The following is a 132,278-nucleotide window of genomic DNA, read 5'->3' as shown; positions in this document are numbered from 1 at the left end:
AGTATGCGGGGAGAGAGAGAGGAACGGTGTCTACACTATTTTGGGTTTTTTTTCTTTTTAATAATTTATTTATTTATTTATTTTTGTGGGGACCCAAAAATGGGTAACAACAATCATCAATATTTAGTATCACACTCGGTTCTAATATCTCATCATTTTCATTGTCACTAGGATCGAAATAGTGAAATCTATGTTGATCAGCAAATAGATTGTCAAACATAGTATTATTAATCATTTATAGAAAATCATCCGACAATAAACTATTTTTCCTCTACTAAATGACCTTGAAGGAGTGATAAATTGTGATGTATTTATACCTACTCGACTAGAAGTTGGGACACCCAAAGAATTTAATTGACGACTTGCATACAATACCATCATGTTCAATCCATTTTGGATGAAATAATTATTCATTGTCTTGAAACTGCCATCACATTGGTGTTCATCAACTTGACACCACCAAGTTATATCAACATCAACATCATTATAATTCCACCTAAGTCAATGAAATATATATATTTTCATATATGACATGTATAAATTATCATTTAATAGTAAATTAATCTCGTTATTGTATGTCATATTATTGTTCACATCAGGAACAATAGTGTCAGTGTAATGACATAAAATAAAAATAATATAATACATTTTGTAAAAAAAACAAATTTGATTTCACTCAATTGGATATAATTTTAACTAAATTGTATTAACCCAAATGTAATTGTCAAAATTCATAGAAAATTCAAACAAATTCCTAAAATTTGACGTAACGTATATTTCATCAAAATTAAAAATAATTCATGATATCAAATCTAATTGATATTTCCATGCTCAACTGCATGAAATTAAACCTAAATTCATAGTAAATTTAAAAAATTCAAAGAAAATACCACATCCAACAACTTATCCACAATTCAACATAACATGTAATTTATCAAAATTATACCTTATTTATGCTTTATTGTATGAAATCATCAAGCATAATTGATAACAATATTAGCTCATTTCAATCAATTTATAAAAAATTCTGAATTTGACAACTTATCCAAAATTCAACACTAATTCATTGAAATTCTTAATTTCTAATTAATTGATGTTATTTTCATGTTTAACTACATCAAATCAATCCTAATTAATTAATAGCATTCATAGCTAATTTATCATTAATTCAACCTAAACCCTAAACAATAATTTTATTTCAACTAAACTAACCATAAAATAAATATAAAACATATATATAAATAGCAATGTATCATATTTAGAGAGAGGATGGTTGTTGACTTTGTTTTTTAGAGAGAGAGTGTTGTTATGTCTATTTGTGTTCTTCAATCTAGGAAAATTTAAATTTTATGATATGTCGTGCTTCTGAATCACAACATATTATATTGATGTGTTTTTGAAGTGTGATAATCATCTTATCGTACTTGAGAATAGTAATATTTAGTAAATGAATTGCGATATATATATTGATATGCTTTTAAAATACGATAATAATCTTATCATGTTTAGAATAGTGATATTTAATAAATATCACATTTTTAAAAAACGTTATAATGTAAAACTATATTATGTACGAAAACTTTTTTAAATGGTATAATTCCGCCAAGATTTTTGGATTACTGTATTAATATATTTATTTTAAATCCTTATATATAGCGATTACTGTATTAATATATTTATTTTAAATCCTTATATATAGCCTCCGTAACTTTTGCAGCACGGTGCAAATTCGTTATTAACACACTACATACTGTCCGCTCCTGAAGTATCACCCTCGCGTGAAATAATCATTTCTCCTTAACAGAAAAAACGGTTTCTTCAAAAGATCACATTTTGGCGCTTGTCTTTCTCTCTCTTTCTCCCTCAAACGTTCTTTAGCAGGAGCAAAGAAACTATCAATGGCTGAGAAAGATCAAACTGAAATTGATCTTGAAATTCAGGCTCTAGTTTTGCATGTTGCTGATTGCAAAAAAAACATAAACCGAAAGTTTGATGAGCTTCTGCTAAGAAATAAACATGAAGCTGAGGCGATCCAGGCAGAAATTGCAGCCCTGAAGATATTTCAACAAAATGAAAACAAAGGAGTGACTGGGTTAATGGCACCGTTTACTCAACCTGATGAAAGCTGGGCCAATCTTGAAGCCAAGAAAGAAGAAAAGGGTGGAAATATAGGATTTAATCCATCTGGTGAGATTGGTTATGGTGATATAGTGGAACAAGAAATGTTTTCTTTGGGTGGCTACAGCAGAGAAACAATAGACTTGAAGAAAGATGATTCTGTGCAAGAAGGGTCTGTCTTTGAAAGAAGGGAACAAGAAAAGCCAAGAATTGTACTGGGAGTTGTAGATAATGAAGAGAGAAGTGGTGATAATGATAAATTGGAGCAGCCAGGTATGTCATCTTCGACCAGTGTCATAGGAAATACAGAAGATAATATGGAAAAATTGGTTCCTGAAAGTGGAGAAGGCAGTGAGCCAAAGAAAGAAGGTTTTGTGAAATTGATGAATGGGGGTGAATTAGAAGGTAAGAAATTGAAAACAAAAAAGGTCAGTTTTGTTCCACCTGAAAGTTCTTATAATAAGCCAACTGTTCATACCAAAATCAAAGAATTCAGCAGAAAGATAGCTGCATTGTTGCATAAATTTAAGAAAGACCAGCACGATGTGGAGGAGATCAGTCATGTGAAGTGGCTGAATGGCTATGCTAAATCAGCTGAAGATTGGGAGTCCGCCAAAACATTGAAAGCTACAACAGTTAAGCTGGCCACCAAGCTCTCTCATATGCTCATTAATCTCATGTTGTTGCTGTCAGATATGAAAGAAATGGCACCAAAGTTTCAAGTGATGAACTCTTCTCTCAAATGGCTAATTGGAGATGAGAATTATATGGTAGCAAGCAGGATTCTAGCTCTCCTGGATTTCGTGGATCAAGAAGTCCAAAGCACAGGAATATTAAAGAAGTTAGAGTTACATGAAGGAAATTCAATGATCAAGAAAGTTGATATCGAGAGTAATGTTCTGAAGGAAGGCTTATTTGATGAGAACCAAGTTAACCAACTCATTCTTCAATTCTTCCATGAAATTCTGCGTTTGGAAAATAATCTAAAGCGTCAAGGAGAATCAGATACAGAGAAGTCATTGAAGGATTTAACAACTCTACTAGAAGCTGACCTCAAGGAATGTGAGAAGGAACTGAACAAGATAGAATCAAGGCTGAATGAATTGAAGGCATTATGCGGACTTGAACCAGATGATCTAAATATATATCCAAAAATAGAGTTAAAGATGAATGAATTGTGTGACTAAAGGAAGATGAAGACCTAACAAGCGATCGAAGAAGCTTCATTCAAGCTACATTGGGTATTAGCTAGTTAGGAGAAGAGAAGAATCACCAAGATTTAATTTTTTAGTCATGAATCTTGAACCCTTTTTTTTTCAATATGGTATTGAATTTGATGCTTAATTTCTGGGAAGCAACCTGGAATTAAGTAATTTGAAAAAGCAGATTTAAGTTTTCACTTCCACTGCATGCCATGCCAGCCTATGTATGTATAATATAATACAGTTGCATTGTTTAACTTCAATTTTACACATGGCTCTCAACTTGTACTCTCAGAAGAAGCCTGGAAGAGCCAAATGAGTATTTTGACAAAAATATTGTGATAGCTGGATTAGATTAAGATTTTAGATCAAGGAAATCAACAATGGCTGACAAGGGTGAGAGAAGATAGCACAAAGAGGGAAATGGAAGAATTCAAGAAAGCTCAAGAAGATGCAAATAAGAGAAGGAATGAGTTAATAACCAATCTTGAAGCAAGAACAAAGTGCGTCGGGGCCAATGAATTCAAGAAAGGAGTTTGTGGGAATAAAGGGTTGGCTCATGAGTTAGAAACCGGTGATAGTGAAGATGTGGAAGATGAAACAGAAGAGTCGAAGAAAGATGATTCTCAGGGACAGTGGTTTCTTCGTGGTAAAAAGAAAGAAGAACCTGATCAAGACTTGCGCACATTGTTGGATACTTTGGCCAGTGAAAAAGAAGACTCAGAAGAAGAGCACGAAGAGTGGTTTGAAGAAGGTTCTGCCATTAACAAGAGAACGTTCTTAGAGGGGATAGGGTATAGTTTCTCTAATGATCTTGAGCAAGAAGAAGGTTCATGTTCTCAATAGCATGGAAGGATTTCATTCGATTTCGCAATTTGAGGAGGCCACAATGGGAGTTCATCATGGAAGACCTTTTCCATATGATTTTATTCTGACTGATTTGAGTCCTTTTCCATTCAGGCATGATATTGATACCCTAATTGCTATAATATATTCTGTTAAATTTGGCCAGTTGCTATTTTTAATGCAAAATCATTCATTCAATTTATATTTACACTATTTCAAGCATGCATACACTTACTGATTTTTGACCTTGCCCTATAGAGCTAGGATCAGACCATATGATTAGTGTAGCTGGTCTGCTTAAGATGCATTTTCTTTCTAGGTTCAGCAGCTAGGGGATACAGTGGAAAGAATGCTTTGTTAACATGTGGTTTGAGTTAGAATCTGGAAGGGATGTTTAAGGTGGAAAATGCATCTGCCCAGTTACATAGATTTTACATACTTCTTGTTTGTTCATGTAGCGAGTTATAAGGTTTCTAATCTAAGCACTCGCTTGCTTCAATTGTTTAAGTGAATTCAAGTATGTTTTGTCCATGATTTTAGTTTGGCCTATATTAACTCAAGTGTAGGCTAAGAATCTATATTCATTATTGCTCATTTTTTGTTATCAACATAAAGAAGTTATTATCACTGCTTTTTTCAGCTTGTAATGGATTTGTTCAAATCAGCGTTTGGCTCTTTTGATTACCGTGAATTTCTTCAAACATAATTGCCATTGGTTGATCTTGTTGTGTTCATCTTTCTCAATAGCCATTATAAAACACATATGCATTGTCATCATCATTTTTGTGTTCATCTTTTAATATAATTTTGAATATTTTTTTGTTAAATATGGATACCCATAAGGATTGTGAAAAGAATAATTATCCTAAAATTTTGGCTATTTTAAAAAAATAATTGGCTTAAATAGACTCTCCAATAAGGACATGCTATTTTGAAAATGAAAGTTTTGATTTTCAAAGGGGAAGCATCTTGTTTAATGCTATGTTGATCTTGCCTATTCATTGGTGAGAATCCAATAATGATATGCATACACAAACAAGTTATAATTTTTACTTGACAATACTTCTTTCTTTCTTTTTTTAAGATAAAAGTTTATTAACTCAGTAAATTGTTTAATCATAAAGGGTTTTTAAAAAGCATGTAATGTATGTTGAGGTTTGTGTTTATGAAAGAATATGATAAATAAGGCTCAAATGATGTTTAAGGATGTAAAAACATAGAATCACTTATTTTGTTTTTAGATCTTCTTACCTTGATTTTAATATTTTAATGATTGATCTCTCTACAACCTCAATTCTTTATCGTTGAAATTTTGTCTTCGATTCTAAACTTTGCACAATCATTAAAGATACCTTTGAGAGATTTTTTCCTTTACTTGTTAATCATTTTCCTGTTCTCTTTTATAAAACTTTTTGTATATTTTGTATTTCTCCTCTTTCTTTTTGTGTAGAGGATTTCATCGATCATTCAGAAATTTCCAAAACATGCTTATAATGAGAAAGGTGATCCTAGGCTAGGTTATCATTCAAAAACATTTTTTAAGACTCAAAGGAGATTACAATGGATAAATTTTCACTTGTGAAGGATATATAAAAAAATGATCTTTCCTCATCTACAATCCAAATATGCTTATATTGATAAATCTTATCTTTATTTAGAATTTTAAAGAAAAAGTGATGGAATCAGACTTGAATGTGCACTATTTATCATTATTCACGTCATCAAATCATTTAATTCTATTTTGGATGTAATTGTGTTATTTTATTAAAGACTTTCCTCTTTGGGGTTCATTAAGAGTGAAATGTAATTTTAAAGTTAAGAAATGAGAGACTACCCTTCTTAAATATCCCAAAAAAAAAAAATTCAATGCAAAAGATGAAAAAAATATTTGAAGAAAAGAAAGAAACCTAAAAAATATATAATTTCAATAAAATAATTATTTAAAAATGAAAAAAAATAAAATTAGGGATGAAATTATTGAAAAAATCAAGAAAATGTTGGAATAGGCTAAATAATTAAAAACTAGAAGGCCAAAGACTAAAGTAGAAAAATCCGATAATTAAAATGTGAGGACAATAAAAATACAATAATGGGCAAATTTATAAAGAAATATTAATGAAAGGGTTAAAAATGGCTAAATAATTAAAAATTAGAAAGCCAATGATTGAATTAGAAAAGAAGGTGAAATTGAGGAACCATTTTAATATATTAAAGGATGAAATTGAAAGAAATAAAGATAAAAGGTTGAAATTTACCGAAAATAAAAAAGTAAATATCCAAAGACCAAATTTAAAAAGATATGAAATTAAAGGACATATTTTTTAAACATGAAAACTCTATTGAAATGAAACGATGTATTTTAGGCAAAACAATGTTATTTCATAGCAAAAGCCCAAAACGATATTGTTTGAAGTGTAAGTTTAAAACAAATTTTCTCCTCGCTGCATGGCTCCTCCAACTTCATTCTTTTCCTTTGTTTATGCATGATTTTTTGCAATACCCCCCCCCCCCCGGTTTTTATCTCTTTCATGCCTTCTAATAACAACAAACAACACACCAATCCTCTCCGCTGCATGTGTACTACATTATCAACTAAAAATACATGCTTTAGCACTTTTAAGCCGCTGTAAAACTGGTGTAAAGATGCCAAAACAAAAATGCTTGGTCAATGTGAACAATCAACGTAGAGGGTTGAGATTAACCCAAGAGAATAAATGGCCACGATCATTCTACCAATAAAAACTCCAAGAGCTTCATCATTCCCTATAAATAGAGGTAAAACAAGAAATAAAGGAAGCCAGGCTAGAGAGAGAAAAATATCAAGATGGATAGAGAGAAGAAAAGGAGAGTTTGAGCCTAAATAAGTGAAGTTAAGTTAAGTCGAAAGGAATAAGAGGTGAAAGAATAAGAGAAAAAGAAAGAGAATAGAGGGAAAAACCTGAAACCTTAAAAACCAAAAAAATTAATATAAAAAAAGAGTTTTTTGTGATAGGAAATAGCTGAAGGGAAAGAAGAAGAAAAGAGAGAAAAGATAAATAAAATAAGCAAAACAATAAAGAGAAAGAAATCTAAAGTAGAGAGAGAATACACATCACTTGCACACCATTGTCTCTACCACCACTATAGGTCCTCTCTCATCTAGAACCAGCCTAAAGTTAAGCCAAATCCTTTTTTTCTTGTTTTCTAGTAGGGTTTTTGCATTCTTTTTACCATTCACAAATGAAAATAATGAACATTATACTATTCATACATGGTTACTATTTATCCATGTATTTTTAATTAATTTTTATTTGTTTTCTCACTTCTCAATACTGCATTCTTGTGTTTTTATGTATGCATATACATGCAAAAATTCATTTTTGAAAGTAGGTTACTATTCTCCCATGCATTTTTATTTTATTTTATTTTTATTTGTTTTGTGCTAACATTATTTGCATATAATAAACCTACACTTTTGCCTTTTTATATATGTATATGTGTCTGAATATTTTTTTAAAATAACAAAAACAATGTTGATGAGTTTTCATTAAGTTCGCAACAATTGTTTTTATTAAGTTTAGGATTTAACAGCTAGGTCAACATGTCTCCTAAATTTTAGACATTGACATAGGTCTAGCAATATATTTTTAACCTTATAGCACGTTCGATAAAAAGTCGACGTGTTTTCATCAAATTGACATCATGTTTTGAAAACTTTGATTATAATGGTTAGGTCAATGTGTCTCCTAGTTTAAGGGACTAACATTTTAAAATAATAAAAAAATATTAATAATATATACATGAGTCTCCTCCAAGTAAGGACCGACGTGGGATAAGTGTAGTATTTTATTCAACTCTTTTCTTTGTAAAATAGTAAATATTAATAATGAAAGAAAGTAAAGAAATATTTCTAAATAAATCATTGAGTTGTGAAACTTTTTATTTAAGGCCTGATGTTAAATCTACGAACATCCACCAGTAATAAATAACATAAGAATAAGCTCAAAAAATAATTTGGACAATTAATAAATGTATAAAATAAATTTAAGAGAAAACACATTACTAAGATATTAAATCGAAGGCAACAAGTATTTATAAAAACCTGTTCAATAGTAGTTTGGGTTAAAGGTAATATATATAGGGGTGCAAGTTTTAAGGTTTTAAGTAAAGTTTCTTTTGTTTGGTTGGAGAAGGAAGTGACTCTTCAGGAAGTTTAGGAGGCTGCGAGGATTTATGAAGGATTAAACACTTTTATGCTCAATGGATTCAATTTTAATTTCTATAAAAGGCATGGCCACTCATTATAGAAGAATTTGTTTTTTTTTCTAGTTTTGCAATTCTTTAAAATTAGTAGGATGCCAAATTGGATTAATAATGCATACATTACTTCAATCCTGAAACTAATTATAAATTTATAAACTTTAGACATGTTAGTCTTGTAAATAGGATATATAAGATCACTATCAAGATCTTGCAATTTAGGATTAGACATGTTATTGATGAGGTGATTAGTGATACATAGTATGCTTTCATATCGAGAAGACAAATCCTTGACAACTCTCTCTTAGAAAATGAAATTGCCGATTGTATACAATGACAAAAGGTTTAAGGCTTCTTTTTTAAAATAAATTTTCTGAAGGTTTTGACTTGGTATCTTAGGATTTTATCTGTAAAGTTATGGGTTCTATAGGTTTTAGAGGTAAATGGGTTTCCTGGATAAGAGAATGTATATCTACGACTCATCTTTCTGTTCTCATCATTGGCTCACCATCCAACGAGTTTTTTTTATGCAGAAGGGTATTCAAAAGGGGGATCTAATGTCATCATTCTTGTTTAATATTGTTTTTAAAGGATTAACAATATATTTAGATAAGCAATGGAGAGTGGGCTTTATTTTGGAGTCTAGATCTATTCTGCACAAGCAGCAATGCTTTAATATGATATAATGATTTTTTGTCTTAATAATATTAAAGTCCGAAAGAATGTTAAAATCATTCTTCACTAGTTTAGACTATTCTTAAGTTTAAAAGTTATTTATCATAAGAGTCTTTTAATTGATGTTAATGTTGATTTGGATAATACTAAAGGGGTGGTTAACTCTTTTAAGTTGTAAGTCAAGCTACTTATATGCTAATTACTCGGGGTTTTCTATAGAAGCTAATTCGAGACTTTATTCCACTTGGAAACCAATTTTGAAAAATATTAGGTCTCATCTTCGAACTTGGAAGGGTAGGATTATTTCAATAGATGGAAGACTTTGTTTAATAAAGTATGTGTTGTCTAATCTTCCACTTTATTATATGTCCTTGTTTACAATTCTTTCTGGAGTGATAAAGAAAATAGTCTTCATGTAATGAAAAAAAATTTGGAGTGAAGATATGAATACTTAAAAAATCAGGAAGGTAGCTTGAAATTCTCTAATTAGGCTGAATGGTAGAGGGGGGGTTTGGAATCAAATTTTTTTGAAAAAAAACAAAGCAATATTGTTTAAATAATTATGATAGTATAATAATGATGTTACCAAAGCTTGGATAAATTTTATAAATTAAAATATCATCTTGATAGTAATGGAGTGGTGCCAAAGTTTTCAGGAAATCTTCAACTATTTGGAGTGTTATTTGTGAAAATATCAAAAGTGTTCTCTTGGTGCAAAATATAATTTTTATGGCAGTGGGAAATGAGAATGACATTATATTGGGACCGATAAAAGATAAAGAAAGAGAAATTATTACAATTGTTATCACATGATCTCTTTATGCTAAAATGTTGTTAACAAAAGAGTTTGGAAAACCGAAAGGTGTATTTTTTTTTGTTAAGAGTTATACTTCTTTTATTGAGTCTTTTCTTTTGCCAAGAGGAAAACCTTTTTGATCAAATATATGGTACTCTAGTGCTCTTTCAAAGGTAGAGTTTCATCTATGCCTTTCAATCTTGAATAAATTACCTGTAAAAGACTTCTTGCATTGAAGAGGTATGTTACAAGATAGTGATTTAAACTATTTTTTTTTTTGTAAAAAAGAGATTGAAACTACGAATCATATTTCACTTTATTGTTAAATGGTTTTGAAGTTGTGGTCTCTGGTGGTAGATTGGATAAGTCAACAATTGACCTTGCCTCAATCTTTGGATGACTTTTTCTTATTATAGAATGGCATAGCATGGACACTATGAAAAAAAAGGTGTGATGTTTGTTTTTCTTTAGTATAGTTTGGTCTGTTTGAAATGACAACAATAATTTAGTTTTTAATGAGAAAGAAATATACTGGGATAATAAATGTTATTCTCTTTTTTGTCGGGTTGCTACTTGGACAAAATGTAATGATGAGAGTTCTTACTATACTAAGTCATATTTAATTCATTAATCATATGGTTTTTTATTATGGACTAACATGATGAATACGATAAATGATTTTTCTTGATAGACATGTTAAAGTGAAATATTAACATGTCTTCAAATGGCAAACCAAATCCTTCAAGAATTGGTGGTGCTTTTAGAGATCATGAAGAAAATTCCTTTGTTTTTTTTTGTTGTTCAACAAGTAACATGGAATCTAATGAAGCTAAGGTCTTAGAAATTTAAAAACCTATGCTTCTGAGTATTGAATGATGCTATGTTTCTACAAATCAATGGGTTGTCGAGTTTGATTTTTACAATGCCATTACTTGGATTAAAATGAAAAATATTATGCGACCTTGGTGTTTGTAAACTAAATTCAATAATATTTTAAATACATGTAATATGCTTCCTTCCATGTGTTTTGATTATAAATAATATTTATAGAGAGAACAATCATATAGTGGATCATTTGATCAGACAAAGAGTTCTTAGAGAAGTTACTTAGTTGCCTAAAATACTTGATCATATTTGAGCTTTTTATAATTATTGTTAAATAGATCTGATAAATTATGCATTTGAAAAAATATTCTAATGCATGACGGAGACTGGATTTGAAGATGTAACGTTGCAGATAAGCCATCGAAGAAGGGATTATCTCTAGTGCAATCGTTCATCAGATTATCGTAGGATGAATACCTGACAAGGGATTGATGAAGCCAGCTAAATCGGGTATTAGCTAAGGTGATTTTGTCTCAGCTACAATAATAGCCCTGCCACTTAATTACTCATTCTGCACACAGATTTTAAACATAAACTTAGGCATTTCCAGCATGATAATAACACATGCATGATCAGATTGATGGATTTGCAGAGGTTTCGGAATGCATGGCTTTGCTCTTTTCTTCTGCAGAATGAAGGGATTAGCAATATGATCAAATGAAGTTTGTTGGCCAATAAACTCAACGATTTAGGCACTTCCAAATTTAACTAGCTGGTATAAAAATTAAAAAAAATCTTGAACTGCAACCTTTCATGTAGATGATGGATTCATATCCAGTCAAATTGTCTTCGTTATCAAATTATTTAGGAGGGAGGGGGTATTAAGAGTTGTGTGCAGGAACTAAAAGGAGAAAAGAAGAAGAAAAAAACTTTAGTTTTTTTCCATCTCTTCAAGTTAGCTCCTGCAATTTTATGCTACTTGTGTTTATATATATGTATGTATGTATGTATAATAAACCTAACAGAATAACCGTTTCTTCAAAAGAACCACATTTTGCCGCTTCTATTTCACAATCCCCCTCTTAGCATCAAAGAAACTGGATCTTGAAGCTGGAAGCGCAATGAATATTGGTCAATCCAACGAATCCAGTGATCAGAATGATGAATTCAACAAAGAAGAAGATACAGAAGAGTTAAAGGAAGATGATTCTCAGGAACATGGGATTCTTGGCGTTGAAAATCTAGATGAATTATCTGCTGAACAATATTTCAGATTTTGGGATAATGAGCTTGTGCTTGTTGAGCTGACCACTCGCCTTGAAAACGTGCCTCGTTATTTTGCGATTTTTGACATTAATATCAAAGAATTAGAGAAGAGAAGTGATACTGAAGACAAGAAAATCAGGGAAGTAATTGAACAATGGAGGAGACGTGAGAAAGAAGTAACTGAGAAAATGGATGGCTTAGTGAAACGCTATATTCAAGCTCTTCTAACAAGATATTCCTTTTTTTTTCAAGTTTTTCTTCGAAGACATCGGTTGAGGGCAGAAAGAACCCACCTTGAAGAAAGCATAAAGATTGATCAAGCGAAGGAATCCGGTGATCTTGGTGAATTCAAGGAAGAAGAAGACAATGGGAATAAAGGGTTTGCTGAGTCACGGACTTCTGGACTTGATCAATCTAGTGAAAGGTCTGTTGATGAACATTTTTCATCATATATGGAAGAATGGGATCAAGAATGGCCTGAACTGGGTCCTGGATGGGAAGAAGATTATAAAGAAAGTGAAGAAGGTTATGAAGAAAATGGAGAAGTCAAGAATAAAGAAGATTTTATGCAGTTGATCGCTTTGACGGTGAAGGTGACTTATGATCAGTCTGAAGAGTCCAATCCTACATATGTTTCAAATATCATAGGATTCGGTGGAAAGGTATATGAGTTGATTCATGGAAGGAAAGCTGATTTGAAGAAAGCTCAACATGGTTCCAAGAAGATGAGTCTCATGAAATGGCTAAGAGGCAGTGTCAAATCTGATGAACATTTGGAATTAATCCAAGCCGTGAAGGATCAATTGGTTGGACTGGCAACAAAGGTGTCTTCTCTGCCTGCCACTCTCATGTTCTTAATGTTGGGGAGTGAAGAAATGAAAGCGAAGTTACCAGTTTTGGAACTTTCAATCAAATGGGTAACCGAAGCTGGGGATTCTGTGGTGACTCGCACGATTATTTCTCTACTGAAAATGATAGTTGAAGAAGTGAAAAGAAAATCAGAGAAGGGGAAGTCAGTTGTTCCTGATCGTGCTCCCATTGATCTAACAATATTCACTGAGTTTCATCAGCTGATTCTTCTTTTTCTCGATGGGATAGAGTGTTTGGAACGTATTCTAATGCTCGAAGCAGAACCTTATTCAGATTCAGATGAGTCAGTGAAGAATTTGTTGTGTTCAGTGAATGAATATGAGAAGGAATATTCGGAAAAGGTAGAATCAGGGATTAAAGAGATACATGAATTGAAGGTGTTATATTCAGGAAAGCCAGAAGAAGTGACTGTACATCATGGCCTGGAGATAAAGATAGAAGAAGTGTGGAACAAAGTGTGGAATTCAGAGGAAGATATGAAGAGAGTGATGTAGCTGAGTAGGATAGCTAACAGCACTGGCTGAGATGTGACTAGAAAAGGGGAGCTGAATTGGTTTGGATATCTTTGTCTTCGTTTTCATTTCTTTTGTACCAGTTCTGATGTTTGATCGTTCGTTCTGCCTAAGAGAACTTAAACAAAACCTTCTTCTTCATAATAATGAATACTTGCTAGTGCTTCATGCTTACATTTCATGCTTCAGGTTTCTGAATTTCTTGAGTGCATCTTTCCTTGTAGAGGCTGCTACGTGTTGGTCCATTGTTGTGATAATTGTATATATGCTTTTGCACGCCATCTGTGTTTGGTTATCCAGGAAATTTATATGTCAGGTAGACGCTTATTTCATGTAAAATTAAATGCAATTTTGAGCATCTTCCTAGTGCAACAGAGGCCCTCTAAAATAGCTAAGAGGATGAAGATGCCACGCACATTTCAGTCTTATGATGCACTTGATCAATATGAATTTTCTAATTAATTGGAAGAGTAAGATCCATTGATGAGTTAGAGTTTGCAAATTCAGATGCTCCCAGGGTTTCTTCTTTGCCTAGTTCCCTAGTTATTCAATAAAATTACCGATAATTGGATAAACTAAAAGGCATGGTGGCTTTGGAACACCAAATCGAAGTTTTTATCAGGCCATGCAGAGCATCTTTGATGAGTGGAAGCCAAGTCTAATTGAGATGATTTTCTTGGAAGTGAAAGATTATGTGCATGAGAAGATCACTTTTGTAATCATGTTATTCAAAGGCTTTGTGAACTATGCGACGAATGAAGCCTAACTACTCAACCTATTATCTCTCATTATTATATTATTATAGAAAACACCAAAAAAAAATAAGAGTTTTTTTTAACTGTTCACACAAACACAAAATAATGTTGGCTTACTATTTAATTTTTAATAATTCATTTTGGTTTTCAAAATTTTATTTTGGGTGATTTGATCCTAATTGAATGCGAGTTGCTTTTGATTTTTTAAGCAATTGTAGAATTAAAAGAAGAAGTACCAAAATAAAAAAAGACATCAAATATAGATGGTATACTAGAGATTTTATAAAACATACTTTTACACCCTCAAACTTTAACAATAACACTATTTATACAATTTAGATTCCTTTAATTTTTTTTTAAATCACTTCCTGTACAAAAGTTTATTTGTACTATTTTTCAGTTCTTGGTTAGAGAAAGGAAAGAGAGAGGGGTTGAATTTTGATGGTGAGAGAAAACAGTCGTTCAAGTCATTTTCAACCACCAAAATGGATTTTTTTTTCCATGGCTTCCATTCAATTAAATAGGTTTTATGGTGATGTTTTAGAGCCTCAATATTTCCTGAAAAAACATATCTAAGTCAAGAAAGATAAATTTAACTCCATTTGATTTCAGGTTTTTGGACATTTTTTTGGTTTTTTAGGTTGTTAGGTTGGTTTGTTGGTGTTCAAAGGATGTTGATGAGAGTTTTTTTGGTTGAAATGGCTTACAAATTGGGTTTTAAGGGCAAAAGAGCCATTGCCCTATTTTTTACAGCCAACATTATGATAGACTGGTAGTCGAAATATGGGCTCACAGACAACATGTTATTTGCCTTGGTAAGAAATGTGTTGTCTGTGAATTAAAAAAAAATAGAGATAGACAATATGTTCTCCATCCCTTTAAAAAAATTAAATTAGTCCTAAGCATGTGAGTCTGGCTTGAAAGCCCACCCACAAGCCTAGGCTTTTCCTTGCAATGGCCTAGGCATGGGGGGCCATAAGTCGGCATACCTAGGCTTTTTTTTTTCTCCTTTTTTGTTTACATATATATTTAGGTTAAGTATGAATTTAAGAAAAATAATTTTTTATTTAACATGATTGAGTCCATAACCTAAATCACAGGTTTGACAAGTTAAGTCACAACATTCTGGTTATTGTACTTTTTTTTTCTAATTTTTCCAAAATAATTTTTAAATTTATGTTTTAATTAATATCACTCATTTGTTGTTTATTTTTGTTTTATTTTTTTGCTTATTTAACCTTTTTTAATAGAGATTTTTAAAAAATTATTTTGTATGTATTTAATTTTTGAAGAGATTTTTTTTATTCATATGTAATTTTTTTATATCTTTTGTATCGATGAACTTTATTTTATAAAATGAAAAATATTTATTTTCGGATAATATTTGTAATATGTGCAGTATTGCATAACATTTCTTTTCTTTTCTTTTATTCAATCAATTTAAAATGTGTGTCTATTTTTATTGTCGTCGAAATAAATGAAAAACATTATTTCAATAAACAAATCTAGCAAACACAACCAATAAAATATCTCATCTTGCGGAATTAAATATCTTAATATATATTTGTCTCTCAATTTTTATAATTTTATTTTTAGTTATTATTAATGACTTTTATTTATTTATTATTAAACATAGTTCTAGATTTATTTGATTATATATATGCATAAAAGTTTTTATTTGAACTTAGAATTTTTTTTAACTACTAAAACATGTCTTAAAAGCTTGAATATACATTTTTTTAGGTGAAAAAAATATTTAATCCTTAACGGAGCGCAAGTCAAATAACTAATAGGAAACACTAAAAAGCATGGGGTTTTTTACTGTAGATGGGCATTGTTCACATACTCACAGAACATTATAGACTTCCTGTTTATTTTTTAATAATTCATTTTGATCCTCAAAGTTTTATTTTGATAGATGTAATCATAATTGAAGGTCAATTGCTTTTGACTTTTTCAGAAATGGTGGAATTGGCAGAAGATGGACAAAAAAAAGACACCAATATATGAGGGATCTACTAGTGATTTCATGTGGAATAGACTTAGGTTCTCAATCTTTAAAAATAACACAATTTAGGTCCTTTTAAATTTCAAAAAATCACTTTTGATATAAAAGTTTATTTGTGTTATTTTTCAGTTCCTGGTTAAAGAGAGTAGAGAGAGGGGTCACCAAATTCTGATAATGAAAGAAAAAGTCGTCGTTCATGCCATTTCTAACCAACAAAATATCTTTTCTTGGTGTCCATGAGTTCTATGAGATAAGAGGGGCTTGATGGTGGTTGTTTAAAGTATCAATGTTGACTAAAAAACATATATAAGATAGGAAACTAAAACTAACCTGGTTTGGTTTCAGGTTTTTTGACCTTTTTGTTTTGTATTTTGAGTTGATAGATTAGTTTATGGGTATTCTAAAGGTATTAGAAAGTGTTTTTGGGTTAAAATTGCTTCAAAATTAGGTTTTTTTGGCCAAAAGAAGCATTGCTCTAATTTTTCAACCACCATAGTGGTGGCCAAAATTTAGGGTTGCAGACGACACGTTGTCTACCTTACCAAGTGACGTGTCAAGTGCTTAATTTTATTTTTTTTTCTAAACAATAAGGGAGGAAGGCAGGTCATCCGCCTTTTTAAAAAAATAAAAACTAAGCCCAGGCCTAGACACCTAAGCTTGAAGGCCTACCAATGTGTCGGGGCTCTTCATTACAGTGGCCCAGGCACGCTAGGCCATAGGCACACAAATTTGGGTTCTTTTTGGTATTTTTTCATTTATATTAAATATAAATTGAAAGGAAAAAAATTTATTGACTTCAGTTGAGTTTATGATTTGGATCATAGGTTTGACGGGTTAAACCACAACACTTGAGCTATTATGTATTTTTCTAATATTGCTTTTTTAATATATACTTTTTAAAAAAATATTTAAATTTATGTTTCAATTGATATCATTCCTTTGTGATTTTTTTGTTTTTTGCTTATTTAACCTTTTCAGATAGATTTTTTAAAAAAATTATTTTATATATATTTAATTTTTGAAGAGATTTTTCTTATTCATCTATAATTTTTTTTTTATCTTTTTGTTAGATGAACTTCATTTTCAAAAATTAAAAAATATATATATTTTTAGATAATATTTCTAACATGTGCAATCTTGCATAATATTTCTTTTCTTTTCTTTTATTCTATTAATTTAATATGTGTCTAGCTATTTCTATTATTGTTTGATTGAATAAAAAATTAATTTTAATAAAAACATTCAGTAAATACAACCAGGTCGATATGTCGTCTTACAAGATTAAATATCTTAATCTATATATGTCTCTTAATTTTTTTAGTTTTATTTTTAGTCATTATTAATGACTTTTTTTCCCGTTCATTAACACAAATAGTTCTAGATTTATTTAATTACATGCATGCATAAGCTTTTTGATTTACACTTAGAATTTTTTTTAATGTACAAAAACACATCAAAAAGATCTGCATGTACAATTTTTTTTGTAGAAGAAAAAAATATCGAGTCCACGATAAAGCGCGGGTAAAATAACTAGTATAAAGGTTATTTGGGTTATGCTTTTATACAGTGGGGTATGTATATTATTTGTGGATTAGGTTAATTTTGATTTAAATTTTAAAATAAAAAATTTTAATGGCTTGTAGGTGATTACTAATTTTATTGAATTATTCTTTTCATAGAGGCACGTGCGATTCAAAAGATGATAGAGCATACGAGGGCACCCAAGCAAAGATCTTCGTTTAGATAAGTTCACCTTATCCAAGAACCAAAATGGCTATCACTTTATTCAAAAAAATGCTTGCAACATTTCACATTTTATGATACTAAGGCGACCCACTCGTGAGTATATATATTTCTACTTAATGTAGAATTTCTTTATATATATATATGTTATGGCTAATTATTGCAAATGCTTTCACTTATGCAATGAAGGTAAATGGTATGAACCATGCTTTCATATAGGTTTCATAATTAGAATTAAAGTCTTTTATATATTTGCAACACCCCCCGTTAAAGAAACAATAAAAAGCTTTCAGAAGCATTGGGTTCCGAATGGTATTTGATGAAGATTTGAATTTGTTTTTTGTTTAAAATTATTTTTTACGTTATTATATCATTTTAATGTATTATTTTAATATATTTCTAAATAAAAATTACTTTAAAAAATAACTATTAAGATAACCTCTATATAATTATATAACAAATAATAAAAGCAGATGAAGTGTTTTGAACGGAGCTTTGGATCGTGCAGGAGGGGAACAGAAGGAGCAGTGCCTTTTGGTTGAAACAATAGCTAATGCGATGTTCCTATCAGAAAATGCTTTAGGGTTTGTCCTTCGGCTTGCTCGTGCCTTCGCTGTGACTCTAATCAATCAAGTAAAGCACCTTTAGGGCTACACGATGATGCAGAGAAAGGGGACAAAAAAACAGCATTGGGTCTCTGTTTAGCTGATCTTTAGCTCTGAACCTGTTACTTACTTTGCATTGATCAACTCTGCTCAGCTTTTGTTTCTCTTTTAACGTCCCTTGTCTTTGGATTCTACCACCACCCATTAATTCATCAATTCCAGAATTTAACTTCCATGCAATGTTCGACTCTCTAATATCTAGGGAGGTTATTGTAATTTACTCTAATAAAAAAAGAAAATAGAAAACAGAAATGATAATCTAAATATATTCAGGGGCACAAACATGGCGAGATTAGTGGCCACCGTCTCCATCAATCAAACTTCTTATTCACCAATTAGAGGAGGCAAAACCAACATGAATAAAATTAAAATATTTCTCTTCGGCTTGATATTCTCCAGTATGTCAACACAACCTTAGCTGTCACCAGTGAAGGCTACCGAAAAAACTATACATGACGAGACTGATCCCTTCTGTTCCTCCATAAACAATATGCCCTCACATGGGGGAGTATGCTGGCATGACATGTTGGTGTTTCTACCCATAACCATGCCTGTATCTGAAGTCTTATATATATATAGAAGATCAGTACTGGCATGAGCCAAAAGCACATGCTACCTTGCCCCACATGACCTCCATGGTCAAGCTCATCATGCGTCTGCCAGCTGCAATAGATAAAAACAGATTATAAAAGAAGATACCAAAATGAATTGCTCAAAATATTGCGGGTCTCTCGATCTCAGCACTTGTTTGTAGCAATGGATAATTGTTTTGATGATGACTCTCTTGAGCCTTTATCATCAACTAGTACAAGATCAGGTGGTGATAATGAAGTGAAAGCTGCAGTTCATCAACTTTTGGAAGAGGGTTGGTTCTTTGGCAAATTGCTGGACGCCAACTGCAAACCAAGAATGCTCAGGTGCTATTCTGATCCTTCTCCGAGCTTCGATCAGCAGGTTTTAGCAAATACTTGTCCTCCGAGTGGAAAATCTTCATCCACAAGAGAATTACTCCCTCCTGGTAATTTGACTCGTGCACCGTCCTTACCACCTAATATAGGGAGATCAGAAGAGAAAATACAAGAAACAGAGAGCAATACTAGTGCTAGTGGAATGAGCAGAAAATTGACTAGGCAATTATCAGATCAAGTCTTGATTCGAAAACCAAGTTGTGTGAAAAAGAAAGAAGGAATAAGCCAAGTGAAAGTAGCAAGTCATGCTAATAGAAATAGGAGGAGCAAGATGGTGGCGGAGGGGCAATCATCACAGCACAGCTTGATAAGAACACCATCTTTGCCACCTTATATAGGGAGGGAAGAAATGAATGAAGAGAGTGAAAGTGATGAAATTACGATGAGCAAATTGATTCGGCAAGCAATGCCTCTCTCTAAGGATATCTTGCCTCGGCAACGTAGCTCTAAGGTACCAATGATATCTCAACCACAGTCATGCTTCAATCCCATATTATTTGGATTTTTTTGCCGAATTGGTCTGGTGACAGTTTTGGATATTAATTGTTTTAATGTGTTGCTTAATTTTACAAAATATATATATCCTAATGAAGTTACAGCATATTATCTGCAGATGATCTTGCCGAAGTACAGACCACCAAGAAACTCAGAGGAGGAAAGCGGTGATGCATTGCAGGATATTGCCTCTGAAACAAGTAGGTTTCCTAAAAATCAAGGGCGATTAGAGAAGAGCCTGAGCAATCTTGAATCCCATGAAGTGCAAGGGTTTAAGGACAAAAAAGGCTTGAATCCACCAAGTATGGTTGAGATATTTGCCGGTTTGCAAGAGAAGAGAATATATATAAAGCGAAATCAAGACAAGGTGAGGGAACCTTATCCCTCAAGTTCATGGCAAGTGAACAGTTGCGCCTGTGCTCCTCCGATCCCAGTTTGGGCTTCCAAAGACTCAGCACAGGATATGAAGGCGCAACTCAAGTTTTGGGCCCGATCTGTGGCATCAAACGTGCGCTAGAGCGATGATTAGTAGCTTGACATAATCAGACTGTCCATTGTTAGGCGAAGATTAGGAGCCGAAGAACATGCCACACCACTCACAGGCCAAAGAATTAGAGGAATTGATTGAAGGGAAGAATAAATGAGGTACTGCTGATTCTTTTGTGATCATTCTTTACAGAGATACAATCATTTGTAATAATAACATTTTCTTGATGGGAGGAGTATCATAAGACTTTTATTTTTCTTCCCCTGATGTGCGACGATAGAATCCAGCTTCAAAGAAATCGCAGGGATGGAAAATGAAGGATGTTCAGGACGGGTTAAACTTCCACCACCATGTTTTTATTTATAACTTGTTTGTTTTTATATTTTAAAAATATTTTTTAAATTTAAATTAATTTTTTTGTATTTTTTAATTGTTACAGTACCATATAACTTTTTAATTGAGAATAGAAAATAAAATATTTGTGTTTTATAAAAATTAAAAAATATATAAGAATTGATGAATCATAAAAAGAATTGTTAACGTTAATTAATGAATAAAGCAGAAAATCGATCCTCATTTTAAGAAGCAAAAGAGGAAGCAAAAGAAAAATACATATAAATATTTGACCTCGTGATATATGTTTGTAACTTTCAAAAAATTTTATTTAATTGTGTGGTAATTTAGTAAGAAAGAAAATGATTTAAATTATGAAAAAAATGATTTTTTTTGTCAAACTTCTCTTTTATTAATTGTTTTTATTAAAAAAACATATATTTTTTATTAGCAATATGGTTTATTAAATAAAAAATAAAGAAAATCCTATAATATCATTTGAAAAATATACCATAATCAAATAATTATTTAAATATCATTTAAGTAAATTTATTTAAAGTACTTCTTATTATAAAATATAAAAACAAAATTAGGATCATTAAAAAAAAGCTAGGAATAATTGGGCTCTTTGCACCATCCCAAAACTATAGAGGTCAAGTGCGCGTGGGTTTAAAAGTTTAAAGTCAAACCAAATTAAAATTTATTTTCAAACTTCGATCTATCTCTTTAAATATTATTGAAAATTTAAACCACTTTCATTAAATTTCTCTCTTAAAGATGAGTTAAAAGATACCAAAATCATAGTTATTGATGGTTAAAATTTGATCATTCAAAAACTTTCACTCTACTCTTTTTTTCCGATGACTTTTTCCCTCTTTAGGCATTCAGGAACTAAAATATAAGAAAATGAACATATAAACCAAAATGTCAAAAAAAAAAAAACCAAAAGAATATGAACCAAATATATATATAAAAAAAGGGTAAAATTTAAGAGACCAAATTGAACATTTATGTGCCATTTCAACAGCAAACATATGAAAACATTTATTTTTTAAAAAATATCAAATTCGATCTTTAATCTTTTAATTTTAATTTTAAAAGCAAAATAAAATTATATTTTTATAAAATTGGACTCTAATTCAATGTCAAAAATTTTAATAACAACTCAGACGTATGTTACGTGCTTCACTCAATGCATGTATGCAACGCATGCATGGTAGAGGTGCACTGATCAACTCAATGCAGCCTTACAAACTATTCTCACTGAATTACAGGCCATTCGTACCACCCAACGTACACAAGTCGTTCCTCCTGACATCAACCCATTTGCACAGGAATTTTCTTCCCATCGAGCAATAGGCCCCTCTTCTGTTGGTAGTTTTGATCACCCACATCCACCACAACTCAAGCTGCATTTCCCAAAGTTCAACGAAGAAGACCCAATTGGTTGGCTTTATAGAGCTGAACAATACTTTGAGTTTCAGAACATTAGAGATGCACATCGCATACAGTTAGCTGCATTTCACTTGGAAGGCATTGCGTTACAATGGTTTCGTTGGCTAACAAAGTTTTATGGGCCACTCACTTGGGATGAACTTACATAGGCCATCTCACTAAGATTCGGTCCAACCGAATATGAAGATCCCTCTAAAGCTTTAACCCGATTGAAACAAACATCAATTGTTGTTGTGTACCAGGAAGCTTTTAAAAGGCTCTCCCATAGAGTTGATGGTCTCCCCCAAACATTCCTAATTGGTTGTTTTATTGCAGGATTATAGGATGAAATTCGATTAGATGTCAAGATTAAACAACCCAAAACCTTGGCAGATACAATTGGAGTGGCACGACTGGTGGAAGAGCACAACCAACTGTAGCGCAAGCCTTTTTTGAATAATCGTTTACTGCCAGTAACGACATTTCAAAGAGGGCACTCTAATCCTTCTCCTGGGATTCTAGGTTCGTCTCCTAATCAACGAGCAAATATTGAATCCTCACCTTTAACTACTCCATTCCGAAGAATTACAAATCAGGAAGCTAAGGAACGACGAAGGAAGGGACTTTGCTATTATTGTGATGAGAAATACTCTATAGGCCATCGTTGTAAATGGCCACAATTGTTCATGATAGAGGACTCTCCCTGCGATGAGAACTCTAAGGAAGACCAGCTGGAGGCAAAGCTTATAGAGGTGACACCTGAGATTTCCTTCCATGTTATTGTTGGTGTCGAGCATCCCCAAACAATTCAGGTCTTGGGAAAACTACAGAACAAAAGCTTGATAATGTTGATAGATGAGGGCAGCACTCATAATTTCATTGACCAAGCCATTGCAACTCGGTTTGGCCTACCAATTATCAAAGATAAGAAACTTCAGGTAGTGGTTGCTAATCGGGAACATGTAGAATACGCAGGCCATTGCCAAGGAATCAGGTTATCCATCCAGGGAATTACCATCACGGCTAATTATTATGTTCTACCTATAGCAGCCTATCAGGTAGTTATGGGGTGCAATGGTTGGAGACCCTGAGACCAGTGGAAACAGACTACAAACAGCTCACCATGACCTTCAGAATTGGCGGAGTCAAACATACTTTGCAAGGTCTTGGACGGGAGGCTGAAGCATCTAGCATTGAGGTTCTGCACATCAAGGAGTGTTCGGGTCTGCAGAGGATGGGGTTCTTCTTTCAAATTCAACCACTTAAAAACATGCTTTCAACAAATACATACCCTCCAACGATCTAATGTCTCTTGGAGGAGTTTGCAGAGGTCTTCACCCCAAACCCCAGTCTCCCTCCTCAACGCTAACATGACCATAAGATTCCACTCCAGCCTAGCACAGGTCCAATAAACGTGCACCCTTACAGATATCCATACTATCAGAAGGCAGAGATTGAATGATTGAACGCATGGTGAAGGAGCTTTTAGAATTGGGACTCATACGATCAAGCAATAGCCCTTTTCCTCACCAGTTTTTTGGTGAAAAAAATCGATGGCACTTGGTGATTTTGCATTGACTACCGGGCTCTCAATAAGATCACATAAAAGATAAGTATCCTATACCAGTGATTGATGAGTTATTAGATGAGCTCCATGGAGCTAAGTTCTTTTTGAAATTGGATTTACGGTCGAGCTATCACCAAATTCGTGTGAAGGATGATGATATTCCGAAGATAGCATTTCGAACTCATGAGGGACACTATGAATTCATTGTCATGCCTTTCGGGCTAACTAATGCCCCAGCAACTTTCTAAAGCCTCATGAACGACCTTTTTCGACCCTACCTTCGGCAATTTATTTTGGTATTCTTTGATGACATTCTAGTTTATTCCAAGTCATGGGAAGATCACCTAACTCACTTGCAACTTGTCCTTAAGATTTTAGCTGCTAACCAATTGTTTGCCAAAGAGTCCAAATGTCATTTTAGAGTTCAATAGGTTAAGTATTTGGGGCATTCTATCAACAAAGATGGTGTATCTGTGGACCCCAACAAAATACAAGCAGCGGTAGCTTGCCCACACCCACTACAGCCAGGGAAGTTCGAGGATTTCTAGGCTTAACCAGATATTACAGGAAATTCATTCGTCATTTTGGCAGCATGGCAGCTCTTATGACCAAACTATTGACTAAAAAAAAGTTCCATTGAACTGGCACAACGGAGGCAACATTCAATCAACTCAAATAGGCCATCATGACTCCACTCACCTTATACCTTTCGAATTTTTCTCAGCCCTTTGTAGTTGAATGCGATGCCAGTAGATTGGGAATAGGTGTCATCCTTACTCAAAACAGCCACCCCGTGGCTTATTTTAGTGTAGCCCTTAAAGGAACGTCCCTCACTCTTTCTACATATGAAAAGGAGATGTTAGCCATTGTCAAAGCAATCCGGAATTGGCGACATTACCTACTTGGGAAACCATTTATCGTGCGTACAAACCATAAAAGCCTTAAATACTTGCTAGAGCAGCACATTACCACTCCTGCCCAGACACGGTGGCTTCCCAAGCTTCTGGGATACGATTACACTATTGAGTATAAGAAGGGGGTTGAGAATCAGGCTGCAGACTCCTTATCATGTATAGGAGAGGTCCACTTCCTCTTCATTTCAGTTCCCTACGCAGATTGGTGGCCTCAACTACAAACGGAGGTTAAATATAATCCCTTTTATGCTTCGTATACCAGCAAGAATACCTCCTAACCGATGACCCTACGTGATGGGGTTTGGTTCCACAATGATAGAGTTTTTCTAAGTCCTACCTCCTCCCTGATTCCGTTGATTCTAGCTAACGGTCACTCATCTCCTGTGTAGGGACATTTCGGGTTCCATAAGACCCTTTCTCGGATCAGCCACAGCTTCTTTTGGCTAAAGTTACGACAGACAGTGAAGGAAAACCTACAAATGTGTGTGGTCTGCCAATAATGCAAATTAGATTGCATGAAACCTGCGGGGTTGCTTCAGCCCCTGCCTATTCCCACACAAATCTGGATAGATATTTCAATGGATTTCATTGAAGGCCTTCCCATTTCAAACGGTCATTCTGTCATTATGGTAGTGGTAGATCGCCTCTCCAAGTATGCTCACTTTATTCCCCTGAAGCATCCCTTTACAACTGCTTCAATTGCTAAGACATTTGTGGCAAATGTGGTTCGTTTACATGGAATTTCCACCTTCATTGGTCTTCATTAGCTCCTTCTGGTAGACCCTCTTTCAGCTACAAGGGACGCAGTTATGTATGAGTTCCAGCTATCATCCCTAGACCGATGGACAAATAGAGGTTGTCAATCGCGTCCTGGAGCAATAGCTTCACTACTTTGTCGGCCTACAACCAAAGACATGGATGGACCCATTCATCAACCAAAATCACTCCCTTTGAGGCTATTTATGGAATTTCATCACCACATCCGCTCACCTATGTTCTAGGGATTGCCAAGGTTCAAGCTGTTGAGGAATACCTCCAAGATCGGGACTCCCTCTTACGTGATCTTCGTAGAAATCTTCATCTTGCTCAAGAGAGAATGACGAGCCATGTTAATCAACGGAGGCGAGAGGTCTCATTTAAGGTCAGTGATTATGTATACTTGAAGTTACAACCTTATCGTCAGACTACAGTTGCATTCAGAAGTTCCTTAAAGCTCTCCCCTCGGTTCTATAGACCATTCCAGACACTAAGCAAAGTCGGTCTTGTGGCATATCGGTTGGACCTCCCCAAAGACTGCCAAATTCATAATGTTTTCCATGTCAGTTTGTTACAAAAAAATTTGGGATCAATCACGCCTCTATCATCCCAACTTCCTCCTCTCGCAGATGATTTTTCCATTCTTCCCCAACCTGTTTCCATATTAGCCAGGCGTAAAATTCAGAAGGGAAAATATCGTCCCAAGGCAAAAGTGTTAGTGAAATGGGTGGGAGCATCAGATGATGATGCCACTTGGGAAAATGAGTGAAAGTTTTTTAAGTCCTACCCCCATTTTCATCCTTGAGGACAAGGATAATTTGAATGGGCAAGATTGTTACGTGCTTCACTCAATACATGCATGCATGGCAGTGGTGCACTGAACGTGGGTGCAGATAAGGGCACAGATTAATTGCATTTCAGTTACTTTTATTCAATAATACAGAGGAATTGTTTCAGTTAAGAAGCGGTTCCTATTCTCCAGCGGCAGTTCCATTCTGTAACAATTAATTGTATTAAGTTGCTTTATTTTTGTTATTTGTAATGGCTATTTATATAGCCGGTTGAATTTAATTAAGGGGATGATATTGTCCAGAACTCTACTTCTTGCCTTTCTCCTCTCTCTGTTTTCACAAAATTCTGAATTAAACACATCAACGTACAAGGATATGCAAATCAAAGCAGATAACAACAAATAAAATTATGTCAATATAACTTATAGGTTGCATTTAACTAGTGTTTCTAGGGTAATATATACACCAAAAAAACATAAACATCTTTGGTTGAAAAGATAGATACAAAAATTTAAAATAAATATGTTTCTGAGATAATTTTAAAATGAGTTTTTGTACTATTAAACATGTAATACATGGATACATATCTCATCTGATCTCATTATTCTTGTTTTTTATTCTAAAATAGTAACTAAACACTACCAATAGAAAATATATAAAGATATGCTTTATTATTATTATGATTATGATTATTATTATTATTATTATTAGTATTATTATTTCTGTTTCCAGATAGTAACCAAACCTACCACAAAAATAAATAAAATTTAGTAATCAAAATAAAAATTTCAAGGAACAAAGATAGAAAAACAATGTTCATCAATAGTAAAAGGAAAATGTTTACCCCAATTTTTTAGTAGATAAACGTGTGTGTGTATTCTTTTAGTTTATTTGTTAATATAAAAAATAAAACTTTCATGAATCTTTTAAAATATCATATCTTTATTTGGACAAGAAAGATATACGTTGCTTGGTAACTTTGAGCTTTTGGCTTCTTTTTTTGTTTTTTTTTATACTTTTCTAGCCAAGCAAGTTCTCTGATCAAAGGTTAACTTCCATTGCCCCTTTCTGAGTTAGATTACACTTATCCATCTACCTAACTGAGCAAGATAAGCTTGTCCATTCTAATGCAAAGAGCAAGGAACTAGTAGGAGCTAGTGGTAAGAGAGAATGTGCTAGATCTTTAGTGCTATATTTGTAGTTACCTCTTTTTCTCTATATCTTGTAGGTGAGAGAGACCTTTTGACTCACTTTTTCTAAACTATTAGAATGACATCCTTGTTCTAGGGACAGGGTAAGAGAATACTAGAGACTTAGAAGTAAAGAGGACCGTAAGAAAGGCTTTAGTTTACGGTTTTCTAAAAGATATATGGTAAAATTCTAAAAACTGCTTTGAAAGCCATTTGAAAGCTAAAAGTCATAAAAAAAAAACTTTGGGATTTTTAGATCTCGTAGAACATAACAGCCTTTTTAGCAGCAGCACAACCATAGCTAACAACTCTAATTATTGTAAAATTATAGTTATAGCAAACAAAACATTAATGAGGAAATAAAAAATTAAGAATATAATTAACAAAACATTAAAGGTGAGGCTAAATTAGTGTAGCCATACCCACATAATACTATTTATTGGAATAGCATTTGGTTTTTTGTGTTTTTTTTTTAATTTTACTATACAACAACCCAATTCTTTTATTTTGTTTTTTACTCAATTTTATCATATTGTTAAAAAAATAGTTTTAGAGAAAAATCATGTTATTAAACTTTATACATTAACAAAAATTAAAGGATATGAAGAAAACCATTGTTCACCTAATACCCATTGCATTATGGATTACAATAGTAATCCACGATGTTTTGCTTTCTTTTTTCTTTTTCTTTTTTATTTTTTTATGATTTTTTTTCAAATCTATTTTTGTCGATTTATCTTTTAAAATTGAGATTGTTAAGAATTTAACTTCGTAATTTGCTTCTTTTTATTTTTTTTTCTTTCTATGAGATTAGTATGGTTTATGAGTTTGTCAAGGTAACTTAGGTTGACTCAATTTACGAGTTTGGTGGGTTGTTTTTATATATATATAATTGAACTTAACCATTTTTATAATCTATTTTTTTCTCATATAGTTAAAAAAAATTGTTTTAGAGAAAAATCATATTATTAAACTTTATAGAGTAACAAAAAATTAAAGGGTGTGAGGAAACCATTGTTCACTCACATATATTGCACTGTGAATGACAATAGTAACCCATAATGTTTTGCTTTCTTTCGTTTTTCTTTATGTTTTTGAATTTTTATCATGATTTTTTTTAAAATTTATTTTTGTCGATTTCATCTTTCAATATTGGAATGGTTGAGAATTTGAATTCATAATTTGTTTCTTTTTATTTTACCTTTCTATAAGATTAGCATGGTTTGCGGGTTTCTCAGTGTAACTTACATTGCCTTAGTTTACAAGTTTGATGGAGTGATTTTTTTAATTGAATTTTTAACTTTTTTATCATTTATTTTTTTCTTGTATAGTTAAAAAAAAAGTTTCAGAAAAAAAGTTATGTTATTAAACTTTATAAAGTTCATAGATCTATTCATAGGTTTTGCTTGTTGACTTGGTTCAAGGGTTTGGTAAATTTAACTTTTTTAAATTAGTTTTTTTTCATCCTTAGATACTGAATTAATTAGGAATTCAGTTTCATAATTGGTTTCGTTTCGTTTTTTATGATATTATCATGATCTAAAAAAAATCTCAATTTTGGGTTGATATTTAATTTCGCAATCATTTATTTCTGTTATCGTATAGTTAAATGAAAAATAGATTAAAAAAATATAATCCTAGTGAGGTCCATAACTTAGTTCATATGTTTGGTGCAGATTTACCGATTCATAAATTTAACAAGTTTATCCATCGATATTTGTTTTTTTGTCTTTTAATTGTTTTCAATTTATTCCTTTTTAATTTCATCATTAAATATTAAATTGGTTAAGAAATAAACTACATTATTGATTTTTGTTTGTTTTCTAGGGATAATTATCTAAAATAAGTGTCTATTTTTATATTGATGATCAATTTTGTGATCATTTGTTTTATCATATAATTAAATAAAAAAACATAAAAAAGTTATTAAACCCAATAAAGTCCATGACTCAGGTTGTTGATGGGAAGGTCGATCTAATCTATTATCGTCTCAATATTTTTTAAAAAAATTATCATCTTGAAGTTTTTTTAAAAAACTAAATCATGTTTTTATCTATCATCAAGGTTGCATTTGAACCTATGAAATCAATCGATGTAAGTCGAGTTAGTTATCACACGGTTTAATTAAAAACTTGAGTTAGGTAAAGAATTGAGTGGGGAGATTTTAAAATTAACCCACTTGATTAGGTTTAATAACATTATTTAAAAAATTTTCTCTCTTGATTTTTTTATATAATTTTTTAAAAAATTGATATTAATATACAGTGTAGCGTGTACCAATATAATAGTTTTGCTATGAAAAAGAAAGAAAGAAAGTGAACACATGACTTGTAAATTTAATATTTTATAATCTAGCCATCCCACCTCCAATATAGTAATTAAAAATTAAGAACATAATATATGCAAGTCTACATATAAAAATATAAAAATAGATGAGTTAAGATTAAAGGGTATTTTCAATATCATATCATATATATATATATAGTGTTCTCCATTTCTGGTTGTTACTAGTGTTCTTCTCACTGGTGCCCTCTCTGTTTCCTCTTCCGCTCTCTTCGACGCCGTGCTAAGCGTTCTAAAGAAATGGTATTCTCCTTTACTTTTTTCTTTCTCTTTTTGCTGCTATTGATTGCTCGTATGGAAATTGGAATTAAAGAAAGTGACTTTGGGTTGGTGGGACTGTGTTTTTTGGCACAATGAAGTGGCTTTTTCCCATAACACAATTTTTGTGGCGTGCTAAAAATTTGTTTCAGTTTGGGGCTTGCTTTCAACTCTTTAATGGAAGGCGATACTGACAAAGAAAATGAAAGTGAAGTAGTGGTCAGTCAGGTTCACCAAATTCAACATCTGATAGTGCTACAGATGGAGCAGAGTTGACAAGTAGCCAGGGAGATCAAAATCCAGACAATATACAGAAATGAAAGAGAGAATTTACAGGAATAGGTTTCTGTTCTCATAACTTTTTTGTAATTAGAACAAAAAAAATCAGCATAATCAATCTTAGTCTTGCAACTATATTCTGGGGAAGGGGGAGAGAGAGGTTGATTTCAAGAGGGTTAGTAGAGTGATTCAAAATAAGGAAAGATCATTTAGCCAGGAACAGTTCACGGACATCGAGTTTACAGTAGATGAGCTGACCATGGTTTGAACAGAAAGCCAGTAACTTCTTTTGAAGTTGTCTTGTTTTTGAACTGAAGAGCCTGCTGCATATGATACAAAACTGGACACTGCACTTCACAGTATGAGCTCATCTACTCTTATTTCTATGATCCTTGAGATGCTTGTGGATGATATTATGGCTCCTGACCTGTTGATTTACCAACTCCATGTTTATTTTCATGGCGCTCAATTACTGTTGCAAGTGCAGATATACCTACTCACCCATCCTCCCGAACAGGCTATGACTCTTAGCAGATTGAAACTGATGGAGTGGGGTTGAATTTGTGTCAAGAATGTTCAAAATCGCCACCATAACCAATGACGTTACGAACAAGGGTATTGGACCAAAAATCCACATCAACAAAATTGTGGCAAAGTAGATCGCTCTTAACCCAATAGACCAAAAAGTGCTTCCTCTTATAATTGCCTTCTGCACGTAACTCACTGGTATATCACTATTTGGCATGCTGATAAGGAAGTTGGCATGGACTAAGGACCTCGCACATTGAAGAAAAGAAGCAAAAGCCACTAGGAAACATATGAGCAGGAAGATATACTTGACAGTGATGACTGATGAACTTGTATCACCATATACGACACTGCTTATGAAGATGTTATGAGAAGAGCTACCTACCCATGCTCCGATTAGAGAGCTTAGAGCTAGAGAGGTCGATGCCAAGAAAGTTGATGCTGTTATGGTGCCAGTTATTACTGTTAATTATAAACCCCCGTCTTTTCCCTCTACCTGCAATACTCTCTCAACCCAAGCCTTTCTGTAATGATTTTCGTAGCCAATGCCTGTGGTCTCCGGAGATCTTAGACATCTGTGTAGAAGGTAGAGATGGTAGCCAGACATGATCATTAAACCTAGTGGCACCAGTACGAGGTCCAAGCACTCCTTTCTCCAAGCCATTCTCGAACACAACTAGGACTAGACACTTGAATCTTTCTGCAGGTTCAAGGTCTATTTTTGTTACAAAGTAGCCAAGCAATGAACTCTATGGTGGAGTTGTTTAACTACAGGCTTTCATATATTTTCTGTAAGAGATTGGTTGTTGATGATGACGGCTTATCGATCGACGACCATTCTCAAATTTATGCCCTCTCCATATGCTTTTTACAACTTGCAAGTAAAGGGCCACAGTCATTAATAATTTTATAGATCGGGGAGATGGCAATTATACACATAATCACACATATAAGTTAAAATGACTCCATCTGTGATCACAAATAACATGGCATTTAATTAATAAATTAGTGATTTGTTGAATAAAACGTATGATTATGAGATCAACAAAACTTTTCCAAATATTATGGCTGAAGAACAAAGCTGACTTACGTGGAAAAAACAAATTCCTCTCTCCTCCATTTTGAGGAGAGATTCTTAGGTTTTCTCTAACTACCATCATAGCATTGTTCTTTCTTTTTTCCATTTTTCTTTTAATAATCTTAGATTTAGATTTTGCGCCTTTAAACTTGAAGTTCTTATTTTGCAATAGATGTTTTTGTTTTGTAATATCCAATTTCTGTTACTCTCATGGGTTTTCTATGCAAAGGTTATTGTTTTTTATTACCTTGAAGGTTTGTTTCACAGAGAACGTGTTTAATGTAGGTTTTTTTGTATTTATCTAAATTAAAAGTACTTTGTAAATTAAGATTAGAATTTTAAGTTAGCTGATTTAAACTATAGATTTAGTCTTAAATTAACTCACGTTATTTTAAATTTGAATTACAGAGTTATACGAATATCAATATGATTAAATCTACTTTCAGACAAATCATAATTCAACCGAAGAAGTAACCAAATAATTAAAATAACTTGAATGTAAAGTAAACTCAATAAGTTAGAAAATGAATATTTATATTTATAGAGTAATTCATACTCTACTTATATCCACAAATTGAAACTCTTGGATAATGAAACAACTTCTCAGTATTTCTGGTTTATGGAATTGAAACTATAAACTTACTGATTACAAAAGAAATTACAAGCCTACTTAAATATCATCTACAAAGTTATCGCATATTGTTATATCTCCTATAGAATTACAGTTAGCAAGTTATCGGCTACTCGTTATCAACCTACAATTACATACCTACTTGATAAATAGGTTTTGAAAATCCTGTAAACTTGATTGAATTACAATATAGTTGTTTCTTTGTTGAGTTGTGTCCTCTTTTTATTGTCTTGCCTTCTTTTTTAAATAGAAAAGTTCAAGATAACTTCCATTAACTACTCATTCATTTTTTGCAATATAACTTCTGGTAACTACTCACTCAACCTATTTAAGGTAAATACCTACTCATATTTGAATTAATAGGCCTTTTGTTAGCTATATTTGATAGGTTTTGGTTTAACAAGCCTTTTATTTATAATGAATTTTTTTTGTTTGACTTGGTTGAATTTTTTATTTTAGTTCAGCTTGTTTCGGTAGGTTATTTTGGTTTTTAAAATCTAAAACCAAAACCAAACCAAACTAAATTTGCTTTAAATTTTCTAATTGAAATTATCCAATAAATTTCAAAAACCATTTAAATTGATTATTTTCGGATCAATATTTACAATTATTTTACATAATTAAATTAATTCACTCACATATAACTAAAACAACAATAATAAAAACAACACTAGAGTCGTGGCTTATTAAATGTTTTTCTTTCTAGAGTTTCGAGAGTCTCATGAGGTTTTTATTAGAGGTGGTAGCATTTTTCACTTCTGTTTCACTATTTTTCTTTCAATAATCTCATATTTAGCCTTTATGCCTCTAGTTATGACTTTTTTGTTTTATAATTTCTAGTTTATTTTGTTTTCTTACTCTCTTGGATCTTTTCTTTAGAGCTCGTTCTTTTTTTATTTTCTCATACTCTTACAGAGTTTTTGGCTGAGTTTCATTTCATGGGTTTGGATAGCTTAGAGGCGATTTAATTACTAATAATTTTTTTATATATATAATTCGGGGTGTTCAGACCAGCTTACACATACTATAACTAATATTTGGGTCCACTAAACATCTTGCAAACTCAATTAACATGTAAGGCACCGCGGAGATGACAGACATGCACAAAAAGGATTGAACCCAGGTGTAGAGAAAGGAAACAAGAAAATTTCTTACCTTTCACACAATTTACATTTCTTAAATATATTATAATTGTGAAAGTCATATGAGATACCAAATAATTGGCTATTATATATTTTTTTAAAAAAAAAAACTAACTAGAATATATTGAGTTTGCCTTGAATGATTTTTCTAGCATTACAACCTTTACCATAATGATATTATCTATAGATCAAATTATTTTGTGATTGGATTTCACTTAGTGTCTATGATTTCACTGTATGTGTTCGAGATAGAATTGTTTTTTTATTATAAATAATGCTAATGAGATAACAAATCTTATATTTCACTAATATTTCATATGTATTTTCTCTATTTATTCTTTTTTGATCGAGGAGGTCTAGGAATATGTGTTACTTACCAATCTAAGGCCGACCCAATCATCACCACTCTATAGGAACTAGGGATTTGGGTTTGTTGAAAAATATCTATTTTGGCTAATAAATAAATTTTTTTTACCGATTTATTTTGGATTTGGCCTTGGATTTCCTTTCGAATAATTTTTTACCAACCCATTTTATAAAAATTTAAATAGTTATAATTTTTTTACTTATAAAAATTATTTTTTATCAACCCATTTTATATTTATCTAACCCATGAATGAAGATTTTGACTGCATATGTATTGGATTTTATAAATTATTTATGAAATTCATTGAGATTTGGCCTATATTAAAAAGATTTTTTTTTAACTTACATTCAAAAACCTCTTTAAAAAAACTTCTTTCTCTTCTTTAACAGTGTAAAAAATAAATATTTTATTATTTATTTATGGTGTTTGACTTTAAATATCATTTTTTTATTTAATAATTTAAATTTTTAGATTAGAATTATTCGACTTTTAATTTTTAACTTCAATCATGGTTTGTCAATCATATTTTTTTCTGAACGGTTGCAAACCTAAGCAAATTTTTTGAATTAATTAAAACTATGGCCATAGTTGCTCTTAGGAAGAGATCCCCATCCACTTGCATCTTCTTTTCAGAAAACTTCGGCCTTCTAGTCTGTAATTCCTTCTGAATCTGATTCTCGAAGATCACAAAATTAGTGATGGCCGGTGTGCTTCCAAGAATCGCATCACTTAGAACAAGGTCTCCCTTTAAGTTGTTTTGGTGATGTCATTAGATGGTTTCCAACGAGCTTTATTTGTTCGTCATGCATATTAATTAACTAGTCATATAACTCTTCTATCTGCACAACAAATGTCAAAAAAGTATTTTCGAGCAAATTAACGACTCCTTCTTAGCTAGCTTTTTAGCTTGTTTATGTGTCTTGCACCTATCTTTGTGTTCTTGGCCTTCTTTAGAGTGATGAACTTCTTTTTCATCTCTGCCCATGATTGTATGGAGTTTGATGGTAGGTTTGAATACTAGTGAAAATCTATTTTAGTCGATGAAGACCCACAAAAAGCCATAGCCTCATAGTTTTGGTTCTTGGGCAGCATCCCCATACTGGCCTAGAAATTAACTTAGCAATGTGCTCTCTGGCTAGTACTCTTATTGTCTTCTCTTGAAAACTACTTAAAGTCATTAATCTTGACCCCTCTGGGAATCAGACGATGGAATCTATCCAATTAGGGTAGAGCTTTTTGTATATTAGGTTAGGAGCATCATTGATATTAAATGATTCCCATTGCTTGAAGATGTTGGACTAGGTCAACCCTAGCAATCAAGGTTTTAGCGGGTAGGTTGGGGATTCTATTATGAGCATGTGGATATTGTTATTGAGGCTAGAAATACTAATTATTATATAGTCGTTAAGGTGGAAGAAGTTGCAGGTACTATTTCATAATTTCACGGGTGCAGCCTACTGATAAGGTTAAACATAGATTAGATAAGCATAGATCCAGGTAAGGGGTTGCCCACCATGCTGACGACCATATACACGAGGTTGAGCCGGTTTAGGACATGGTGAAGTTATCTCAAGCGCAGCTATGTGGTCTGAGTTCACAAGGGTATAACATAGAGACTAGAGGAGGCAGAGCAATTGGTACTGATTGTTGAGCAGTCTGAGCTTGCTTGATTTTAGCCAAGCGATCAAACATATACTACATCGTCTTGTTAAAGGTAAGTGAGTGATATTTGGCCAATGAGGGTGTGCTAGAACAAATTCAGTAAATGTCCAGAGTAATTTGGCCAATTTGGGCATGATCAGAAACTAGGAGCTCCCAATGACCTAGCTAGACATGTATATGTTGCTAATTAAGATAATTGGTCTAGAGAAAGGTACGTAAGGTAGATGTTCTTTACCTTAATTTCACTTTCTTCCTTTTGAGTATGAACATCTAAAACTGTAGGGTTGTTTGCTACTCAAGGAAAAGGTACTGGTATTCTCACAATTCCTAGTAGTTTGCATCCCTTGCTAGTAAATCATCTTCTTAGGATTCTTATATATTAGACTCCATAACAGTGTTCCATCGGGCATGTCAGGTTATTCATTGCCAATATAAATACCTCTCTTCCTTGGAGGAGCTTAAAAACCTTTATTGTTCTTACAACTCATTCCGTAATGAGGCAACAACTACTTCGCAATCAAGGCAAGATTATGAATTATCCAAGAAAATTTGAGACATTAAGTCAACATAAGCAAGGATAAGAGAAGCAATCCTGAAAACAATGATCGTCATATACACAATATATAGACTAGATTTAACCACAAAAGTGAAATTAAGTTGTAAACTCAAGAGTGAGTTTATATTAGTCGTATAAATCATAAGGGTTAACATAAGCTTAAAACTATGAATAATTGCTATGAAGACTGCAAGCTTGGGCCTCTCGTTGTCTCAAATGTTCTACCCTGCCCGTATATAACGAGGACAATGGAGGAGAAAGAGGAAATTATATTTTTTTCTAGACATAATAATTCCAGATTCAAGAAATAGAACCACTGATCATTCATGTCTCATAGTATGGCAATAAAAAAAAGGGGGGAATGTAAGAAAGGCTGGACAAAGATTCCTTTCAATATTTGCAAGAAAAAAGAAGAAGAAAAGGACAATGAGAAGCTGTTTGAGCACTACTAATAAAGCATCCCATTGTAGATCCCCTCTGAGGCAAAGGCAGACACAAGCAGCTCAGTCTGTACGACTTTCTTGTTTTGCACTATCAATCCGTGCCACTCTACACAGAAAACAACAAAGTAAGCCAAAGAGATAAGAGAAAATCTTTGGCTGGAAAGGCTGGAATCTCTGGTAAAGAAAACGCAGCCCACTAAAAAATCGATTGCCTTGGAACTTGATCCGTACATACACACCTCTGGCTTGCAGAGACCGGTTTTTTTGGAATCCAGCAAGACATCATTGAATTAGCAATCCTTGCTTTGAGAAGGAGACATTTTGCTTATACAAAATGATAATTTTGGATTCAGACATGAACGTCCTAATTAAAGTAGAGGGTTTGGATTTAATTATGTATCCAAACAAATGCTTGATGAATTTGACATGGAAGATCGACATGGATTAGTGGTACAGCGTGCATTTTCCCCCTTGGATAAGACTTTAGTATCTTTGGGACAAAGGGATCCAAAAGAGTCTTCAAGGGGAAGCAAAGGAAATTCAGGCACTTGAGTTGACATATATACAAGAAACCCACTCTACAAAGATATAAAAAAGCTAGTAAACCTAAAATCTAATGGACGCTTGACGATGCATTTTAAAAATATAGAGATTATAACATAATATAGTGATATAATGAATCAATTTAGACCAACATGTGACTAGATTCATGAGACTTTGATAATCTTATAAAATGCTAAAAGAAAATTTTTTTTTCTATTAATTATTGGAATTCAATCATCATTTCTCTAAACCTAAGATCGATTTTTTTATGGTTGGAATTGGTATCAACATAAATTTCTCTCTTTATTATCAGAATATGACCATCCTTTCTTTCTCTATTCTCTAACACCAAGATCGATCTTTTTCATGATTGGAATTGGTGTTAACAAGAATTTTATTTCTCTATTATTGGAATCCAATCATTCTCTCTCTTCTTTCTCTAACAAAACATTAAAAATAAAAGTAATGAAGTTTTGTATTAAAATTGAATTTTAAAAATGTTAACGAACTGAAAAGGTATCATTGGAAAAGTAGAAGGATGAAAATGAATTATTTTGCACAAACTTTGAAGCAACCACGCATTTTATCAGTTTTTTTCACTTTGATCCCTTGTCTTTCTATTTTGTCATTCCTTAACAATTGAACTTAAACAGGCATTAAATTTTGTTTTAGTATAGTGAAATTAAAAAAGAAAATAACTTTCATTGCACAACAAGTCGATAGTGCACCACCTAATTAAATATTTTATTAAAAATAAGGACTTGTACTGATATATTTTTCAGAGAGATTGATCAGATTTTCATCCTTGATTTGATCTAATGAGCGTGAGCCAATAAGAAGAACCAACTATACTTGTCAATTTATCAGCCCAATACAATCTAAAGCAGAGCTGCAGGAACAATATTTATGATTGTAAAGAACTGGAGATGCAGAGCATAACATTTTAGATTGCAAACACTTATGCTCCAATATCCTCGCTTGAATTAGTTCTTTTCATGAATAAAATGTTCAAGGTCTTCAAGACATACAAAATTGTGTTAAATAATGTAACATTTCCATCCAAACATTCGACTAGGAGAATTCACAAACATATGTTGGGCTATTAAATTAAATTAAATTTTTTTTAAAAAAAAAAAAAAACCCTCAAGGGGAAGGGAAGTTATTGTAGCTCCAGGGACAAATCACTATTTATTGGAAACTGATTTGATGAAATTTTTCATGTCTAAAAAAAATTAACTAAGGTGATATTTTCGCCATAAAACAATTATTTTTAACCATTTATACATAGTTAGGTTAGTAACTTTTTTCACAATAAGATTATTGATTTGCCACTACAATAAAAAAAATTATAATGCCTTTTCAATAAGGGGTGTTATAGTATTTGAATTTTTTTCAAAATAATAAAATTATTTTGTTGTTTTTAAAGACAAAATTAATATAACTCTTTTAAAATAACTTTATATAGATAAAATATACAGGGCTATCCAGCTACCAAACATTATTTTTTATTAAGAACTTATTATTTTTTTGATAATAAAATGGTGCATACACCAAACACACCTCTCAAGAACCTTTTGTTTTTATCTTTCCCCTTTCGGAATTCAGCGTCAAAGCAGCATAACATTTGACTTTGTCACCCACAATTGGTGATTTAGGTTGGCAAAGCAGTATAATTTATGGTCGATGTTTACGAAAAAGAAAGAAGAAGAAACAATTATTAGCAAAAAGAACAATAGAAAATTATAACCAATCATTAAGATGTGTAGTTAATCAGTGTGGCAGACATTATTATTATTATTATTATTATTTTCTTTTTATTAGGTGTTATTACAGGTCACGAAAATGTGTAGATTTATACCATGATTCAAGTGTAATAAGAGACAACACGTCCCAATTATTTCACGTCCATGGGATCAAGACAAGAAAACGCTAAATGCAAATTGATCGGTTTCCAATTATTTTTTTTAATTTAACATCGGTGTTCGGGTCAGCTTGCGCGCACCTCGACTAATCTCACGAGCCCTGAAATTAACGACCATATAAGCCTCCAATGGTCATAATATGAACAACCACAGGGCTCGAACCTGAGATCACAGAGGAAGCAAACCTCTTGATCCCAAGTTCTTACCACTGGGTCACCACCTAGATGATTAGTTTTCCAATTATTACATTGTCGAGATGGTGCTCCAATGTCTAATATTTCCCACTTTGATGCTTTTAGTTGCATGCATGCCGCTATCTCCAAAGAAAACTGTTAACAATAAAAACCAACAAATTTCAAATTAAAAATGTGTTTGATATTGTGATACTTTTTTGTAATTGTAATATAAAAAAAATAAGTTTAGAAAAATCATTTTTAATTATGATTATTTGATTAAAATATGTGTTTGGTTAAATTATAATATTGTTCAATAAAAAATATATCCAATATGTTTGGTTAACATAATGATATGTTTGGTTAACATAATGATTGAAATTGATGCTGATAATAAAATTATCTAAAATATATGTATTGATTTTTTTGTTTTGCAATTATATTAATGTGCATTTTATTATTAATACATTGTAAAAACAATCATAGGAATTACAACACCAATTTTATTATCCTATTAAACTTACTGCAATGCCATTACAAACATAATTCATATAGAAAGGCCTCTAGTTTTCATAGGGTTGTGAACATGAAACCATATCAATTAAAAAAAATCTCATAAATAAAATCGAGATGGAGATTAAATTATATAAATAATTAATGAGAATTAAAACATATAGATATATATACACACACACACACACAAAAACTTGAGTCTGGGTAACAAATTCAACAATAATAAAATACAACTCAATGAAAAGCAAAAGAGAAGTGTAGTGAAAACATGTGGAAAGTTCAAAACTCATTTATTGGTGGGCTCAGGAATAAAAATTGTGTTTTATTTTGTAACCAAACGGGATACAATCATGGTTAAGTAAAAAAAACAAGGGAAAACGTATAGCCAAACAGGCTTAATTTATTTATATTGTATTTTTTAAAAAAATATGTTTTGAAAAAAAAAATTAATTAATTTTTTTAATGATTTTAGATCATTTAATATATTAATAGTAAAAATAATTTTAAAAAAAATATTATTTTAATAGATTTATAAATAAAAAAACCTTTAAAACACTAACATCGACCCAAATCACAAACACTATCTATAATCATCAAACCACGCTATCTTCAAGATCCGAGCTTGAATTGTTCTTTAACATTACTAACCAAACATCACTTACAAGATGTGTTTGTTTCTGCAGTAAACATTTTATTTTATAAAATTTTAAAAAATTCTTGTTAAAATTAATTTTTTAAAGTGTTTTTACATCGTATTAATATATCAATATCATAAATAATATTTAAAAAATAAAAAATTATTATTTTAATATATTTTCAAATAAAAAAAAAACAATTTAATTCAAAAAAACATTTCCAAAAGCCTCCCAGCATCATGATAACAACATGCATTAATAATTCAATATCAAATCATTGCTCAACTGCCTGTTTCATCAGTCCCAGAATCTCACAAATCAAACGGGCCAAAAGAGACCCCTAGTGGACCATACAGTAGTAACATGCACTCTACTCCACTCCACTATTATTTCCACCATGTCGTAACAAACACATGATGCTGCCTTATCTTATAGGACAAAAAAGAAACAAAAGAGGTTTGCTTCAAATAATGGGAAAGCAAGATTTACAGGAACGCATGGCAGTAAAAAAGAGTAAAAGCACCGCTACCAATACTACAAAAACTACCCTTACCGCACTCTTTTTTAACTTTTAAGCAGGAGCCCTTTAATTTTATTACCATCGACATGGCCTTTAAAACCCAACACCAGCCGCGCCGACCCCAAGCGTAGCCGCTGCTCCATGAGGCTCGAGCTTCCTATTCATCCAGAAACAAGCCTCCGGGGCAAGCTTAGAAGCTGACCTCATTGGTTCAGACTTGCAGCGCGTCAGAACAAATGGATCGTATGCCCTGGCTCCCACCAGCTTCTGCTCTATCATTGTGGACATGGACTCTGTCCCGGCTCCATGAGCCGGCGGCTTACCCGGATATGAACAAGAAGACCTAGCTGGCTGCTGCAAGTTGTTGTTGTTGTTGATGATGCCGTTACTATTATGCACCTGCGCAGGATTACTGTCGATGCTGGCTCTTTTCTTGGGCTCATCTTTACCGTCCGCTTTATTGACTGGCCTTGAATGCTCTGGTAACCATCTGATGAAGTCCGTAGTGCAAACCCAAGTTTCTTTGGATACCTCCATTGACAGCTTGGGCTCACACATCATTAACAGCAGGCAATCTGGTAACAGTGGTTGACTACTATCTCTTTCCTTTGACTTGACACCCGTACCCGTTTGACCAGCTTCCTGGGTTTTCGGGTCTTCGGCTTCGGATCTTTCATGGGTCACTGTCTGTTCTTCCTCCTCTTGCTCGGTCTCTTTCTCTTCCTTTGACTCTTGTACTTGTGATTCAGCAACAGAGCGTGGCTCTGGTTCTTGGTCCTGCAAGTCTTTGACAGCAACCTCTAAGCTTTCTTGTTCGAACTGTGCAGACACTGAATTCTCCTCAATGTCATCACTGAAGTCCACTACATGTTCTTGTTCTGCTTTGAGTGTTCTGTCTTCTTGATTATCCTCATTTTCTTGAACCATCTTGTTTTCATTTTCGTGATTCATCAAGGCCTCTGGATCTGCAATTTCTTGATCTTGTGAAGACTGATCACTGCATAGACCAACAGTTTCTTGTGCTGTGGCTGTTGGCTGCAAGTTCACGACCTCATGAATTTCTGGTTCCTCTTCTTGCTTCACCAGATTCCATTCTTGTAGAACCCCATCAATGTTCTCAACTGTGCTTCTGACTTGTTGGCTATCTGCTCCACCTTCGCCTTCCAAAAGAGCCAAACCTACACCAGTTTCTTGAATATGCTGCTCTTCAACAGTTTCGAAAGAGACCAGATTTTCAGCCACAAACAAATCCTCCTTGTGCTCCCTAATACTTTCTTGCACAACTTTTATTTGCTCTTCCTCTTCATGACCTGGCCCAACTTCTCTTTTATCTTCTACATTGACGCGCTTTTCTTCTTCTACTCCCAAATTTCTATCCTTTTCATTATCTTCTTGCTCATCTTCTTCAACTTGCGGAGCAGGTGCTTCCCAAAACTTATTAGCTAGAGCAGCCATTTTAACAGGATCAGATCTACACCTCATCAACAACAAAGCATTCTTTGGTGGTATACAAATATTTACCCTTGCTTCTTCCTCTTCTTGCAAATCCTCATTTCCTCCAAATTTCTCATCTTTAAATTGAATCTCTTCATAGACATGTCTCCTATAGCTCCTCCTCCTCTCATCTCTTTCCTCTTCGACTTCTTCTTCTCCAACCACCAACTCTATCTCCCTCCCTTTCCCTTCTTCCTCTTGCACTGCCACCAACCACCTAGCAAACACCGCCCCACAAGAGCTACTGCCATTGTTATTAGATCCTGCTGCCGCTGCCTTCTCTTCTTTCTCTTTTTCACTTGCCGTGCATGAAGACCGGCAAGGTAAAAAGCAATTAAACTCAGCTCCAAAAGTCCTTAAAGCTTCACATATAGTCACAGGCAAATGCACCCATCTTGGATTCCTGGATGACAAATCCTCTTGTTGCTGCTGCTGATTCAAGAACTGATTGTTAATCAAATCTTGATGATTATTGCTCCCTTCAAAAGCATTGCTGTTTTGGTCTACTCTTCTAAAACTTATCTCCCCTCTCTTCTCTGATCTTGTTCTCAGTTTATTGCCTTGTTTCTTGGTCTTTACTCTCACTTGACCAATGCAAGTAACCTTTGGAGAAGAGGGTTCAGGATTTTCAAAAGCACAGCCACGTTTCTTGCCATTAGTAGGGAACATTGGTGAAGCATGGCCACCTTTCATGCTGCCATTGCTTCTAAGCCTTCTAATTGTGTTGTTGTTACCAGTGCTACTGTTATTGTTGCTGTTGCTTCGATGGAGTCTGTCTACAAATGTATCCATGTATTTTTCTTTCTTTCTTGTTGGTTTAGTGATCGATCATGAAGGAGAGTAGGGTAATAATGTAAGATTTTAAAGAGCGAGGGAGATATTTTTATTGATTGGTTTAGTGAATGGAAGTAAAGGGAACTCTGATGGGAAATAATGGTGTTCTTTCTTTGGTTTGGTTGTATGATGTGTGGTTTGCACAGAGCTCGTACAGATAGATGCAGGTGGATTGATGAAGCGAGAGTGACAGGAAAGAGAGAGGGAGGGGGCAATAGAGGATTTATCAATTCAATGGAAAATTTTAAACAATAAAGTGCTCCTTGTCTCTAGCAATAGTAAATTGCTAGATACTTAAACTTTGCCTTTAGATTTTTTTACAAAAATAAAAAAATTGTATATAATGATTTTTTTACATGTTTTAATAGTTAAAAAAATATAATTAAAAATTTTTATGTATATATATAATCAAATAAATCAAAAATAAAGTGTGTTAATAAATAGAAAAACATAAATAATAACTAAAAAATAAAAAATAGATGTAGATCAAGATATTTAATCTTGTAAGCCGAGATATTTATTCAGTTATATTTGTTAAATTTATTTATTGAAATAATTTTTTTATTCAAGTAAACGATAATAGAAATAGAGATACAAATTAAATTGATTGAATAAAATAAAAGAGGAAAAAAAATATTATACAAGGTTGTATATATTAGAAATATTATCTGAAAATAATTTTTTTATTTTTAAAAATAAAGTTCATCTATACAAAAGATAAAAAAAAAATTATAGATAAATTATAAAAACTCTTCAAAATTTAAATGCATAACAAAAAAAAATCATCATCATTTAAAATAGGTTCTCTAAACAAAATGAAATAAAAAATGAGTATTAATCTAAATATAAAAAAAATAGAGAAAAAAACCTTATAAAACAAGGAATTAATTTGAAATAAAAGTTAGAAAAAAAAAAAAAGAAAAGGTTAGATTAGGTGTTGTTGGACTTGACAAGCCAACCTAGCTTATTTTATTAGGACTTGCGCATAGGCCCTTATATATTCTGCTCCAAATGTTTTTGGGAAAAAAAAATCACATGACGTGTCATCTGATTTTCTCAGATTTCAACCACTATGATGGCCAGAAGATCGAAACTTATGTTTTTTTAACCCAAACACCTATTTTCAACCCATTTTTAACCCAAAATAACTTAGTAACTGTGATAAATCTATTTATAGCCTCAAAAGAACCAAAAACCATCTCAAAAATTGAAATCAACCTAAAATCAAATATCAAACCGAGCTCAAATATGTTTTTTTCACAAACTTTAAAAGTAAAAAAAAAAACACTTAATATAAACTCCCCTTATCAAATAGAACCATTTGACACAAACATTGACTATTTTGAGCCTAAATCGGCGTCAACAATATTTTTCTCTCTCTGTTGCCAGAATTTGGCGACTTCTCTCACTCCTCTATCAATCAGAGACTAAAAAATAACAAAAATAAAATTTTTTATCAAAATTGAATTTGAAAAAAATTGAGGCATCAAAGGCATGTAATTTGTGTTATTTTTAAAGTTAAAGGACCAAAGTGTATATTTTTTTTAAACTCCTAACATGCCACCCATGTTTGACGACTTTTTCATTTCCATCCCTATTCTTCCAATTCTACCGTTGACTAAGAAATTAGAAGTAATTTGCCTTAAATTAGGATCAAATTTTCTAAAATAAAACTTTGAGAACTAAGATAAATTGTCAAGAAATGAACAGTGTCATCTATGATATTTTTATAAAGAGGTGAATAATGTCGACTGCATAATATTCACCTCATACGTTTTAGTTTTTAAGTTAATGCAATTGACTAGTATTGATGTGTGTAAGATGTATATAGGGCTAGGGATATTAGGGTTCCTTTTTGATAACTTATTGTGGTAATTTTACCCTTACTGGTTACGTTTCTAAGTTGATGTTTTTAGTTTTTTTTTTTAAGCTAACTAGAAATGGAGTTATACTCTATTTTTCAAAAAACAATTATTAAATAAAGTTTGTATTCAAATACAATATTATTAAAAATTGAAAAAAATATGTGTTTTTTTATTGTTTCATGGTAAAACTTTAGGTTGAAAAAACATTTAAAAGATGTTTTTTAAATTTTTCATCCATCTAAAAAAAACATGTTTCTCCTTTTTTTTTATAAGTTTAATGAATTTCTTAGGGAAAAAATGCTGAAAGACTTTTTCAAAAACAATATTTTTATAAATTGGAGAAAGTTAAAGTGTTTCTTTATTTCTTTATGATGAAGCTTTAGGTTAAAAATTTATTTATAAGATGTTTTCCAAATTTTTTACCCATTAAAAAACAAGTTTCTTTTTTTTTTTTTAGTTTAATGAATTTTTCAAGCAAAAATGCCATTAGACTTTTCAAGAACTTATAAATATATCCTACCTATATATTCTTATTTCTTTCATTTTTGTTCCTTTACTTCTATTCTCTTTGCATCATTTTTATTCCTTACTAATCATTTCTCCTAGTTATGGACAGAAAAGTTCTAGATATTTCTTAAAAGGAAAGTTATGGAAAAGAATTTTCATTAAACTCTTCCTTGTATAAGATAAAGGGTCTTCATTAAACTCTCCCTTGTATAAGATAACCAGGAGTCTAAGATTGACAATATTGAATTCATGAAAATAAATAGTTGTTCATGTCTAGGGCTATCATAAAACTCCATAAAAAGTTTCCTTTTTATCTTGAAAACTTACTTCTTACTTGGTATTCCTTTAATACCTTGTAAATATGATGTAATAGAGAAAAAAAAAGAGACATAGAGCATAGTCCTACCCTTAGGCAAGATCATTATTATCTTTAGATAGGCCTTCGATGGTTTTGTAGACATGAAACATATTAAATATCTACATATGTAGTAAACAATAAAAATCATATGTTTTGTCTTCAAAGGAAAAAAAATATATTCTTTATTCTCTCTCTTTAACAAGATACTATATTAAAGAGTACATACTAATAGATCTTTAAATTGACCTATACAAATTTATTTAGAGGCACAAAGCTCTTTACTTTCTAGGTATGAGCCTTTTATTGAGTCCAAATCATATCGGTTGATGGTTTGCATTTCATACCTAAATGTGAAGATATTATTTAATTCTGACTAGAAAAGAGATAAGACTGTCATTGATTCCTTATTTGGCTTAGTAGGGACTTTAGATGGTTAGATTGTATCAAAGATCCTTTAGCATTTTCATTTGTTACTGAAGTGTTTTTTTTTTAAAGCCAGATAATGTAATTTATAGTGGCAACACTAAGCCATATTAGGATGGACTTTTTCCATATGTTTAGGTTCACATGATCGTCTTGAAGTGGAAGTATCTCATTCTCAACATCTAATGTGAATAAATTCTTCTTTTTATAGAATTTCTTCTTGGCATGGACTAAGACTTTCTCCTGCCATGCCTTTTAGAGCATTGCTAATTATTGACCAATGTATAATGGATACATAATCTACATAGTCTTAAAAAGTGAATATAAAAGTTATGCATATCTTGAAGATACCATTTATGAGTTTAAGGGGGATAAATGAGCCTTGGTTTTTATTTTCTTGAAATCTTTAGTTTTTTTTACAAAGAAGATTTGGGGATTTATTGAAGAAGATGAGAAAATGAGTATTAATTGAAGAATTAATTAATTAATTACATCTTAATGTTATAGTTCTTTTAATCTTAAATGTCGAGTTTAAAGCAAGAAAATGTTTAATTTTGAAATTTATTAATGGATTGGTATGTTGTATAGTGAAATATAGTTGACATTTTACAAGAATAATGCTTAATTTTTCACATCATTCATTTATCTTAATAAAGGAATATGAAAGGGATTGTTATACAAAAAAAAAATATATGTTTATATGTCATGTGAATAAGAAGAATAGTTTTTCATTGTTAATTTGTAAACAAATCAGCGAAGAAAGCTTAAATAGACCATTGACTAAGTAAGAAAAAATAAAATTAATCATTGACTAAGATATCAGAATTCACACTAGTGGTCAATAGTCAAGTTTTATACAGAACATGATTAAGTAGTAGATATTAAAGATTGTATATATATATATATATATATATATATATATATATATATATATATATATATGCTAGAAGAATGCATATGAATAAAAAAAAGTATAAATTATACTAGGATTGATATTATATAATCTTTATATGTCATAAACTATTTGTATAGGATTAAAACTTTATATCTATATGAAATTTTATCTTTATAATATTATAAATATGGTGTAGCACCCTGAACTTTTTAATTCAGTTTCTATTTTTATGATAATCATGTTCGTGCAAATAAGATATTGTTCTATATTCCTAGCCCTCCTCACACGGAGTCACTCCCATTTATCACATATAATACAAATTTTATATTGCATTAGTATCCACCATATAAGAAACTTTATTTCATCAAAGTAGGAAATTATGTGTTTTTAATGAAATTTCAGCAAAATTTTTCCTATACAAAAACTATATAAAAAATTTCATCTTATACAGGACCATTTGGGAACGCGATCCAACCCGCGTTCCCAAAAATTTTAAAAAAAACTTTTTCGCTTAAAATTAATATTTTTCAGTGTTTTTAGATCATTTTGATGCGTTAATATCAAAAATAATTTTAAAAAAATGAAAAACATTGTTTGGATGTAATTCTGAATGAAAAACACTTTAAAAAACAACCACAATTACACTCCCAAACACACACTAAGAATACCTACAAATACCAATAATAACCTTAGCAGAATAGCTTACGCAATCTATATTCACAGGTAGGCTCATGCATACCACTCAAAACAAAATCCTTAACTATTCCATCAAAAAATAACTCCACACACACACACACACACACACACACATATAATGAAATTCACCATACTCATCTATACAACTATCAACATCCAAGAATCAATAAGAAACATCACTCTTTTTTTGTTTATAAATTCTTATAGTGTTCTAGTTTCAATACTAGTCATAAGTCGAGATATATTATATTAAACTGCTATAAACTTCATAACTCTATAATAGTTACATAAAATGATTTGAAGAATTGTCACCAGGTTGAAATAAATGGGTTGGATGCACCTGTGACATATAATAAAGTAAATTATAAATTAATGATATGTATATTTATTATCACTAGTATCTTTATCAAACTTTAGAAATAACCATATCATTACAATATATTTTCCGTATATAAACTTATACTAGTGTCATAATTCATCTCAAATTTTTCCTTAGCACTATATATATATCTCATATCATACCACCATAGTATGCATCTTTCTTAGTTTAGTACACTTCTGATTAGCCTTTAAAACATCATCCCATTGTACTAGTCTTGTTGATATTTGTACAAATAAGAACCTGTTAGTAGCCGACCATAAAATATAATTTTCCATAATTCTAGTAACATTATTTACTATCATATTTGCTTTACGATTCAACACATTCATCACCACACTTTGCCTCTCGAGAGTAGTAGTCAAAATAATTTCATAATCCTTTTATCAAATCAATCAACCTTTAACAACGTATATCCAACCCTTTTGTACATTGTAATATTAAACTATTTGATCAACAAAAAATTATACAAGGCTCTATATAATCAATATTTCTAGGGATCCAAAACGACACAATAGTGACTAATACTATATCATGATCTGGATGTTCGTTTCATACTTTCATTAGATAGTTAGATACTTGAGCAAATACTCATTCGTATTTATCAACATGCTTTTATTCTTATTCACTACAATACCTTTTTCTTAATAATAATTTATTCCTTTATTCTCGACTGATATTATGTAATCTTGATCTAATTCTTTTGGTAAGATAATTCATAAATATAAGGAAGGGGTATTTGTTTTTTCACAATTATGCAATTTAACTATCAGTAGCCAATACAAAGCCAATAAATCTCATCCTACTTTATCATAAAAAGATTGTTATGTAATTCTTTCCACAAGAATTTACACTGTCATTGTCTTATAATTTGATCAATATCAATTTTATACTATTAATTAAATTTTAAATTCATTAATCCAATTTAAAGTTCACATATCATGTTTGAATTTATTTATGAATTCATTAAACAAACAATACCCACAACTTGGATTTAAAAATTAGATGTATTTGTCGATCTAGACCCATCAACCTTACTTTATACTACATGTTGACCGAGTGTTCATTATTCCATTTCAATATATAATTCACATATTAGTTTGGTTGTGCATTCATAACTCCTTTTCAATTCTCATAGCCCATACTAGGCACATCATCAAAACTCGTTAATTTATATGAATACTCGAACTAATACCTTAATTTAGTTCACATTCATAAATCTTAATTCACCATCCCTAACTTATACATTAGGACAACTATATTCAATGACCCATTTTCAATCATTATATCACGCACTCTACTTCATCCACAAGCTTATTATTTCATCTTAATAATCACAACCGATGATTAACATTAATCATGTACTTTTTAATTTATTTTGACAATACAAACACAAACCTTATCTCTATTACTATCATTTATTATTCATTTTAATATGCATAACTTATTCCTTGAGTCATACTTTAGCCCTCATGATTTTAGACAACTTATTTTCAACCCATAGTCCCTATTATTTTGGTTGACTAGTTTTCAAATTATAGTCCCCACCATTGCAACTAACTAGTTTTTTTATAATATAACCCATGTCCGGTCGATATCTATTGTTATATCATAGACCTAGTTAACACGACCAACTTATTCTTTTTTATATTAATCTCTGTTGATGTGATCAACTTAAATCTTTTTCATGTTAGCCCCGCTCGGGCGGTTAGCTTAATCTTTTTCATGTGATGCATAACATACTTTATTTACTTATTGTTTTCTCATTTAAGTATTGTACCTCGTTCACTCATCATATTATTATATGTGTATCTCACATCAGATTCACACTCCTATACATTAATTAAGTACCTACTTATTTTATGGTAGTGATTCTCGTTCGCTTTTTTTTTTTTTCACATTAGCTCTTTTATCATCAAGATCCCATTCATTCTTTTTTATCACTTTCATATTCTTTTCTTCTTTCTTCCATTGGTTTCACATTTAATATATTTCCTTGGTATCTCATTTCAATGACATGCGTTGAATCCATTTTCAATTAGTTAAATAAAAAAACTTATTTAAATGAAAAGAAGGAAGGTGACAAATACCTACCTAGTGCTCTTGTAAAGTACGCTTTTGACAAGTCAGGTCCCACTATGAGCATTCCTTTTAGCATTTCAATGATAACAAATCAACATTTTCATTTGGTCAAACACCCATATCCATTCATTTAGAATCAATTTAACTCAAGTACTTAAATAGATAATTTCCTTTCATATTCAGATAAACTTAGTTCATTTCAAACATTTAAACACACACAAGATCAAATCATAATTACTGATATTTATGGTTGTTCTAGCAACCTACATTCATGTACTTTTAAGCTGTCATAATATCCCTAATTTCTTACACATTAGGGTTGTTGTAGAAGCCCTTATTTTTCACTTCTTAAGGATGTCATAATAACCCTTATTTCCCTTTCTTTAAGCTGTTGTAATAGTCCAAACTCCCACGAATATAGGCTACAATAACAGCTCATTTTCCCACACATTAAAGCTGACACAACATCCCTATTTCTTCACATGTTAGAGAGGCGTAACCTTAAATTCCTACAATTTGGATTATCATGACAACCTAATTCCTATAATTTTAAGCTATCATGACAACATGTTATTCCATAATTTAGGGATCCTTATTTTACATGTTTGGGTTGTTGTAACTACCCTTGTTTTTTGCATACACATAACTGTTATAATAGCCCTTATACACTTCAAAAATACATACAACACATACCTAAAATCTAACCACATTCCATGTCTCCTTTAATCCTTGCCAACGCATCTGGCGCACCAACACACATGCACCTATATTTCAATTTCAAACACACAACCTAAATCAAAGTAAAATTTCTAAATTTTTCTCCATCTTCACAATTATAAATTTCGATCATATTTAACAAATCATGCCTCCAATGCCCAAACCACCCAATCTTAACATTTCAATCAAATTAAACATTTATTCATCATCATAATACAAGAACAACAATTAAAATCCTTGAAATTTTGAATCTCCCTTCCAATTTCAACAACTAAGATTTTGGACATAATAGAAAAATTGAAGACAAACCAATATACAAACTTTCAAACCAATTTCACTAATTCCACACAATCTCATCAAATTCTCAAATCCCCCAAACTTCTCATTTATGGTCGACGACTGCCAAACCATTTTTTTCCATAATTGTTTTTTTAGTTCTTCTAATTTCACCCTAAATCAAATTGTTCACATCATAATTTATAATAAATTACATAATTTAATATTTTCCCCCAAAATTCCCATAAGCCCTAACAATTCAAAAATTTAGAGCTTTTTAATTCTAGATGTTAATCACCTAAATTAAACATTTTCCATATTATTTTTATAATCCAAAATCACCGAGAGATAGCCAATTCATCATTTCCAGACAATGAACTTAAACAGTAAAAATTCAAGAATTGGGGCTTTCTAATTCTTCATGTGGTGGATCCAAATTAAATAATTATTATCCAAATTAAATAATTATTATGCACTCTCAATAACCCAACTTCAATAATAATCAACCTAATTAACATTTCAATACAAGAATATCACGAACCCTAACTTTTTGAATTTGGAGATTTTCAAAAACAAGAGAAAGAGTGGGATTAATGATAAAAAAAACATCTTAACCTTATTAATTAACTCAAAATTAACGAGCCAAGCAATAATATTCTTCCCTTCAAATTTAACACTTTCTCTCTCTCTAGACAATAAACTTCCAACCCCCCTCTCTCTAATCTTTTCTAATTTATTTTGTTTTCTTGAGTAGAAAACACTTAATTAATCATGCTCCATACCACCTAATTTAATAGAGTTTGGAGAAAAATGGAGGACAAGATAAAAATTTCAAAGAAGTAACCCAAAGCCTTTTTAACATATGCTGCTTTTCAAAACCCTTTTAAAAAAAAATGCTATTTTTTTTTTTTAAAAAAATAAATCCATGTTTTGTTAATATCAGAGGGCATGTTCCATGAACATGGCCAGTTGACAAATGTACGAGCGCGAGAAACCAACGGATGGATCAACAGCTCTTCTCTTCCTTTTCTACCCTTCACACAAAATACGTGGCCGTTTCCTTTACCTAAAAGACACTAGAATGGCATTTTTGATATTAAGTTAGAAAAGGATAGGCTATTTCGAACTGGGATCACATGGGGGGATCGATGGTGAAAAGAACAGAGAAGAATCCCTAGGTTGTACGTCACCACCGATAATTGCTCAACCCACGCGCATTACGATTACTTGCTCAAACAATCTCCTGCCACGTCCACCACCTTAGCAAGTTTAAGAAAATTATCACTTAGCTAAGTTTTCTTCTTTTTTTTTTTTAATTTAAAAAATTGGTTGAAACTCCAAACTTCTTTTGTTCCATTAATATATTTTGGGTTTTTATTTATACAAAATATTAGTATAATAACATTTTGGTGTTCTGTTTCTAAATATATTAACGGATTAATAATAATTTTTTTAAAAAATTATTAAGTTAATAACAAATGAGATTTAATCGTATTAATATAATAAATCATAACTTCTAATTATTAATATTAGAATTAAATAGATTTTACTTAAATTGAGTACATAACATGTTACACTACAACAACGATATTGAATTAAATAATTTCTTGATGGAATGATTTTAGAATTTTATATATATATTTTTTATTATTATTCAACAAAAGAAATGAAATAGATGTAGATGCATAGGCAAATGTAATTATAAAAAGAAAAATGCAGGCATTTTGAATTATTCAAAATATTCTGCCATTGGATGATGAATTAATGATCACAGCTTCTGCACGCGCATAGAAAAGCAAGTAGCGATGATCAATTCAATCAAAGAACCACAGGCCTCGTTGGCAGAGAGGCCTCTTCTGTACTCCACTCCAAAGTCCAAACACACGCAGTAGCAGCATGACGCAAAGGCTATATTTTGAAGTATTTTTTAAAAATATATTAAAAAATTATTTATTTTAAAAAAATTATTTTTAATATTAAATAATTTAAATAATTTAAATTCAAGGTTGAAAACTATGTTATTTAAACAAATCATAGTTACCCACTGTGATATTTGAAAGAGAAAAAAGATTAACTATGTTATTTAATAAAAAAACACAGCTCTTATTTCAGCTGTGGTAGGTGAGAATTGCGACTTTTTACTGTGTTATTATATATAAAAAAGTTTTTCATTTGGGTTAGTTTACCAACTTTTTTTAATAAAACTGTGTTAATTTCAAGAAATAAAATAAAAATAAAACATTACGTAAGCAGGCAACTCATAATACACTGTAGCAAGAATGCTCATACCACCCATAATAGTTAAAAAACCCGGCCTGTCGGGTCGGACGAGGTTGAAACTAGACTGAGTTAAAAAAAAAATAATAAAAGAAAACTTGGTGTAATCTGGTGATTTGGTAAGATCCGGTTAAAAATCCGATTAAAAATCCAGTTATAATTTGTTAAATTTTATTTTTTTACTAAAATAATATCATTTTAATTTTTTAAAAAATTAATTTAAATGACCGATCAAAATTCAGAACTTAAATCTTAAATTGGGCTGGGTCTAAAAATTATGCCCCAATCATCACTAGACTCTTCCACGTGGCAGGCGCCAAGTGGGGACACAAGATTTGAAACAGTGTGGGCCATGGCTAATTTAATGAAGAGAGCCAGAGTGGCAGAGCACGCAACAAGCTAAGAAACCCTAAGTTGCAAGTGGGAACTGGTAAATGACCAAAAAGAATAGGGGTCAAGGATGACTTGAAAAGCAGTGGTTTGACCAAACATATTTACACCACAAAGAGACAAAGAGAGTATTAAAAGCAGCTTGTATTTATGCTTTATTAATTGTGTTGGTGTCCCCGTTCTGAGGTAAAGCCAGCTGTAATGTTTAGTTTAGTGCTGATCAATAAAGAAAAAGTGCGTTTTTTGGATTGATTTTTTATTTATTTATATATATAATCTTCACGGACTTTCCTGGCTTGCTGTCCTTGAAGCTTCTTTGATCCAGTAGAACATTCCATTACTTGAGTGGATTCTTCATTCTTGAGTGTTTGTTGATTTAAAGATTAAAAAAAAATAAAAATTATTTAGAGAACGAAAGAAAGTTTTCTTCCTCTTTCTATAGCATTGGGATCCTGAGCTCTTCCTTTACATGTTTGTTTGCCAATTTATTCTTATAAATTTCTTTCTTAGGACTTATTTTTTTTGAGATGATAGTTCAAGACAACGATATTATTAATAATTGTATGTTTTAAAAAATACAATAAAAAAGGGTCAAATATGTGATTATATTGAAACAAAATTTATGATGAATTTTAATTGGTTTAGAGAACGTTCCTTAATTCACTGTGTTTCTCTTGTAATAAAAGTATATATTAGTGTGAAGACATATAAAATTTATAAGATTATGGGTAGAAAAAATAAAAAAAAATTATGAGATTATATATGAAAAAATATATAAAATATTTGCACAATAAAAAAATAAAAGAAAGAGCCAATTTTTTTCTAAAACAGCACAATCACATGATCTAACCTACAATAATGATCAATGCTATTTTTCTGAGGGTTTTTTTTTTTTTTTAATGGAAGGTGAAAGCATCTTTAACTAAATAATTAGATGAACCACAAAATGAATAAATAAATCAATTAATTAATTAAATAAATAAATACATAGGCATATTACCCGAACCAACAACTCATATACCTTAAGTATAGTTCAAGCTATACAATGTGTCCACGTTACATTGTTACATAGAATTTTAGGTTAAATTTTAACATAAAAAAGGTCAATATTATGAATGTGATTTCTAGTAGCACTAGCATATTCACCCGCGCTATGTAGCGGGTTAATAATAATTTTTTTGTCAAATATTAAAAAAATAAAAAGTATAGAAAATCTTTTAAATGTCTTGAGTCTGGCAGCCAGGTCTAAGGCTGTTGGGCCTTGCTGCGTAGCATGACCCATCGCTGCTAGGTCCAGCTAGCAGCCAACCCGTCATTGACGGGTCCAGCAGTGGTAAGATCCAAAGCTCTTGGACCCTGCTGCATAATAGAACTTAACGCTGCTAGTTCCAGCTGGCAGCAGAACCCATTGCTGATGGGTCCAGCAACGACTGGATCCAAAGCTATTACGTGATGCTGGGCAGCTAGACCCATCAGCATTGGGTCCAGCTGCTAGTAGGACCTATCAGATCCCAAGCTCTTGGGTCCTGCTAGGGGCAGGACTCAATGCATAATTTATTTATGTATTTAATAATATTTATAATTCACAACTATTAAATAAAAATTTCAAGTTTTGGGTCCTTTTGGTAGCAGGATCCAACCCAATTGGGTCATGCTATTGGGTGTAAACTTGGGTGTGGCTGCGGAGCCACACTTAATAAATATGGGTGTGGCTGTGCAGGAAGATCCAATACACTTGGACCCACTGCTGCTGGGTCCTGGTGACAGCAAAGCTCAACTTTTGTGGGTCGTACTCGCAACTCTAGGCCCACTATTGCTAGGTCCCGGTGTAGGCAGGGCCTAACTTTAGTGGGTCATGCTTCAGCGGGGCCCCTGCTGGGGCCTGTTAGGCACCTAGACTCATTATCATTAGGTCTGACAGCAGAGCTAGGCCTAATAAACTTGGGGTATGGTTGCGGAGCCAGACCCAATAAATTTAGAAATAATATTTAGAAATCTAAGACCCTAGAACCTTGGGTCCGAACGCAGGACCCATTAGATTTGGGTCCTGATGCAAGACCCATTACCCTTGATCCTGATGCTAGACTCAAGAGAATTGAGTTCGGATGATGGACCCAAGAGAATTGGGTGTCGATGCAGGACCTATTAGCCTTGGGTCCTGACATGAATACATTACCAAAGCATCTAAACCCAGGGGAGCGCGTCTGCAGACCCAAAGCGTGCTGGTTTGCATACTCGAGAGTGCGTGTCTGCAGACCCTCTCGTTTGGGTCTGTAGCCAGTCGTGCAGGTCTGGCCCTAGCACCCAGGGCAAGGCAGCCCAAACGCCAAGTATCTACAGCTTGGGGCATAACTCGACCCCTTGCAGCCTTTGGAACTCTATGTGGCAGGGCATGACAGCCCTAGCGCCAAGTGTCTGTAGCTCCACCATGTCCCACCAAAAATTACAATGACTGTTTTTTCCCAAACCATCCCTTCAATGCCAAATGCATCCTAATGAAAAAGACAACCCACCCTCCCCTTGCTGTCTTTGCAACTCTTTGTGGCAAGGTCAACTTTGTCATTATACTGCTCCAATCCATAGTGCCATGAATCTTTATGAATAAGACTTTTGCTAATACTACTCATGATTTTTGTCATATGACTTAGCTTTTTCTATATATATATATATATATATATATAAAACTTAAAGGAAAAGTAGAGCAACAATCAAAACCCGTGAAATTCACGATTAATTGTCTCTTGCTTCATAGTGTAGTAGAAATCCTACATGTTTTAGAGTTTTTTATAATAATGTTTTATTTGATTGAAGATTGAAGATGATGTATATGCCATGTCACGAGGCAATTTTTAAAATATAATTTTATTTAATTTTGTGATAATTAAAATAAATATTTTTTTATAAAAAAACACAATGATTAGGGAGGAAAAATGGTATTTTGCTATGAAGTTTTTTGTTCTTATTAATGTATTATTTTTTGAAAAAAAGCATGTCTTTTTTATTTGTAGTATGTATTTTTTGAATAAAAACTAAAGATAATGAAAATATATTTTCATAATAATTTTAATGACTTGAATTAAGGAGAAAAAAAATGTATCTCTTAAATTAAAATTGCATTTCCTTATTTATGCATTTATTTTTTGTTTTTATCAAAACGTTTTTTTTTTATCTAAAGCATTTTTATCAAATAAAAACTTATCATGATCTGAAAAAGATTTCAATAAAAAAAATCATGACTTGATAATTTTTGTAATTATAGAAAATAATTAAAGAATAATTGATATAAGAAAATCATGTAAAGAATTTACAATAAAGAACTAACAAAATAGATATTTTATTCTCATTGAATACTCGTGTGAAAACTGGCATATGTTACAATATGTTTTTTTTTTCCCATATTAGGTACATATATAACTAGACAACTCGCACGTGTTATGCTATGAGTTAGATAAAAAAAAAAATTAATATAAAAAAAATTGTTTAAGCCGTGGAAAATTCTTTAGCAACGTCATTAAAGTCGATTTTAGTAGGTCAACTATAAAGCCTTCAAATTTGACTCCTCACCTAACCTAAGTTTCAAATTAAATAATTTAGGAGTTGCCCCGATGTGACCCGATTGACTTTGCGGGTTTAAAAACAACCTAAACAATCAGCAAAAAGATGGCTTGGCTTTACAGAAGATTTCAAGATCACATTCTTTTTTAATATTGAAATAACAATATAATGAGTTGACCCAAGGTTTGTGGCCCAATCCACTAAACCCAAAACTCAGGCCATGAACTTCATTAGGTTTAATAATTTTATTTTTAAAATAACATTTTATTTAATTATATAATAACAAAAACAAAAGATTATAAAATCGAGCACCAGCCCAACAATGAGATATTTGTTTGAGATCGTAATAACTTCATAAAAAGTAAACCAAAATAAATTATGAAATTCAATTATCAAGCAATTCAAGTTAACTCTCTAAACCTGCATTCTGAGTATGAACTCTACTAGATTTAATAACTTTGTCTTTTCCAAAACTATTTTTATTTAATTATACAAAAAAAATAGACACTTTTAAAATTGAGTTCCAACCAAATACTGGGATGTTTGGTTGAAACCGTAATAAACCTACAAAAAAAAACCAAAATAAATTATGAAATCCAATTTAAAATCAACCAAAAGTATAAGGATAAAATTTAAAAAAATAAATAAAAATCTAATGTTGAATAATGAATTTAAATTTGAAATTTTTTTTAAAATGTATAGTAGACAACACATCACTTACTGTTTTAGATTTTAGCCATAGTTGAAAAGTTAAGCTTTTGACTTGTAGGTTTAAAAATCTCATTTTCACATGTTTTTCAATTGTAAACACTTAAAAAACACCATCGTAACCTCAATAAAGTCATTTTTTTTTAATCTTAAATTAGCATTTAGTCGATTAAATAAGCCAAAATTCAAATTGAATTTAATGAAGTCCCAAACCGTGATTTATATTTTTTAACAAGATAAAAAAATAAAAACCTAAATAAAACTCTCTTCATCAAATAAAATTTATTAACACCAATAATAACTGTTTTCATCGTCCAAAAATGGTCTTAGACTTAATGGAATTTAAGTTTATTCATCAGAGTCTCTCTCGAAACACAAGTTATACAATCCCATTTATACTAGTATTAGGGATAAACTGAACAAGAGAAAATAAAATCCCTAAACTAATAAGGGGAAAAAAAAAGCAAGGAAAATAAATTATCAAAAGTGAATAAGAAAAAAACAAAATTTCTAAACTGAATAAGAAAAAAAATGAAACGCTCTATCATCAATTTCCTGCTTTCGCTGCTGCTCATAGAACTTCTGGTTGATTTCCTTATTGTTCGAACATAAAGAAGTCTCACTGCTGGATTTGGCATTTCTTAATTGTGTTGTTACTATAAACAATGACGTACTTTATAGTTAATTTTGGTCATATTTCATATTTGTTTAGTTATTAAGAAGCATAAACATCCCTGAACCCAAACTATTGATAAATCAGAGGCACTTTAGTGATAATCGGAAGGAAATGGCTTACATGTTAGATTTGTACAGAAAAAGTCCAAGAACGAGGAAGAGGAACAAAAAATTAGGACCAAGCAACCTTACTAGCTTGGATTCCCAGAACATCCGTTCATGATCACTTACTATGTTTATTTTTTATTTTTTTATATATATATATATAACTTGGGATGTTCATGCTAGTTTACGTACATTACAACTAATTTATTGATTCACTGAACATCCTATAAATCCAATAAATATATAAAACACTATAGGGTGATAAACATACACAGAAAAAATATACAGAAAAATAGATCAAGACCTAGCCCCCGCTAGATCAGGACCTCAATTGGAAGGATTTTCAAAATGGTGTCAGATGTTCCTTGGGATGATACTATTGCTAGTAATTAGACTAGGCTCTTCTACTAGAGTGAAGATGCCGCCTTCTTTTTTCACCAAGTTATATGGAGAAACTAAAGAAAACTTGTTCTTTAACCTGAAATTGTTATAGATTATTTGAGAATTTTATTGATATTATTGTGCTGAACAATAATGATTAAATTAATTTACTAGAGTTAGTTTAATATTAAGTTAATTATTTTGTGATATGCGTTGTAGTGTCAAAGTGGTAGGCATGTATTGTGATGTTCTACCTAATATATAAGCTAGAGAAGATGTAGAGTCAAAAGAGGAGAGTGTGCTGCAAATGCAATTAGATATGAATGAGACAAGTAGTGGTTTTTGAAGTCTCTTCCTTGTGTGTGATTTTTCTGCCTAAAATTAATTGCAGAGCTGATTTGGTATGTGGGTGTTTTCAGTTGTAGTATTCAACCCAACTACAACCTAACAAAGTGGTAGTGGAGCTGAGGTTTAAAAGGGCGAAGTTTTGTCCAAGTTCAAAGAGCGAAGAAGATGTCGAAAGAAGGTAGTGCAAATTGTAGTTCAAGGGAGAAATTATGAGTTTTGGAGCATCAAGATGAAGACTTTACTCACCTCTCTTGACTTATGAGATATGGTGGAGATAACATTTGAAGAACCTGAAAATGTGGACAGTCTATCTACAGCAAAACTCAAAGATCTGAAAGCAAAAGAAGAGTAGAGATGCTGAAGCCCTTAGCATGATTCAAAGAGAAGTTGTTGATCCTATATTTCCAAGGATCATGAGAGCTACAAATGCAATGCAATCATGCAAGACTTCGCAAAAAGAATATGAAGGTGACATAAAGGTAAGGGCTCTCAACTTACAAAATCTTAGAAAAGAGTTAGAAAATATAAAAAAAGAGAAAAATGAAGTAGCAGATGAGTTTTCTGACAGGATTATTAAGGTTTTGAATCAAATGAAAAGTTGCGGTGAGAAATTAATGATAAAAGAGTAGTAGAGAAAACGTTGATTAGCCTTCCAAAGATGTTTGATCCTATTGTGGCTGTTGTAGAAGAAATAAAAGATTAGTCGATGGCTTCTCTAAAGTCTTGCGAGAAGAGGCTAGTGAAGAGCCAGTAGATAGTGCTTTTCAGTCAAAGCTCATTTTTGGGAAACAAAGCCACGAAAAGGAATATACAAGTGATGAGAGAAGAGGAGTTACAAGTGGAGGATATAGTAGAGGAAGAGGCAGAAATCAAAGGGGAGGAGAAAGAAGTGATTATGATAGAATTGAGAAGCTACAACCGTCACAGCAACATATTAGAGAAAATGTCTCGTGTCTTTCAATTAATACTAAGCCACCAGACGTCTCTCTTCTTCAAACGTCACAACTACGTTTTGCACTTGAAAAAAGCTTGAAACTGAATCCTATAGACCTTACAAGGTCTTGCAAAGAGAGGGGGCAGTGGCCTATATGCTTCAACTACCTGAAAGAGCCTCTATCCTGCTTGTATTTCCACGGGCAGTGTAAAAACATGCATTAACACACGGGTGTGTATCACTGCTTAAAGGGAAGGTAGGGAGCAATGTTGTAACAGCCTCGATAATGCCATTAACAGATGAAGGTGAAGGTGGAAGAGTCGAGCTGTTCTGGAAATGAAGTTTATGAAAAAGGGGAAGCAAGAAATCTACTGCACTTGATGCCTACAAGGGCTAAACTAAACTAAACATTGATCATCAAATCTCTATTACTATGTTCTGGAAGTCGTTTAAATTTCCAAATATGATGACAGTTTATGCCTCTTGTCTTACTGAATCAGTCACAACGTACCAGTTACCATTTTTATCAGGCCCTGAAGCAAATGGAAGCTGTTTTACTGAAAAAAAACAAAAAACAAAGTGGAGCTTCCGAAGCTTAAACTACAAGCAATCTAGCAACTTTCCAGTAGGAGAAGCAGCTTTGATCTTGCAAAATCATGGCATTCCCAAGTATCTCCAGCTGATTCGACTGAGACATGAACCTCAATTACTGCTAACCTGGTAATATATATTTTTATTAGCTATCACCTCAAATTGAGTTTTCATTTTTTGCCACAAATAGTCGATGAACCCTGTTAGATAGAAGTCCAGTGCACTACCCCTCTTCTATATTTATTTCAAACTCGTATTGTTGCAAAATGAAAGACAAAAAAAGAACGTACTCGAAAACTTTTACAGATTGCCAACTGGATACTTCCATCTATACAATACTGCCTGATTGCTTATTGCACATAGCAAGATCAACTACCCAAATACAACGAGGGAAAAAATAAAAAAACAACTAACAGAAAAGAGAGGATATAAATCCTGTCATTGAAATTGTTTGTATGATTTTGTTGAATCTAATTCAATCAAGTTCCAGCACCACTTTACCAGGGATTTTCTTCTTGTCTTTAGCCTCATGAGCCTCTCTTGCTTGTGTGATTGGAAATGTTTTCTCCACCGGTATTTTCATTTTTCCAGCTTCAGATAGCCGGTGGATCTCATCCAAACCATCTGAATCAGCTCTCATGTAAGTCCACCAATATTCTGAAAATGTGGATATTGGTTCAGTAAATTTACACGTTTAACAAAGAGGTATAACATTGTGGAAGATAATATTTGTCGTCTACCAACTAATGTCCTGAGAAGATGACATTTTTTTACCTATTCCATGTGAGTATCGGTATTGAATCTGTTTTTTCAGTAAAATAGCTGTAGCGATAGGAAGCCCAGCAACTAGTCCATACCTATCAGTCAAGGATGCTGCCTCGCCCTGAAACACAGGAGATAAGATCCTTGAATGTTATTGTCAAAGAATTTAGGAAAGTAGCTTCTGATTTCTCCTCTGAAGATATCCAATAACAAGCTTCCATATTACCTGAAGCGTCATATAGTGTCCACCTCTCTTCAAAAACTTGATGCCGATTCTTTCTGTTTCTGGCACACCAATGGTGTCCAAGACAGCATCAAACTTCCCCTTAATTGCTAGTTCAATGTCCTGCACATCAAACATGCTAGCTCACTGATGAAAACATTACTATGGGTCTCTCAACTCTATAATATGTACAAGAAAGAAAATCAGCATGATTCAGCTGGAAACATAATTAATTACCCATGTAATTAACTAAATTAAAAATAGGCTTGACATATGTATTTCATTTTAATTAGCTGGTGGTATGGGGCAAAAATAATATATCATTACCTCAGCAGTATAATCAACAGCCTGCTCAGCACCTGCTTCCCGCACTCGATCTATGCTTTGACCACCACAAGTAGTTGTAACATGACACCTTGCAGCTGCTGCTAGCTGAATTGCAGCCAAACCTACTGCTCCACCACCACCCACTACTAAAATCCTTTGCCTGTGAAATAATTACATTGAAGTTGCTAAAGAAGTCATACATATTAGCAATTTACTAAAAATACAGTTTGGATTTCACATTTATTTTTTTTCAACAAAAAAAGCTTTAAGAATTGATTATTTGAAAATCAAATATTCAAACATCATATATACAGCCATCTACAGGTTGATTGCATGGACAGTCTCTCAACAAGTGGCTGATTTTGAAATGACTTAACTACAAAACCATTTAAGATGGCCTTTTAAATCTTAATGTGTGCTCACCATTAAATTTGTCAACTTTTGCTCATGGGGCATGAAACAACAGATGACAAGTCTCACTACTTTGCTGATGGTGTCAAGAAAAGTCTGAACTCAAGAGAAAGGCCGCGTTAAAATTGTGAGAAAAGTTGGTGTACCACATTATAAGGTTTGATACTCAATAGAACAATTTAAATTTAGACAGAAATCAAGGACAGACACTAAAATTAACCCAAAGACTATTTCAAAAGCAAGAAAAAAAAATGTCGAGCTCTCATGAAAAGATGATATAAAAAAACAAAACAAAAAGCAATAAACTGATCCTTATGAAGTTCATTTAAACAGTAGATCCTTACCCCTCAGTTATCCTAGCAGTACTTTTTAGAGCACGCCATGCAGTTAGCGCAGCAAAAGGAATGGCACTTGCTTCCTGCAGGAGAACACAAAAATTTAAGCAAAATCTACATTTAAAAAAATAAATAAATAACAGATGACAATTTTTGGTTGTATCTATCAGTAAATATGTGTGTAAGCACACACAGACAGGCATAAATACAGATATGTTAAAGAATAGGCAGTGATCAAATTGTTGATCCCGATACCTCAACTAATGACTTCTATATATATTATACATCTGTACTCATAAATCTCTACTTAAACATATATCTCAATACATTTTAGAGCATGTGATGGAGAATAAATGCAAGGTTTGCATTATAATTATATCATAGAAAAGTTAGAAACTATGTTTCTTTCTCTCCCTCATCTCTTTCCCTGTTTTACTCTCCTCCCTAATTCCTTTCTATTATTCTGCTTTCCCTCTCTTCTGTCTTCTGTTCTACATCAGCATGTGCATGGTGCAAGCTCATGTGTGTATGAATGCTCGCAAGCTTGGTTGTTTAAGACTCTTGGCAATGCTCAAAGTGATCTAGAATTAAATCCTAGTCACATATAGGACTATATAAAGATTAAATGAGGAGAAAAGCTACCCTTAATGTAACCCAAAATTTGATGGACCTCCCAAAAAATAAAAATACACACCCGTGTGTTAATGCATGTTTTTACAAATATTATGTTTGGCTAAAACAACATGTGGATCACAAATCATGCTCAATTATGCATTGGGAGTCACAAATCACTCAGCAGTTGCCAGACATTTTGTGCCAACCAGAAATGCAAAAAGAAAAGACATAATTCTATGCCTAAAAATACCCAACTATGAAGCACCTACCACATGCGTAAGTGATGGTGGTTTTGGAGCAAGTTCATCTTCCGACAGAACTGCATAGTCAGTATAAGTACCCCTCACAGCAGTTGGATGCAACGCACCAAAAACTTCTTCTCCAACACTGAATGACCGCACAGAATTTCCAACAGCTGCAACTTCACCGCTAATATCACGACCCAAAATGAGAGGTAGAAGTGGTTCAAATATGGAACGGCCATAACCTGATCGCATCTGAAAGCATTAACATTTTTAAACATTCAATACCCATCATTCTTCTGCATGTCCAAACATATTTACGCATTTCACGGATATAAGATATATGTTGAGCATGTACAAGCATAGGGTTTTAACCTGTATGGGAGTGCAAATATTTAGTAAATTAGTTTGAAAATGAATACTTGGTATCTTTCACTCTTGGATGGTATTTTTCTGATGCTCCATAGAATCCACTTAATCCATCATCTTAAGATCCACTATACAAGTCCGAATAAAGTTCTCCTAAATGAACTCAATCCCGAAGCTTGTGTTTCCGATCACAGCAGCCTTTCACTATGCAACTGCTGCGTTTATTACAGAGCAGCTGATGAAATGACTCGAGGGCTCACATTTTCCTTATGACGTTGATTGAAAGATCCATGAGACTAAATGCTTGGACCATTTGTTTCTTTAATCCTATTTAATAGAGTATTTCCTTAAGGATTCAATACACATAAGAAGAGGATCTTGATTATTCTCTAGAAAATATCTATGATCTATTGACATATCGACAGGAGATATATTATCTTTGATAACTTGGAAACTTAATACCAAAGAGTTTGCAACAAATGCTATAATTAGTTATTATTTGACCTAATTAAGTTAAGAACATCACCAAGTTTTTATCCATCAGAAATAAAAAAAGAATCCCACATTACATAACAAGGAGTTTACCAAACATCAATCTCCACCATCTATGATCATATTCAGTGAAATTACAGGGAACCCCAATATTTCTTGTGTGATTATTTGAATTTCTCCGCACAAAGAAGTCCCAAATATCCAAATCTCTCCATTTTTCCAATGGGCTTTAAATTAAAGAAAGAAAGAAACAGCTAAAACAATAACTCACTCTAGTATCAAGTGGATTGATTGAAACAGCTCGTGCTCGAACTAGGACCTCGTTGGGTTTGAGCTGGGGGACCTCAACATCAGACCGGAGCTGTAGCATCTCGGGTCCACCGAACCGGGGGAGAACAACAGCCCTGCAACTGGTGGCAATGAATCTAACAAAACCAGACTTGAAGAATTCATAGTCACAAGTCTTGAAGGTGTGGCTTCTTCTTGACAAGACTCTTTGCATTTTCTTGGTTCTAGCGCATCAGTTCAGATTCAAGGAGGCGTGAGCTAGCGGAAAGGAATGGAATGGAATATATAGGGTAGGAGCGAGACTGAGCATGAGCTAGAGCCAGGGTCAGGGACGTGGCTCTGTTTGCATCCGCAGACTGCATTTTGTTTAGCTCTCTCTACAACTCGTGCTTGCTTTTGTTTTCAATTTTTGGGCCCTAACCGAAACCTGCCTTCCTCCTTTGTTGGGTTGGACCTTTATGCATGCTGCTGCTGGCATGGCAACCCAATTTGTCATTTTCATTACAAATTTTAATTGCTCGGGAAGACCTTTTTTCCCCAAAAGAGAGTAAGGTTAATTACTCGAGGCAAAGAGCAAATGGAACTCCAAAGTGCTTGGTGAAAGAAAAGATGTATACTTGTTAATAAAGGCCCAGGAAGTTCATAAAATTAGACTCAGATTCCTAATATTTGGTTGCGATTCTTGTACATGGACCGGAATAAACTTTACTGTATCATTACTAGTGGATCATGTCCCCTCTCCAATTGTGGGGAAAGGTAGCTGCTCATCATGAAACAGAGCAACAATCAAGGTACATCAAACTACAATTTAATTCCCTGCATGTTCTCTCCAGAGCCACCAGGGCCGCTACTCATAGCCATTCCACTCGCCAACACAGCAGCGGTAGCCGCAACGCTGGGAAGCACAGCAGTGGAGATGAAACTAGGATTTCCAGAATCGACAGCACTGACGGTTGCAGCCTCTTTTGGCTCCGCAATTATTGTTTTGGCAGGTTGAGAAACATTGGCTTGGGAAACCGGAGCTGCTACACCTGTGTTATGTTGCTGCTGCAGCATTGTTTCTGTGGCAGAAGCAGCAACCCTCAGGGTACTTGCTATGGAGGGATCTACACTAGTTTTCTGCTGGTCAGTTTCTGCTGAGTCATTTGCAGCATGAAGTTGTAGCAGCCTATAATCAGTTTCAGGCCTCCGACAAATCTTCCTTAGCGGCACAATTTCCTGAGGAACACAAGATTGAAAACTAGATTAACATCATGGAATCCAAAGAGCAGCTGGGTAATGAACTCAATTGCGCAAAATGAAGTAACTCAGTTGTATCTTCAGCATTGTTCCAAGAAAGAGATGCGGATACATGCATGTGATAAATATGCTCATGAGTAAGACATCACGCTCTAAATCAAACTACATTTATATCAAAGATGTCGAAAACATTAATTCCTTCTTCATTGAAATTAATAATGGCAAAAAAAAAATCTGTAAATCACGATATTACTCACCTTAAACGAGCCATAATCAAGAGGAAATTTCAATTTGCACACTCAAAAGAAAAAACTGCATTTCTTGCACAAATGCCAGAAGAGTATGCGAAAAGAGACTTACAATTTACATGCTTCCATGAGTAGCAAACATATACTCAAAACTTGAGTTTCTGTAATGAAATTGATTTCAACGAGATAATTAAAGAGGAACTTTAGCCAACACTGTTTTTCCCAGCACGAGAATAGGCAAAATCTGTTCCTGACTTTAGCTTATGTGAGATCAAGCACATGCATCGATCTAGTTTTAACAGTTAAAACCTGCTGTTACACTTTTCTTATCTTGAGGAAGTCTATCGAGTAGAGGGATTAAAAAATAAAGAACGGTAATTTAACATCTTCCACTTGAATACTGAGAAACAGAAGAAAAGGAGTTCTATATTTGGATGAAAATGGTCCTATTTATTACCCAAAAGATGAACAAAACAATTTTGTACAACACGGGTTATATATTGAAATGGGCTTTCCATTGGGCTTTGTACATCAGAAACAGGAAGGATGCATTTCAAAATTGAAAAGAAAGAAACATAAATATACCTCAGACTGGTCGTGATCATAACGCACCAAAAACCTACAACGGCAACCTCTTACATCATGTCTTCGTCTTTGTGCATCAAGAACATGAGCATCAAAATACAGAGCTTGATCTTTGCCTTCCTGAGAATTTGAGAGCATTTTAGAAAGATGCTCCTAATAGTTTCACCAAAGAATGGTTTAATTGATCATTTGTTTTCATTCACAAGTAGATGCTCCCACCTGAAAACAGAGTATGAGGTCTCCAGGAAGAACTGCAACACATTCCGATGCTTCGCAAGGGAGAGAACGCTGCCTGACATGCTTGCAAACATTAAGCCACTCATCTTCATCAGGTCCAAAACCAGCAAACCGAACCAATACTTCCTGAAATGGCCAGAAATAGTAGAACATGATGTTAGCGAAAGAAGGTTGGCAAAGTAACACAAAAAAAAGAGGCACAATTGTTCCCATGTGGCAAACAGCTAAGAAAACTCAATGTTGACAAAATATTGAGCAAAGTTATTGGTAATTATTGAATTCTCTTAAGGAATAGGGTCATAAGAACCAGAGTCGCCAATCCCAACATTAAGTTCATGGGCAATCAACACAAATATTAGCTTTGGCAAAAATTTGAATGTGATTATTCCTTCTAGGTCCTAGTGACAAGATGGAAAACTCAGTCCCTATGCCATGAAATCAAATCTTTTAACACAATGAACAATTTAGTAATGGAATACAGATATTGGTTCACATATACTTAGCTCTGAACAATCTCACGGAATTTTATTCATAGAACAAAAATGGAAGATAAGTTATTTAGTTGATGATAAAAGGATGCAATTGATGCATGGATGAGAAAGGAGAATGAAAATTACAGAAGCATTAAACTCAGCATGCAACTAAAATATATCCCAAGTAGTTTATGTTAATCATTGCATTACTACATGCAGTAAGAATGAGTTGATAGATTACCGGATCCCCCTTGTCCAAGTATCTATGGGATTGGAAGGTTCCTACATCATACCTGGCAAAGAAGGTAACAAAATAGAAGTGAATCAGGTAATCCCTAAACCAAGTAAGGAAAAAATTGAAGTGAATCAAGTAATCCCTAAACCAAGTAAGGAAAAAATTAAGTATCAAATCGAACAGGAAGAAGCATTAAAATCTCAACCACTTGAATCCTCAACTGGAAAAGCATTAAATTCTCACCATGCACCATCTCTACCAGATTTGGCTTCAAATTCCATATAAGAGTTTTCTGAAGTTGCCCTTCTGGCACCAGCAGCTGTTAAAAAAGGAGGGCCAAATAAATCTACAAACTGGATGTAGGCATTTAAAAAAAATGATTTCTGCAATATCTAGAGGTGTTAACAACAAGTTGCATAGTTTCTTCAGCTTTAATATGGAGATGATGTTTAATGATGCTTCTTAATGACTAATCAGGACAGTCAAGGAACATTTAAATCACCAGTTTGGGAAACTTTGCCAACCAAGCAGGTATCAGGAGATGCAAGGAAACAAAATTGATTATATGAGAAATGATTATGACACAGTACTTAATTTTTAACATCTTTGTTTTTCTAGAACAGGTCAAGAAAAGAAGGATGAAGGTTTTAACAGGTAAGATGCAATTATGTCCACCAGTGAAAAAGAGAAAGGAGTTTATCCTACTTAGTTTTTCAGTAGCAACTATGCAATTATTTTCCTCACTAAACTGTACTGCATAAACTCCATTTTCTGTTTCTTTTTGGTACCTTAAGCAAACACTTCATAAGGTAATGCAAAATGCCAAAAACTAACCAAAAGTGTGACCATATGATACAACCTCCTCCCCTAAACATATCCTCAACCACCTAAATCCCCCCTCATGACTAAAGGCCATCTTAAACTAGAAGTATATGATGATTTCACACTGCATCATAGAATTCTATAGAAAAATGCCCATTATTAAAAACAAAATGGAAATTGCATAACTAATTTTTCTTTTTTAATCTAGAATGGGAACATTTTCAAAGAGTAGTCCTTTCTTCTCTTCATTTTCATACCTACAGACACTTCTGGCAGCTGAAAGAGGAATTGGGAAATGAAGAAGACAGAAGATACGAGAAGAAATTGAGAGACATGAAAGAAGTGAACAAAAATCAGATGTGTGAAAAGGGACATCTCAGAACAGCACAGACAAGGAAGAAATTAGAGAATTATAAGTTCCAAACTTGAGCATGAGAAATTATCCCCAAGAGAATGCTATAAAACATTTTGATGACTGGAGATGACCCAAATTTACCCAATTTTCAGGAAAAGAGCCATGCATTCACACAGCTAATTACTTCTGAAGCTCCATCACTTTAATTCAACAATGATTTTGAAATCGGGAGGATTTCAAAGGGATGTAAAATTTGAAGCCTGAATGTGGCTTACGCTACACAGATCAGATTATAAGCAATCTAAGCATGACTCTACACATACAGCACAGTACCATTTCAAGTTCATCTGGAAAATATAAAATGGCATTTGATTAGTTCGAATTTTATTTTTCCAAGTTTTGGTTTTGGCAGAAATATTTGTATAATAAAAAATGAAGGGGTTTCATTGAAGAGTTCCGATGACTTTTGTCTTGAGCTTTGATTAAAGGTACCCCCCTCCCCCTCCCTCTCCCCTATATTTTTGAGAAATGAGGTACTTCCACATCAGATTGTGAATATGTCAGAATAGATGATACAGGGCTGTTGGACTTGGAGTTCTGTTGCTAGTTTGTTGATTGTCTTCATGTTGTGTGGAGATTTATGCACTATTTGGGGTCATGTGTGCCCATGAATTGGAAAATATCATCAGTTAATAATGCTTGAGATTAGAGAGGTCCTTAGCTTACAACTAAGAAAAATAGCAAGTTAACTGTGGTCACGTGTGTCAGATGGTAAGTCTGCTGCTAAATGATTTTTCTGATTTTGGAATCTTCTACTTGAGACCTTGCAGAAGATGGTTGTTGTTCCTTTCATACAAGAGAGCATTAAACAAACATCAAGGCTTTATACCAAACAAAGACATGTTGGAGGGACAACAGGATGGATGAATAAGCAATCATTTCCATTGATGAACAAGCTATAGGAAGACCCTGCTTTCAGCTTGAGCAACATGGAGCATGGAAAAGAACCTAAAAACAGCGATGAGTAAAACCATTTCCCGCAGATACAATCAAAATGTTTGTAAATAGACTAAAAAGCACTTACACAAGCACATGGGGTGTATGTGCGTGCCAGACCATACGCTTGGATGTGATTCTTAATCGTATGCAATACCCATCAACAGTGAAACCAAACACAGCAACGCTAAAATTTTAGTAATTTAAGAGACTACTTAATCAAACCAGGTGACATCTTGAATTCAAAGTTGAGAAGTGCCAAAGAAATGACCTAATAGGTAAGCAAAAATGCTAAAAAAGGAATAAGTCCTCAACACTTTGGAATTCATTCTACCTGAAGAAGTAGATGTAGTGGCTGGCACAGCATCAGGTATAGGAGCAGCTACTTGTTGAGGCACACTCCTCGCAGCAGCTGAATCATCGCGAGGCATAGGTGTTATATTTAACTTCATCGGGGCCTTATTTGATTTTGCCCTTATTGCATACCGTCTATTTTGGAACCAATTCCAAACCTATAAGTAGTATTCCAATTAAGATATGAGTGTTGAAATAATCCTAATCATGCATGAAAGAAATGCACTCAAGGTGTCTTACTTGTTTCATTTGCACTTGAATCTTCCCTTTTCGCTCTGAAGACTCACTACAAAGAGAGATGAACACCTCACAATTTTAATCCCCGCACTATAACGAGAAGTTTAAATATCATAAGTTCTTGGAAGAAAACACACTCACCTGAACTTCTCTGCAAGAGATACAAGAACCTCACGAGCTGGCATCATGTTATGGTGTTCTTGCAAAATAGCGTCCATCTCCGTGACCTTGAAAAGTGGGTACAGAACAAAACATTACTCAAAATACCATAAAAGGAAAAGGTTTTATACGTTCAATTCATCTGCTAAAAGGAAAACAAAAAAAAAAGCCCGGGGAACGGGGGGATTAGTCTGTCTTCTTTGCAGCCTAGAATATCCATCTGAAGCCTAGAGTTCCAAAACATGATCAATCCCAATGCAACACACACTTGGTCAGTAAAATAGTATCCCAAGATTTTATTTCAGTAGACAAAAAAAAATTGAATGACATCAAAATGTAAGCTCTTATCAATTTATGCGACCTGCTTCGATTGTTTATATAGAACGAAAGAGAACCTCAACCTCCCCAAATCCGCAAACATTTTACTTGAAAAAAAAGAAGTCCAGACATGTGAAAAATTAGATTAAGTATAACATTAGATAACAATACAGAACAACACAACATCATATATTGTAAAAAAAAATAAAAAATCAAGGCACTAATTGAAACCCAGAAAAATCAAGCACATAAATCCAGAGATAAAACCAGCCCACTATGTATTTCCAACTTTAAATACAACCCACATCAAGAAAAAAAACAAAAGAAAAAATATTGACAATGACAGAAAAGATAGCATACCTCATATTGCATGAAGCGAAAGGAAGGACCGCCATTACTGGGAGGACGACCCATCACTTCTACTACTCTCTTCTTTTGCAACTAACAATTCATTTTCGAATCAGACACGCGCTCTTTTAACAATCAAACTCTGTTTGTTACGGTTAATGTTTGTTTTTTTTCTTTTGAGGAAAAAAATAAAACAAGGGAAACTAAAGGACAGAATCCTTTAAAAAACCAACAACAAAGAAAGAAAGAAAAGCAGAGGCCAATTCATGTGTGCGAGAGAGAGGTGGCATGTTTGGATTTGGCTTTAACGTAGGTTACTTTTAAATTATTTTTTATTTTTAAAAGTATTAAAATAATATATTTTTTTATTTTTTTTAAATTTATTTTTTAATATTAAAATAATTTTAAAACACCAAAAATTAATAATTTAAATTTTTTAAAAAATAAAAAATATAATTGAATAGCGATTCCAAATAAAGCCAACATAAATTTTTATAGATAAAAAAATCAGTCTTATCTCAGGAGCAATTATCTTTATTAGTTTGAAAATTAATGTTTTATTTAAATGTGTTTTAATTGAAAATATATTAAAAATATTTTTTTTAATATTAACACTTTAAAATTATATATAAAAAATACCTAAAATATTAAATTAATACTTTTTCAAACAAACAAAAACTTTTTAAAAAAAATTAACTCTATTATCAAACACACTCTTGAATTCTTCCATCTATCTAATAATCAATTTTTAATATATTAAACTATATCATTAAACATACTCTTAACATGCTAGCAAATGTTATCAGATTTGATCAGATTATTTTTCAATTTGGATGTTAATTTGAGCAAGAGACACATTGGTTGATTTAATAGAAAAATCAAATTTGAAAAAGTTAAGGCTTAACTTTTCTAAAAAGATATTTTTTTCAAAAAAAAAAACCATTTATCTCTCTCTCCCTGTCCTCCTCCCACCTCACCGACGATAGATGCACATCACATTTTGGGATAAAATGGCTTTTAGTTTTTAGGGTTCCGGGGAGGGCTTGACCCAAGTCGCACAAAGCACATTTTGGTAAAAGTAATTCCCATCAAAACATTTGATGGAATCTAATTATATCTTATAAGAAGTTGATGAAGAATAGCAACATTATATTACAAATTAAAATTCTATTGTATTGTTTTATATTGAAAAAAAACTAATTGCCCTCAATAATTCACTATATATACTAGATGTGTGAGGAGAAAAAACATACTCTGGATTATAGTAATGTTTTTCTTTTTATCCTTTAAATTTTCATGCTCGAATCATCCAACTTAAAAAATAAAATACATTGTGTTGATTAGAAATTAAACTTTATAAAAAAACTTATTTATTTTTTATAAAGTTATCACATTATTAAATATTGATATTCAATTTTGTAAAAACGAATTTAGTTTCATTGCTTGTGAAACATTAAAAATACAAGGATCAAAATTGATAGTGAGGCAAATATACAAGCTTTAAAAAATATTCGCGGAGCGCTTTCTGATTATTTTGGTCTTCATATTTTTTTTTTCTTTTTCATCCTTTTAGTTTGAGACTTTTAAGTTTCAATCCAAAATTTTATTTTGTTTACTTTTCAATCCTTGAGTTTGAGAAAGAATAGAGAGTCGTAGAAAAACTATGGAGGAGAAAAAAAGTTGTTGGTTGATGAGATTTCATGAACAGAAAATGCCAAATTTGATGTCAATGTGTTCATTTTGACGAGATGAGTGTTATTAAGGTATTTTTTTTTATATTGCTGAAAAAAAATAAATCATGGTTGTGAGAGTTTTTTCCAATTTATTTTTATATTTTTAAACTGATTTGGAGATGTTTTCATTTGAGAAATTAGTTTATTGATATTTTAATAGTGTTTATTAGGTGGAAAAAGGTTTAAATTGGTTTTTTAAGTCCAAAAAAACCCAGCTTAATTTTATTTCAAAAAAAAAAGACAGACAACTTTGGCAAAAAAAAATAGAAAGCTAGTGGTACGAGCTTTCTTTCTCTTAGGCCAAGACATGGGCCTCATCTTTTTTGTCAAGTTTCTAGCCCTTTTTATGGTTTTTATTTCTATATTTGTTTTTTTTTTAATTTTGATTGAAATGCAATATAAAAAATATTTAACCTAATATTTAAATTATTATTTTGTATTTTTAAGGTTTTTATATAATATTATGAGTTTTTATTGGAAAGTTAACAAATTCCTTTTCAATTATCATGCAATGTGCCAAAAACAATTACTCATTAATATTCAATGAAAATAATGTTTTTGTTATTGAAATTTTTAATTGAGTTTTGACATGATTTTATTACATTTGATTTTAAAAAATATCTTCAATTACATACAAAAATATTATTTTGAGATCATGATAGGTTTTTATAATTTCTTTTAAAACTTGCTTTTGAGATCATGATAGGTTTTTATTTAAAATATAGTGTTTACAGTTAAAAAAATATGCTTTTGGTAAGACAAAAAAAAAAAGATGCATTGATACGAAAATAGAGTTTGCATTAAAGAATGCATCTTTCTCAATAATTTTATTCATTGTCTTTCATGCAAATGCCTATTCTTATAATTTTTTAGTCAAATAAAAAATTGATTCTAAAATTCAAGGTTATTAAACCAAGTCAGGGCAATGACTTAGATCGTGGGTTAAGCAATTTAACCTGATTTGACTTAGGTAAATCCAAAACGTTGCTTTTAGATATTTTTGTAAGAAAAATAAATTGAAGTCATTTAATTTTTTCTTTTTAAAAAAAATCTAGGTTTTGATCAAGTCGACCAAGTCGCAGATGTACCTGTCAAGTTGGTCAGGCCATACTAGGTCAACCCCTACCTAATTTACTTTTAAATCTAGTCTAGTCTAGTCTAGAGGTTGGGTTGACATGTAATGCCCATCATTTTATTTTGGTATTTTCAAACACGTAAGCAATCATTTAAGGTAAAAAAAAAAGTGGTATTTTTTTAAGCTAATTTGTGCTTGATTTACTTCATCATATTTTATTCAGAATAATCTAGACATAACTTTAACATTTGTGATACACTTGACATACATATCTAACATACAAGAGATTTTCCATTTAAAATAAAGAATTTATTCAATCTAACAAGTTTTTAGCAAAACCTCCCCTACACAAGGGCCTTACCTAAAAAATTTATCTTGCAATAACACCTATAAACACAACAGCAACAACTTAAACCACATTTGGCACACACAACAATACTTAGGTAGCCTATGACATACTACCCAAACAATTTCATCAATTACATAGTTAAGCTATCACCTTCATGAATGCATCAAGACCTTGTCAACTATATGTTTATTATTTCATTTTAATAAATTATAGCTCATACTTTATGTTAATTGCATTCGTCAAATCGTTTCAATACCCCTAACTTGTGGTTTATATTAATTATGCATTCATTTACGCATTCTAATGATCATAACTCATGCTTTATTTTAACCACATTCATCGAATCATCCCAATACCTTTAGTTCATGGTTTATTTCAATTTTATCCAATATTTATAGTTCATGTTTTGAACCAAATATGGGTTTATTAACCCTATTCAACATATTTATCTCATAATTTACTTCGGTCATGGGTTTATTAACCTCATTCAATACATTTAACTCATACTTTACTTTGGTTATGGCTTCATTAACCTCATTCAATAATTATGGTTTATGTCTAAGGATGATCATATTCATTCACTCAAAGTAATACCCTTATCTTCATTATAGTATTCATTAACCTATTTTTTTAATCATGATTCATGCTTTAAGATGTCTGAATTTACTAATTCATTCCAACTATAATTGGGGCCTGTGTTTCCTCTCAATTGTATTCATTGTTTCATTTTAGTACTCATGACTCATACTTTATATCTACTATGCATTTATCAATCTATTGCAATGCCCATAGCCTATACTTATATCAACCTTACACTTATTGATCAATTTTGATAATGTATAGTCCATGTTTTACATCAACCATATTTATTTACTCATTTTAATAGTTGTGATCTTGTGCTTCAAGATATTTCTTAGTCCTATTATTATGTTTGGCTTAATCTCTTTAATAACCTCCATCATTTTAGCCAACTCAGATTTCCAAAATACCCCTCTTCATGCGACTAGCTCAAATTTTCAGAATTAGTCTTCATCAGTGTGGCCAATATTAATTTACATAATTAACTTTTGCTAATGTGGCCAACTTTAATTTACACAATTAGTCTTCATTCATACGACTAACTTTAACTTATATAATTAGTCTATGTCCATACAACTGACTTTAATTTTCTCATCATATTCAAATTCCCTTAATTAATGTACTTCATTTACACACTTTGACATCGTATTCATGTTCTTGTGACAAATTTTATTTGTATACTCTTGCATCATATTCATGTTCTCGTAGTACATTTTGTTTACAAGCAATTAAATGAAACATTTTTTTTTACTAAAAAAAAAAGTGAACACTTATATATAGCTTCTATGAAGTATGCTCCTCTTGTTGTGAGTCTTACTTCAAATGTCCCTCTAGAAATTTACAATAACACATATTGAGTGTAATGACCAAGGAATCTATAGTCATTTCACATGATATAGTCATGATTTCAGCATCATTTTTTTTTTGTAAAAGAATCTTTCACTCCATCATCTTAAGTTATTTGGTTACATTTTTTTCATTTTTTTTATCATACAATACAATTTTCAAGAAAACTTGACAACATTTCTTTACAATATTAGTCTTTCCTATTATTTCATATTTTCCTGTAAAATATATTTGTACCTTGATACATATTATTGATATTATCATTATATCAAAAATCATAATTTCATGATTATAGTATATTACACATCACGTAAACACAATTGTTTAAATTAAGATAATAAAATTCAAAACATGCATACATCATAAATGACATGTATATGGATAATGTAAAAATGATCACATAAAATTTTATACCTAAATATAAGGTGAACCATTAATACATCATTGATAAGTTTTTAAAATATTCAAAACTATTTGATACCTAGCTAATTCCTATTACAAAACGATACAAACAAAATAGATAAGTTTAAGGATAATTGGTTTTGTGACTAGAACCCGCAACAATTAATAATTATACAAGTTAATACTTAATTACATAGGGAACAAGGGTCATCATTAATTTAATTGACTCTTTACACATTTACGTTACTATGTTATATCGTAGATCATTACCTGTTCATTCATCAATTAATATAATGAATTTGCTTAATTATCGACACCCAGATAATTTAGTCGAGTTACATCTATTCCTTAGTCATCAATTATATGGCAAATAAACATCCTTTTCTATCATATCTTTAATTACCCTTTTCCTGGTATTTAGTATCCTGCTTGTGTTATATTTTTAGTTACTAAAATATTATGGTGACTAAGTATCAAGATCATAGTATAACATTAACCACCATTACTAAGGTTGCTAAGTATCATATTGACATATCCTTAGTCACTGACATCACGGTTCTTAAGTATTCATCCTTTATATTTTTTCCACTTTTCATGTAACATCTTTTATTTCCACAAGCAATGTTCTATCGTGTATTGATCATGTATTACGTCTATTAAAGCATCCTTTATTTAGGCATTTTTCACTTATATACGGGATTTATATCTTTAGGCCATGTTTGGTTATATCTTAATTAGCTTTCAGTATTTTTTTGTACAACTTATGGCCAAATATTTAGCATTTTTATGTCAACTTCTAGAACCATTTTTATGATTATTATTATTGGTCAAATACACATTAATAATATTTTCTCGTTCCTCATCATTAAAATTTTCTTGATAAAATTTCCTATCATGTTTTCAAATATCTTAGTTAAATTTCTTCCTAAGTCGGGTTTGACATTGAATCAATACCTAAAACATTTTAGTCCATTTAACATACTTACTCATCCATATCATCATATATCTTCACATTAACTTTAAATTTCTAAACATTTCATCATTCATTTATATAAATACAAGTTAATGTCCACTACTCTCACCTATTAATCATGCTCTAAGAAATTCAATATCTTATATTATAATTTCTCAATCTATCATTGAAAGTTTAGTAACTAGTTTATATATCCTTCATTAACATTTAGTTAACCATCAACAAGATTGTCAATATTTTGTTTAACAAGTCTACTTTTATTCATATAGTTTATTAACACATGATGTTCATTTAAACTAAACCATCCTTTACATATAGATTATACATACCCAACCTTTCAAAACACATCAACAATGACTCAACACAACATAAATCAATTTACAATGATCATAATTAAAATTGTATATACAATTCTTTATCATAACATGCAATTTACATAACTCATGCCCTAGTTTTAAAAATTATGATGGAGTGAGCTTTGCCTCACGTTGCCACCACTATGGACGACCTCTATGGCTTGGAATCCATTGTTTGTTTATTAATGCATCAAATGTGATAAACAAGTTGAATTGTTTTTAAACACTATTATTCCATAAACTTTCATGTATTGGTTTTACACAACATAAGCTAAGCAAACCATATTATAAGTTCTCTAAAATATGTCTGCATGAACATTTTCTACCTAAAGTTATCCAAGGCAAGCTGCATATTAAGAGAGATTTCATCAGAATCAAGACTAGAAGCTAATTTATAAGATCAATTTTGTACCTGAACTTTTAATATATGCATGTATGAAAAGATTGAATAAGGGATTAAGATTTGAGGGGAAATGACAATAGAGCTAAGAGCAAAAGCCAATTTTAGACTAACATCTTTGCATATTCATTTTCACGATCATCAATATTAGTTAGTTAATTTTTACTCTAAAATAAAATGTAAACATGTTCCCAGGTCATTCCATATACTTATTTTCAACAAGGAATTTGGGATAGGCCAATTGAGAATTTGACAAAACCATGAACCAGACCTCGTGTGATGTGATCCAAACTACACCAAAGGTTCCATTAGAAGTTTCAGATGGGACAATTACAAGATCAAGGGTAAATAAGCTTAAAGATGCATTTAATAGGCTTATTCAGAGTATATAGACCAATATGAATTTCAATGAGACTACATCTTTAAAAAGTGATGATCAAACCTTAGTTAATTTAATCTATGTTCAAGATGGGCAAGATCCATCTACTTCACGGGTTAATTAATTTTGATAGTTGGAGGCTTATTTGTTTCTATGTGTTTTTATGAATTCCAAGCTATAAGAGAATTTCTTATTGTGTATAGAAACATGGAAAGCTAAGGAAAAAAATATTTTCTTGTTTATTTTGGATCCCAATAAGTAGCACTATAGGCTGCTTGGCCAAGGGTCCTTTTTTAGCAAGGATTTTATTCAATAATTTTTTTTTATTAATTCATAGAATGGAGGAGTATAGTAATATTTTTTTAGAATTATTATTTTTATTAATTTTCATTTTTTGGGCCTTATATTGATATACTTTTAACCTTATTTTAATTTGGGTTAATGTTAGTCCATTAGGTTAACTAGGGTTTATTTTATTTAAAGTATAAATATTATTTTGTAAGACATTGTTTTTTTTTTAAGAAGTTGAATACATTATTGTTGTTTATGTTATGTGTTTATATGAGAAGACTCTTTTGTTTTAGTTCTTCATTGAACTATTATAACTTATCAAAAAATTAACCAAGCTTCATAGCATCTTTTATACTTGTTGTTTGTGCCTCTTCATAGGTGTTAGGTAGGGGTTTGGTTTTTATATTCTTGGTGTTTTAATACAGGTTATCATAGCCAAAGTCCAAACTACATTAAATGATCCATTAGAAATTCCAGTTGGACCAATTACAAGATTAAGAGCAAAAAAGCTCAAAGATACATCCAATAGGCTTATTCATAGTATTTAGGTCAAGGTGAATTTTAAGAAGGTTACAGTTTCAATAAGTGATGATCAAACTTTAGTCGATTTAATCTATATGCAAGAGGGGCTTGATCCATCTACAACACGGGCTTAATTATTTTGCAATTGTGGGATAATTAATTTTGGCATTAGAGGCGGTTTTGAGCTTATTTTTTCTAATGCATGGTTTTACTGTAACAAGCATAATGTTTTATCAAATTGTTAGATCGGGTTGAAACTCCACCGTAAGTTCTTAGAGGTCTTTTTCTATATCAAGTTAAACTCTCAAAGCAAGTGGACATTACCAAGGCCCAAAATCTATTATGCATGAATTATATTAGTTTTCTAGTTGATTTAAGATTCTTTTTTCTATTTTATTTAGAACTATTTTATTAGTTTCTAGAATTTTTAGGAAATTTCTTACCTATTATAATTTGGGTTTTTTAGCTTGTATTTAGGGTTTTTTTTTTATTGTGTGTGTGAGGCTTTGCTTATATTTTTTGGTTCATCATTAAACTACTCTACATATCAAATAATTAACCAAGGTTCATAACATCTTCTATACTTTTTATTCATGTCTCTTTACAGGTGTTGAGTGGGGGTTCAATTACTTATTGTATTGGTTTCTAGGTACAAGTTATCTTTATGTCAAGCTCAATTCCAAACTAAATCTTAAATTTTTTGGAAAGAGTCGATTTCACTATAAGTTTCTGGATCTTTATTTCTATGGAGTTCATATAATTTGGTATTAAAGTAAGGCTCTAAATCAGGTTATATTTCTTTTATCTTGAAGTTTTTGCATACTTTATTATTGTCAGGTTCTTTATCTTTTCTAAAACTAGTTACAACATCAAGTTAAGAAAAAAAAAGAAGTTATTTACAATCTTGATTAAAAAAGGTCTTAAAAAGAACAAAGAAAAATTTCAAGAAAAAAAAAATTTAGGGTTCGTCGTAAAACTTGATTCAAGAAAAATAGAATGTAACCACTTTTGCTTTAAGTACGAGATAAATTAGTTTCACAATGTCCAAATAAAAGAATTATGGTTATTAGAGAGTATGAGAATATTGAAACCAAAAGGTGATAAATATAAGGAGAATGAGATGCCACCACTTGAGAATTGTAGTGATGTTGAATATCTAGTTGATAAAAAGGTTTTGGTGACTAGAAAATCATTTAATGTTCAGATTAAGAAGGATGATAAATAGTAACAAAGGGATAACATATTTCATGCTAGATATCACATAAATAATAAGGTATGTAGTATGATTATTGATAGTAGGAGTTGTGCTAATGTTGCTAGTACTACACTTGTTTTGGGGTTTTTCATTAGGAATCATAGGGTTTATATGACGAGTCACTATGCTAACCCGTCAGACTTGATTAGGCTTAATAACTTTGTAATAACACGCAAGTAATTGGTTGGTTGATGTTTAAACTACCTATATCATTATCAATTTAGATGGCACGTCTATAATTTTTAGAGTTTTTTTTTTCAAGTAGCACAGTAGGAATAAAATATTAGGGAAATAGCATAGTTGAAAACTTAATTAGAGAATTTGCATTGTTTGTGAAGTTGCATGTGACATATACAACTTCAATAGATTAAAATGTTAGATGCTTCCTTTCTTTCCTTTTCTTTTATCATTTCTCCTCTTCTTCCACCACTATCATCGATCTAGTTTCTCTCTATCAATCACAATTGTCTCCCATTCTCTATTATGACAAACAACCTCTCTCTCTCTCTCTCTTTCTCTCTCTTCACCATGACAATCTCTTTATTTACTCTCACTCGCGCAGCTTTACTCAAATCTAGCTACCATTGCTACCCACTTTCAATAATTTTAGGTATATTACACACTTCTCACAATATTAATTTGGTGTTTTGTATGCTAATTTTTAATTTTGGTTATGTTAGGGTTTAAGCTTAGAGTTTTTAGGTTAATTTAGGATTTTGTTGAATTAGGTATAAATTATGTTAATTATCTATAAAACACATCAATTGAGTTCATAAATTATGTTATTTATAAAGGAAAATGATGAATTAGGTTTTTGTCAATTATGTTAGGGTTAAGGTTTTTTTAGTTACTTTAGAGTTTTGTTGAATTAATTATATATTTGGTTAATTAACTTTAAATTACACTAAATAAGTTGATAAATTACGTTGTTTAGAAATAAATATGATGAATTAGGGTTTGGTTGATGATGTTAGGGTTTAAGGTTTCATTGATCAAAGTTTTTTTTTTTATAAATCATGTACCCTGATTAATTTGTGTTATTGTTAAATTAGGTTTGGATTTGTTATATTGTTTCACAAAATGTCTTATATTATCGGATTACTATGCTTTTATAATGGTATTATAATCAATATTGATAATGGTTATTACTTACAATGGAGAAATAACAAGTTCCTAACTACTAGTTTAGATATGTGTATTACCGAGGTAAAAAGATGTATATGTGGTCGAATCTTGTGGAGCTAAGGGGAAATTAAAGTTAATATTACTTAGAGGAAGTAAGCTAGGGTGCATCCAATTCGTTATGTTGGTGTATTAATTTTTAGTGATGACAATTTGCATTCAATGTTGAGGTGGTCACCGAAAATAGATTGTAAATTTTAGAGCTCTACTCAAATAGAAAGCCTAGACAAGGAAAGTCTTATAGTATGGAGTTTATTTGGGTCCCAAGTTATATTCAAAAGAGCATACAAGCATTATTATCAGTTGGGGCATCTAGTTTTGGTGGTAATGCAATAAACCTAACATCGGTACTATAAATTATGGATATGAAAACTTAATTAGGTATGGCAAATGCTCCATCTTATTATGGAGAATCTGAACCAAGTGATGACAAAGATAATCTTTATGTTGATATAGTTGAGGAAGAGCCACTAAGCTAATTAATAGGACCTCTCATTCTTAAATATATGCAATGATTAGGCTTTAAATCATAAAAACTCAACCTTATCGAGCAATGAATTAGAGGGTGGTATATAAAGAATTTATTACAATACAAGGTGCAACATTCAACCCAAACTTATATGCAATTGCAAGGTATTCATGAATCATTTTGGAAATGGTATTTCCATAAAGGTGCCACCACAGGTCTAATTCATTTTAGATCTCAAAATTGAAAGGGTCATACTCATGTCAAAACTTACTGGTTATGTAAAGCCACCATCATATTGACTTATATCTAATTGTTGAGGTGATGTTGAAAATTATAAAAGCCAATATAAGTATACAATTTAGAAATATTAAAGTTGTTATACATCTATTGGGATGCATGCCTTCATCAATTGGTTTTAAAGGTGATAGTATCAAGTAAATGTGGTTGTCTGGTAATTTTAAGAACCTCTAGATGATATGATAAGATGTATTTTATTATGTATGTTTAAGCATAAATAATGCACATGTTTAGGAGTATCATATTCACAAGTTTGACTAGCAATACAATTTTAGTTTACTTTATGACACTCATTGAGGACATCCTATAGCTAGGGGAAGATCATGCTTTCATATTTGCACTAGCAAGTATGTAAAACATGCATGAAATAAAATAAACAAGTAGATGATTATTTACTATTCCTTTCAATACAATTATTTTAAATATTCTTAGTTAATAATTTTTTAAAAAATTTTAATTATTTTTTAAACATTAAGTAATAGTTTTAATTTAAATATATTTGGCTTTGGTTGTAGGAGTGCATATTCACATCAGTCATCTAAAAGTTAGAAGAACATAATGTTCAAAGCTGAAACGGGAAGGCAACTTTAAATGGGAGCTGAATAATAATGATTTTTAATAACTAAAAATACACTAACTTTTTAGCTTGTCGTATCAAATGGTATGACTCTAGATATTTTAAAGTAAATCTTACCTATTTATATGAGTTCTACCAAGACAAGTTGGATGCACAATAACCTCATCAAGTATGTATCACATAATTTTTTTATTTTTTATTTTTTTATTTGTGACTTTATTTTTTTGGTGTCAAATTGTTTTCTTATACATGTATTATATGTCTTAATAAATCGATTTGATATTAGCAGTTTCTCTAATGTGCTAGGAGGGGGATGATTAATGGCTAGTAGTGGTCTCAATACACTACTTTGATAACTTTGATATTGTTAAGATACATTGTCATGATCAGATAATGCGACAATTTGATTTACCTCAACACATCACAAATTATGTTGATACACATGATGAATTGCATCATGACAATCACTAAGGCAAAAGAAAAGATAATTGTTTCATAATTCATGTAACTTATCTAAATCTTTAGCATGCTAAGAGAAATAAGATATTTGTAAAGCGACATTTAACAATTGATTTAAATCTTTAGCATCCTAAGAGAAATAAGATATTTGTAGAGCGACATTTGACAATTGATTTAAAGAGTTGCATGAGATGATATATAAGTATAACACAACGAATTATTATATCAACATGAATGTATTTTTCAAGGCGTCCACATTAAAACTACCTCACCACCATCTTCTCCAGCACTGCCATTAAAAAATATTTTACATGTAAACTAGAAAACATTTTCAACCAAACATTAATAAAATATTTTACATGTAAAATTTTATGAGAAAACACTTCACATGTAAACTATTTTTCATTTATAAAATATATTACACAACAAACAGAACCTAGGGTTACTCCGGAAAAAATAAAAAAAAAACCATACTCTATTCCTTCTAGCCATGGCTTGGGTGAGGAAGAGAGTCTGAAAATACCACAATTATTACAATATAACAACAATTAAACTGTAACTGCGATTACATGCTACAGAACATTGGCTATTTATTAGTGATATCTGATAAGCTGAAGAATTAACAACCAGAGCTCACTCTTTTGGTTCCTAAATAAGTTGATTCATGCCTGTTTACTTTCACAAGATTATTTTGTACTCCAATTTTGCACTCATTCTTATGAATCCTTTTTTACTTCCAAAAACATGGATTGCTCTAAGCCAAAACCTAAATTAAAAACTGCACGCCTAATCCAACTGTTGTAAGTCGTAACCCGAAATCATAACAAATATGCACCTTCATATTTGGCTACCACATCAATCAAAAGCAGGTGAAAGCTGGAGCATACTCATACTGTGAAATTTATACACGATACAGCATTTCCCCGAAGAGAAGTACTGTTTATTGAGTGTTTCAGACACACAAAGCACATTGAAGGAAGTTTCATCATCCTAACAAACCAAAGATACAAGATACAAGGTCCATTTATCAAGCATGATGTGGTACTAGACATGCCCTATGCATATGTAGCTTTTCATAGTTACCCCCAACGGTCCTTGAGATTTTATCCAAACGACATGTTAATATAATTTCTTAAATTAGAGATCTCCCACGGTGTAAGAGAATATAACCATCTAACTTGTCACACAAGCTGGCGCTAAGCACCATCATCTTCCAGGCTGTTGACCCTTTCACATTCATCAATCCATTCGCTATATCTACAGTAAAAAACAGTTAGAAAAGTAAATATTTTGAGATTCTTGTCTTATTCTGAGCAATATGAAATATGCATGTCAACTTACATGTCTATGGGCTCAGTCAAAGCTGCAAAAACACGACAGAAAAGGAATGTTAGTTCATCTGTGTTCTCACACATCAAAGAAGGGAGCAAAAAAATGGGTGGGAACAGAAGTTCAAAGACATACATTAAAAATTGCAGACTAAACAATCATGACTTAAACTGGTATAATAGTTAATGTACAAGGCCTAATCATACTTGTCAAACCTCACAGAGATAGATCATATGAAGCATCACAACCTCTGGTGGAAAAAACAAACCAGTAATGCAAGCATATTGAAAGTTCTTGACAACATCACAGAAACCAGTAATTAACTGCAGAAGAACACAGAACTAGCTATTTCCAATGGATTCTTAATTGAAATGGTTTGTCTGAGGCTAGGAAGTCCCGATGGGCTAAAAAAAATTGCATATCCAATATCTCAAAATAAAAGGTCAAAAGATATTAGGGGAAATTGCCATGGAACTAAAAATGTTGTTAGGCTCCTCCTATTTGCAAATCTAAAATTGCCTATAATGCTTGACCACATCTACATGCACCACAACCACCAGGCACAAGTGACAGCATATTGTTTTCTGATCTAGCTACATGAAATCATAAATTTTCAAACAGATTAACACCAATGCACTCCTGAAGCACTTATAACTCACAGGAAAACAGAAAATCCTGTCACGTCCCAACATCCTTAACTATCAAGGGTATAGGAAATTCTGGAAAGTCTCTAGATAATGGGTTTTCAATCCTGAATTTATGCATTTTCTCGTTAATGTTCAGGCAAAAGTCATTCCATAAATTAATGAAAGTCTTCTCTAAAACTCCATTTTCTACACAGAAGTAGTTCTCTTTATTCTAGGGAAAGCTTTTAATCCCTGGGATTCCACAGGATAACTTGCGAATTCAATCAGCAAAGACTGTGATTCATATTGAGCATGCTTTGCCACAAGATTTTAGTTGGGGTTTTGGGTGGTTGTCGGATGTCATGTCCTATTTCGTTAGGTCTTTCTGTTTTTGATGTTTTAGTTTTGTTGCTACTATCCTTGTGGTATCTTTGGAATAAAAAGTGAATGGACATGTGCAAAATTTGGCTTGTTGCTGCAAATCGAAGAGATGGTGGTTATTGGATGGTTTTCACACCAAGACTTGATGTCATGTGCACTTTATGCTGTCAAATCCTCAACAGCCTAGACTAAAAAGTGTTGGTGATTCCAACAAGAAGAAAAATAAATTGAGGATTTAAAGATACAGGGCTAATCTCAAATTAAGCAAAGCATGGGACGCAGAGGTGTAAGTATGTTTTATCCTTTGTTTTTTAACTCAGATTCAGAGGCTGCCTAAATAAGCTCAAGTGTCACTCACATGCTAGTCACATTCACAGTACTAAGGTGTGGCAACTTCTAACTCGTAAGATGGCGACTCAGGGCTGGAGGAGAAAGACTACAACCTTAGATATTATTTTAGAACATCAAATAAGAACTCAAAATTCTTTGGCAGTCACCATCTAACAAGTGAAGACATACTTCACTGCTTCTCTTTCCCACTTTCTCATTCTCTCCTTTGGACTCCAACCTTACCATCCCTTCTTGTTTCTCATTCCTAATCATTTCCTTCTACGTATATCTCCACTCTCCAATCTTAGTTCACTTTCTTTTCAAGTTCTCTTCAATTTCCAAAGCATTAAAATATGTTTCATGGCACATAACTTGAAGCTGGATTAATCAAATCATAATGATACCATCATGACATTATTCAGGTCTATTTTTACACATCATGGAGTGATATGGTTGTTTATAAGTTAAGTTTCAGTATTTATTTCAGATTGCTACCTAAATTGATTTTTAACTTCTCAAACTGCAGTGGATTGATATAAATAAACTAGAGTTCACCAAATTGAATTAAGCATGACCCAAAACAAGCTACCAAGTACTCCAAGCCGAGGCAGCACACAAAACCACCAGATCCTACACATCTGGCTCAATATCAAAAATTAAAGTTAACTTTCTTCTTCCAAATTATAAAACGATTAAGTGACCCTGCTTTGAACTTTTGCATTATCATCCCCTGAACTAGCAGCATATAAGCATACACCTATTATTTAAAGAACTTTGATGTTCAGATTCCCATTAACTTTTTTTGACAAGCAAAATCTACCTTCACGTGTAAATTTGGAAAGCCCCTACTTCTAGTTAAGGAGTATCAATTTCTTCTACTTTTGGCATTCATAATTGACAGAGCAAAATACCTGTGATGGTCATGCTGAAGTTCTCCTGGCAAATCCCACACACAGCCTCACCAATCAAGTTCTTCATATCACTGAAGCAAAAATTAAGAAAAGGAAATTAATGATAGCTTCAATACACAGTAACAAGTGGCATAGATCCTCCTCAATTAATGATAGCAAATGTCCCTCAAAAGTGGAAGCGCAACACCCCAAAAATTCTTAAAAATGATTTTCCACTAAGACAAAAATGATAAAAATCAGATGAAAAAGAAAGTGATTGAGAACTTACATGCGACATTCAACACTTGTACCATGGTTGCAGAAGGGGCAACTAAAAACAGTATCAAGCTTGTCCATCCGCTTCTTTGGTGGTGGCTTTGCTCTTGACTTTCTTTTCCCCATTTCTAAATTCAAACCTGCACCACACCAATCATGCATCTAATTAGAACACACCCTTAACCCATATTGCACACGAAAAACACAGCCAGGATAATAAGAATTAACTGAAATTAAAAAAAAATAATATATATATATATAAAGCATTAGAAATCGAAGTTTTTTTTACTTTCTCTTTGCTAACTTCAATTCATTCTCACACACAGAAGGCATTTAACACCCCAAATGGACAGTACCCTTCTTTAAACGTTCCAGTTTTTATATAAAAATCAAAGCCCATTCTTTTGAATCAGAAAAAATACCCAAAAACAACACAAAGAAGCCTCACATAAGGATTTCTCTCTTCTTCTTCTTTTTCCATAAAATTTGGCAGTGACAAAACACAGAATAATGGTAACATAAAAGCAAGCACTGTTTTGCTTCAAAGGAAAAGAAGTATCAGAAGCAGAGAAAAAAGATGGGAGTAAACGAGACCACAAACCCTAGAAATGAAAAGAAACAGAATAATAATGAAAGAAAAGAAAAGCGAACCTGAATCAGAAGAGAAGAATGGGTGGGTGTGTGAAGAGGGAGAGCGAGAGGTAGAGGAGAAACACCAAGACAGAAGAAAGAGTGGAATTCTCGGGCACTCTGTTCTGTTGACACCTCACAACAAGATATTTGAGTCTTTGACCCCTTTCTATTTCTAATTTATGTTTTAATTAAAAGAAGACGCCATCATCAGCCAACTTCTCCTGTATAATCATAGTTATCGAACGGGATTGACTCGTTCAAGACACCGGATTTTGGATTATATAGGTTCATCTAAGTCAACTAGAAAAAATTAAAAATTATATTAGAAATTTTAATATTTTATATAAAAAAATTAAAAAATAATTTATGAAAATATAAATTATATATATTGTAAATAATGAAGTTTAAAAGATTATTTTAAAAGGTTTTTTTCCTTCCACATTGAAAACATATTATGTTTAACTTTTTTCTTATGAACATAGAGTATATATACTAAAGGGTTTCAAATCTCACATTGAAAATATATATTTTTTTCTTGTGAATATAGAGTATATATATACTAAAAGGCTTCAAATCCCACATTGAAAATATAATTTTTTTTCTTGTGAATATACAGTATATATACTAAAGGGCTTCAAATCCCACATTAAAAAAAATAAAATATTCTTCTAGTATTTATATAGTGAATTTTGAAAAGGGTTAATAACCAACCAAAAAAATTTTAAAAAAAAGTTTTTGGCTAGGAGAAAAAACACTTTTGAAAAAAAAACGGATCTCTATCGAGTTTTGCCAGGTTGCTCAGGTCACAAGTCAACCAAGTTTGACCTTTTTTTTTGTTATTGTTGGTCTTTCACCTTATCCAGATTGATCCATCCACTGGGTCGACTGGGTTCCAGGTCGACCTGTCAGGCCGGTTCAGGTTTAATAACTATGGTCCAAGTTAAATGAAAGGAAAACGACATATATTACCGTTCCTTACTAGCATGATTCTTCTTTCTTCTCCTTCTTGAGGTTCATCCTTCAATTAAATTATTAATAAAAAATAACCAAAATTACAAAAAAGAACTAGCAAAAAGAAAAAAAATGCAATTTTGTTTAGAGTTCAATGAAGTTAAACAAGATGTTATGAAGCCCAAAAAAACCTTCACCGATAAAAGGACCCTCTAGTGCAGAAGTTAGTTTAGGATTTTTCAGATAGATTTTATATAAGAAAAGTGATAAAGAGAGTTAAATGTTTTTTTTATGTTTTGAGATGAGAAAAAAAATCCATTTTCTCCTGTAAACTTATATATAGCTTATTTTAGAAAAAATCTAAAGCTATTTACCTAGTAAGGTGGCAATTCTATTACATTGCTTATAGCTTATATCAAGGATAGTTTACTCATGTTACCTATAGCAGGTGGCAATTCCAGCTAAAGTGTAGATGAAGTTATAGCATATATAAATAGATATTTCCATAAAATAGATGAGTGATAAAAATAAAAGGGGAATGGATGAGAGAGAAAATGTGATGGGTTGCAAAGATCGAGCCCTATCAGGCTTGATTAATTAAGTTTAATTTGGATACTAACAGTTTCAAGGGAAATTTACTGAAGGAAAATAATCCAACTTAAACAAAAAAAATCTAAGTTGGGTAGGAATGACTTCAAAGCTCGGTTAGGACCAAACTACAAGCGTAGGTCAGTTAGATCGTGCTACAAGTATAGGTCGATCGGACTAAGCTACTATCAGTTTGGTTTGATCCATGCTGAGAAATTTAACTTGTAGAAAGTTTTAATTTTTGAAAAAAAAATAATCAGGATAGATAATCCATATAGATATATAGATATTATCAAAAAGAAAATTACAAAACATCAACTTGGAGAAAATAACCAAAAGAAATGAACTTTAAGAAAATAATATGGAGATACGAAGATTAACTTGAAGAAATAAAATTTCATTGTTAAAATTCTAGTTCGAAAGCTAAAAGCAATAGAAAATATACATAAAAGTAATTCTGGATATATACAAGAGATGTAAAATTATTAGAGATACAAGAGTAATTTTATACAAAGTTAACCAATGTTATTAAAATCACGAGTTGACTCATAAAATCATATGATTTTACGAGTCAACTCATATATAACGTGTAAAATCGAGTTAAAAACTTGAAACCCAGCAAACTCAGTCAAACTTAGTTTAACTCAGTTCAACTCGGTCCGAGTTTATGAGTTTGACGAAAGTCACGGTCCTGACTTTGCTACACGCTTCCCAGCCTCCCCTTTCCTCTTTGTCTTCGTCTTTTGCCCACATTCTCAAGTCTCAACCTTAGCACTGCTAGCATCAGTAACGCTAATTTGGGTCTAGGATTTTGTTGGGGACGTAGACAAGGCGGGTGAGAGAGGGGGAGGGAGAGGGAGAGGGGGATTTGAGAGACGGAGAATTTCAGAGTGATGGAAATGGAAGCCATGGAAGAAGTAAAATTAGAAATGCAAGAGTGGAGGAGAAGAATGGTGTGGTTTTTTAGAAGCCAATGCAATTAAAGTGGTAAGAAGAATGGTAAGAAGAATTTTATGTGGTCCACAGTTTAGGTGAATAATTTACTTGTGTGGTCGTGAATATTTTACTCATAATTTAATTAAATTGCTTTGATTTTAATTTAGTCTTATGTAATTTAATATTTTAAAAATAAATTGACATGCTTTGACAACTTACAAAGCTAAAGCAACAAATTGGGTTACAATTTATTATCTTTTATGTTTATTATTCTTATAATCTCAGTAACAAAAACAAAATGAATAAAAAATTGTTCTTGAAATAATAGCTAATCTTGTGGAGATATTTGTTTTTTAAATTTCAATCAATACATTTAGGATTCAGTTAATGAATGACCCTTAAAATATTTATTAAAAATAATTTAATACTTTTTATTAATTAATTATTTGATTTATGTACTTTAAGGTGTTTGGATATTTATATTGTTTATTTTACATTTATTTTAATTATGTTATATTATTATTTTCTACTTGATTGAAATTGTCAATATATAATTAATTAAAATATTTTGCTTACAATTTTACGATCCGAGTTTATATTATATATTTCGTGTCGTGTTAAAAAAGCGATTTTAACAACCTTGAAGCTAACTGAAGATGTAAGAGATTCCAATATCTAGCTTGATTGCATCAATTTCATGAGGATTCAACAAAAACACATCTTTAAATTGTCTGAATGTCATGCATGAGGAAGTATTTTTCCTTCTTTATCCTATAGATGATATGTGTTAAACTTAATGACTCTAACCACCTTAGATAGGCAATCCTATTAATTTTGGCATCAATTTTTCCCTTCCTTCAGAGTTTCATGTTGCCTCCAGTTTTCTCATTACCATGTCTCTCACTTTGAATCTTCTATATGCTATTTTTACATTGTGGTACTAAATGGCTCAATATTGAAATGTTTGGTTCTTAACTACTGCAATAAGTATGACTTCCTTGATCAAGTCCAAATATGCCCTTAGTTATTCATCATTGTTGTTGGTAGAGAAGTGTAATACTTTATAACTAGGGCATCCTATCTCTGCAGAGATTACAACCTTTGTGCTATAGGTTAGTAGGAATGGTGTTTTACTAGTGAAATTTTGTTGTGTAGTGAAGCTCATTCAACAAGATTTTGGTAGTTTAGCTCATTTCACTATTAACTTTTTCTATCTTTTTTTTCAACCTGTTCAACAAGATTTTGTTAGTGATTTTGTCTTGTCCATTTTTTTATGGGTGTGAGATCGAAAAAAATCAATGCTCAATCTTGAGCCTTTAACATTAATTCCTTATCTTTTTGTTATTGAATTAAGTGTCATTACTAGTTATCAATATTCAGGGTCCATAAGAAGAAAATAACTTTGCAAGTGGTTATCTCAGTTAAAGCCTCTACTTCTATCCATTTAGTGAAGTACTTAATTACTACCATAATGAATTGTCTTTTTCCACGGGCTTTTGGAAATGGTCCTAATATATTCATTCTCTACTAAGAAAACAACAATGAATAAGCAATGGTTTTTAGCTCTGTAGAAAGTTGGCAAGATACTGGAGTGAACTTTTGGCATTTGTCACATTTCTTTACCATATATGTGGCATCTTTTAAAATAATAGGCAAATAAAAGCTTCCATGTGTTGTTCTAAAAACTAAGGCCCTCGCTTCTATGTTGATCTCATTGAGTATATACTCACTCTTTTCTAGCAATATACACTTTTACAATGGAGCTTGATGTTAGCCTGATCGCTTCAATCATGCTTGGTGGTAACTTCTAAGTGAGCAAGTATTGTTTAATTGGGGTTCTCCAATCTTCATATGATGTGGTTGCCTATATAGTCGTAATCACCATACTAGTTTCTTCTTTAATGCTCAATTTTTCTAACACCTCAACCTAGATATAAGTTAGTAATTCCGTTATATTATGGTTGTGCAACTTAGAAAAGAGATCAGTTTTATTGTTATATTAATGAGCGACTTTAAAGATAGAAATTTCTTTTCTTTTCTTTAAAATGGCATGTAAAAGCATCTTATATTGGTAGTTTATCATGGAAGGCTTTTTTACCTTAAATAACTTTTGACATTGCAAAGCCACAAATTAGAAGTCATTAAACACATAGAGTGGATATGCCTTCAGGCTATCTATTAGACTGAGGTCGACTAAAAGATCTTTGTGCTCAGCTATATTATTGGAGGATGGAAAGCCCAAACAAATTACATGCTCAAAAACTTGCTCTTTTAAGGCTAGTTAACATAAGTCCAACTCCACTCTTATTAATGTTTGATGTTTTATCAACATGTAACACCTAAAGATTAATGGTGGAATTTGAGTCTACTGTTATTCATTCTGCCTCTTGTTGAGATGATTTTATGAGTGAGCATTTTATGATAAAATCACTTAGAGCTTATCCTTTGATAGGTTGTCTAGGTCAATACTAGAGTCTAAACTCCCTCAACTCAATGACCCACTTGACTAGATACCTTGACAAGTTAGATTTATAGAGAGTTTTTCTTAAAGGCTAGTCAGTTAACACAATAATTTGGTACGTCTAGAAGTATGGTTTTAGTTTTTTTACAGTATTAATCAATGCAAAGGCTATATTTTCAATCTTCATAAATCTTATTTTTGTACCATAGAGCACCTTATTGGCATAATATACAAGTTTTAGGACTCCTTCATCTTGTACCAATATTGAATTGACTGCTAAGTTTGTAGCCCCTAAATAAAAAAAAAAAAGTTATCTCATTCTCTAGGTTAGAAAAGAATCTTTAAGGAAGGATAAATAGAGCTTGAGCTCTTCAACAGTTGTTGGCACTCTAGAGTTTATTCAAAATTGAAGATATTTTTTAGAGTTTTAAAGAATGGAAAATAACATTCCCTATAGGAAATGAACTTGTTGAAAGTTGCGATCTTTCTTGTTAGCCTTTAGATATCTTTCATAAACTGAGGAGTTATATTTATGATAACTTGTATCTTCTCATGATTGGGCTCAATCTTTCTGTTTCTAACCAAGAAACCCAAGAACTTTTCCCCCTTCATTGCAAAGAAACATTCAGTAGGATTTAACTTCATCTGATACTGGTATAGAATGGAGAAGACCTCTTACAATTTATGGGGATATTTCTCAAAAGTCATACTTTTCACTAATATATCATCAATACAGGCTTTTATATTTTAGCTTATTTGATTCTTGAAAACTTTATTCATCATTTGTTGTTATGTAGCTTTTATATTTTTCAAACCAAAAGACATGACTTGATAGCACAAGGTTCATTGATCAGTGATAAAAGTGATATTCTTTTTATCATCAAGGTGTATAGGAATCTAATGATATCCTAAATTAGTATATAGAGAACTCGGATACTCAAAACTAGCCATGATATCTACCAATTAGTTTATCTTTGATAATAGAAAGTTGTCTTTAAGACACATCTTGTTGAGGTCAGTGAAGTTGACACATATTCATCACTTTCCATGTGGTTTTTTCATTATAACCACATTAGTGAGCAATTCTAGATATATTATTTCTTGAATAAAACTAATCTGTCTCAACTTATATGTCTCTTCTAAGATGGCTTATCATATTTCTCCTCTATAATTTTTTTTTTTAACATGAATGAAAGAGGGAATAATATCCAGCCAATAAAAAACCACCTCTAGGCTGATGCCAAACTTGTATGATGACTTAAAATTTAAATTTTGTTTTTGGTTGTTGAGGATCTTTACCAAAGCTTTCTCTTACTCAGGATAGGGTGGAACCAATCTTGGTTTAGGTATTTTCTTCTAAATGGAGGCTAATATTCTTCAATTCTTTTATAGCTTTTGTTCTTATCTTGAGTTTTAATTTTATGGGTAATATGAGGTACATACACAAAGTGTTATTCCCTTTTAGACACATTGTTATACACCTTCTAGAGATCAATTAGTTTTCCTTCACAACAACCACTCCCTTGTATGTAGGGAATTTCATAGACAGATACCTATTGTTGATCATTATATTGATTTAGTGAAAAAAAAGGGTTACCAATGATGGTATTATAAGAGAGATTCATCTTAATCACCATAAATGTCTATTGAAAAATGTGACATCTTGAGTAGGTTCTAATGATTATTAAAAGGTCTAAAACACACTTTACTAATACTTTTTCCCTTTTAATTCCTATAAAGAGGTCTTTACATAAGTTAACTTGGTTGAGTCCATAGTCATTTGTATCATTGCATCTTCTAAAAGGATGTTTATATCATTTCCATCATCAATTAGTATCTTGTACACATTATAGTTGGACAAAATTATAAAGATCATCAGGGCATCTTCATCCTTATGAGTGAATACAATAGGCTTATGCCATGAATTCTTGACTCTTGACAACAACACCTGTTTTCTATAAGCTTTCCTACTTTCAATGGAATTTCCACATAATAAATCTCCTCCTAAAATCAAATTTATTTTAGAGAATATGGAGCCTTAGGTTCTCTTCCTTGTTAATTTGGTTATTACTTCATGAACCATTGAAGGTAGCCTTTATTTATGAGTCTCTCTATTTTTTTTTTTAGAGTGAAGCACTCTTCAATGTCATATCCTTTGTCTTTATGAAATAAACAATACTTTCTTTGGTTTTGTTTACCCATATCTCTTTTTTATTAGTGGTGGATATTAGATATAACCATTTCTCTTTATTGTAATAAACATTTTAGCTCTGACAGTATTCAATGAAGTCATCATTAGCTTTAAACATACTAGTTTATTTCATATAGGTACTCTAGGAGTACCCTTAAATGTTGGGTATCTTAAGAGGGACATTTATTATCCTGTTTAGAAGATATTTTCTTTCATATATAGCATGGGGGTCTCCTCTCTTCCTAAGTGGTGTCTTGGCTTTTCAAAGACAAAAACTAGGATGTGGATAAACCAATGTCAACTAGGATACTACCTCTTGGGGGGGCCTACCATGTGTAGATATGGGCACACATCATCGATTGACACATCTAGATTTAATTCTAATAGATGACACCCATGATGATACGTGCCCACATCTGTACATGGTAGGCTCCCAAGAGGTATTATCCTAGTTGATATGAGTTCATCCACGTGATGGTTTTTGTCCTTGAAAATACACCTTTTTATGAGAAAAAGTGGTTAACCTTATCTCTCAAAAATAACATTATTCTAACTTAGTTAGTAGAGCAACGTTTATGGATTTTATCTTTGTCTAGCCAAAACACCTCTTAAGGAGAGAAGAAATATTCATGCTATATAAGCGACTAAGGCCCTTGTCTCCTAACCGATGTGGGATAATGACATCATCATAGACCCCTGAGTGAGGGGCTTGGGTAGCACAACATGGCTTACGTTCCACAAACAACATCAATAATGATGTATGTCCACATCCATATGCAATAATCCTTTTAAGAGGTATTGTCCTAACTTACATAGGTTCTGTCATGTAGTGGGTTTTATCCTTAAAAAGGAACCTCTTCTAGGAGATGAGTATTGAAGGATAAGCTAAATTTTCAAATAACCTAATATTGAAGGATAAAAATAAAAATAAAAATAAAAATAAAATTGAGTTGTTTAAGAGTGAAATTGAAAAAAAAAACTAAAAAAAAAAACACTACTCTAGATAATAATATTTTACGGATGTAACTATAATGCTTTGTTAATTATCCAAATATAGATTTTCTTTTTTCATGTTAAGGGTTATAGTATTTTCTTTTATGCACTAAGATTACACTCTCTTTTGGTATAGTTAAATCATATATCAACTAATCCAAATGGTAAATTGTAAAGGGCAATGTTATACATGAAAAAAAAAAGACAATTGACATATAAATTAAATGATTTTTTTTTATAACTAATCATTCATAATTTATCATTTATCACTTAAAAGTAATTTTATTGAGTTTGAATTTTAAAATTATTTAAATAACCAAACTTATTTAAGAGACTTTGATTGAGCATCAAGTTGATTCAATTTTTTTTCCAGTTTAATCCAATCATGATAATTTCCAATCACCTAAACATAATAAAATCAAGGTTCATCCATCAAGGTTCATCCTGATGATATATACCCACATCCGCACATGGTAAGCCTCACAAAAGGTATTGTCTCAGTTGACATGGATTCACCCACGTAGTAGGTTTTGTTTTTGAAAAGACAACTTTTTTGTCAAATGGGCATGAAAAGGGACACCACTCTCAATCACTTACAAAACTCCACTTTTGCAACTACTCTATACCAATATGTTTTCCATAAAATGATAGTTGAAATAACATTAAGGTAATGCTTATTTACTATCATGGGATAAAAGAGACAAAGACAATAAAGAAAGAAATGTGTTTGGTTGAAGAAAGAGAGACATAGACATGAAAATAAATTTGTCTCTAGAATAATTTTGGAGTAAATTTCTGTACTTTCAAAATATAAGGTATAAAAAGGACATGTCTTCATGGATAATATTTATTATTTTTTACTCTTAAAATATCCTTATAAAAAACACTTAGTTTTGAAGTGTCCAACTAAGACATGTAATGATAAAAACTATTATTATCATAGTTTTAAAACCTAACTTGGGAGTTAATCCAGGGAAAAGGTTAAGTCGCTGGTCAAGGCTCATAACATGATTCAGGTTGACCTGTATTGAGCCGAGTCAGCGAAAGAATAAAAATGATTTTTATCATAATTTTAAAACTTAATTCGATTTAAAGGTCGATCCAAAGTAGTTACAAATTAGGAGGGTCAATATAAGGATAAAAGTTGTTATTATCATAATCTTAAAACCCGACTCGGGGTCAACCAAGGTAAGGCCTCGGTCACGGGTTGAGAAGGTCAACACGAATTAACTCGAGTTAACATATAAATAAAAATGGTTATTATCATAGTTTTAAAACTCAACTCGGGAGTTGACCTGAAACAAGATTCAGGTCACGAGTTGGAAAGGTCAAACCAACTGCCCAATTTTTTTTAAAATAATAATCATAACAACCTTGTTTTGACCAATTTTTTTTTTCAAAAAAGTTAATAGGTTTCAAACCTGTGTTTTATCTTGAATTATCTTAGGTTTTTTACCAAATCAAGTTGAGTCAATCAATCCTCTATTTTTTTTCTTAAACTTGGACCAATTTGAACCTCGAGTTAACCCGTTATGTCAATCTAGGTCTTATAATTAAAGTTAATTATAATATTATTAATTTCAACACTTAATATAAACTAAAATAAAATAAATTATATTTTAAATATATAAGTTTGACAACAATATATATTTTAAGTAAAATAATTTTTTTTATATTTTATTATTTTATCAACCATAACCAAATAAAATATAAAAACAATTACTTTATCTTCTACATCATTACTAAACACAAATCTGTCTCCATCTCATGCTTTATCATGTCTCCACTATCTCTGTCTTTACTATCCCAAAACAAATAACAAAACATTGCCTAATATTATATAAAGATCTCATTTCTCCAATTTAAAATTAGGGACAGTTGCCGTATGGCTATCTAACATTGTTTAACCCAGAGATCCAGTTCTCTTTCAACAAATCAAGGGAAAGGTAAGGAAAAAAAACAAAAACAAGACAAAAACGTGTATTCTGAGTCACTACAAGCAAAATTTTCTTTACAGAGGGTGGCATACAGGATCACCATCTGACAAGTGAGATTATACGTATCCCATTTGTTTAATATAGGAGTTGGTTCTTGGATATAATTGTGCCGGCTGCTTCATCTTCTTTCACAATCTGGAGGCTAGCGTGCTGAACAACTTTGAAGTGAATTTCAAATTTGTACATGCACATTTCGAAAATGTTAGCAGAACCATCAACGGGGAGTGAATGCTAGGATATAATTGCAACACGGTTGACATCTAGAGCACCCCCCTCGTTCGTTTTCCCTTTTTGGTTGCATTTATTCTGTTTCTGTCTGAGTCTCATTTGATCTCTGATACTCTTCTCCCATTCTTTTTTGTTTCTCTGGTATAGCAGCATTGCAGCACGGGCATCCTCTATCTAATCAAAATTCATATCGACAATCAGTCAATCAAGGTTCATAGAGCGAATTCAAGGATTCAATTGATATATCAATACTCTGTGGTGTCCTAAAATGCCGGTGCAATCTAGTCCATCAGCGAAGAATTTAGAGAACACATCCCACCCAGTGATTCCCCACAGAATCTAATGCAAACTCAGAAATAAATTAATAAACCCATTAACCAATTTGGGAAGTCAGTCAAAAAATACATGCATGCTTAAACTGTCAAGAACATCAATTCATTATGAACATCACTCCAATTATTATGTAAGTAATTCAAACAATATCTGGGACTCATTGGTCCTGAGACCCGTGGTCTTATTTGAAGACCCAAAATCAATAGCCTCACTCCGATATAGAACTATTTTTTATACAATCTATGCAAACTTGCAAACATACTTAACATGTGACTAAAATATGATGTGATCTCCAATACAAAGTTGAAGAACTTACAGGGCAGTGTTCTCCACTCTGGATCTTAGCACCAAGAAACTCAGCTGCAAGATGCCGGAGTGCCTTCCTGCGTCGTCCCCTGCTTTCACAATCACCCATGTTATTATGGTCATCTTGGCATGTAGAATAATAATAATGGAAATTAAAAATTCATTCATTATATATGAGGATAGGTACTTGAGAAATGGCTGATATTCTGATGTATCCCGCAAGTCCTTCCTGGGATGACTCAACAGCAATGCCTTTTTTGTTTTCAAAAATAAAAGAAAGAAAAAATTCAATCTATATTTGTAGATTCACCGTATACGTAAAACACATAAGAAACCAGATGTGCTAAACCTTAAGATCATTGGACAAGGCATGACCCACAAGAATCCTTCCTTTGATCAACACTGCAACTTTCTTCTGAGCGGTTGAAAAATCCCTTGCTGCAAACAACATCAAAGCATTCTATAACTGTCGGAGTAACTTTAAATTATTGTCTTTATAAACTATGTTCAAAACCAATTTCTTCTTCTCATATCCTAATAACTTAAATTATTTTGGTGTTATAGAAAAACTTCTACTCCGTATAAATATTGCATGCCTATAAATAAATCAAATAATTAAATTCAAAATCCATGTCATCTTCCTAATTATATGACCTAAAACAAACAATCATTTAGACCCCATTTGTTCGCTGGAAAGTAGTTTTCTTTTGGAAAGTAGATTTCTAAAAAGTGGATTATTTTTCGATATTTGATAGTGTATTGAAAACTGAATTGGAAAACAATTTCCAATATTTGGCTAAACATTGGAAAATAAACCAGAAAAAAACTTACTAATGTTTTAGTTTTTTTTCAAGTTTATTAAAATAATAAGGACCCAATCTGACAGATAAAAAAATTGAGAATAAAATTTAAAAAAATCTAATTTTATAAATAAATAAAATAAATATCAATCAAAAGAATGGAGACCAAATCTAACACATAAAAAAGTTGAAAGATGATGAAAAAAAAATTCTAATATTATAAATTATTTCAAATAAAATAAATAACAATAAACAAAATATGGACCAAATTTGATAAATAACAAATATCAATTAAGAAAAGGATAAGAGAAAAAAATAACAATCGAAAGAATGAGGACCAAATTGATATAAAAATCAAATTAAATCAAATTCTAAGAGATGAAATTGAAGAAAAAAAATAATAAAAAAGGGATTTAAAACAAAATATAAGAATCAAAAGATTGAGGACCAAATTTGATATAATCAACAAATAACAAAATATTTTTTAATTTCTTGCAAATTCTAGAAAGTGTTTTCCTCCCAAAATAAATAGAAAACACTTTCCTGGAAACTAAACCAAGTTTTCCTTTGACTAGAAAGTGTTTTCTATTGACCAACTTTTCTCCGAGTAAACAAACACATGAAAGTTTGAAAAGTAGTTTCCAGAAAACTATTTTCCATGAAACAAATGGGGACCTTAGCAATGCTCAAGTGGAAAATTGAAAAGTTACCATGTTCAATAATCTTCTAACTTGTTGACAGATTTCCTTTCTTATGGAAATTCAAAGAAAATAGTTTAGAACAACCATTCCACATGATAAGGTGGTAAATCCATATATGTTAGAATGATTTCAACGTTGAAAACTGTCACATTAGCACTTCTCAATGCTATAGACATTGATTTTGCACTTCATGGAGAGAAAAGAGGCATCATTCAAGTTGCGTGTTTGAGAAGTAGGTTCAATCTGTTTCAATGGAAAAGGAGATATTTGCAGGGATGAAAAATGAAAAAAGTATTATATTTTAAGGCTTTACATATCTTGATGGACACTGTACCATCAAACTTAAGAGAGAAAAAAAGTTTATCAAATATCCAGAGTTCATTTTAGGTGATTAATAAAGCATCTCCAAAAATGCTTGGAACAATATTTTTCAGGGAACTCAGTTGAAACAATTCCAAATAAAAAAATTAAGAAAAAAAAAAGGAGCTCCAGCAAAAAACAAAAGATGTTTCATCCAATCTGTGAGTAACAAATCACATGCATATCAAAAGAATAGCAGAAAGAGAATAGACAATACCAACCTTTCCTTAAGTCCCGGGGTCGAATGCCACTAATTTGTGTACGGAAGTCAGCAACACGTTCTACTGGACGAACAAACTCATCATACAAAACATTTCCCCACTGATTGACCTGGCATGCAGTGGGATAATGTTACTTCTACTCACAACCTTAGAAAAGTATAATATAACAATAAAATCAATATAAAGTAGTCTTAAAAGTTCCAATGGAACTGACAATGTCTAATTTCTCCAGAATATCACGTTTCACCCTACATATCTTAAAACATGCATCCATGAATACGTCAGTGAGGCTGGTAAGCACAAAAAGGTGACAAGTCATTCACTTATTTGAATTTAGACTCCCTGAATTGTTGTAATGAATACCATGAAAATAATAGGTGAGAAGATGTTGAATTCCCTGAGGTGTAAGCAAAGTATTTTGTTTGGCTTAGCAGTGTCTAACTCACACAAGATCTAAGATCAAGTCTTAGGATTTGAAGAAGTTTTGTGGGACATTGATGGCTGCCTATGGAGAACTCTGCAGTGCCAAAAGGATAAAAAACTAATCGATACTGGGTCCTACTAGATTGCCAATAAACAGGAAAGGTCATTTAAGGTCGATCAATTGATATTAAAAGATACTGCCTTCTAGAAAAGATAAAATAGAAATTGTAGCCTAAACAAGGAATCCATGAACAAATCAGTGTTGATTTTTTATTATAAACAACGTGGCATTTGATATGTGAAAATCCCCACTGCGATTTCAAGTTTTGCAAGTATTTAGAGTTTTCCTAACGATCTTAGTGATGTATAAAAGTAACCTCTAGGGGAAAAAATGTATAAAAAGAGGCCAGAAAGGGAATTGATGGATACCAAAGTGACCCGTCCAAGAGCACTTCTGTTTCCTTGACCAACACCAACCATTTCGCAATCCATGGCTATTGCATCTGTAACGCTGTGGTAATTGATTAGTTAAGTAAGACATGTGACATGAGCAAATCAATGGGAAATATGGTAATGAGCCATGATAAATAGAGATTCTTTGTTGTGTGAATTGCATAATAGAAGCCCGTAACATTGATTACGCAAATGACAGTACATTGATTAATATCCATGTTATGATGTCAGAAATTAATATATCATGTCCACTAGCCACTAGAAGCATAAAAGAGATGTAAATTGATTAGTTAGCTTTCACAAGGAGAAGGTCAGAGGCAAGAATTTTATTTTACAAAGTAAACAAGGGGTGATCAGCAACTCAGGAGCATATAGAACAATAATAAATTGTGATTCAAAAGATGCTGAACAATGTGTAAGCCACACTTACAAGTTCTGATTGAGTTTTTTTAAGATAATATATTCACATACTATAGCATGTCATGTAATGCAATGGTGTCACAAAAAAGCACCTGAAGTCATCATTGGTTGGAATGAGAGGATTTATCTGAGATTTGTCAGACTCTGCATCAGGTCTTTCTTTACGTTTCCCTGTTAGAAGAATAGTCTCAGCCAAATAATGATAGGAAGTGAAATGAAGGCATCATTGATGCATAATCAAAGTACTTTTCTTGCTTATGAAAGGTAAACATCATTCAGATGCATTTGCATCTAAAATCATGCCAAAATCAGAGAGCATGAGAAAACAAAGAAAAAAAAAAGATAAAGGAGAACAAGAACAGCCCTTAACTAGCATATGCCAACCATTGTCCTGGGTTCCTGAAGGAAAGTGTTTTCATTTGTTCATGTTATTAAATAAGAGAAACAGTTTCAAAGTGCTGAGCAAACAACATTTAAATTCTAGAATTCTTCCCCTTTCTTGAACAATTGACCATTTAAACACATTGAAAAGGTGAAAGAGTCGAAAGTCAACATAGAAGCGTGCAGAATGAAAAAGTACTCAACTTACAAAAGTACAAACATGGTCAAGCAATCTCCAACTACTAACAATCTTTAAACCAAAAAATATATATGAACAAGGGAAAAATATGATTAGAAACAGACAGATACTTTGCTCTTAAAACAAAAAAGCAAACTGAATTTGTGGCTCTTGCAACCACAAGTTAACTTACAGGAAACCTAAAAAACATGAAACAGAAGTACTATTTTGATACTGACACCATATAACTAGCCAATAGCATGGTAAACTCAAAGTTTACTCCCAAAATACCAACCAAGCAGTGAGCAAGAAAATTTATAAGGAAACCTGTAAATTGAAAGTGCATTCAACCAATAAAAGAATATAACCTGTTTTCATTAAATAATAACAATAAAGTAGTTCAGCTATGCAAAACAAGAAGTAGACAAGACAACAATTTGCATTACCTAAAATAGAACCTTGGGTCTCTGTATTTGATGTTTTTGGAGGCCTAGAGCCATGAATTTGTAGCGTCTGCATAAACCAAGAGATTCTGTAAGCATGGAATAAAATCAAGAACATGTGCAGTAGTAAATACACAAAAGCAGATGTATGGGATAGAGAGAGATAGATAGATAGAAGAGAAGGATAACTTGTTGGAGCTGAGTCCAGTTGGGGTTGATTGGTAACTTTTGCTTCTTCTTGGGGTTTTTCTTCTTCTGCTCTTCGCTTCCCATCTTCTTCTTCTTCAGTTTCTGCACACAACACCACAAATAGGTTTTTCTACGACGAGACTACTCAGCATCTGTATGAGTAATGTCTGTCTCTTTGTACACGATGTCGTTTAGAACGACCAGATAGCATCGCTGGAAACCCTGTCGTTTGCATCAATGCCTGAAGACGTGGGCCATTCTTGCAAAAATGCAAAATTTCTCATTGGGTTTTGCCCAATTACTCATTTTTTTTTTAAATTAAAGCCTCGTGCTTCTTTTTGTATTGATTGAGTCACATTCTTTATTTTATTCTATAAAAGCCGAGGATGTTTTTTTGTTTAAAAAGTATGTTTGAAATTATTTTATTTTAAATTAATTGTTTTTATAATTTTAGATTATTTTAATATATATCCAAAATAAATTTTAAAAAATAAAAAATATTATTTAATTTTATATATTTTCAAATAAAAAATATTTTAAAAAATAATCTCTACTATAATCTCAAAAACCCTTTTTCATAACTTAAAATGTTTTATATGAAACTTTTTTATTATTATATTAAATTAATTCTTGAAATCTTTTTTTTTATAGTACCCACAATAACTCTTATTTTTTAAATTTACTCTTTTGAGTGAAAACTAAATGATTAAAATAAAGTATATTAATTAAGAATAAATAATTAAACTCATATATTTTATGAATATGAATTAAATTTCAAGTATTTATTATTTATTTAATTGAATAATGTAATAAATGAAAGAATTATTATAATAGAAATGTGCATGTAGACATTAGAATTAACCACCTTATAACCAAGGCACCTTTATACAATAAAAATAAAATAAAAGAGCGAATCAATCAATATAAAAAAGAAGAGTTTGAGGTTCTAATTTCTAAAAAAAAAAAAACTAGAAGAATACAAGAATCAAATAATAGTAAAACCCAATTTCTCTTCTTTTTTGTTTAGTTTTTATAAAATAGTATAAAAAATAATCATTAACAAATAATGATTAGTTGTGGATTTGTTTTTACAAAAATAGAGGTTTGATAATTGAAGATTAGCATTAAAAAGAAGAGGAGTTATAAATAACAATGTTTTTGCTTCATGATTATTTTTGTTTAGAATTCTCATTATCGATCAAATAAAATAAATTGAAAAAAATGGATATTCCAATTGTTTCAACACGTTAGTTATTAATTTTCTTAAGCTAAAATACTAAAAGAAAAACAAATTACACTTGTAGGTTTGAACTTAATTACAAAATTAATTAAAAATAAATAAAAAATGCAATTCGAGTACGTGAAAAGTTTTGGGTGGTATACCAATTATTATCCAATATATTAATAAAAAAGAATATCAAATAGCTTCAATCTAGCAACGTCTTCAAAACTAGAATATTCCTAAATAATTAAAGAAAAATATATATATAATACAAACACTTGAAAGATGGATGGATTATTCAACAAAAAATTATTGAACAAACCTTACTTGTCAATCCTCGGTAATAGATCAACTTGTATATCTAGATTGTTGGAAATTCAAACCAAGAGACCTAATTTCAAATGAAAATGGACTGAAAAATATAAAGCTATATAATCTATCGATTTCATAAACAATAAAGCTCAACTATAATTCAATATTTGTAACAAGAAATTAAAGAAATAAAAAAAATAAGACAAATTCAACACAATCATAATGAAACTTAACTAAAATTATTATTGCTTAAGATCATTTTCTTGATAAAAAAGATCTTATTAATCAAGAACTACTTGCAACACCTAAGACAATTTCATATACACAATATAAAAAATAGAATTTTAAAAATGGTATATTAAAATAACATTAGTCATTAATAATGAATATCGAATCAAAATCATTGCTCTTGTAATTTTTAGAGCAAATCAAAATTATATTCAAAAAGGATTAATGACAACTAAATGTTATGAAATGACCATAATAATATTTTTATATTTTTAAGAATATTTTTATATTTGTTAGAGATACGACTCTACAAATCATTTTAGAAACTCCTCTTAACTCAAGTATATTCTTTTAAAGTAAGCAGTCAGGGATTCAAAACAAAAATATTTGGTCAAGAAATAATTTTTAGACTTATATTATCTCTTATGCTAATAGAAATAATTTTTTTAAAAGTAAGTCAATTTATAAAATAAATTTTTGTAATTCAGAAGAAGAAATACCTACACTCATTCAATCAAGAAGTATATTATAAAAAAATTGAAAAAGATATTAAACTTCCTCAAAATCAAGAAAAAGTCAAACAATTTCAAGAATTATTTGAAAATGAGATTTTTTTTTTCAATTTACCAAATGCCTTTTGAAACAGAAAACATCATATTGTCTCGTTACCCTATAAAAAAAAGGACTCAATGAAATAAAAATCTCTATAAAAGCTAGACCCATTCAAATGAATCAAGAATTACTCAAATATGGCAAAACAAAAATCAATGAACTACCTAACAAAAGTTTAATTAGGATAAACAAGTCTCATTGGTCTTTTGCCGCTTTCTAAGCTCAAACCAAGCTTAAATTGAACATGAAATTTCAAGTCACATCATCAATTATAAACCACTCAGTATAGTTTTTCAATAAATTAAACATCCTATTCCAAATAAAAAAAAAGATCTCATTAAAAAACTTCATAGCATTTCAATGCTTTCAAATTTTGATATGAAATTTGGTTTCTAGAAAATTTGAATAAATAAAAAGAATAATTATAAAACAACTTTAATTGTCCCATTTGAACATTACAAATGGAATGTAATGCTCCCCGGTCTAAAAAACATCCTTTTAGAATTTCAAAAGATCATGAATGATATTTTCAACTTTTATTCAAAATTCTTAACTGTCTACATAGATGACATCCTAGTGTTTTCAAAATCAATTAGCGAATATTTTAGTTATTTACAAAAAGAAATCAATATTATCAAACAAAATGAACTAGTTGTCTCACCTTAAAAAAGCAAATTATATCAAACATAAATTAGATTATTAGGATATGATATTTATCAATGATCAATAACTTCAATTAGCATAGCAATTGAGCTTGTTGCTAAATTTTTTTAATGAAATTAAGGATAAAACTCAACTTCAAAGGTTTATTAGATGTCTCAATTATGTCTTAGATTTCTTCTCAAATCTTATAATAATCTGTCAACTCCTCTATAAGAGGCTCAAGAAAAATCCTCATACTTAGAGTCCTTAAATGACCGAAATCATGATGTCTCTCAAAAGTCATGTTAAAAGTCTTTATTATCTAGATATTCCAGATCTTTAGGCTTTTTTTCATTGTAAAAATTAATGCCTCAGATATAGGTTATAGTGGGATCTTCAAACAGAAAGTTCAAGATTATAAACAGGTTATTTAGTACCATTTTAGTATATGGTCGGGTCTTCAAACAAAATATTCAACTATTAAAAAAAGAGATTTTATTTATTGTTTTATGTATATCTTCTTTTAAAGATGATCCATTTCTTAAAAAAATCTTTTAAGAATTGATTGTTAATCAATAAAATATGTCATTGAAAAGGATGTTCAAAATATTATTTCATAACAATTTTTTACCATATAGCAATCTATTCTTTTAAATTTTGATTTTGAAATAGAATTTATAAATAGCGAAACTAATTTTATTATATATTTTCTATCTAAAGAATTTTTATAGGGTTTAAGATAAGCACATCAGTAAAAAAAACTAAATAGACATATGCCATTACCCTTTGAAGACAAGTTCATTCAACCACAAATTCTCTTAATTTAACCTATGTGAGGCCTCCCTTTATGAGACCAACTTTTACCTAACCAATCAGTTTTCAATCATGTCAAACTCCCGTAGTCCTACCTCTTCACCATCAAACTATTCTCAAGCTTTGCAAGCCCCACATCCCTCATATTTTTCCTTTTTAATTCTAATTTTCCATAGAAAAAATGTAAAAAACCAAGCAATTTTATGAACTCATCTTAATTGATACTAACTGAATTGAATAACTCATAATCATAATACAAATAATTCTTTTAGAACTGTATATTCAAAAATAAAGATTTTAAAGGTTTTAACCTATCAATACTAGAACCAAAGTGCTTATATCCAGAAAAGATCTTCTTAAAACTTTCAACCTTCTAGATTCAGTTATCTTGATTATTAATAAGCATGGTTCAATAATCTTTACCTAAAAAAATTGATCATTCTTGGTTTATTCATTTTGATAAAAACTATCCAAAGAATCTTCCAATATGATTTTCAAATAGATGGTAGCAATACTTCTCTCCTACAAATTAAATTCTACCTCAAAAGACTTTAGAAGCTTTGAAACTATTTGCTTTAAAGAAACTTTTAAAATATGTTTCTACCTCTTTACACTTTGTCTCTGTTTTTAGGGTCCCTTTTATATATATATATATATATATATATATATATATATATATATATATATATTAGGACTTCATGATAATGTATGACTCGTATGAAGAAATTAACTGCTGCCCATATCTCACGAGAGATATTAAGGTAAAATTATGACTTTAATTCAATGCAGACCAAGCCTACTCTCAATCCGTTCAATCCTCGCTATAGTCTTCCCAAACTCAACCTGCACCATCATTGTCAACCTCAGCTTAATATACCTTCCTAACTTTAAAAAGCAAAATTTAAGCTCATCTTACATCTTCCAATTCTAAATCTCAATACAAAAAGAAACTGCAAGGAGCCCTGCCATAGATTTCAAGTTCATTTGATGAAGAAGAAGATCATATGCTAGCCAACAAAGATCCAGATTATGGTCCCGATATGATATGACAATTGTATGACCTTTAGACTCATCAATACTCATTTGCATCAATAGTGACACCAGACATTTCAATAATTTAGATTCCTCTATGACATCACACATGATGTCAGTATCCACTTTGACAGACCGATAAAACCTTACAATAATTTAAAAAACCTTATCCTCAAATGACTACAACAATTTTTACGTGACAAACAACTGTTAATATCAACTTTAAAAACTTTCATATGTGGTGATTCCCTCTTCCACTTGATAAATAATGTCTCTTTCAACAAATGTCATCCATTACAATTTCATAATTCAAGCATGTTTCAAGTCCGTGTGCTCAATTACAAATATGTAATGTTTTTTTATTTGTAGAGGAGAATGGTTTTTAGAATTGATTTCAGTTTTAGTTTGAGAGAATAATTATCTTTGTAGTTTTTTTAAAACATTCTATAATATATCTCCCTTTTTAGCAAAAGATTTATGTTTTCATATTTTTTATATATAACACTATTAAAAATATATAAACTTTTGACTAACTTTAATATATCATAATTAACAATTTTTTACTATCAAATCAAGATAAATTTCTCTTTCATGAGAGCTATAAAAAAGGAGAAATAAAATAAAATAATTATGATTTAATATTAAAATTGTTTTTTAGGGCATATCAATACTTATAATATCGTCTTGGATGAAAGCCCTTAACGTGCACCTAAAAATATTTAACTATCACTGGATGGATTAAGAAGTGATGTTGTTTTAGGCTTATCACGTATAGAATAAAATTTATAAACTAAAAAAGTTCGAGACTCCAATGGGTAAGAGAGGATATACAAGGGGTTAATTTGAGGTTTGAATAACATGCTTTTTTTTTTATATCAAGAACAAATTCTCATGAGAATTCAAACTTGTAAAAAAGAGTAGCAAGTTGTAGATGGGAGTGCTCTTCTTTGTCGATGACAAATAATGGGCTGGAAGCATCTAGTCTTGGATCACATCCGACTCCTTTAAGAAAGAACATTTTTTTTTTAAGATCATGATCATGGGTCAAGCATCTTTTATCACTTTCTCTACCACAGAAAGAAACTGTTATAGGTTCTTGTGAAGTGAGTAGAGGAGGGATTCTCAAAGCAATTGCATTTCACCAATGAAAACAGAAAAGAAGAAGAAGAAAAAAGCTAGGTTCTTAGTTGTCCAAAATCATGTTGTTCTATATATAATTGAATGCAATGACAATGAGAGAGCAACTCATCAAATTCAAGAAAGCTACAACATTTCTTGTTTGTCTTGAAGAAGAAAGATATAGGTAGAGGAAAATTCAAAGGCAAACCTACTAGTTGTCGCCATTTCTCTACGCTTGAAGAACTCAGTCAGTACTCTCCCCTCTCCCTTCCTCTCTTATTTAAATGCATTTTATGTCTTTTTTTCATGTTTTTTTATTTATTAATACATTTTAATGTAAATTTATTAACTTTAGAATCTAGTTTTAATTTTGATTTCCTCAGCCTTATAGTTTCTATAGCATTACTTCTTTAGAAGCCCAATCTTAGAACTTTATGGAAATTGATAATAACCCTTGATATCCTGCCGTTTCAGTTTGAATTTGGAGCTGTACTTTACAATTCTACAATTAGTTTAGCAGATATAGATGGAATGAAATATCATTTAATTTAATTTAAGGAATTCTATACATGGTCAAATATTCAGTTCACTTTTAAAAAAAATCCAAACACAGCTTTGTTCTTTTTTCAAAGCATTAGCTTCCATAGATGAGATCATCAAGTATTTTGAAGAATATGGTCTTGACTTATCGTTGATTGAACAATCTTGATTGTTTATAATACTTTTATCTCATGTGAACCCACTTTATGATCTTTTGCATTTATTTTTTTAAATGATTGTAGTTGCTAGTACCATCGCCACTCGCCCTCACACTTTTAGTCAGGTATCACCCTCTGAGCTGCTGTACTCACCATATAGTACCCTATACTTCAGAGGTTTTTATGACTATGAATTGCATAATAGATTTAAGTTTTTTAATTTTAGATATTAGGTCTTAAAACATATTTCTTTGTGCTAGTCAGTAGTTTTATGGTTGTTTCACTATTTTGTCGAAATATGATTTGTGATTTGTTTTGGCATACTTGATGGACAAATTTCATGTAGCTCCATATCTATGAAAGTAGGATGAGATGGTAGAGAGTTATTATCTTCTCCATTTTATGAGTTTGGATTTTTTGACAATTATATTTGATACATTAATATCCCAATCTCTTATTTTTTGGCCATTCTAGCTAGTATAGTGAACATGAAAATGCGAACATGTTTTTTCTCTCATTTTTTTTCTTTTGTTTTGATATGTCTATATGATCCTATTTTGGATTGTTTATTGGAAAACAAGTCAATGAACTAAGAATTTTTTGTACTCAGTTGTTTATAGTGGTTCTCTTTTCTCTACATATATATGAGCATGTTGGATTATACATATTGAAAGTTGTAAATATGCTTCATTACATGATATAGAAGTCTGTTTGAACATTTTAGGAAGAAGCAGCAGAGAATGTAGAAGAAAAGTCTGAAGAGGAGTTGGAGGAACCATCTGAGGTTAGTGACCTTGGGTGTCACAATTATGCTTTTGGGTTTCTTTCTTTAATTTTTGGCTTGAAATTGGCTCCTAATTTTGGCAGAAGCAGAAAGGTACACTGGGACTCATTGAAATCAACAACCCTAATTTAGTAAAACCAAAGAATTTGAAGGCTAAAGATGCTGATGTAAGTTGTCACACTTTCAAATTGCACACCGTTTCAATTTTTTAAAAAAAGTTTAATTGTTTAAGAAATCAAAATTTCATTATCCAAATTGGGAAAATAATTGAACTCTCAAGGCGTGAGAAGTTAGCTACTTTCTTGCTTCAATCCATTTTAAGCAGTAATTTGCTTATGCATGTGATCATTGTGTGAGTGTGGAAACTAATTCTCAGCACACTAATTTGATTATATTATTATTTTTTACTTAATGTTTTTTTACCTTAGCGATATGGCTCATGGCCACATTCTATTAAAAGTGCTAGGATCTATTTGAATTTTTAAGTTTCCATGTTTACCTTGCTACCCCTACATTTTTTAGTATTATAGTTTTGCAACTTAAAAGTTAATCCAATGTGAAGACTTTCACATCAATTATTAGAGATTTTGGGATCTGGTGGAGCACAATAAGCATATATATTTTTTTATTTACCCAATGAGTATTATTTTTTTTTTCTCTCTTTCAATTCATTTAGGATGCCTCCATCAATATTCAGTGTGATGAAGGTGAAGAAAAACCAGGAGTTCCCTTTTATTGTGATAACTGATAAAGGCTTTCTAGCAAATGACACTCACTGTGTAAATGCCTATAGGTGATTTGATTCCAGATTTTAATTTCTCATAGGGGATGCAGTGATGCATCTAAGAAATTATTCCACCAAATATACGGTTAGGAATAGCGACATGAACTAAATGTCCTGCCAAACCTCTTGCTTAATTGTTTTTTGAAATTGTCCGGTCAACTTACCATGATCCACCCTCTTCTCCACACTAAAAAAAAAGTATTAAGGAATATTATTTGAATCCATTGTTACGTATCTGAATAGATGATTAATAGTTTTCTTTTATCAAGGAAAATGATTTTTATTGAAATAGTGGGTGACATATAATAAGATTGTACATTATATCAAGATAAGTTGTACCACTTATCATTCTGAACAGTGCTTTATGGTCTGGGTTTTAGAACATATGATCCATTAATAGAGAAATGCTCATGTATGAAATGGTGTTATGGTGTAATTGTCTGGATGATGTTCACCTCTTTGGAATGTACAGACTCAAATTATTTAATGTGCATGTTAGATATCCTTGGATTGTGAATATAAACCTCATTCTCCTGAAGGCAGAACAAGTCTTGACTGTATGTTTTTATTAAAAATAAAACTGCATGGCTCTGTGGTTAATTTCCTGTTGTTGCTGCTATTTGTCCCTTGTATATTCTGATGCTTCCAAGTGTCTATTTGAAGGGTTCCATTGTTGACTTAGTTTGAGTACTCTTGCTTGTATAGTGGAAATAGAAAAACAGAAAGCTCATGAACGATATATGAAGCTGCAGGAACAAGGAAAAACTAAACAATTAAGGAAAGATTTAGGTAATTACTGGATATTGAATATCATTACCAATTTGTATTTTTACCTTTTTCCTGATACTTCATTGAAGTTTTTACATAATTTTGTCATAGCCCGCCGTAGGAAATGCTAGTACATATTGAATCAAACTTGTCCTGAAGTTATATGTTGGGTTTTTTATCATTCATTTTTTGATTTGCATCAAATCAGGGCTGCAATAAATAACTGGCTGAGGTCTAGTGTCTTAACAATTCTTTCCTTGTGGCTTTTCCCCATCAGTCTGATAAGTTAGATTGAAGGTGGCTAAGACCCTTTTTTTGTCCTAGTAATTAAAATACCTATGGGAACATATGAATGCCTGCTTCTGTATAATGGCATCACTTGGTTAGGCATACAAATAGAATATGTATTAGGAGAAGGTGAAGGGGACTGTCTTAAGGTCGATTTGGTTAACTATTTTTTAGATTTTTAGATGGAATTAACTCCACAGGTTTGTATCAAATCATAATAGTCTTGGAAGATCTTTTTCCTCCAATTTACAAGAGTACTACTGGTTTTTTGACCCAGACTAGAAGGGAGTATTATGGTATGGTTTGTTGAACACGATCTTCGAATTAAGTTCATTAAGGATATTCAGAAACTACATCAATGGAGAAACAGATTCGATTGAAAACAGAAGGATGTAAATGACAGTGTTGATGTTAAGAAGCAAGGTTTCTAAAAAACTAGGATATCATAATTGTGTGTTTTAGTTGATAGTTGAACGAATGATCTAATGAACTTATCCTAGAAGTTAAGGATCTTATACCATCATCTGCTTTTGTTGATTTTAAATGCAAAGAAACTGCAATCTTTCACTTGAAAATTATAGTTGGTCTTGAATCTGTGGCTGGCTAGGATTTAATATATTTTTCACCAAAAAACATAATGAAACAAAGAAGAAGAAAAAAGAAAAAAATTGTAAATCCAGGACTATCCAATAACTTTTCTTTTGGGAGTCCATACATTGCAATTCCTGAACCCATTTTCGCACTTCTTTACTTGTCCCATTCCTCTGTCTGTATGTGTACCAGTTGATTTCTCTATTGTGTTTTGTAGCCACCCTATTTTCCTTCTCTACATTATTTCTGGAAAACACCTTACAAACCTCTCCAATTTTGCCCTTGTTCATTGGTTTTGATGATTTGAACCCATTTTTCTTTCTAGATGTCCTCTCTTTTCATGGTTTCTACTGATGGTAATGTCCTGTTTGCCTGCCTTATTTTTGCTTCACTTCATCATATTTTTATTAAAGTATTCATGGAAAGTAAGTTGGAAACATAAAGTTGTTGAGTAAACTTAGGGTCATTGCTAAAAAAAGATTACAAATGTTATCATCCTTTTAACAGAAAAACATTTGTTAGTATAAATGTGACATTTTATGAAAGTGAGACCTATTTCACTTAGTCATATCTTAGGAAAGAGTGATATATATGGTATGAAGAAAGATTTTTCTATGTCATTATCTTCTTTATGGACTTTTAAGGAAGATATGACTTTGTCATTATCTTATTTATTGATGTCTAAACTTGATTCAAAAGATGAAATTGAAAGGGAGAAAGAAAAAGATAGTTTTATAGAAGAGGAGAAAGAGGTGGGGACTAATAGTAAGGAACGAGAAGAAAGATATAATATCTCAAAAGATAGGGAGAAGAAGATCTTGAATTACTCTCGGAGGAAGCCAATAAATAAAGCTATTTTGCATTCTCTACCATGCTAGTAACCAACCTTCGACTCAATGTCACAATCTTCTTCTTTTGGTATGTCTACTATCCATGTTCTCGAGTCTCTTGTTCATAGTTTTGATGTTAATGATCTTTCTATAGATCCTAGGAAAGGAGTTCAAAATTGTACTAAGTATTTTATATCTAATTTTATTTTGTATGACTCGTCTCTTTCATATAAAACCTTTGTATCTTTTTTGTTTTCTACATCAATTCCACATGATTGAAAGGAAGCATTAGGTGGCCCAAATTGAAAAACAACCATGGTGGAGGAAATTAATGCGTTGGCAAAGAATAACACATGAAAGCTTACCACTTTTCTTATTGGGAAGAAAACAATAGGATGTAAATGGGTATTTGTTGTTAAACAAAAACTTAATAGAGCTTTTGAAAGGTTCAAAATGAGACTAGTTGCAAAAGGCTTCACTCAAACCTTTGGCATTGATTATCAAGAGACAGTTGCTCTAGTAGCAAAAACAAACTTTATACGGGTTCTTTTAATTTGTGCTATAAATTTGGGATGTGATTTACAACAATTAGATGTAAAGAATACCTTTTTGCATGGAGACTTGGAAGAAAAAGTTTACATAGAGATATCCCCTGGTTATGCTTGCATAAAAACAAAAAGAAAAGTTTGTAAACTAAAAAAAACCTTGATAGGCTGAAACAATCTCCACAAGTATGGTTGTTTATCGCATGATCCTCGCTCATCACATCTAGATGTTGTTTATCGCATTCTTAGATATTTGAAGTCAACTCCTAGAAAGGGACTCCTATTTTCTAATAATGGTCATTTGATGATGAGAGTCTTTACTGATGCTGATCGGGCTAGATCTCTATATGAGAAGCAAGAAACAAACAATGGTGGCAAGGTTTAGCGCAAAGGCTGAATATAGGTCTATAACACATGGATATTGTGAACTGTTATGGCTTAAAAATATGATCGAGGAATTGAGAATAGCAAGTGATAATCCTATTCCTTTGTTTTGTGATAACAAAGTTGCCTTTAATTTATTGCTTATAATTCAGTTTAACATAATAGAACAAAGCATATTGAGATAGATATGCGCTTTATCAAGGAGAAAATAAATGATGGGATCATTTATATATTTTTTGTAAACTCTAAAAATCAATTAGCTGATATTTTTACAAAACATCTTAGTAGTAAGATGTTTCACTCAATTTCCTATAAGATGGACATTAAAGACATTTATATACAATTCTGAAGGGGTGTATTGTTAAGGTATTTATGTATACAAGACACATGACACTTTTATTTCTTTTCTTTTCTATCCTTCTGTTTTCTCTTTATCTTTTCTTCTCCATGCTCTCGTTCTTCTTCTTTTTCTACTTTCACTTATCTAATTATCTAAAAAAATCAACGATTATTTAATTATCTTTTCCTTATAAACGATAAATATTTCTTAACTTGGAAAATAATGTTTGGAAAAAAGATCCCTTCATGAATTTTAAGTTTTTTTGTTCACAATTTCTTCTTGGTACATGTCAAGTCGTGTGGCTTGCCTAAAACTTGTGCTGGCTAAGAAGTGGTCGTAGCTTATTTTCCTAAACGTAAAAAAAAAATCAATAATGAAGTTGGAGCCCATTAAATCATCCGTAACTGGTGCTTTTCCCCGTGAACAATTGTTGGTGCAAAGCATTAAGAACAATTATCTATCCCGTGAACAAAAAGATAAATAAAGAATCTTCAGGGGAAGCTGGCAATGATTGATCATATTATTCTTTAAATACTTGAATAGGAAAGAGATAAGAAGAGTGGAGGAAGTTGAGGATGTTGGTGCCTATGATGTATATATAGACAAGAGCCAGCACATTTTGTTGTTGGCACAAGAAAGTTGAAAGAGTCTCGTCTGAGCCTACCATTTTGAAGTAAATTACAAGCAGGACAAGGAAAGATACCTTGATCATTGCCATGGAAATAGTTCTTTATGAATGCTTTACACCCTCATTTAGGAATGCCTTCTAGCATGTGTTTACCCCCAGAAAGGACCTGCCTTACAGAAACAGCTACAGAATCTATCATGGCACAGCCAATCTTCTTATTCTAAACCTCATCAAGTGGAAAATTGCAAGAAAATGGATCTTCCAAGTTCTGGTTGTCAAGTAACTTCACTTGTGTTCGTTGCTTAGTCGTGCAAAGCATTCAAATAGAACCACGTTAGGAAAAAGAAGGAAAAAAGAAAAAAGGATTCTCCCTTCTCGACAAGGGAAAAAAAAAAAAGAGAGGTGGAGGATCTGTTCATGCATTCCAAATCCTGAAGTGAACCAAATGAAAGAAAATGGTGGCATAACTTGCAGATCAAAGCTTGAAGATTTGATATGAATTTGTCGAAAAAAGGAATTTAATATATGTTTGTCTTATGAGACCATCCATACTCCATGGAAGCGTGGGATCCACCTTGGATTCATTACCTGTACGCTTTGTGGCTAGAAATTACAAGGACCCCAGAAAAAACTACAGTCATCTCCAGCTTTGCATGCCAATATTGCCCGTTGCCAAGAACAAGAATATGCTTTTTAGGGTTCTTTTACTGCATTTCGATTCCATTCCATGCCTTCTACGTCCATCTTGATCTTCTCTTCTCAACTTATCCAGAATTATGCCCTCGTCACCGATATTATATACTAGGTGAAAAGAATTCTGAAAAGCAGCTCCAAATAATGGATTTATATAGCTCTGATATTTAATTGTAATTGTGCCGAACCCACTACGAATACTAGCGCAAATGAACGAAGTACCTGTTTTTTTTTAATTGCATGCGTTGATTAAGTGCAAGCCATCATTGAAAAAGACATGAAAATCAACGTTCAATGAATATTTCAAGTTAAAGTTCTTCTCTTTCAAATAATGTTTACTAATTGGATCTTGATTCTAATTAATTAATTCCTTCATTCATTTTACGTTGTGTTTGTAACCAAGAAAATTAAATAATTTATTATTGTGATCTTTCTTTTCTTTACATTAAAGGAAATTGGAAATTAATATCTAAATTAATTATAAATGATTCTTTGATAAAAATAAATAAATAAATGATTCTTTGATTTCATTCTCTTAATCTAATTTAAGAATAGTTTATAGGGTAATGTTCAATGTCACGCAACACTAATATAAATAAATTTATATATTTTAAGCAAATCTATATATTAATTATTAAATCATTAAATATACCAGTGTAGTAATATCCAAGTTGACTTTACGACACGTATAATGGTCGATATTTTACCTTCATGGAAAGGCACAAAATCTATGACCATCATTAAATAATAATAATAACAAAAAAAAATTATTTTTTTAATGTATTTTGGTGATCATAAATTATTTATTGTCCAAATATTTTTATGTATTTTGATGGAAATAAACTTATGGTACAAGTTATTCCGAAACGCGTTGAGTTAAAGCTATATATATATATATATATATAAACAACAACGATTGTGAAAATAAATAAATAAAAAATCCCATAAGTACAGTGACTGTAATAACCTCAACGCCAACGGTTAAAATAAAATAAAATAAAATAAAATAAAAAGATAAAATAAAAAAACTTCCTGTCCGTCTGCGTTTGGCAGCCTTACCTTATATTTTACAAAAGCACAAGCACAACCTCTCCATCTATCTCTCTCGCCCAAATCATAACACAGAGATCTCTCAATTTCTAGACTTCCCTTCTTTTCTCTCTGTCTCTCAATTCTTGATTTTCTTGGTCTTAAATCGATTTTGAAATCTAGGGTTTCAATTCTTTAATTTTGGCTTCTTTTATATCGTTTTCTTGTTTTTGCAGGTATTATTTATTTTGCATAATTTCACCAAACAACCTTTGGTGAAATTCCTGCTCTTGGTTGATAATTACATGATCACAAGGTACGTCGTCATCTTTCCTTTTTTCTTCGTACAAAAAGTCTCAAAATTTATGCTCAGTTTTTTCCACTAGTGGGTTTTTCTCACCTTCTGTTGATAAATAATAATGGGTGTAAGGTAATGATTTTTAATCTTCTCTTTGTATTTCTTTTTTTGAAAATAATTGAATCTAATTAAAAGCGGGGCTATGTTTTCTGTTAGCATGATACTGAATTCTTTTGGTACATGGAGGAGTCTGTTTCCCTTTAGTTGTAGTGTAAGCTGGCTTGGCGTGATAGATGAAAGTGCTCTTTTGAAGAATGGAGATCCTCTTGCCGTGTTTCCTAGATTTGGTGGCACCAAAATTTGCTACATCAAGAGGAAAAACCTTCGATTATAATATTATCCTGTAGAGTTGTTGCTTCAATGGTCGGTCATTTTTGGATGAAAAGTTGGTTTGTTATTTGCATGACATGTTATCTGGCAGCATACTGATCTTTCATTTTTTGTTTATTCCGTTTTGTTTTTACTTTCAAATCTTGTCCAGAGGGTTTGGTAATTGTTCTTATGGGGTAAATTTGAAAGTTTTCCTAGAAGAGCAATTAAAGATTGGGGCTTAAATTTAAATAGAGCAGAGAGAATAAAATGTATAGGTCTCTAACATGCTTACCTCAAATTTATTGGAGGATTCAGGATTCCTATGATTTCTAAGGTTGCTTTGCTTGAGCATCTTGTTTTGGCATCCATTTGGGGCATGAATCTTATGCTGCACAAGAAGAAATGGGATCTGCTTTTCAATTGTAGGGCTGGGCTGATTGCATTGAGGTTGCATGTATTTGTCGACTATTGAGAATGTTCTGCTTGTACTCCTTGGAGGCTTTGCATTCTGTTTTGACCTAGGGGTCTTTTCCTTTAGAGAAGGTATTTCTGTTTTGACCTAGGGGTCTTTTCCTTTAGAGAAGGTATTTCTGTTTTTCAGAAGCCAGAGTTCATTGCATCTTGAGTTTCAGTTGTGATGAGACTTGGAGTGCAGCTCCATTTTAGATGTCAGTGAGAAAAAGTTCTGCAGACTTTCTGCATTAGTGAGGTAAGTGTCATCATCTAGGATAGATGTAAAGTCTTTCATCCAAAGGCTTTCTAGGAATCTGGAAGTGGGTTATAGTGCCAGCTTAGTTGCAGCAGTTGTACATCTCTCTCGTACACGTGCTCTCTCTTCTTGTTCACTGTGGTATTGTTCTCACGTCTCATTCTTGTTTCGTCTCTGGGATCTTCTCTGTCCTTCCTGTCTCTTCTTCTCTCTCATCATACCTCACATCAGATTGATGCATTGATGTGGCATTCCATGGTATGCTTTGCAATTTAACATTGAAATGACAATATCACGGGAATCTTTTGGTCTCATGTATTATGTTTTTCTAATACAGGATGCTTTTCAGTAAGCTGTAGTATAAATGGTGTTAAATTGATGAGAATGAATTGTGTACAAATATGGATGGAATTTGTGCATATTGCTTGATATGCAATGTTGGTAAGTGTATTATTTAATATCTTCCATCATGCATTCCTAATGTCTGAGATGGTATTTTGTATTGCTTTCTTGGTTTATATATATTCGAATATGCATATGCATATGCATATGTATTCATTACAGATGCCATCCTTGTTCTGGTTGGTGGATCATTATTGTATTGTTTTCGCACTTCATCTTTCAATGACAACTTATATCACAGTTTATCATTCCAACCAATGCTAACATCTTTATGCTAATATCTTGGCTATGAAGCAGGTATAATTTGAGATATGGGACAAAGAAACATGCTATGCACCAATCAGATGATTGATTTAGAAATGGATCAACAAAGCCAGGGATATCTACATCCTGAGTCCTGCATTCTTCTAGGGGGTGTGACAAACTTCCGACCACCTGATATTCCTACCATGTTAACAGCTTCAGGGAACACTATCAATTGTGACGCCCATCTAGCTGATCGTTATGATGGTGCTATGTTTTATGGGATGCCCCAATACCATGGTGTTCATCCTCATCCTCAGTATCACAGCCCAAATCTTGATTTAAGTGTGGCTACTGCACCCAACTTCTATGTTCCTTACATGACTCCATCTTCTGGTATTCCTATCAGTCATGCATCTTGTGATCAATTATCTTCATCCAACAATTATGGAGTGATTGGAGTTTCTGCTGATGAGTATGGAACAAACAGTCACTTCATGGATAATGCTAGAAGTTCATACAAGAGAAAGAATGCTGAAGGAAATCCAGGGAATTTCCACTATCTGAATGCCTCAGCAAGCTCTAGTTCCTCAGTTCCCCCAATGAATACAAGGCATCCCGAGGGGGTTGCTCTGATGGATGCTACATCATTCACCCTGCCACATTACAGGGGGACTAGTGCTTCATCAATCAGGGAAGTAGGATCTCAAAGAAGTGTGAGGAATAGATTAGGTTCTGTGGGGCTCGATCCTGCCTTGGCACACAACCCGAACCATTTTATTCAAGGAAACTATTTGGGCCAACCCTATCAGCCAGGGGGCTCTCTCTGGTTAGATCAACACTTAAGCAACGGTTCTACTGATGCAGGCGCTTCAGGATGGACTCAGACCCCTACTATTCCTTACATGCACGGTAACTTTTATTTTCCTCATTACTTCTACTCTTTGGTCTCTTTATGTATGATGAATCCTGTTTTCTTGGAATATGTTTTAAGTACCACAAATGGCCCATCATGGAAATATTAAGCTCCTTGTTTCATCTTCTTGTAGGGAACAATGTCAATGGAGTTCCTATAGAAACTGGGAGCATGGGTCCACAGCGGTATCATGAGCCAGCTAGCAACAGAAGTAATGCCAGTTTCTCGCACCCTTCTCCAGTAAACCCTCAGCGCCATAATTTTCATCACCTGTCTCCACCAATTCAAGGAATTAGAGGTCACAATATTAATATTCTTCCTCAAGCACCAGCAGCTTCATTCAGAGTTCCTACAGCCAATGCCTCACAAAGCACTATGAATCTATCTCAAGATGGTTTAGATATTGGACTTAGGAATCCGGGATCTGTTCAACCAACCGGCCTTCGAATGTACCGGCCTCACCATGAGGGAGTTGCACCTGAGACCACACTAAGACATCGCAACCTCCCTCGCTTGAGAGTGTTGCCAACAGATGCAAGTTCCCATCTTCATCTTCATGTCTGCTATTTCTTTTCCATCATTTATTATTATGAGTGGTTATCTTTGGTTCATAAGGATTTTATTGGTGAAAAAGATCCCTTTGTTTTACGTACTTCTATCTTCAATTAACTGTATTTCTTATGTTAATAAAGTGGCTAAAATATTTCTGATTCGTGTGTGTAGGGGGTAGCAATACTAGGGTTCCCTGACTATTATGAAGTAGAGAATTATGCTGACCACCACAGAGATATGCGCTTGGATATAGAGGACATGTCTTATGAGGTAAGCTTGAGATACTTCGACAACAATCTTTCTTTTAACATGCAATTAAGCTAGATGGTGATGTAATCAGTAGTATGGAGAATATGAAAGAGCATCCAGTTGGTTTTGGATTGTCTAGATGAATGAAGGATTGACATGTCTTAATTTTAAGCATCTGATACGAGAAACCTGGAATTGCACCCACTTTTATTTTATAACATGAAATTTTCAACTGTCTACAGGAGCTTCTTGCACTTGGGGAGCGTATTGGTAATGTAAATACTGGCTTATCAGATGCAACTATCAGAAGTCAATTAAAAACAAGAACTTATTTATCATCTCCTTATTCAATCAATTTGGAAGTATCTTGTATGGATCAAGAAGCTGATTCTTGCATTATTTGCCAGGTATTATAAAAGCTACCTTGTGAATTTAGTATTTGGACATTTTTGAATTGTACTCAATTTTTCAGAATGCCTTATAATTCTGTCACCTGTTTTCTATACATTGACCAAAATGTTATCTTGTCTCCTTCACGCAATGCATGGAATTTATATTGATATTTTGGGATTTTCCAGGATGATTATAAGAGTAAGGAGAAAATTGCATCTCTTGATTGTGGACACGAGTATCATGCAGATTGCTTGAAGAAGTGGCTACGCTTGAAGAATGTCTGCCCCATCTGCAAATCTGAAGCCTTAACCATGGAAGGAAAGGATGTTTAAGGTGGTGATCCTGCTTGTATAAAATAAAAGGGAAAATAAAGCGGAGGAAAGGGGTGGCAGCTTTATGGGCGAGCATTCAAAGCACAGCCAGTTCTCTCTCTCTTAATTTGTTTATTATAACAAAGTTGATATTTTGGTACATGTATTTTGTACATGCACTTGCAAATATACGACTAACTGTCACACGAAGTCATTTATTTGTTGGCTCTGAATGTATCAAAACCTGTACAGACATTCATTATAGATTTCGTGTGCTGTATCATTAACTTTCAGTTAAGGTGCCATTCCGGTTCCCTTGTATTTTGAGATGCACGGTATTGGAATGTTGGATCATGAATCTGATGGATATAACGGTCTGCTTTTCCTTGAATTGAGGTTTCTGAATTTTTTTACAAGTGCATGCTGGTTTTTCTATCGGTTTGTATTGGATGATATTATGTTTGCTTAGGAATGCGCAGCAGCTTTGTCCACCACCCATCTCTCCTTTTGGTTCATGATGTTCAAGACATTTGGCATGGTTGATTGAATTGGTTGGATGGCCTCCTTGGTTACTTTGATGTACTTATTAAGGAATTGGTTACTTGCTTTTTCTCAGAGCATCCATGTTCATGCTCTCTATAATAGCTAGCAAGGAAGGTTTTCACTTCGTATAATTCTTGCTCTCAAAAAGACTTTTTATTCTAACTTTATGAACTATACTCGCAATATAAATAACTCTTTATTTATTTGGTGCTCAACTGCAATTTCAAGAGGTAGTCTTGAGGTGAGTTTCTTATTTGATTTACTTTTGGATTTTTGCTCTTTTATTCCTTCGTATTCTTTGGCTGTCAAAACAAAGTACTATAAATTCAACAAGCATTAGGGTTGTTTAGTAAGTTTTTTTATGTTGTTCAGGAATCATGGTTCTCTATCTAGGCTATAAATAACATTGTACCAAGACACAAAAAAAAAAAAAAAAACTTGATGAAGCCTCCTTTTTCAAGACTTGATGAAGATGAAGGGTGGGATGTAGGTGAATTAAGCTGAATAGGGTGGCTGATGGTGTTGTCTATGATGTGATTACATGTAAAGGAAAACAAAACTTAGGGTTTTGCACAAGTGATCATTGCTTCTGTGCTACTTTCGATGTTGAAAGTTCTACATTTCAATCATGATAAATGTTATTAGGTTTGAGATATAAATCTTGGGTTTTGCAAAAGTGATCAGGCCAATGTCCATACTTTAGGAGAACAAACATAATGATGAACTACTTCCATAATGCTTTGTAGTTACATTACATCATACTTTCTTTGTGTATTCTTCTGCTGTGATGCACCAGTTTTTAGGAGTGCCCAGCATTGTGTCTTTTAATGTGTAAGATAAGTTGCTTAGAAAGTTTTGGAGTTGGGGATTTTATAGGTTAATTAGCGTGGTTTACTAATTTCTTAGATGTCAGGTAGGGACCTACTGCATGTAAAGTTAGATGCAATGTGGAACATCTTTGGAGTGGATTTTTAACAGATCTCACATAGCTTTCCTGTTTCTAAAAATTATAGCCAAGAACTTCTTTGGTTTTTTGAAAAATATATATGTTACAAAAATAGTAAATTAATTTTTTTTTTTGGAAATTTAAGGATACTGTTATCTAAAGTTATTTAAGGTTTATACGAATATTACCTAAAAATTAAATATTCTTTTCAGTTTTGAATATTTTCTTCAAAGTTGGGTTGTTGCAAACCATAAGTTGTCCAAGTATCTGTCTGTCTCTAACAGTAATCCATATGAACCACTAGTGATTAAGAGAGAGATTGTTATACCTTAAAGTACTAGTTCTTTTTTGTGTGTTTTAGGTGTTTCTGTATTTTACTCTACTTTCCTTGGAAAATAAAAGACATAACTTTTCTATTTACAGAGAAACCTAAAAATCCTATAAATGATAAAATATCAATTTTCCCTTTAAATAACATCACATATATTATTTTAGGCTAATTTTAGAAATTTATTCAATCAAGTAAGTTAAGTCCTTACTTGATTATTTCTAAGTTTAGAATTGTAACCCTCTATATTAATTACATTCTAGTATTTAATTTCTAAAATTTATTTACAATCAAGTCACACTTAATTAATCATTTCATTTTAATTTATGATTAATGGTTCTTATATGTGTGACCCATTAGGTTTCCTAATAAGTTGGTCTAAATATAAATCATAATTATAAATGAAAAAAAGATTAAATAAATTAAACAATTTAATTTATTAGCAATTCAAAAATTGATTGATTTATATTTGAAGATCAAATACAATGTCTTGCAACCTGTTATGATCTTTCAAATATTAGGATAATCATAAATGGTTTGACTTAACCTTTCAGTGACCAGTTTCTCTATGTAATTATTATCACTTCATCAAGAATATTCCAATTTCAACATTATAACATGAAATATATATGTTTTGTTAAACTATTTTATTTCTCAATACTATAGTCATTGATTCTTTAAATAAGATTTGAAACTCTTTTGAAATCTCGTTCCATCATGGCCAAGAATTTCACAATCAAATACTATTTAAAAACAGATAAAATATTTTTCTTAATTCACCTAGGGTGATGAATCCTCTCTTGATTACTTAAATATCTTCACATGGTTTATGTTATACTCAATATCTGCCTGTTTGTTACCCTTGATTATGACAACATATGGTTAGGATTAAAGCATAAAACTTCAAATATAAGATAACATAGTGATCTCAAATATAAGGATCACTTACACAACTATCACATGAGCTTTTCCATAGACATAGGTGATCTCTCCATATGAAATTCTCTTGCACGTCAGTTTAATGTACATGTTACTTGACAAACACCTGCATATTAGTTCCAAGTATCCATGATACCTTAATTTATGAGAGTAACTGCTTCTTTTTATAAAGGAAAAAACATAATATGCATCCATTTCAATAACTCTAATTAATGTCAATCTTAGTAGAACATTGATCAAGAACATTTAGGAACAATGTTTTGATACAATATGAATCTCGTAATTATAACAACTTTATATTTTTCTATGCAAACCATTTTTGTTCAATGGATTTTATTTTTACTCTAGATTTATTAATCAATCATTAGATTCATCAATCAAATATAATTAAATATTAAAAATAAAGAAAGTCTTTATTAATAATAGATATGTTTTACATGAATAAAATCAATGTTATGTGTAACTAACTAATTGACTACAAAGTAATCTCTTACTTAAGGAACACATAACTTTCAATTGAGGGGTGTTGCGGAGGGCGCGGGGGGTGTCAGGCGATGATGACGTCTATCTCCTAAGAGGTATGTTGGAAATGGGTTTCTGGTTTAATCATAAAATTATGATTATGAAGTTCAGGAGTCGCCACCTAATATTATGGTTACTAGAAAACCTATGGTTTGCAAGAGTCTAGGTAAGGGACTGGTTGTACAAGGAAAAAATACATCACCCCCAATGCATCCTACCTAAGGTAAGTTGCATTACTGTTTGATTATTTTTCTAGGTCACAGTTCTATTTATTGGTCTTTTTCTAAGGTTTGAGATAGATCTCCCTTCGTGAGAGAGTTTCTATTTTATTGAGTTAAATCCTAATCGCTCTAAAGTCTAAATTTTAGCATCGCGTTTATTTATTTATATTTTTTGCTTTTATATCTTTATATTTGAGGGTATACAATATTGTGTAGTTTTACACCCTCAAATATTAAAATCTACAGTTAAACCCTAACAATTTAAATATAAAGTGAACAAAATAATTAGTGAAGGGTTTTAATATTTTGAATAAACCCTAATGGATAGCCATAAACTGGTTATGATATCCATTTTTTTTTTTGCATTTTTAAAAACATGAGAAAGATGCAATTGTTTTGTTTTTTTATGATTCAATCATATGCATGAAAACAAAATAATTTTTATTTTTGAAAGAGGAAATTAATTTAAAAAGTTTTTTTGAGATTTTTTTTAATTAAAAAACATTTCAGAGAAAACCAAGTATTTTAATATTGGATCTGTATCTTATAGTGTAAATATACAACTTAATATTGTGCAAAATGGTTGGAAAAACATGCGAAGGGGCCCACAAATATTTTAAAATTCCTTTTGGAAAATTTTCTCTTTTTTTAATATTAATATTATATTATTATTAAATAAATTGGGTTAGGCTGCAAGTCCAACAAACCTAGCCTTTTTTTTTGTTTGGGATGGACTCGACCCAGTCATCTAGATTAGCTGAAATGGGTCCAGCCCACGATCCACATGGTTCCTGGCCCGGCCTAGCAACTATATTAATTAATTTAACTTATGTATGCTGAACGAAATAACATTCTGCATGCAGTGCTTATAGTTGCAGCAAGGGGATGAGAGGATCACCTGATGTTAGGAAGCCTGCCTGGTGGTCTAAGAGGCCGACGTAAGGCTAATGGTGGTGCTGATGAAGGAATTGGTGGTCGGTGTTGGTTGTTGGAAGAGAAAAGAAAAGAAAAGTTGGCGGTGGAGCGATGACTGGTGTTGGTTGTTAGAAGAGAAGAGGGTGAGTTGCTGGAGGATGTTCCTGACTATTGGTGGAGGAGAATGGCTTCTGCAAGGTTGTCGAGGCTGAAGGCATGACAGAGAGAAGGAAATAATACAGAGAACTAACAGCAGAAAGAAAAAGACTAGGGAGGAAAGGTGATTTTTATCAACTTTGCACCTGATTTTCTTTCTGTTCAGGGCATGGAATCCACCTATATTTATAAGGGGTGGAAAAGGAATATTTTGTCTTTAATGGTGCCAAATCTTGACCCTTGATTCAGCCCCGAAGGATCCCAACTGTTGACCCAAAGTGAGCATCATGAACTATCAAATTTGACAGTTAAAGGCTGTCTAAGTTGGCTTATTTGGGTTGGCGCCACGGCCATTCTGGTGTTAATCAGCAGAAAGGATCATACCGAGTGTAGTCAGATGTCAGGTGATTATTTTTGTGCAAGTTTTGTCAAATTTAGTGGAGAAATGAAGTATTAAATGTCCTTGAAAAGTAACCCCCTAAGCAATTTTTCGATGAAAATTAAAAAGATGATGAATAGTAATCAAAACGATGTTATTTTAGTAAAGTTCAATGTAATCTTTTGATTTGTGATTTCTCTCAATTACACTCCTGATTGGCTACAAACTTCCAATTTTATACAATTTTGCACTGATCAAACTTCAATATTACTGCTAAATTCTAGCGTCCTTTACATATTAGTTCTTGGTCTTTGATTTCTTCAATTCAATCTTTAATTGACCATTAAACTTTCAAATCTCTTCAATTTCTCCATTGATTTCGATCAATTAAGTCTTTAGAGTTCGACGCTATTTTCAAAATGGTCGTTAGCTATGAATTTCTTCTATTAAACCCTTAATTGACCCAAAAACTTTGATTTTTTGCAATTTTACCCTTGATTTGAACCAATTGACTTTGTAAAAATTAAGTTTGGTTTTCTAAAATTAAAATCTTATCAATTAAGCTCAAATTATACTCCAAAACTTAATTTTTCACCAATTAAGCCCATAATAAAATTAAATTGACTCATTTAAAGTATAATTAAGTTCTTGCACCTAATTAAATCCTTTAATTGAACCCAAATTAATTCTTAAACATAATTAAACTTTTAATTTGGCCTATTATTAAATGAAATTTGCCTATTAAAAATCTAATTATGTCTATAGGCTTAGTTTTTATGCAGATTCATCCAATAATGATTAATTTGACTTTGAATCTTTACTGTCTCTTTAGTTTTAGGTATAATGGGGTATAATTATACTCCCGATTTCATCCAAAATTGCAACTCTATTTTTTGGTATATTTGGAATCCTCCCCAACCTGCTTTTTCTAAAATGTCAGTCTTGTTGCTATTATTATTTTATTTTTATTTTGAAAAGAAAAAAGGTAAAAATTTTAGGGAATAACCAAAAAATGAGTTATCACACACACACACACACACACACACACACACACATATATATATATATATATACACACACACAATATGAAAATTGGACTAATAATATGCTCGATTGAAAATAAGTTTTAAACTAGTTTTTACAAATATTATATCAACAAATATGAAGGATTTCATGAAGAACTAAGAAAAAGTCCAAGAAGAAAGCATATTAATGACTTAGAATTAAGTATTCATTTTAGTGCTTTATGTAAATCTTATATCTCACATTGATAGTACAAATTAAAATAAATGCACACACACTTCTCTATACATACATTTAAAAGGATTGATAAAAATATATAGACAGTTCTAAGAATTCACCTAGGTAAAAACTAATAAATCTAAAATTTTGAATGAACCAGTCGACTGTTTTAGCCGTTAGTGAGACTTTAGCAACTATAAACAACTAGTTTTTGCTAAAAACATATTATATATATATATATAGCCTAATTGTAAAATTAAAAAGAGATTCCAAACCTATATGATATACAAGTTATTCTAAGTGCAAAAACACTACAAATTTATCGATCCTTGATTATACTTTAATTTGTGCTATTAAAACCTTTATATTTTAGCACAAGATTATTTAAACACCTTCAAGTCCTTCAAGTTCTATCTTGTAAGATATAGAGATATTAGAAATTTAAATTGTATTATTCACTCTATTAAGAGAGTAAAATGTGATAAATCATTCTCGTAAACCTTTAAGGGCCAGGTAAAAACTCTTGTTATTGGTGAAGTATTTTCACCAAGGGAAAATCTTGTAGAGGATATATCTTCGAATGATGTAAAAATCTTGGTGTGGATTCATTAAGTGGTTATTGCACTCTTGAACTCAGACTAGTGAAAGAATACAATACTTAAAACTAGTTTAGTACTTGAGATGTGGATGTAAGGTTGCCAAACTACATTAAAAATCAAGTTTGTAAGTTCTCTCCCTTACCTATTTATTTTAAGCACTTTAATTATATTATTGGTTATTGTGTTTCATTATTTGATAATATTAGTAAGACACTTAATTCACCCCTCTTTGGTGTTATAGTTGCTTTAATTCTAGAACAATAATTGAGTCTTTTCATGAGATTCATAAGACATTATTGATGTAATTGGGAGTGGCTTGGTTTTTTTTTCCTGTTTTGGTACAATGAAATTACTTGATTGCCCTCAAAGGAAAAAAAAATTGGTTAACTTTGGATTACAGGCTCTTTTCACTTTTTAAAGGTATTTTCCAATTCATCTTGGTGATGGCTACCTATATGGACGGCGCGTGTATTGGAATGCCAACTGGTTCGGTGCCATTGGATTTTATTTTTTCTTTTTTTTTCCTCTCTCTCCTCCTCAATTTGTGCACTGTCCCTAAAAAAATCGCAACAACCCTTTAATATATTTCTTCTTGAGATTTATTCCCTCTTATTTTAATTGCATTTCTTTTATTTCAATTAATTATTTCAAATTGGACATTATTTTAATTTCATCCTCCTTTAATTTTTTCATCTCTCATGTTTGGTCCCCATTCTTTTATTTGTTATTTGTTTATTCAAAATGATTTTTCATATTATTTTTCTTGCAACTTCATCCTCCTTTAGTTTTTTCCCAACAAGTTTGATCATCATTCTTTTTTTTTTCTTCGAAATTTTTTTTCTTCATGTCATCCTTCAACATTAGTTTTGATAGAAATTGGGATTCCATGCATTGCACATTTAGAAGATTAACCCGGGTTCAAGATATTCACCCGAGTTTGCTTGGTTTTTATATTATTAAATTAAAATTGCTTTTTTATATTATTAAAATAATGAAGCTTATTAAACTAGTTACTCAGTGACCTGAGTCTAGGATTTTATTATTATTATTATTATTATTATTTCATCCTTGAATATTAAATTGATTGGGAGTTGAGTTTTTTTATTGAACTCAAGTCTAAGCTTTTATAGGTTGTGAAATTGGATGATGAACTCGTGTTTAGAAGATTTGCTAAAGTTTACTTGATTTTTTATATTATTTAATTAAGGTTACCTTTTTATATATATATTATTAGATTATACGAGCTTAAGAAACCCAGATGACTTAATAACTTGAGTCTAGGATTTTTTTTATTTTTTTAGAAACTCGTACTTTGTCTTAATTATTTTTTTTACATTCGGTTAAAATTTCTCCGGCCCAATATGTCAATACTTCAGTGTTTTGAAAGGCTTTTTTTGTCTAATATGTATCATAAAATTTACTTCCTAATATCTTTATATTTTTAAAAAAATTGGAAAAACATAACCAACCCGTAACATAATGCGGGTAAAAAAAAATTATTGAGTCATATATAACTTAGTTACTGCTTTTTTCTCTTTCTTTTTTTTATTCACTCATATTGAACGCATTCCAAGAAAAAAAATTATTTCTCTAATAGTAGTTTTATAATTTTATCAAATGTTCATATGAATAATTTCAGTACTGATCAGTATTTGTAATTTTAATTTGGACAACCAAGGTTCAAGTTTTTCCCTCGATCAGTATTATTCAATGCTTATTATTATTATTATTATTATTATTATTATTATTATTATTATTATTATTTTATTGCATGCTTGTTGGTTGTTGCTAGCTTTTGTCTTGTGTTTATCTATTATTTCAATCGTTCACTATACAAATAGAAAAATTGTACTGAAAAGTTTTACTAACACCAGTAACATTTAAAACAAAAAAATTACAGATCATTTGTATGCCAAGTTAATCCAAACTATTCATCACTTAATTGCCACATAAATTATTATGATCTTTGTTTATAACTTTTTATATATATATAAAGTTTCCCTATTTTTTTCTTTTTTTTAAGAAAAGACACTGAGTAATCACGGTGGCATATTATATATAAAGTTAAAACATGTGGAGAAATCACTGTTCATCAAGACTCATTGTACTTTGGATTGTAATAGTGCTAAAAAGGAGCACTGTTCACCAAGACTCATTGCACTGTGGATTGCATAATTTGTGGGGGCATTGTGTGCTGCAGCTCCAGGCATAGATACCTGGCACAAGGGCAATCCATTCCCGGCCACAAAAATTCCAAGGTTGCAGGGGAAGGGGTTGCGTCCCAGGCTGCTGACACATGGTGTTTGGGTTGTCATGCCCTGGCATTGGGAC

General features: G+C 31.8%; 8 protein-coding genes and 2 long non-coding RNA genes across 16 annotated transcripts; 3 read left to right on the top strand and 7 right to left on the bottom strand.

Moving 5' to 3' along the window:
• The first annotated feature begins 19,119 nt into the window (after positions 1-19,119).
• Positions 19,120-20,731, top strand: LOC133697585 (uncharacterized). The gene is made up of 2 exons (XM_062120238.1): positions 19,120-19,939; positions 20,102-20,731. The coding sequence occupies exons 1-2, from the start codon at positions 19,277-19,279 to the stop codon at positions 20,498-20,500; spliced, it is 1,062 nt and encodes a 353-aa protein (XP_061976222.1). The 5' UTR covers positions 19,120-19,276; the 3' UTR covers positions 20,501-20,731.
• Positions 20,732-30,346: 9,615 nt separating this feature from the next.
• On the bottom strand, positions 30,347-31,744 carry LOC133681167 (uncharacterized). Its single transcript, XM_062104326.1, is given in 1 exon segment — positions 30,347-31,744. A coding segment is annotated over 1 exon segment (699 nt). The 5' UTR covers positions 31,528-31,744; the 3' UTR covers positions 30,347-30,828.
• Positions 31,745-36,395: 4,651 nt separating this feature from the next.
• Positions 36,396-37,271, bottom strand: LOC133686874 (uncharacterized). The gene is made up of 2 exons (XR_009840233.1): positions 36,982-37,271; positions 36,396-36,848 (listed from the first exon to the last, which is right to left on the bottom strand). It is a non-coding gene; the product is annotated as an uncharacterized LOC133686874 (long non-coding RNA).
• Positions 37,272-40,783: 3,512 nt separating this feature from the next.
• On the bottom strand, positions 40,784-43,615 carry LOC133702206 (uncharacterized). The gene has a single exon (XM_062126480.1). The coding sequence runs from the start codon at positions 43,332-43,334 to the stop codon at positions 41,142-41,144; it is 2,193 nt and encodes a 730-aa protein (XP_061982464.1). The 5' UTR covers positions 43,335-43,615; the 3' UTR covers positions 40,784-41,141.
• A 16,367-nt stretch (positions 43,616-59,982) lies between these two features.
• On the top strand, positions 59,983-61,431 carry LOC133670680 (uncharacterized). The gene is made up of 2 exons (XR_009834126.1): positions 59,983-60,492; positions 60,700-61,431. It is a non-coding gene; the product is annotated as an uncharacterized LOC133670680 (long non-coding RNA).
• Positions 61,432-61,741: 310 nt separating this feature from the next.
• On the bottom strand, positions 61,742-65,978 carry LOC133670674 (uncharacterized). Its single transcript, XM_062091242.1, has 7 exons — positions 65,586-65,978; positions 64,481-64,708; positions 63,606-63,679; positions 62,851-63,010; positions 62,527-62,646; positions 62,313-62,421; positions 61,742-62,195 (listed from the first exon to the last, which is right to left on the bottom strand). The coding sequence occupies exons 1-7, from the start codon at positions 65,814-65,816 to the stop codon at positions 62,014-62,016; spliced, it is 1,104 nt and encodes a 367-aa protein (XP_061947226.1). The 5' UTR covers positions 65,817-65,978; the 3' UTR covers positions 61,742-62,013.
• Positions 65,979-66,196: 218 nt separating this feature from the next.
• On the bottom strand, positions 66,197-72,488 carry LOC133670660 (protein SAWADEE HOMEODOMAIN HOMOLOG 2-like). Of its 2 annotated transcripts, XM_062091219.1 has the most exons (10): positions 72,221-72,488; positions 71,525-71,610; positions 71,387-71,432; positions 71,127-71,304; positions 70,881-70,931; positions 68,863-68,938; positions 68,626-68,677; positions 67,894-68,037; positions 67,675-67,794; positions 66,197-66,820 (listed from the first exon to the last, which is right to left on the bottom strand). In XM_062091219.1, the coding sequence occupies exons 1-10, from the start codon at positions 72,272-72,274 to the stop codon at positions 66,404-66,406; spliced, it is 1,224 nt and encodes a 407-aa protein (XP_061947203.1). In that variant the 5' UTR covers positions 72,275-72,488; the 3' UTR covers positions 66,197-66,403. The 2 variants fall into 2 exon arrangements, with proteins under 2 accessions (XP_061947203.1, XP_061947212.1); XM_062091228.1 differs by lacking the exon at positions 70,881-70,931.
• A 12,721-nt stretch (positions 72,489-85,209) lies between these two features.
• Positions 85,210-88,993, bottom strand: LOC133693220 (transcription elongation factor 1 homolog). Its single transcript, XM_062114757.1, has 5 exons — positions 88,836-88,993; positions 88,198-88,324; positions 87,930-88,000; positions 85,694-85,715; positions 85,210-85,609 (listed from the first exon to the last, which is right to left on the bottom strand). The coding sequence occupies exons 2-5, from the start codon at positions 88,308-88,310 to the stop codon at positions 85,549-85,551; spliced, it is 267 nt and encodes an 88-aa protein (XP_061970741.1). The 5' UTR covers positions 88,311-88,324; positions 88,836-88,993; the 3' UTR covers positions 85,210-85,548.
• A 9,760-nt stretch (positions 88,994-98,753) lies between these two features.
• LOC133694723 (uncharacterized) lies at positions 98,754-104,537 on the bottom strand. Its single transcript, XM_062116399.1, has 9 exons — positions 104,371-104,537; positions 104,185-104,251; positions 103,272-103,350; positions 102,736-102,817; positions 101,884-101,992; positions 100,151-100,239; positions 99,989-100,053; positions 99,812-99,890; positions 98,754-99,336 (listed from the first exon to the last, which is right to left on the bottom strand). Exons 1-9 carry the CDS (start codon positions 104,452-104,454, stop codon positions 99,166-99,168), a joined length of 825 nt encoding a protein of 274 aa, XP_061972383.1. The 5' UTR covers positions 104,455-104,537; the 3' UTR covers positions 98,754-99,165.
• Positions 104,538-118,714: 14,177 nt separating this feature from the next.
• Positions 118,715-123,548, top strand: LOC133680776 (probable E3 ubiquitin-protein ligase ZFP1). Of its 6 annotated transcripts, XM_062103762.1 has the most exons (8): positions 118,731-119,028; positions 119,698-120,349; positions 120,429-120,532; positions 120,791-121,648; positions 121,786-122,186; positions 122,376-122,474; positions 122,696-122,860; positions 123,032-123,548. In XM_062103762.1, exons 4-8 carry the CDS (start codon positions 120,805-120,807, stop codon positions 123,176-123,178), a joined length of 1,656 nt encoding a protein of 551 aa, XP_061959746.1. In that variant the 5' UTR covers positions 118,731-119,028; positions 119,698-120,349; positions 120,429-120,532; positions 120,791-120,804; the 3' UTR covers positions 123,179-123,548. The 6 variants fall into 6 exon arrangements, with proteins under 6 accessions (XP_061959744.1, XP_061959746.1, XP_061959745.1 ...); XM_062103761.1 differs by lacking the exon at positions 119,698-120,349; XM_062103764.1 differs by lacking the exon at positions 119,698-120,349 and having other exon boundaries at positions 120,788-121,648.
• The last annotated feature ends 8,730 nt before the right edge of the window (positions 123,549-132,278 follow it).

Source organism: Populus nigra, chromosome 1, assembly GCF_951802175.1.
Source record: "Populus nigra chromosome 1, ddPopNigr1.1, whole genome shotgun sequence".
Lineage (NCBI taxonomy): Eukaryota > Viridiplantae > Streptophyta > Magnoliopsida > Malpighiales > Salicaceae > Populus > Populus nigra.
Note: the sequence above shows the minus strand (reverse complement) of the source record. Positions and strands in the feature narration are given on the sequence as shown.

Bases quoted from the DNA above. Each gene is read 5' to 3' on its own strand.
- LOC133697585 (XM_062120238.1), top strand. From the start codon at position 19,277: ATGGATAATTGTTTTGATGATGACTCTCTTGAGCCTTTATCATCAACT. The intron at 19,940-20,101 runs GTACCAATGATA...TATTATCTGCAG, and splicing joins CTCGGCAACGTAGCTCTAAG to ATGATCTTGCCGAAGTACAG.
- LOC133702206 (XM_062126480.1), bottom strand. From the start codon at position 43,334: ATGGATACATTTGTAGACAGACTCCATCGAAGCAACAGCAACAATAAC.
- LOC133670674 (XM_062091242.1), bottom strand. From the start codon at position 65,816: ATGCAAAGAGTCTTGTCAAGAAGAAGCCACACCTTCAAGACTTGTGAC. The intron at 63,680-64,480 runs GTAGGTGCTTCA...GTTCTCCTGCAG, and splicing joins CACCATCACTTACGCATGTG to GAAGCAAGTGCCATTCCTTT. The intron at 62,196-62,312 runs GTAAAAAAATGT...CCACATTTTCAG, and splicing joins CCGATACTCACATGGAATAG to AATATTGGTGGACTTACATG.
- LOC133670660 (XM_062091219.1), bottom strand. From the start codon at position 72,274: ATGGGTCGTCCTCCCAGTAATGGCGGTCCTTCCTTTCGCTTCATGCAA. The intron at 71,611-72,220 runs GTATGCTATCTT...CCACTTTTCAAG, and splicing joins TTCGCTTCATGCAATATGAG to GTCACGGAGATGGACGCTAT. The intron at 71,305-71,386 runs GTAAGACACCTT...TACTACTTATAG, and splicing joins TTCAAGTGCAAATGAAACAA to GTTTGGAATTGGTTCCAAAA.
- LOC133693220 (XM_062114757.1), bottom strand. From the start codon at position 88,310: ATGGGGAAAAGAAAGTCAAGAGCAAAGCCACCACCAAAGAAGCGGATG. The intron at 85,716-87,929 runs GTATTTTGCTCT...GTGTTTTTGCAG, and splicing joins CTTCAGCATGACCATCACAG to CTTTGACTGAGCCCATAGAC. The intron at 85,610-85,693 runs GTAAGTTGACAT...TTTTTACTGTAG, and splicing joins TTGACTGAGCCCATAGACAT to ATATAGCGAATGGATTGATG.
- LOC133694723 (XM_062116399.1), bottom strand. From the start codon at position 104,454: ATGGGAAGCGAAGAGCAGAAGAAGAAAAACCCCAAGAAGAAGCAAAAG. The intron at 103,351-104,184 runs GTAATGCAAATT...TTCTTCTAACAG, and splicing joins GACCCAAGGTTCTATTTTAG to GGAAACGTAAAGAAAGACCT. The intron at 99,337-99,811 runs GTAAGTTCTTCA...AATTTTGATTAG, and splicing joins AGAGTGGAGAACACTGCCCT to ATAGAGGATGCCCGTGCTGC.
- LOC133680776 (XM_062103760.1), top strand. From the start codon at position 120,805: ATGGGACAAAGAAACATGCTATGCACCAATCAGATGATTGATTTAGAA. The intron at 122,187-122,375 runs GCAAGTTCCCAT...TCGTGTGTGTAG, and splicing joins TGAGAGTGTTGCCAACAGAT to GGGGTAGCAATACTAGGGTT. The intron at 122,861-123,031 runs GTATTATAAAAG...GGGATTTTCCAG, and splicing joins ATTCTTGCATTATTTGCCAG to GATGATTATAAGAGTAAGGA.